The 144,179-nt window shown below is 37.3% G+C and overlaps 4 protein-coding genes, 2 long non-coding RNA genes and 2 pseudogenes across 13 annotated transcripts; 5 read left to right on the top strand and 3 right to left on the bottom strand.

The window, feature by feature from the left end:
* Window positions 1–52,761: 52,761 nt before the first annotated feature.
* On the top strand, window positions 52,762–82,122 carry LOC117165259 (uncharacterized; annotated as a pseudogene).
* Window positions 82,123–82,970: 848 nt separating this feature from the next.
* On the bottom strand, window positions 82,971–84,758 carry LOC117165260 (adrenodoxin-like protein 2, mitochondrial; annotated as a pseudogene). The gene is made up of 4 exons (XR_013061092.1): window positions 84,494–84,758; window positions 83,966–84,078; window positions 83,669–83,801; window positions 82,971–83,301 (listed from the first exon to the last, which is right to left on the bottom strand). The product of XR_013061092.1 is annotated as an adrenodoxin-like protein 2, mitochondrial (transcript).
* LOC117165261 (uncharacterized) lies at window positions 84,220–86,257 on the top strand. Of its 6 annotated transcripts, none has more exons than XM_076626860.1 (2): window positions 84,220–84,433; window positions 86,012–86,257. In XM_076626860.1, exons 1-2 carry the CDS (start codon window positions 84,353–84,355, stop codon window positions 86,240–86,242), a joined length of 312 nt encoding a protein of 103 aa, XP_076482975.1. In that variant the 5' UTR covers window positions 84,220–84,352; the 3' UTR covers window positions 86,243–86,257. The 6 variants fall into 6 exon arrangements, 4 of the variants coding, with proteins under 4 accessions (XP_076482975.1, XP_076482978.1, XP_076482977.1 ...); XR_013061093.1 differs by lacking the exon at window positions 84,220–84,433 and adding an exon at window positions 84,827–85,333 and having other exon boundaries at window positions 86,012–86,188; XR_013061094.1 differs by lacking the exon at window positions 84,220–84,433 and adding an exon at window positions 84,827–85,346 and having other exon boundaries at window positions 86,012–86,188.
* Window positions 86,258–91,296: 5,039 nt separating this feature from the next.
* Window positions 91,297–92,401, top strand: LOC143304416 (uncharacterized). The gene is made up of 3 exons (XM_076626877.1): window positions 91,297–92,015; window positions 92,136–92,215; window positions 92,284–92,401. Exons 1-3 carry the CDS (start codon window positions 91,687–91,689, stop codon window positions 92,340–92,342), a joined length of 468 nt encoding a protein of 155 aa, XP_076482992.1. The 5' UTR covers window positions 91,297–91,686; the 3' UTR covers window positions 92,343–92,401.
* Window positions 92,402–92,975: 574 nt separating this feature from the next.
* LOC143304421 (uncharacterized) lies at window positions 92,976–98,819 on the bottom strand. The gene is made up of 2 exons (XM_076626881.1): window positions 97,382–98,819; window positions 92,976–93,671 (listed from the first exon to the last, which is right to left on the bottom strand). Exons 1-2 carry the CDS (start codon window positions 98,394–98,396, stop codon window positions 93,652–93,654), a joined length of 1,035 nt encoding a protein of 344 aa, XP_076482996.1. The 5' UTR covers window positions 98,397–98,819; the 3' UTR covers window positions 92,976–93,651.
* A 5,481-nt stretch (window positions 98,820–104,300) lies between these two features.
* LOC143304422 (omega-amidase NIT2-A-like) lies at window positions 104,301–106,552 on the bottom strand. Of its 2 annotated transcripts, XR_013061111.1 has the most exons (4): window positions 105,971–106,552; window positions 105,401–105,569; window positions 104,893–105,126; window positions 104,301–104,741 (listed from the first exon to the last, which is right to left on the bottom strand). XR_013061111.1 is itself a non-coding variant. In XM_076626882.1 (3 exons), the coding sequence occupies exons 1-3, from the start codon at window positions 106,052–106,054 to the stop codon at window positions 104,993–104,995; spliced, it is 387 nt and encodes a 128-aa protein (XP_076482997.1). In that variant the 5' UTR covers window positions 106,055–106,552; the 3' UTR covers window positions 104,761–104,992. The 2 variants fall into 2 exon arrangements, 1 of the variants encoding a protein (XP_076482997.1); XM_076626882.1 differs by lacking the exon at window positions 104,301–104,741 and having other exon boundaries at window positions 104,761–105,126.
* An 11,827-nt stretch (window positions 106,553–118,379) lies between these two features.
* On the top strand, window positions 118,380–120,126 carry LOC117162400 (uncharacterized). Its single transcript, XR_004465209.2, has 3 exons — window positions 118,380–118,708; window positions 118,863–118,991; window positions 119,239–120,126. It is a non-coding gene; the product is annotated as an uncharacterized LOC117162400 (long non-coding RNA).
* Window positions 120,127–125,302: 5,176 nt separating this feature from the next.
* Window positions 125,303–127,859, top strand: LOC143304413 (uncharacterized). The gene is made up of 2 exons (XR_013061103.1): window positions 125,303–125,450; window positions 125,528–127,859. It is a non-coding gene; the product is annotated as an uncharacterized LOC143304413 (long non-coding RNA).
* Window positions 127,860–144,179: the final 16,320 nt, after the last annotated feature.

Here is a 144,179-nt window from a genome sequence, read left to right as displayed (position 1 = left end):
GCGCTTAATAATACATACAGTGAACTTGTAGAGAGTAACGTTTGCTGACTGTCGGAGGCACATTGTTGCTGTCTATGCAAAGACAAGTGCCCATTTCTTGTCGAAGAACTCCAGTCAATTCTAGCGTTTCACCCACATAAGTTTTCAACGCTGAAACATGAAAATATATAGTCGTTATTTTTTAGCTTTGCCTCTATTTCATCTTCATCTTATCTGCTTACGCGCTTAATAATAGAACTAGGTTTGGTCTACGTAAAAAGTAACTTCTTTTTATTAAGACTCATATTTATTAAGATTTAATAAGATACAATTTATTAAGATACATGTAACGAAAGGCAGGAAGTAGTAACATTTTACGTGAATTTGCATGGATCGAATATGCTGATGTGCTTACGAATAAGAGAGTATTGATCGATAATTATTAAAGCCAATTGTTTGTGACATGGGAATAAGCAAAAGTCATTTTTAAGTTTAAAGATCTTTAGTTTAGTATTGAAATGTGTTTAATGTATTTTAGCAAAAGTAGATAAAATAGGAATATTAAAAAGTTGTGTTTGGAAGACAAAATTTGACAAAAATGCAAAAATGCATATACAAATTCTATCTGTGGTCATTAATATATTTTTTCGTTATCGACAGAACATTTTCCCTTGATTTTATTGACATACTGGATTAATCACTTCTTTAAGTTACTCGTTCTTGAAACAACATCAAAATCGTATATTGTTTCGTGCTAAAGAATCTACTAAATCCATTGACAGTGAAACGATATTTCGTATACGGTTCTTACAAGAATTATTATTATTTAAGACTTAGGAAAACGTATATACAGTAGCCACGCACACTGTGCGTATTTCTGGCGCGCGTTTCCGTTCAGTGACAGTACTTCGGCGGACTGGATTGCCGAAGCGAAAGGGTTAAAAAAATGCGATAAAATCACATGTAGCTCTCTATTTGTCTAGTCGCTTTTGTAGCAATATCACTATGTCCTCTGACATACTTGAGGTTTCTTACAATTCACAAATTAAATGAACAACTGTGCAAGCGAAATCGCTGCTGTAGAATCCCCGCTTCTGTAGAATCAGTCGTATGGATTTCAAAATTTAGTGTGTCGCCGGGATTAGCGTTATCCAAAGTACGCCACAGGAATAGAACATAAAGATATTTCTCAAAATTTGTTATTGCTGGTATGATATTGCTGAAATACAAGGCTGCAGTTTCTTAATGTCGTCAAAACATTCAGTTCTTTTTTGGTCAGTCACTTTTCGCGTGTGTCACGACCGGCATACTTCAAATCCGACGGACTGACGATAGAGATAAAGCACTCGGCGACAATGTATATCGCCGAAGTGCCTAATGAACCATCAACATCCCAACGGTCCTTCCACCGAAGGTTCTAGAAGAAAGAGCACGTGGCAACGATCGCGGACGCCTAGCAAATGCATGGACGGTGGGGATGTTGAGGGATGACAAAAGAAAGTAATCGGATCCGATCGAAAGTAAAATCATAAGAGTCAGTCTTAGAAAGTCACGCCTAGAGTTCGGAAGTAGATTGTAAAGTGTATTGATGTTAGAAAAAAATAAAGTTTTCTTTTTTTATTTTTTACCTCAAATTCCTTTTTTATTTTGTTATTTTACGTGACACATACATCGACACTCTGTGTTACCACAGATTTTATACGAAATAGTGAAATTGGAAATTGAATACTGTATTCAGAGTTAAAATATAATGCTATATGGAAATGAAATAGCACTTCAAAAACTTGATAGATTTCGTTAATAAAATAAAGCAAAATAAATCTTTAATTCACTCACTACGAATTTATGGTATTGATTAAAATCAATGAATGTAGAGTTACTTCCGATTAAGGGTACAACTGTTATAAATTAAGAGCATAATTACATTGAATTAATGGGAAAATGTTGTTATAAATTATTGGTATAACTGTTAAGAATTAATGATGTAATTGTTTTAGATTAATGGCTTAAATGTTATAAATTAATGGCTTAGAAGGTATAAATGAATAGCTTAAATGTTATAAATTAATAGTTTAAATGTATAAAATAACAGTTTAAATGTTGTACATTATTGGCTTAGATGTTGAAAATTAATAGCTTAAATGTTATAAATTAATGGCTTAAATGTTATAAATTAATAGTTTAAATGTTATAAATTAATGGCTTAAATGTATAAAATAATAGTTCAAGTATTGTAAATTAATGGCTAAGATGTTGTAAATTAATAGCCTAAATGTTATAAATTAATAACTTAAATGTATAAAATAACAGTTCAAATGTTGTAAATTAATGGCTTAGATGTTGTAAATTAATAACTTAAATGTTATAAATTAATAGCACAAATGTTGTTGAGAATTGTGGATCTTTGAAGTCGAAATAATGTTATAAGAACACTAAATTTATACTGAGGATTAATTTTAAAATAGTAATATATTTATTTCATGGACGATTTCTTATATATTCATCGATACACACTTGCACGCGTCTCAGCACTTTCTTCTATACCCGACTGTTAACCGACTGAACAGTTTACATTCATCTGTTTTCGAGACGCCGCGCACACACATACATCCACACGCTGATATTCACATACAAGTATCTCTACTACACATTTAACCCAGTCCAACACAGAAAATTATACATATCTCAACAAATGTTATAAATTAATAGTTTAGACGTTATAAATTAATTGCTTATATGTTATATATTAATGGCTTAAATGTTATAAATTAATAGCTTAAATATTATAAATTAATTTCTCAAGTATTGTAAATTAATGGCTTAGACGTTATAAATTACTAGTTACAATGTTGTTATTTGATATTTTTTTTTATTTACCTTATATTTAAATTCTTCTTGGATGTTCACTGTCCGGAATTTCAGGCACGAAAGAGCTCGCGCGCGACTTCCGCGTTCCTTATATATCTTGACAAGGTGTCGAGATGTCAATAAAACGTTAACGATCTCTTGACATAGCGAAGGACGGGTTTTCCATGATAACAAAATCAAATTGAACAATTTCTTAATTTTTATCGTAAATTGGCGCCTTCGACGATTTAATACGGTATCCATTTTTATCATTTTAATAGTTTCTACAAACTAAGACTAAATTCACACCTCCTTGATACTAGTTTTCGACTATCAATTAGTTTGAACAAAAAGGGGAAGGAGCCTAACGGCAGTCGATGACGTTACTGTGAAATATGTTATGGTATTTAAATAATCAGCCAGATAAAATTCATATTAATCATTATATTATATTATCGATATTCGTTCATTTACTCGTGCTAATTACAAAATAAAATGTTCTCTTTTCTTGAATAACACCTACATCACCGTCTGCGATATTTAAATTTCTTATTTAATGCTTATTTAAAAGTCAGGTACCTTTTTAATTTCTCTCAAGTTAAACGAGTAAATTTACTCGTTATAGTTGTAACATAAAATGGCTATTTTCTTCAATACCACTTGCATCGCTGTACGTGATACAAATATTAATTATGTATCGAATAATATGTACCAATTGGCTGTAATCGCGGTTAGGTATTTCTTCGTTTGATCTATCAAGAGATCTATTAGGCTATTAGCGAAAGACTTATTGATTCCTCCAAGATGTATCTTAACTTAAATCTTAAAGATTAACTAAATGATTATATTTGATTAGTATTCGACAGTGTCTATCATATTCAGCCATCTTCTTTTATAATTGATACTGCTCGGATCAATTATTTTATAATAAATTGCAGATTATGCCACGGTATATTATAAGATATTTGTCTATAGCTCTTTTTTTCTAATTCGTTGATTTTATTATTAGTCTCGTTGGTTTTTCCTGTGAGTATCTGCTGTACGTACATTGCAAATACATAATGGATACGTACATTATATATATATTTTAAAATATAAAAATAAAAAATTAACAATACTATTATAAATATTGCTATTATAATTAATTAATAATAATTTAATTAGATAATTAAATTAAAATAATTTATAAATATTTAACGTAATAAAATAAAATTTTTTAATAAAATTGATAAAAATTGAATTATCTTGTATATAAGTATATATTAATATATAATTATTAGTTTTAAATATATTAATTTTAAAATCTTTATACATATATTTAATTTTATAAAAAAATTAAAATATAAATATAAATATTTTAACTTTAAATTGAAAAAATGCATTATATATAATTAAGTATTTATATATAAAAATTAATATAAATTATAAATATTTTATTATCTTGAGATATATAATTAAATTATTATTAATAATAGGTAATATTAATTTATAATTATTTATTTATATATATATATATACGTCAGGTTTACATTAGAATTAGGGTTAGAGGCGTGAAACGAATCTTCGTTTGGGTTACACGTTGTCGTTATGCAATAGAAAAGACATTGACTAGTGCAAATACGATTACCATAGAACCGGACAAGTAACCGTGGTTATTAGATATTCGAGAGACTAATGACAATGATCCTAGGTTCAATAACGAATCCGCGGACAACGGAACGGTAGTCGTACGCACTCGTAAAAAATCTAAGTCGGATTCTGTGTTAATATTCGCTGACCGTAAGCAGTTAATCCTTTTTTGTCGATGAGACCGCAAGAGAGAGAGACTTTCCGACCCGGTGATACCCCAGAGGAAAAATATGACGGGGTGTGTCTAAGGACACGAGATCATCGGATTCGTCGGGGACATCCTACGTTCGGAAAGTAAGGGAAATTGACGTTGCTGCTAATTGGCCAATCTCCATATCGGTAGTTAGAAAAGGATGCTAGCCGCCCTTGAGGGAGGGTTGCTAGTGGAAAAATAGGTCTCTCCTGTCTTCCCGTAACTGGGACAAAGACTGTGTATCTGTTGAAGGATTTTAGGTAACTAGATATTAGTGTTTATGACGGTCCTCGGGCTAGCCGATCACGTACTGTGGAGACGCGTCGACATCTGGTAAACATCCTGCCCGGAGAATAGGATCTGCGTGTGGCGAGCTACGGGACAGAAACCGTTGGAATGTTTACTGCCATGTGCCGCTACAAATCTTTCTTTTAAGGATAGCTATAGGATTACTTAATGCCTTTGTTAGGTGGAGAGTTCGTCCCGTTGACCGTGTGACACCAATTACCTCTCAGAGAAAAGACATCGACTCCCGACTGTCGGACGCCAACGCTGCGACGCATCTTAGTCCCCATCAGAGATAAGGCCCCAACCCCGACTTTCGGACTCCTTGGAATCCACACCAAACCCCCCAACATCCCCAAGCCAGGGTGTATATAAGCCGAGACTTCACCCAGCCCGGGGAGTTCTCGTTCTAGTTGCTGTTCTTGTACAACACCCCTTTCTCTGTTCAACGTTATTCTACTGTAAGTGCCAAAGTCATAATAAAGTTCGATAAAAGAGAATTAATAGTTGGGCTACGACTCAGCTTTCTTTTCTCTCGCAACCCAAGTACCAACTTTACGTGACATTTTGGCGATCCGTGCCAGGATCCATCAACTTCAAGAAAACGAAATTACGCATTTCGGCATACGTGCATCATTGAAGATTGAGGGATCAGCGGACCTCTGCAGATCAGCTCACTTTGCGTGAAAACGACTTCTACGGAAAGCGGACTACGGTCATCACCAAAATTGAAACTGGTCACGAAAAGAAGAATATTCAGGTAAAGAACTGGATTCTTTTAAATATTATCGTACTCGTCGCAATAGCTTCGCTAGTACAGACTCCAACAACAGTACAATAACCACTATGAGCAAAAAATCAGAAGACACATCTTCTGTTAGCCCTATGGCTACTGGTGTGGATCCAAGTATTCGGGCCATACTAGACGCTATGCAGAAGCAGAACGAAATCAATTTAAGAAAACTGTTAAAGGAGACTATTAAAGCAGCGACTAGTCGGAGTTATCAGGGTAGTTTAGTTTCTAATAATTTGAACAAAAGCTTGGAGAAAACAGACGTTACTGTGGGAAATGAAGAAATGGTTTTGAAAGAATTTTCAAAAGAATTGCAGTCTAATGTAGAAAATTCTTATGAAAAGAAAGTATCAATTGACACCGCTTCACAGGATTATATTTTCATTAAAACAGACTTAATGTTTGATGTCAATAGCTCAACAGAATACCAGAAAGAGTCTGTGAAACGAAGGAAAGAAGATATTGCAGTATTGTATAATGATTTATCACCATCTTCGTCACAAGATACTCAAAATTTACAAGAATGGTTTGACAAAAAAAGTAAAAGTTTAGGAGAAGCAGAAAAAGATCATAACAAGAAGGATAATATTTCAATGAGAAATATTTTGGACGGCGATACAAATAAAGAAAACCAAATTGAAACGAAGGAATTAGAAGCAGTTAGTAAATCAACTGCTGAAAATGATACAAAATCAATAGACAACGTTGAACAAAATATATCGTTAGAATCCATACAAAAAGCAAGAGATAATGCTTACAATAATGAACATTTGCTTATAGAAGAAGACCAAATGATGACAGCGAAAAATGCGTGTGACACTACAGAATCAAAAACTTCAGCAGATCTTATGTCGAGAAATTTAGATGCTAATACACAAGAGAAGTCTTTAGAGAATAAAGATGACAAGAATCCATCTCCATCTATGTTAGATAGTAGTAAACGGAGCAGTCGTTATAATGTTGCTGCAAAGCCTGCTACTTCGCCAAAATTTGAAGAAATTGTTTATAATCAAACCAGACAATCAAACACAAATAAAATTTTGGGAAGCGCTTTAAAGACGAAATTAATCGAAGACAAGTCTGAAATAATTAATAAACAAAAGGCATCGGAAAATGTAGAAAATAAATTTGCCAAAGAAGAAAAAAGAGGTGTTAAACAAAAATCAATTTCAGATAGTGAAACATAGTATATAATTTTATATTTTAAAAATATGAGGCATACTATTTAAGATTGTCATCGATTTAAAATCAAAGTATGAAAAGGATACCCTGGAGAGAGTAAAACACAGAATCATTCCAACTAAACATTCAGATCGTAGCGACACCTAGGTATCGTCTTACAATTAAATCTCGGTCTCGAATGGATTAAAATGAAATACATACTTGCAGCTTCAACATCTTCAATATCGAGGAGATTCAAACTTTACAAATAAATGTAAATTGCGATGTAAAACAAAGCGATGTAAAAAGGGAAAAAGGAGGAAAGAAGGAACAGGGAAGCAAAGAGAAGAAACGAATTTTTCATTTTCTCGAAACTGGATCAAGTTTCAGGAAGACCATCCAAGTAATTGATGTCCTCTGTAATTATTTGTTAATCATGCGCGGAATCAGAACGATTCGACCTCGTTCCAAAGCAAATCGTTACTAGAGTAGAGACGGGAATTAATAATTCGTGTCAATTGTTCGATCGTGTTCACAAATTCAAATGCGGTTGAGTGGCGGAAACCATTTATAACACGTCCCATACAGCGTAGATCGCATACACGTCTTAGGGTGTATTTTTGGTACTTATATATACTCTATATATATTCTTACTCTATATATACTTATATGTACTCTATATATATTCTCTATCTTAGATATACCGTAAAATATTTCGTGAAATCGCGTATTCGTGTCTAATGTCAGGGATTCTCTTTCCATAAGTCTGCGTTTTCTATATTATCTTTCTTCCTTATCAGTAGGCATTCTCACAATTTGTGATTAATACTGCTCGTACAGGAATGTTAGGTTTTTGACGTTGTAAAATTTCACGTGAAATAATAATGCCTATATATTGACTAATTTATCAATTAATTAAATCCGTGTATATCAAGTTTTCTATAATTTAGTACTTTCGTGTAACTACAGAAATTTGATGCAATATAAAACTTGATTAAAACAGCGATTCATTAGGAAACGAGAATAATGATGCAAATATTTTTTGTAGCCATTATATAGGATTTCGATCGCATAATTAATCAGTATCAACTTACCAGTCTTTAACGGAAGAACAGAAAGAAGGGCAGGCGGTACACAGACCGCAATCATGATCATTTTCATGTAGACTGTCAGACTGCCGTACATCTTCGTTGGTCGTTAGAAGTAGCGACGAGAAGCGTAAAAGAAGTGCACTAGCCAGAAGTATCTGCGACAGAAATCAGAATACACTCGTTTTCGCATGGTTGGATCAATTTCGCGTGGGACTAACCTGATTGAACCTAACGCGGGATAATTGCTCAACACACGACCTTAACCAGCCCGCTTGATTCTCTGTAAATGCTTGAAATTGACGCTTGGATTCTTTCCAGATTAACTAGCTTTGCCCCTCCCTCCCTTTATCTATTTTCTTAGATCGACTTAGAATGGATCGAACAAAGGCACAAAAGAATTCGAAGAAAACAACAACTTATTATCCAAATTGTTCATCGAGGGTAATCAATGCTGTATACTTCCTAGAATTAGGATGAATAGGGATTTGGAGAAACCCACCGGCCATGTCCAGAATAATAAAATATCTCGCTTTTGCAATCTCGCGACTCGATCCGCAATGAGGGGTAAAGGATACCAATCCGCGACCGTATATTTATTTAGTTCTCGAAAATCTGCCTATCATCTATCTGAACCATTGTTCGTCTTCACGAGTAACACGGGGCTCGCGAACGGTGAATTACTAGGCTTTATGATTTTTGGCTGTAATTAAGTCGCTTGTTCTATCACGTACTACTCTGCGCTCGCGAAGTCTATTAGGACTCCTTGTACGGCGATGTTAGGATCAATTAATTGTACTTCTAACTGTCCTGTATTTTTTTTGTACAAGTACGTAGGGAACCCGTAACGGATGAATCTCTGAATTTTTGAAAAGAAAGATTAATCGACTTTTATCACTACCACGTACCTCATTGTCAACTTCATTGACGTCGATCTCGTTTTCAGCGTTTTACACATAGCGAGGCTAGTTTGTGTAATATTACGTCAAGATCTTGGCTTAAAATTTGACGAGCAATCGCGATATCGTATTTTTAAATAACTATCAGCCAGGACATGAAAAATTTATCTCTAACCACTAACACCTGCAACGGACAAGATTTGAGCGATACGTTTAGTACCAACATCTCTTATTCCTCGCATTACTACTATATCAATCGTTCTTTTGCCAGAAATTCTCATGACTACGGATTCTTTAATTAGCGAACACTCGGCTCCGAAATCGGGGTAAAATGGAAACGACTCACCCGGATGGCTTGATCTACCAGTTAGCGCGTCCACTACGTAGAAGTCGATTCGACACTCGGTATTGAAATTATATTCAGGGCACTGCTTTGTAAAGGATTTTCCTCCATAATCAGATTGGTAGCTGCGCACCATGCAGCGGAGTCGAAAAATTGTTAGATTCCACACTCGATTTTTTGCACTAGCGACGGAATTAACTCGCGCACGATGGTCGTAAGCTCTTGCACTGTTATAACCGGCACTGATCCCACTTCTGATGTCGGGTTTACATTAGAATTAGGGTTAGGGGCGTGAAACAAATCTTCGTTTGGGTTACACGTTGTCGTTATGCAATAGAGAAGACATTGACTAGTGTAAATACGATTATTATAAAACCGGACAAGTAACCGTGGTAGTTAGGTACTCGAGAAACTAATGACAATGATCCTAAGTTCAATAACGAATCCGCGGTCGACGGAATGATAGATGAACGTACTCACAAAATCTATGTCGGACGCGTAATGTTCACTGGTCGTAAAGAGTTACTCCTTTCATCAATGAGATCGCGAGCGAGAATGCCTTTCCCGTCCCGATGATGCCACAGAGGAAAACTATAATGGGGTGTGTCTAAGGACACGAGATCATCGGATTCGTCGAGGAAAGCCTTCGTTTAGGAAGTAAGGGAAATTGACGTTGCTGCTAACTGGTCAATCTCCATATCGGTGGTTAGAAAAAGATGCTAGCCGCCCTCGAGGGAAAGTTGCTAGTGGGAGACGCCGCTCGTTGAAAAATATGTCTCCCCTATCTTCCCGTAGTTGGGACAAAGACTGTTTGTCTGTTTGAAGGACTTTAGTTAACGAAACCTTAAGATTTATAACGGGCCCTCGGGCTAGCCGAACATGTACTGCGGAGACGCATCGACATCTGGCAATCATCTTACTCGAAGAATAGGGTCTGCGTGTGGCGAGCCACGGGACAGAAACCGTTGGAATGTTTACTGTCGCGTGTCGCCACGAATATTTCTTTTAAGGAGAGCTATAGAATTACTCCATACCTTTGTTAGGCAAAGCGTTCATCCCGTGACCGCGGCTACGTTCGGCGATTGACTGTCGCCTCGAGCCCAAGCTCATTATCACAACTCTCGAACAATTACAATCGGATTGAATAACTACAATTGTTCAATTACAGCTATAGTAGACTCTAGGTTACAATGTTGCGGGATTATCCAAAATTCCAAAGGCTCCGGTGTTCTTTCATCTCCGACATATATATACATATACATAACTGTGTGCGTATATATATAATATACGTATAACAGCCAAAGTTCAGCTCTCAAGTGTACGCAAAACTTTTATGTTCATTTTACGCTATACCAGTATGTTTCATGAATTTGTTTGCTAACAGTATCGAAACAAATAACAAGCAGAGGACGAGCTATTCATGAATTGTTTTGCCAGCGTGTACGCTCCCAATATTTTCTATTTGAGAAAACATACTTGTTGCTATTGCAACTACAAATATCTTTACAGTCGACGCTTTTGCCGCGAATCATTGGCTAACATGTAAAATCGAGAAAAAACATGGTTTATTGTGATGGAAATGTGGAAAACCGCAAAACCGATATAGAAGGGAAAATAAAGGAAAGGAAGGTAGGGATAAGTAGAAGCTTGGGGCCAAGTTTAATTCACTGAAACCGAGCTGCTTGTATTATCACAAAACAAAATTGCCAGTACGTCATTTCCGTATTCTCGTCCTCGCGAAAATGGTTTTGCTCGTTAAGAAAAAACGAAGAGACAGGGAAGAGAGGAAAAAGCAAACGGAGAGCGCTTTTAAAAAGCTGGCGAACCGTGTGTTACCACAACGAGATACGCGGTGCTATTTGTCGCTTTAAATTGTGTCGCAACTCGTTTTTGAGATCTTTGCCAGGGACGCGTTAAAACACGCTGCAAATATATTTCTGGCTTTTCTGGGGTTTAACTGAAATATGACAAATAACGTTGTAAAACATATGTACTTATGACTTACAGAGTAATTGAGTGTACAAAATATATAGTATACAAAATAGCCAGCGATTTAGGGCTTTAAAAGATCAAAAGAAAAGAAAAGAAAAGAAAAGAAAAGAAAAGAAAAGAAGAAAGATAATATGTTGTGGCAGTCTAAGTCGATCTAAGAAAATAGATAAAGGGAGGGAGGGGCAAAGCTAGTTAATCCGGAAAGAATCCAAGCGTCAATTTCAAGCATTTACAGAGAATCACTATTGAAAGTTCAAAGGCCGACTAGTGAGCTTCATCCTATCTCATTTTTTAATCAGGCGATGGATCGACGAATCGTATTGATTTCGAGGATTATTATGGTTCTGTGGCAATTTTAAAGCGTGGTTTGTCTAATCTTGTCTCGTTAGCTACAGACTCTTTGGCGAGCAGCCTGAAACTTGATCCAGTTTCGAGAAAATGAAAAATTCGTTTTTCCTCTTTGCTTCCCTGTTCCTTCTTTCCTCCTTTTTCCCTTTTTACATCGCGTTAAGACCCGTTAAATAATATTGACTGCCGTGGACGCTGGCTGAGAAGTGCACTTTATAACTAGCTTTAAAATCACTGACGTCGATGAGGACAAAGGTAAGTTAGAGGGTCATTTATCTGAGCTGGTGTTATTCCGCTGTATAAACTATTTCCGGCCAGTACCTTTTATGTACTTTCGCTTCCGCTAACAAGCAACGCGCCATGTCCATCACTGTTCTATTATACCTTTCCGCTGTCCCGTTTAATTCATGTACGTATGTTGGGCAATTATTTATTCTTATACCTTTATCCCTAGCAAATTTATAAATTCGATTATTTAAATATTCTTTACCATTATCGCATCTTAATATTTTTAACCTCTTGCCCGTTAAATTTTCGGCTTCATTTACGAACTGTACGAAAGAATCAAAGACCTCATCTTTTGATTTTATACAATAGATCCTAGCTATTTTACTATAATCATCGATAAATGAAATGAAATATTTTTCTCCATTGAATCCGGTAGTCTTAAAGGGACCACATACGTCCGTATGAATAATTTCCATTATTTCCTTAGCCTTAGTTCGATTATTTTTGAAAGGTAAGTTATGCATTTTGCTTTCTATACACACCCTACATTTCAAAAGTTCCTTTTCAAATTCATTCGGTATGCCAGTCACTAGCTGCTCTTTACCCAAAATCTCTAAATATTTAAAATTTACGTGTCCTAGCATCCTATGCCATCTTTCCTTTTAACTCATACCACTACGTTCGGCGCTGTTTACTAAGTGCTTCTTCCCTTTCAATATACTTTTTATTCTATATGTCCCATTCTCTTTGAACGCTACAGCTGTAAGTTTATTATCCTCATCTATTACTTTCGCAATATTTCCTTTGAAAATAACCGTATTCTTATTGTCTGTTAGTTTACCTAAACTAATCAAATTTGCGGACATTTCTTTCGCGTAAAATACTTTCCTCATATTTATTTCATTTTGTTTTCCGAATGCTTCAAAATAACTTATAACATTCCCAACTCTTGTCGCTTTTATCGGTCTATTATCGCCTAAATATATAATATATTTACCGGTTCTTTTAGGTCGATAGATTTATCGAAATAATTTATATTATTAATTATGTGATCGGTACAACCGCTATCTAATAGCCACACTATTTCGTTCTTACTTATTTCATTCGTCTCACTGCTGTTTGCTGCGTGCGCCGTTGCTGTCCATATGCCTGCTCTTGAGTTTCCATGCTCGCCCGTGCCGGTTGCTGATTGACGATGAAAGTTTCCACGTCCTCTGCTCGTATTGCCTTTGTTCCCTCTTCCTCTGTTTCGACCACGTGTTGGCCCATGCCAATAGCCGTTACTGCTTCCCGCTTGGACGCCATTTTGACACTCTCTCGCAAAGTGTCCTAATCTTCCACATCTGAAGCATCCTTCCTTTTTTGCAGAAAAGGCGTTGGTTTGCCTTTCTCCTCGATTGGATTTATTTTTCTTCTCTGCTATCTCTATTTTATTTTTTACATACGCTACCGTTTGATCCTCTTCTTTCAATGCGTCTATTATGTCCGCTATGTAGCTGTATTCTTCGGGTAACGTATTCAGCATGTAATTCAGCTTTTCCCTCTCACTTACTTGTGCGCCCGCACTTTTTAATTCATTGATTAATTTTTCAAAGTCGTTAAAGAATGATGCTGAATCACTGTAGTTCTCCAGTCTTATGTTTTCCAATCTCCTTCTGCATACGATCTGCAGTGCCGTCGACTCTTTCAAGTACATTTCATCGAACCTTTTTATTATATCATACGCCGTTTTTCCTTCCCTAACATACTCCAATTGTCTGTTCGATATTGCACTATAAATTATATTAATCGCCTTCAAATCCTTTTTGTCCCAGTCTTCATCGTCTCTTTCGTTCTTCATTCTAGTTGTAACAACCTCGCATTCCTTATATTTGAGAAACATCGTGATTCTTTGCTTCCACATTCCATAATCCTCGCCGTCGAATATAGGTATCATGATTTCCGATCTCTCCATTTTAATTGATTCTTCTTTTTTTTCTTTTCTTACTCAAGCGTTCCTACGTGCTCGAAGTATATTTTGTTCCTCTGAAAGTTTTTTTTTCTTTACTGAAAACTCACTCGCAAGATCGTAACCACGCACTAAATATCTTGCAAAACTAGTAACCACGCTCTGCTACCATGTTAAGGAAATTCGAGGATTTGGGAATACAAATAATTAACTATATTTCCCACACAACAGTTATACATCTATATTACACTCTGAAGAACGTCTTGCACGCACGCTTGTTGCCAACCGACTATCCTAGATTCTTCTAACATCTGGCAACAGTCTTTTGTCTCCACTAAGACCTTGACGCCCTCTGGCCCTTACACACACACTCTCATGTACAGTGTAAATGTATCACTTCCCTAACACAATTATCCCGCGTTAGGTTCAATCAGGTTAGTCCCACGCGAAATTGATCCAACCATGCGAAAACGAGTGTTTTCTGATTTCTGTCGCAGATACTTCTGGCTAGTGCACTTCTCTTACGCTTCTCATCGCTACTTCTGACGACTAACGAAGATGTACGGCATTTTGACCCTTCTTTCCCTTCTTTCTATTCTTCCGTTAAAGACTGGTAAGTTGATACTGATGAATTATGCGATCGAAATCCTATATAATGGCTACAAAAAATATTTGCATCATTATTCTCGTTTCCTAATGAATCGCTGTTTTAATCAAGTTTTATATTGCATCAAATTTCTGTAGTTACACGAAAGTACTAAATTATAGAAAACTTGATATACACGGATTTAATTAATTGATAAATTAGTCAATATATAGGCATTATTATTTCACGTGAAATTTTACAACGTCAAAAACCTAACATTCCTGTACGAGCAGTATTAATCACAAATTGTGAGAATGCCTACTGATAAGGAAGAAAGATAATATAGAAAACGCAGACTTATGGAAAGAGAATCCCTGACATTAGACACGAATACGCGATTTCACGAAATATTTTACGGTATATCTAAGATAGAGAATATATATAGAGTACATATAAGTATATATAGAGTAAGAATATATATAGAGTATATATAAGTACCAAAAATACACCCTAAGACGTGTATGCGATCTACGCTGTATGGGACGTGTTATAAATGGTTTCCGCCATTCAACAATGATAGGAATAATTTTTTGTTACGAGTCGTTTAATTTATTCGTTCGTTAGGACGATTGGTCTGACAAATTCAAAGTCTTGTTCCGTATAAATATTTTTAAACAAGCACGTCATAAGCTTTGTATATTTTTTTTATCGCAACGAAGAAAGTTCAGAGAAATGTTGAAATTATTAATTACAAAAGAAGACATTTACGTTGTAAAAATGTTAGCGAAAACATTTGTGAAAAAGTTACTTTGTTTAAAAATTCTACAAAAAGAAATATTGAAAATCACGCCCCATTTATTCAGTTGCACGTATGAAAAGTATTTTGCATTCGCGCAAAAAAATCCCTTAAGGATACATATTTTATAATAATTGGAGTGTCAAAGTTATTACGCGGATTGGCGTACCTTAACCACGTGCCTTTTAATGAAACTACGTTATTCATTTGTTATTCGTTCCTAACTTTCAACTTTATGATTTTTGCGGAATAAAATTTTATATTCCGGTTCAGTTTATAAATGATTCAGGGTAAATACATTTATTACGATCGTTTAAAGTTTAAAGAAACACCGTTATAAAGTCGTAATACGAGACAAAGCGATTCAGAACTCGAATTCATTTGTTGGAACGACGCCATGGGCAAAAGTAAATAATGGAAAACTTTCTTCCAAAGACCATTTGATAGCGCCGACGTAATCAAGAGTGTGACGATATTGCCAGAGACGTTTCTGCAAATAGAAGACTAACTTATTTACGAATTGCCGTAACACGATTGCCGCTGGTAGTATGGTTAGTAATCGCTTTATTGAATTTTCGCTTGATGTGACATCGTCGAGAGTTTCTAGCGAAATTCTTCTCCCTGTAAAACTATGTTTCTACAGCAATGGCTGTAATTTTCGAGTTACCGTTTGCGAAGAAATCCTTTTCTTTGTTACGTGTAATAGATTATTTTTAAGTTTTAAGTTTTAAATTACATTGGTACCCTTCTATAATTTATTACTCGAAGGTGGTAATTTTTTCTTAAATAGTTTGTTTTTCCTATAATTTATTATAATATATTTTACTACAGAATCCTCAAAAACATGATGTATGTATATATATCCTGAAATATTATCAGTCTGTTGTCAAGTTATAGAACATTATGGAAATTGCCAGTTAAAGTCATAAAAAACAAAAAATAGGGAAGTTCGTTAAAATATGTGATTTTCCAATCAAGATATAGAATTTATTCGAGTAATATAGATTACGGTAGAGATGGTGACGGTAACAATGAGTGGACTGATTCTTCGTGCGAAAACAAATTGGAAGCGCAGAGCGATGTATTGTTTCAGCGAATATCGATTTTAAAGCACGGTTTTAAAGTACGTGTGCGTTTGACTAGGTGTGTTAATTAATATTGCTGTCTGATTTTCGATATGTAAATACAATATCTACATATCTTTAAACTTATGATAATTGAACTAACAATTTTTTTTAATAATAACTTCACTCGTAAGTCAGCTGCGCACATATTTGATCGTTCTTTAAAGCTTGAATCTCTGCGAAGAGAAAAAATCTTTCAACCAACAAGAACTGGTTCTACGTTTTCTATCCATTTCCTTCCAGATAAATCTCTCTATCTAAAATCCTTATTTCCGTATTTCCTTGAAAAGGTTAAAGTCGTTTTGTATAAAATCCAATGTAGAGAAGAAGGAAGATCCGCAAAAGATTCTTTCAGCTTTCCCTATGTTTGAGCTCGAATCAAAGCAATCCTATTCCCAATAGGGTGACTATGCGTTTAACTTCTCATAGAATCTCTCTGATTCCGTGTGATACCTTCGGTGTTTTTGAAGTATGTAATTGATATCGTAACGTCAACGCTTTGCAGTGCGAATTCAATTTTGAGTTGCAATTTCCCTGTTTGCGTGGCAAAATCATAAAATCGATAGCGCACGTTTCGATAAACACGTTTTCTTTGCTGATGCCGCACTGTAAATATAAATATTTGAATAAATATCGCGAATTTCATGTTGCTAAAAGATTTATACTATTTATTCGTAAATAACTGTTGGATATGTTTAAGTTGAAACCACTGCATTAGGTCTTTTTTCTTGTTTAAAATTATTTGTATTGGTAAATTGAATGAAAGTTCTAACATGTAATTTGTTCTTCTTTTATAAATAGTTTACAGAGGATAAAGCGTGGGTAACTCAAGACTGTCGCGATCATGACACTATACATACTTATGTATAGCACGTATACTAAGCTAACTCAAATAGCAAGTCAGAGAAATGGAAACTTAGGAAAATCTAAAGGAAGATAAAACGTTCGAGCCTTGACAGGAATATGAGATGCTAAGTAATCTTCCTAAGTAATCTCCTCCAGCTTTTTCTATTTTGATCAATAATTATTAGTACATGTTAGGAAAACAAATAGAATTTTTGTTCTCAAGCGAGGTATAATTTAAATTTTGTATGTACACAAAAATGTTAAATATCTGTAATAAACATGGTACAATCAATTTTTTTACATAAAATTATATTGTATAGGCTATTGTTATTTAAACATTTTAAATTGGATGAAGGAAAAAAATGACGCAAATAAAACGTAGAACATTTTAATTAAAGAGACTAATATAGAGATTTATCTACTTAACTGTGATTAAATCATCTCCACTTAACGCTCTACCTCTTCTATTAATTATGCTTCGTTAAACTATGATTACAGAGAATGGGTTTTTTGATAAAATGACATTCTGACAAATATATATAGATCGATATATATAGATATAGATAGACAAATATATAGATTCTTACAACAGTAGTTACGAATGAACAGTAGTTATTGTATCAATTCCGTTCTTCAGAAGCTTCATTTGTGAAAAGACAATTCGCCAGAATATGGATTCACTGTAGTTATAGCTATAGGATTTCAATCTAGTTGACAGACTTGCTTTACGTAGAGAATATCTGTCTCTTGTTCTACCTTATCGCGATTCTCTCCTCATCTTATACGCTTTGTCGAACAAAGTAATATTGGCATATATCTCGGCTCTGGTTACAATCATTAGTTTCCGCCTAAACGGTTAGAATCACATAGCTCGCGCTCTACTCTCGTTTATTGAACATTCAGGCCATATGGTCGCATGCGACTAGTTTTATGTTAATTCCGACCGATTACAATACCTTTCTTTCGTTTACAAGGAACGACGAGACTGGCAGTTGCGTGATTTCCAATGCAAAAGCCGCGATATCTGCACGATAACCTAACCTCAACCGATTTTGTTGTACTATTCTTATGTGGACTTCGTTTGTACCACTTTCGTAACAAAAATAGAATACGTAGAACACAGCATTCCGTTATGCGATATTGTCGATTCCTAACATCCGAAAAATCAGAGATAATTTTTTCCCTACAGTTGTACATTTGTGTGAAAAATTACGAACGTAAAGTTGTTTGGTGCATGCACAGTCCTCCCCTACCCTGCATTTGCGTGGACATGCTAGAAAGATTCACTTTTCCACGGTGAAACTGTATGTATTATAATTTCATTTTTACAAAGGTCGAACATCCTACTATGCATAAATTTAATATTAATATAAGCAGGTTTCCTGTTAAGTATTACATCTGACGTATAAGCACACGTGTGTACGAGCCTTGGTTTTAAATGTCTTATAGTAGACACCGAAAAGATTATTCAGTTGGATATCTGACTCAACATCAATATTTTACTAGGAGATAACATGTTAAGAACACGTTGGTGGATGGCATGGGAGATGATGAATGAAGACATACTTCTGTGAGATACATAAAATAGTAGTCAGAACGTATTTTGGCGCTTGGGGACAGCAACAGCTGGTGATACTGTCATACACCTCCATTTATAAACTTTCGAAAATCGATGTGACCTTCAAACTTTAGTGTATTCTGTTTCACAGCACAAAATGTTTCCGAAACGTACGTTTATTGTTACAATGAACTTGACTAATGGCTCTGAAATACTATCCTTGAAAAAACAATGGGGGAATTAGAGCAAAAAAAAAGAAGGAAATAAACAAAGACCTTGTTGGTTCGTAAAAATAAAATATGCTACAGGAAAAACTTTTTCCAACTGATTGAGATGCGACAAGCTTTAAAAGCTATGACGCGAATCGAGCGTTTGTCTACAAGAGCGCATTTTCGGTGGATATATAGATATACATGTATATGTGACGAAATATACTAAAGCAATATTGACCCTTTGTCGCTGAAAGTATCAAACTACAAAACTTCCTTTCAAATTTTCAGAATAAGGAAATCAGGATCATGATAAATAATTGGAACATAATTAAAAATAATATATCTTCTCTATAAGATAATGAATACATTGGTTCATTTAATTTTTATGGATATTCAAACGCTTCTGTGAAATAAAACGTCAAGATTATAGAGTATAAAATTCATAGCTATGAAATAACTAAAACTCTGATGTATTATTAAAAATATACGTTAGGTTCTATGTAGTGATACATACAAAGATTACATGTACAAACCCATAATTAACACAATGCTACCGCAACCATTCTGCAATCTACCTTGCCCAAAACACTCTTCCAGTCACCTCCAAACTCTTCAATTCTCTCCACCTAACCACCCACAAACCATTCACAAACATGCAATTCTCGACAAAAGAAGAACTTGTCGTCAGTTGTCCTTAACATCTCGTTCATTCATTTGGTCCCTATCCCCCTATTTCCTCCCACTGCGATGATCGCACTACATTTTTCCACGTCTCTATTCTATTCTCTGGATGACCTGAATTCTCGAGCAGTCGAGTGACGATTGATCTGTACAATTGATCGATTTCTGTTTACTACAGCCATGCAGGAAATTTCGTCTTGGAAAGCGATGTTGTGATTTCGAATGCTTGGACCATGTAAAAAACATTACCGGAACCGGTGAAATTTATGTCCTTGAGGATGAGAAATCCTCCAGCTCCTCGACTCACCAACAAACGTGATGAGCTCAATGGTGCTGTTGCGGCTATTTGAATTTTTCAACAAGGATCCAGATGGCGCCGTGGACGAAATTCAATCATTATAAACGTCAACGATCAACATCAGCCATCAGGCAATTTCATATTGGTGACTTATTTCTTCTGTGTTATTTCTTCTAATTTTATTGTTAGTTCTTCCATTTGTATTCCAAAAGATTGAACTCTTTTTACGTGCGTGTGTGTTTTTCTTTTTTTTGTAACTCGTCGAGTTGCAATTCTAATTTTTGCACTTCCTCCTTCATGTCCTCTATGTGCTTCTCGAACTCTTGTGTCGTCCTGTCTTTGTCGGAACATTCTACTTGAAGATCAGCGAGTTGATGCTCGGGATCGTAATTCAATTTTTGGTCATTTTATTGCTGTCATTTTATCAACTTCTTTCTTCTTCTTTCTTTTTTTTTTTTTTTTTGAACTTAAAATCTTGATTTAAGGTTTGTGTTTCACTATATGATTTATTATTATTAACTAGTTCAACATTATTTTCAGTAGATTTTTTTTTCGCGTGATTTTTATACTTATTTAAATAGTTTAACATGAGCAAATGCATCGTACGTCAGATATACCATTTTTAATAAATTGTCGCCTTTACAACTCGAGTTACCTCTGAACGAGTCGCATGATTGATCAATAAGCCATGAGTAATTATGCAAATTCAGTATTTTTTTCATCTATCTATCTGAATATTATAACAAAGACTTTACATTGAATATTTTATTAAAATTGTAAGTTTTTCATAAACGCTTCAAAATCCACAGTCTATTGATCAACTCCTCTATCCTTTCTCTTTCTCCTCACTAAAATAGATAAATTCCTAATGTAGTTTGTGGATAATATTTTTTTTTTTTTTTCTAAAGCAAATCACATTTATCATCTGATATATTTTTTGAAATAATTTCTGTCTGTACATTTTCTTCTTTCCCCTTACTCCTCTTTCTCTTTCTAATGAATTCTTTTTATTCCGTAAAATAGTTTTTGTATATTCAATTTTGTTAAGTGCAATCCTTATTTCTGATAACTTACTTTTATTAGATAATTCTTGTGAATCTTCTACTACATCTTCCATATCATTTTGAGTGCGGCTTCTACCTTCAGTAAATTTAATATCTTGAACCGTATCATTAATTTCAATAGCTCTTTCGGTATCAAGTAAATCGCACTTATTATTTAATATACCTTTTGAATTGACTTCTGTCTCTGTAGTTTCTTCTTTTGTATCTTCTTCGAGTTTTCTTCGTTCTTCTAATCCACCCTTCTCATTTTCTAGGATCTTCCTTGTTGTTACGCCGCCTAAAACATCTGCACGCCAGCCCGCGCCAGCTCGCGCCACCGGACAACAACCAGCCTGCGTAACGTCACTTCGACCCTCAATAAACCTAAGGACCCACCATAACTTTCACTTCCCTGTATTGTTTCGCCATGTGTCTTCAATCCGTTTGTCTTGAAGAATTTCTAAAGCTTAAAAATATTCTCGAAACACAGTCGGTTTTTAGAGAGGTCCTTGGGTTTATTAGGCGTACTTAAAACACGGAGAAAGCGGGTATGCACCCATTAGGAAAATCCGAATAGCCCTCTAATAAAACAAGCTATGTTTTCCTCACGCACACAGTCATCTATCCACCACGATGGTAGGAGACTTCCTACTCATCCCTTCGAGCAGTAGTGCAGGTCATGACCAATCGACACCGCGGTTCGTTACCCTCACTTTTCCTAACGAAAGTGGGAACAACGAATCCGCGTTCTTTAGGCACAGGGGCACACCCACACCGAACTTTTCTTCCGTATTAGAAAAAGAGCGACAGACAGTCTAAAAACTAACGCCTAACGCGGCAGTCTACACATAGCGCGAGAGTCGCATACTTCACGAAAATCTTTTGTCGGTTCTCGGTGTTGTCGAACATACATCTTCTCTCCTAAATATATTATAGTGCTAAGTCCATTAATACATTAATTTCCATTATAAGAGCCCTGCTCTAGCGTACATATCTATCACATCTTCGTGCGACAAGTTGTTAACTATTTATTTCTCTACGTCAGTGTAATCTAAGTGTTGGAAATATATAATTTATAATTCAGTGAATCACAGTGTTATACAAACTCAATCACCCCTATTATCTCAACGGAAATCAGTCGCTGCTTTAATAGTCTCCTTTAACAGTTTTCTTAACTTGATTTCGTTCTGCTTCTGCATAGCGTCTAGTATGGCCCGAATACTTGGATCCACACCAGTAGCCATAGCCAAGCCGGTGAAAATTATCCTTTGTTCCGTGGTATATATAGGGTAAAACGAATGGTAGACCGCAGCATAGTGGTTTCCAACGATCCACACTTGTTCTAATTCCTCACTCAACGTCTTTCGTGTCCATTGACGTAGAAAAAGGTAAGTTATTGTAATATCGGAATATATTAAAGGTGTAATTTTGTCCGATTAATTATAATTTATTAATAATGGATTGAAAATACAGATATTAGTTAGACAGAGAAACGATGTTTGATTAACAGGAAAACTAAATGCAACGCTCGTATTTTTTATATTTGGTAACTCTCTCTCTCTCTCTCTCTCTCTCTCTCACTGGCAACTCTAACACTCGACAATTCTAACGACTCTATGCTTCGACGTCTCGATCAACTCTGACCCTCGCCAATGCATTCCTGCTCGGTCGTGCTCGCTCTTGCTCTCGTCCTCTCTCACACACACACACACACACACGCACGCACACACGCACACGCACACGCACACGCACACGCACACGCACACACTTTCTGGCTCACATGCTCTGGCCTCTCGATTGCCACTCCTTGAAATATGAAACCGTACTTCTGTTTTGACGCTGTTTATCTTTTCTCGCGTCACTGTTACTAGGCGCTCTTGGATGTAAACAAACTACAAAAAGACGACGTACACGGTGTTTTCTAATTTCAGCCGATCTTCAATCAAAGCTATTCTACGATATTACAGAATTATATTTCCCCCTTTTTAATTAATTATATGTCGGAGAAGCAGGGGGGATAGGGTTGTCGGTATTTGAGGAGTCTTCGTTGAAGGTAGCCATCGTTGCGGTGTAACGAAGATACGATTTATTGACACAGGTATGAATAACACAGGTTTGACAATCTACCACGGCGGTGAGACGTCCGCGGCACTAGTGACAGTGGTCTCCGGTTCAATAACGAATCCGCGGCCAACGGGATGACAGATGGGCGTTCTCGCTGAATCTAAGTCTGACTCGTAAAAATAATTGCTGAGCGTAAAGACGTTACTCTTTGGTCGACGGGAGCGCGTAAAAGAATGCCCGTCCCGTCCCGATGATGCCACAGAGGAAAACTATAATGGGGTGTGTCTAAGGACACGAGATCATCGGATTCGTCGAGGAAAGCCTTCGTTTAGGAAGTAAGGGAAATTGACGTTGCTGCTAATTGGTCAATCTCCATATCGGTGGTTAGAAAAAGATGCTAGCCGCCCTCGAGGGAAAGTTGCTAGTGGGAGACGCCGCTCGTTGAAAAATATGTCTCCCCTATCTTCCCGTAGTTAGGACAAAGACTGTTTGTCTGTTTGAAGGACTTTAGTTAACTAAACCTTAAGATTTATAACGGGCCCTCGGGCTAGCCGAACATGTACTGTGGAGACGCATCGACATCTGGCAATCATCTTACTCGAAGAATAGGCTCTGCGTGTGGCGAGCCACGGGACAGAAACCGTTGGAATGTTTACTGTCGCGTGTCGCCACGAATATTTCTTTTAAGGAGAGCTATAGAATTACTCCATACCTTTGTTAGGCAAAGCGTTCATCCCTTGACCGCGGCTACGTTGGGCGACAGACTGTCACCTCGAGCCAAAGCTCACCGTCACTAATCTCGAACAATTACAATCGGATTGAATAACTACAATAGTTTAGTTACAGTTATAGTGGCCTTTAGATTGCAATGTTGCGGGGCTATCCCAAGGTTCCGGTGTCCTTTCATCTCCGACATATATTTAACTATATATATTAACTATATATTTTCCCTAGGAACAGTAAGATTTTAACGATACAACTTTATTAAGAGATCTTAATGTCATAAACGGTATCGAAACTTCGTAATTAATATTGTTAAGGAAGAAAATATTGGTAATCTCCTCGAACGACGAGCGCTTGATTCACAATTAGAACTCGATATCTTAGCTTCTTATAATATCCTAATAAAATGTTATTTATCGATTACAATTGTCCTGTCGTATTTTATTGTGTTTGCTTTATAAATGTGAACTTTATTCAAAAAGAGTTCATCGATATAACGGTATTGAAGAGAACTACTCGAGAAACTATATCTAGCCCTTGGATGGAGGGATTGCTTGCTTCTTACAATCGAATAATTGGAGTGTAACTAGAAACACGAACGGTAGTTTAGCAATGGAGAAGAACTTTAGAACGACAGCAATTTTCTTCTTGTTTCTTTGAGAAAGGCACCGTTCATTTTATGTTTGCGAGAATGGGGTTGTTGGACGAATTTGATTAAAAAGGAAAGATCTTTAACAAATATTCGTCCCATTGATACATTCCTATATTTTTGATTTAATTATTTGAAAATGCAATTTTGCATATACCTATGTGCTATTATATACTATAATCGCAGGCGTTTCTTTAAAATGATGTACTATTGAAACAAGGCAAAGTATCGTCGAATTCTTCTAGATTCAATTTCTCAAAAGAATGGCTCTATTGATTAACCAAACATAGTTCCCATAAGCATATACGTACTTCTCAGAAAAGATAGTTATATCTAGATCAATATTACTCCCCACAGTGACCTATATGTCAAAGAAAAAAAAGACACATCAAGTATTAAATCATACTACTATTACGTCCACTATCTCTACAAATCCTCCACTCTTGGAAAAGTCTATCTTATTCAAACGTAACGTAACTCAAATTAAATCTTTTCCATCATCATAAATACGAAACATTTATAAAATTATCATCTTCGATTATTTACTCAACATCTAGCTAACAAAATCTTCTCCATCGCCGTACCCCTTAATCCTGACCGCGTACAATTAACGTATGAATAGTTAATTTATTGAAATTTAAACGACCATTTTACGCTACTTGTACTCGAATGATTTTAGGATCTTGCTGTATCTCTTGCACAGTGTTATACTGACAGGCGAGAAACATAGAAACGTAACTTCCGATCCACTGATTTACCCTAAACAGACGATGATAGGTTATACGGTGCACGCAATACAGAAGCGTTTCCGATGCAATTCGAAGGTGCGTTGTTACAATGGAGTTCATCGATCCATAATGACTATTTCCCCGCCAACTACAGCCTGTAATAACGGAATAGCCAATAAAGTATATCCTGTCGATTTAATCGTTACCCCCACGGTGCACCGCGCGCACGGAGATCGGATCGGTGATTTTCACGTGATGTTTCGCAAATCGTGAGGCGCTCGCGTGATTCGCGCGTTTTAAGCGTTCCCGCTCTTCCCGTCCGATAGAAAGAGAAAGGGAACAGGGGTGGAAGGAAGAGGGAAGATACGTGATGCGGGTTCAACCTGCCGCGGGAACCTTTAAAGAAGGTCGGTGCAACGGGGGAGATGTAATTTTAATAAGTTGGAGAACAAGTCATTGTAAAAGATGGATATTCAGATGTTGGAGATGCAGCAGATTTACGACTCGCTGGAATTAAGTTAGTTAAGGTGTTGAAAACCTAACGTCTTTTCAAAGGCGTTTGCCGCGTTTCTTTTCAAATCAAAATACATACATACGATACGTACAATGTATGCGCCTAAAGTTTTAAAGTTAATTTCTATTCAAGGAATGGACTGTTTTATTATAGGTTTAGGAAATTGAAAAGAAGCAATTGCTTGTTTCTAAGGAAGAATCGCGAGAAGTACAGTTAGAAACTGTATTATGAATCACTTTTCCTGGTTTCCGTAACGAGGAAGTGAAAAAAAAAAACGCAGACAAGTCAGCGTTTACCGTAGCTAAATGGAAGATACGCAGGTACGAGTCGTTACAGTTTTGTCGTTGCAACGATTCCCGCTGCGTAATTTGATAATGAACAGTTGAAAAATAGCAGCGTTGTGTCCGTACTCTTTAATATCCCATTATATGGAAGTTAACGACCGGAAAATACACCGCTCAACTACTTGAAGGAAGTAGCTCATGAGCAAGTCTTTTGTATCCTCGCAATGGTATAATTCCTGTAACGTCTCGTTCTCGGAGGATTTATTTCGTTGATTTGTACTTGTTTATTGCTTTTGTGTTTTCATGAATGGAGCATGTCGCATGCGAATCGTAATATGGTTTTAATGGCGTTTCGACTTCAATGATATCAGCGGCTGATTGCGCTTCCCGTAAGAAGCTTCCAATCATTATGTATTTTAGGAACAACAAATAAGGATATTTAGAGAACGAATTAATTATTCAATTGTTCGCGCAAGAAATACCTGTCTCTTTTTCGAAAGTTATAAATGCTGTTTTCAAAGAGTTCCTTAGCTCACCATAAACCAGATAAGAATCTTTGGTTCCGTCTAGAAAAAGAAACCTTCAGATCAAACCGAAAGGGGTTCGGATTATATTTTCTAATCGTATTTGTATATTTCTTTTTACGGTCAGCTTGTCATCCACGTACAATCGAACAGAGAGTCCATTAATTATTTCCCTTCGACTTGTTTCAGGGGGAGCATCTCTGAAGCCATGCCGGCTGACGAGTTCGCTGGAAATCGAAACAGAAGCAAACCAAGACTGCAACCACCTTAACGAACCGCTATTATCACTGGCAAGGTCATCGGGCAGATCTAATCATGCTCACGCCGACCATGCTTCCTGTGCACTCGTTCCTCTTTCTTAACGACGTCAACCAGAAGATCGGGTGCTAAGAAATTCGAAATCGAGTTGATTGAAAATCTCAAGGAATATTAAAAAAAATACGAATAAACAATTTGATATAGAAATCATCCATTTTGGGCAAAGAAAAGAAACAATCAGAAAAAGGAATAACCACAGAAGCTCTGAATTTCATTGCTTCCTAATGGTACTTCCTTGGATATTTTTACATTCTGGAGGCGTGAACGAACTCTGAAAAACAGAAACGACTTCTATCGGATGATCGAAAGAACTACCTGGACACTGAGTATAATTATTCACACGTGCGGATGCCATTTCCGGCATGTTTCTCCATGAAGAAGGTCAGCTTCAGTTTTTGCCACTTGTAGATAGAAGTTGAAGTGGCGGACGTCTTAACGAGGTTGCTAGAATGTCAAAGAAATAGATGAGGGAAATATTATGAAGATATATTTATGAATATCTAATTGAGCATTTAATTAAGAACTTAATCGAAAGACCAAAATAAGTTGGTTCTTGAGACCAAGTACCTATCTAAGTATAATAGTCTTTTGTACTTACGGTTTAGTAAGAGGACTCGAGTAAAACGATTACTCGTTAAAAGGAACAATAGAATAATCATGCCTCCGCAGACGGTGGTCTCTGCTTTCATGCCTCATCGCGGAGAATCTCAGCGAAAAAAGTGTCCCGAAGCGTGAGCTGAAAGGTGGCTATCTAGGCTGCCTAGTGAATGCCGTCGCCATGGTGGAGCTGGCGTGTAGCAACTCCCTAAGTCCAGGAACCTAATCCTGCGTCAGAAAGACAAAATTCGCTACGGAGAAAAGTAAACAAAAATATATATATAGGGAAGAAGCGACAAAGATTAAAGATCGTTAAGAATTACAGGTAATTTAATGATAAAAGGGAGAAAGAATTGTGTAAAAATTCTACTGGAAAAGAAAAGAAAGATTAAGCCTCCAACGAGAAAGACGTGCTCAGAAGCGAGTCCTGCGTAGCGCCATGTAGAGGAGCAGGAAGAAAATATTGGTAATCTCATCGAACGACGAGCGCTTGATATTCACAATTAGAACTCGATATTTTAGCTTCTTATAATATCCTAATAAACTGTCATTTATCGATTACAATTGTCCTGTCGTATTTTATTGTGTTTGCTTTATAAATGTGAACTTTATTCAAAAAGAGTTCATCGATATAACGGTATTGAAGAGAACTACTCGAGAAACTATATAGAGGATTTAATTAATGTGTGGATCAACGTATGTATCACTATATGTAACAATAATATTGACTGTATATGTACGTGTGTAATAAAAGATTTCCGGTTTACAATGTTTACGATACTGATATAAAAATACCATATAGAGGATTTAATTAACGTGTATATCTACGTATATATCATTATATGTAACAGTAACATTATGTGCATATGCGTATAATATTGGTTAAATGTTAAATGTTAATATTGGTTAAATGCGTTAAAGTGAAATGTTATTTACCTATTCAAGATAGCAAAGTAGACATACCATATAGAGGATTTACTACTGTTAACACTCGGTATTCTCGTATTCAAAGTATTTAACCAAATAATTTGGGAATCCAGCGGACGAGCTTGTATTTAATATGATTATATTTAATATAACAACTTTACTCAATATACGCGTAGGATTTTAAATGTCATGAGGGTTGCAGCGGACTCAATTTTAATGTACCTCGATATCTTAGCTTCTTATAATATCCTAATAAAATGTCATTTATCGATTACAATTGTCCTGTCGTATTTTATAGTGTTTGCTTTATAAATGTAAACTTTATTCAAAAAGAGTTCATCGATGATTATCCATTACAGGTTGTTAATAAACCTGAATTATGCACAAAGGAATTGCCGTTAATAACTTAAGATTCTCTGCCCGTCGTACAGGGTACACATAGTAATTATTCTCGACGATCGTAACGTTTAAGTCCAATTCGAGCTTATAGTCCCATGCGAGTTAAACAACGACAATAGTTTGAATTTCTATTTGTTCGTTTGTCGTCTGTTTATACCCGGAGCACCTGCTGTAAACCAATACAAAATTTATTAGATCTATAAATAACACATATAAAACTTATTAATTTATAATTAATATAAAATAGGAGAGCACGAAACTTCCTATTTTATGGATATGTTAAATCTTTGTAAAAAATACCATATCATTAGTATCATTTTAATCGTTCTAAAGGATTTAGCCGCATAAAGCTGAGACCCTTGGAAGAATCGATGTTCACGCGTGACAAATTGAAATTGTGCGAAGGTTCCGGTACGAACATCACAAGCCGAACATCGATACCAGGGGCACAGGCACATGTTCTGGGTTCATTATATATTTATAAAAGGCTGACGATTCAGTAGATGGTCCGGGTAAATTTAAATTGTAAATGAACGCATTGCTGGTTTCAAGTAAAAGCCTGGATAAGAGCGGATATGGTATGAGAGTCTGTCGTGGAAAGGGGAACAGGCCGCTTTTATTTGTAAAGTTTGAATCTCCTCGATATTGAAGATGTTGAAGCTGCAAGTATGTATTTCATTTTAATCCATTCGAGACCGAGATTTAATTGTAAAACGATACCTAGGTGTCGGTACGATCTGAATGTTTAGTTGGAATGATTCTGTGTTTTACTCTCTCCAGGGTATCCTTTTCATACTTTGATTTTAAATCGATGACAATCTTAAATAGTATGCCTCATATTTTTAAAATATAAAATTATATACTATGTTATTCTATAACGTATTATGTACAGTTATATATATATATATATATATATATATATATATATATAATAATTCTATATTGAAAAAAATATGAAATTAACATGATATATACATTACTACATAAGTTATATATAAAATATGTATATTATACCCTTGCCTACTGACTGATATGAATTTCTTTCGGTCTCGAATGCGTTAAAAGAGAGCGCAAAGAAGTCGAAATTACTTATTGTAATTAGTAAAACGACCTGAGAGGCAGACAGATACAAGAAAGAAGGAATATTATATTAGCGGCATTATCATGTTTTTGCTCTCTTTAATTCTTTCATCGAGACAGACAATCTACAGGTATTAATCGACCAATTTCTCCAAGCTGATAACTTCGAATTGATGTTTATATATAAGAAGTGTTATGTGTTAATCTGTCTAAATATATATATATATATATATATCTGTCATATATATATATATATATATATATATATATATATGAAATATAGTGGGATCATCGCAGTGGGAGGAAATATATATATATATATATGTACTACTTACTCAAACTATGGATCACATAACCTATACGAAAAAAAAAAAAAATTATTGTACACTATAAAGCAAGAGGTTAAATCTTTAATCTGTTAAGAATTAAATTTTTTATTGTAACTGCGAAAATTATAAAAGTACCAAGCGAAGCAAGTACGGAATATATGCGGAGTATGAATCGCTCAACGAACCAAAGAGCGGCTCAGTGACAAAATTAGTAAAGTAAAGACCACAAATATTACAACATTATATTCTACCACAAAATAATTCTCTATACAAAAAAGGTACACAACGAATCGATTTTTCATAACGATAAGAGTCAACAGAACCAATCAAGACCAGGCGAGACTCTCATAAGACAACGATATCAGAGGGATCAAATCAGCGACTTCAATCTATGTTACAGAGTATAGTTATCAAGAAAAATTGCTCTTTTCATGAAAAGTATGGTAATGATACTCTTATAATACATTGTATATCTGGCAGTCGGATGTGCCCGTGGCCATCGGAAATGTAAAGACGACGCTTTTAGAAAGTGATAGCGCCATCGCGTTTTAAAAACGCGTTAGAAGAAGGACGGTTTCGCTATCCAAGGCGAATCGAAAAGTGTGCGTGTTGCGAGAATCAGAGTTGATCGAGACGTCGAAGCATAGAGTCGTTAGAATTGAGTTGCGAGTGTTGTGGAGTGTTAGAGTTGCTAGTGAGAGAGAGAGAGAGAGAGAGAGAGAGAGAGTTACCAAATAGTTGTCAAGTTATTTGTTGTAAATACGAGCGTTGCATTTAGTTTTCCTGTTAATCAAACATCGTTTCTCTGTCTAACTAATATCTGTATTTTCAATCCATTATTAATAAATTATAATTAATCGGACAAAATTACACCTTTAATATATTCCGATATTACATTATCGCGATGTAATATTTATCATGCTTATTTTGTACGTAAAACGAATCGTTGGAATATTCCCGAAGCTAACGAAGCATTTCCCAAAAGTTAAACCGAAGAAATTAACGCGAATAGTTAAGTGAAATTTTTCCATTAACTTGCTGACCAACCGGCAAATAAAAAATCATAAAAATTGTTTCAATGTGTTGAGGTCACGCATAACTTCTTTTTTCATTGACGATTACCAAACAGGTAAAATTTCGAAATTGTACGAAGACCACGTGACCAGATCGTATTGGAATTTGAAGTGCATGGAAAAAGACAACTCGAAGTACAAACCTTGAGCTGTACTACTCGAAGTACAAACGTGAACTAATGGATGCAGAAAAGCAATTAACGCCAAACATCCGAACAGCATCTTGGAGCCCGTCATTGTTCTGAAATAAAAGAAGTGACGAATTAAAAAGACACAGGACTAATAATAATAAAGGAAACTTAGTTCGTATTATAAATTGAATTTACATCAGAAAAGAAGCACGATCAAGCGAAACAGATCGTAGAAATGACAAATATCATCGATATACGTTTCAGTGTAATTTCACTTTTGAAAATTATTTAGTTTAATACGATCGTATTCATCGCTCTGAAACTTTCATTGTGCTGCAATTTGTGCTGCGTCTTTTTAATTTCTCTATCTTTCTGTGTTTTCGGAAAAATTACTTGAAAGATTAAGAATTGCTTGCCTTATTTTATTTTCGATTAGTTAGGATTTGATTATTCCAGGTAAGCTTTATTATTTATAACAGGTTTTATCACTTGTTTATTATTTAGGAGTTTGTTATTTTAGGATTAGTACCTTTTAGGATTTCTTATCCTTCGAGTTTCTGTTTCAGATATCTAGGTCTATTTCAAGATGTTTTATTACATTAGGATTATTTATTCGATTAAGATAATTTAAGAGTTTCACAATGTACAAAGAAATAATCGCGTGAAATTTAGATTTATGCTTTAAACGTATTAAACACGCGGTAATTTCAATGTCTATAGCCTCGAACGTGTTCTGATTAGTTGTGTCATTGTCTGTGACATTGAAATCACAAAAATCCATTGCAAGTGTGCTGTCATGCAATGTGGATGTAATTGGGTTTTTTGGGTATTTCCTGTATCATCTGATTTGTACAGTACTATTTTAACGCAAGGACAGGAAACTTATTATATATTTCCCGTCCATTATTTGAATCGTTGTGAAGTGTAACGAATTATATTCGATTCGAGGAGATGTTAATGAATTACCCATTTCATATGTAATTACATGGAAATAAAAATCATTGCAAAAATAATTGATCTAATGACAACGGAATTTCCAATATTTTTTTGTTTCGTCACGTCTTTTTCATAATATATCTTTTATAGGTACGTGATTTATTAATCGTTCGAATGGAAATAATTATTCGTATAATATTCAAATGATTCTAGCCATAAAATAAATTAAAACGATACCTGTCAATGATATGCAATCTGCGTATGACGTCAACCTCGATCTATGCTTATACAAGAAATTTTATCAATCAATGACTAGATATACAATAATCAAATATTATAAAATTTCCTGAAAACCTTTAGGTGTTAATATTAAGGTGTTAATATCTTTAATATTTGCAAGTTATTGTTTAGCGCTAATTAGTTAGAATGTAACAAGTGGTGTACCAGAATTGAGATAATTAAGCCACACGAACAATCTTATTTAGATCTTTTTAATTTTTTAATTCTCTTTTGCTCCAATACTTTGTAAAATTAATCTTCATTAGCTACTACACATCATAGAATAACAAGAGATAATTTTTCTTATATAACGTTTCATTCATAAAATCTATCATTAAAGTATATCTTCATAAAAATATCATTCCATACTAACGGTATATTTGGTGTCATACGAGATAACAGTTACCAGTGATGACATATGTAACTTTATAAAGATATCTCGTTTTATTATATATTAAAAGAATGTACTCATTGCTGCTATATTTCAGATGAAAAAAAGGAGGCAACGATTTTACAGTAAAATCGTTCGTTTAAAACTGATTCATTTACATTTCATGATAATACTGTGCATTCTGAATATGCTATGATTTGGTTTAAAATAATAAATAGTCCATTCTTGCATACTATTGTTCCAGCTTTACTTGTATTTTCGATATTGATATAAATAGAAAGACAATTAATGTCGTTCGAGTCTATTTTCGGATCATTTATATTACGTTTAATCCATATAGTTATTATATGAGACATAGTATCGTAAAATTTGGAAGAATAAAACGTTCGTACAGGATGTACATTTTATAAGAACTCCAACAAATCTGCGTGTGCACCTAAAATACAAACTGATAGTGATTGTTCATAAGTTTATATACATTATCTAATGTCAATCGAAGGTATCAATTCTTTTTCTCCATAAGAGTACTTTTTCATTTATATGTGTTCAAAAATACATGTGTTCAACCGTGAAGCATATGTCACCTACAACGAAAAAGAGTTTCCCTATACTTAATATTTCCTTTATATACCTATGAAAGTCTATTCTTCGCGTAGTATGAAATTATGAATAAATCTGGAATATTGTTCAATCTGAAAAGAAAAATAACTTATTGACATCATTCATTGATACGAGATTCAGAATGTTTGTTTTGTCTTGCAGAGAAAGAAGGCAGCCCTTTCTTTTAATGTGAAATAGAAAGCGAAAATTTGAAAACAGATTTTTTGGAAATTTACTTGCAAATATCGTTTTCAATATCGTGATTTTCTTCCCAATGGTACTGTACTTTCAAATTTTCCAGTATCCCTCTAAAAACAAAAAGTCGAACCTCGTTATTATTAACGTAGGCACTACAAGGAAAAGAAGTATTAGAAAGCAGCTCCTTTTTATTATGGATTTCTTTATAATCATGTAAATAAGAAATTCCGGAAATTTTTTCCTCAAGAATTTAATTCTTGTGTTTTGATTGATAATTATTACACTGCATACTAACTTTTCGCATACTGTTCGCGTCTAACAATTTCCTAATAATAACTACTTCAAAATTACATATGTTCTTGCACGAAAGTACGTATGATACAATTACAATTGATTCTAAAATAATAATTATTTAAAGATATTAAGATACTAATTAAACGTTTCACTATATTTCAAAATCTGGAACAACAAATTTTTATTTATAAAAAATGAAACTGTGTTTATATATTCTTTATCATGATGCTATTTCTTATTACCATGTCGACATTTTTTAAAATTCATTTTGTTATCTCTACGCAATATGAAAATTCATATACTGCTTAATATTTTTTACATATTATCCATCCACCGCATGATATCTCCTGAAAAATCAAAATATTAATGTTATATTATTACAATGCTTCTTAAATTTCAATTTTTGACAAATTTGAAATCCAATATATTTTGCACAATTATTATTTATCAAAAAATTCTAAGTTAGTAACTTTCTTTTCAAATGGCAAATAACATATACTTTGACTTACCTGTAAGTTTTTGTTCCTAATCATCATTTCCTCTTATAGAACATCATTATTGATCTTATAATTACTACCGGTGTCATAGATATTGTAGTGGCTACAACTGAATTAATAGAAAATGGTAAATAACTGTGTATAACACTAACACATAACTGTGTATAACAATGGCACATAACTTTTACTTACATATCAGTCGATAAGGGATTACTGTGATATCCTGTTGATGTTTCTTAAGGCACCTGATTAGGTGTGATACGGTATCATTCCTTATGGTATACTGTAGATAAGTATTTTAGAAAATGACAAGAATAAATCTAAATTATTCAGAGGTTCCAGTTTCGGCTTAGACATAAATACAGGACCATTTGCAAAGAAGGAAGGGTGCGTTTCTACAGCCTCGTTATAGTAACGAATACCAATATATAGTAATGAATACCAATCTCTGAATTACTGGTTACTAAACATAAATATCCTATAAAATTTAATATATTTCTTTAATTTTTAATACATACATGAGTTAGTAGTTCTAAATTATGAATCATCCTACCTGTGATATTACACTTTTCCTTATAATATCATCACTCAAGTGAACAACATTAAGATCATGTAAACCATGTCATCCTATCTTACTGTGAAGATACTTAGTTATGTTATCTAACATTATAAAAATATCATCAAATTCAAGTCCTTTTATTCACATCACATGGCCACGACGATCTGGTTCTTCGTTATATAATGTTCTAAAATTTGTCGTATATATAGGATGTACAAACCGTGATATCAAGGTATCAGTTCTTCCTTCCCAAGGGACAGTTTCGTTAAAATTCTGATAGAATTAAAAATTAATTATTAATATTCTAACAATCATATATGTTAAATACATTATAGTCAACGATATATACCTGAGCGAATGTAGGGGTGATTCCTTGATAATTATAAATGTCATCAGCCCACATCATTGTGCCACTTCTTTGTACTCCAGCCTCTGGATTAACAGCCTAAACAAACATACAAAATTTTATAGAAGCTGTACAAAATATAGTATATATGCGCAATATTGAAGCGTTCAAGGGGATATAAAGGTAATGTACATCACATACACGTGTACTCTCATGCAACAAAATACAATTAGATTTAATAGTATAAGCTCTTTTATTCATCATAATAGATTGGAAATTTAAGTGTCTTACGAGGGTGAGTAAAAAGTTACCCGCTCTGTCGGTGTAGAATTTATTTTAAGCAATTGTCAAAAAAGACATACATCATTTTTTGACATAATCACTCAATTTCTGTATACACTTTGTCCATTTGCTGAAGGACCTTCGTATTTTCTCGTTAAAAAATGTTTTGGGCTGAGCTGCGAACCACGAATGCATCGTCGTCTTCACCTTTTCATCAGCTTTCTCGGCATCCATCTCGCACAAACTTTTTAAAACCCAAATCTGTCGTGCACTATTGCATAAGCAGAGCCGTGGCTGATTTGCAAATGATTTGCCACATTATCCAGCGTCACTCGTCTATTCCATAGAGCATAAGTTCATGAGCACGTTCAATGTTGTCATCGTGGATGTGGACGGGCGTCCAGCTGTTTTTTCATAACACTTGTGCGATCTTCTTTGAACTTTTGTGCCCATTCAAACACACTTCGTGACAAAACACTTTCTCCATAATGTGCATTAAATCTTTGATAAATATAGGCATCAAACAAAACCTCCGACCGCAAGAAACGAATCACAGCATCCTGCACCGTTTTCCTGCAAATCGCCATTGCAAAGCGCTATTACTCGCGCAACGGTCACAAACGAATCGACGTAACACAATGAAACCTACGCAGCAGCACTGAACAGATATTGACGTCATACGAAGAGTGCAGATGGATCAATACGGTCGACAGAAGTTTTAACTATCTGGAGTGCGGATAAATTTTTACCGAGAGTCGTATAGGAATCTATAATCTGTAAGTACACCTTTGGCTGAATGGAAATTTCTCTTACATATAGTCAAAAATGCAGAAACAGTGTATTGAATTGGAAAGTGATAAAAAATAAGTGAAGTTTCAAGGTTGCATGTGATTGCATGAGTACACAGGACGTTTTTAGCGAATAAAAAATAATTTTGAAAGACACGAGACTTATCTTGTATTTTATGCACTCTCTGTGTCCGAATTTCCAGAAGCTCTCTATCTTATGAAGTGTTTTAGATTAGCCGGAAAATTTTGTATGTACATACAAGAAGTATACGATCTAAGTGGAATATTCCATTATTCTCTTGATACAACAGAAACGAAATTTACAGAACTTCTCAGAAAGTTGGTTTATTATTACCAAATTAATAGAATTAATATACGTTTATCATCTTTACATACCTAAGTCGTGGAGGTTTATCGTGCGTAAAAAATTAGTGTCGTTTCAAAGTTACATTTCGTACATTTTAAGCCTATAATTTGTAACGTACAAAACAATGTAAGTTTGAGCTGTTTCTTATCTCCACAATAAGAAAATCCAACTTTACGTTTTTTACACAATGATATTTATGGAACAGTAATATCATATTATTGCATCGCTTGGAGAATGAAGTCAAGGTACGATGTGACCCTAGTGTAAACGCTGGGATACCCAGCTGTGCCGCACTTATAAGCATAAGACACAATACCTATTAAATACGAGGTTCATTCATGTTGTATCAGCAGTGGTCCGCCGCGGTCAGCCTGAAAGGATCGTTAAATTTTTAATCAAAGATACTGAAATATATCGATCGAATTGTATTGAAATTATACTTATATACAGTAATAATCTTCTATTGATTTGTGTATTGAAATACTCCAATTTATAATGTACATGTTATATGTATTTTGAGCAAAACTAAGATTAGAAGGAAATTAGATTAAATACCACAATGAGGTGTGAGAAGTGGGCAAGATTATTAAATTGTGTTTATCTATTATTTCTAATGTTTAAGACGTCGATTTGATGTTAATTCGAATTAACGTGTCTTCAGATACCGTATAGTTTGTAGTAACTCTGTAACTTAATTACCGTACAAGAATCCTCTCCACCCTGAGCATGTTCGGCGCATATTATACCATCAGTGATATCAGGTGCATTAGGAAATTTGGAATAAGCTATTTTGCATTCGGCGTTCTTAATCACTGGCATTTGTACTTCCATTAATGCATTACGTCGTGGTCGTCCTACGAAGAAAATAAGAAAGATATTTAAGACTGGAACTGTTTAATTTTATTATAAAATTGATATCACTTACTATATCTTAATGCTCCCCATCCAGCAACAAGGGGGTTATAGCCGACGAAGTTGCTCTTTCGTAGGGGCTCTTTCGTACAAATGGGATATACGTACCCTGAAAAATAAAAGAATAAATGAAAATGCAGGAAACGAATGACCAAAAGTATGAGAAAGAATTGTACATGCTTTATGACACAATATATGTGTACAGTAAGAAATTTCAGGATATGATACTTCAGTAATACTCAATAGCATATATATATATATATATATATATTTGAGGACTTACTCGAAAATGGCAATTCCTCCACCAATCTAAGAATGGCAATATTATGATTGTGTATGTTTTCTATTCCATCCATATGTGCACAATGTGCTGCGGTCAAAACATGCCTAGCCGATATCAGGGAACCTCCGCACTTCCATAGTGGTTTGTCTGGGTTTCGGGGATTACGAAAACCTAATGCAGCGATCCATGGCCAAGCGCCTAAAATGCAATAGTCATAGTTGTGAATATACATAATTTTTTCTCACATAACGAGTAACAACGATTATTACCTATTCGATATTCGATCATACAGCAGACGATAAGTACATACGTACAAATACTCTGAAATACAGATTTGATAAAGACAGAAATTAAATTTTTATTCCAGTGGAATGCAAATTATCAAATAATTCTATATAATTTCTATTTGAACTATACTGAACTATAAAGTTCAAACGTGTAATTTCTGCCCTAACAGTTTTTGATCTCTATCCATATTATTACTCCTATATCAATTCTTTATTTCAAGCAAAAAGATACTCTTCCTAACATGAAGTAAAAGAAAGAAATAATTCAAGTTAATAAGTAAAGTTACTACCGATGAAATCATAGCATTATTATTTAGTCTAATTGAAATGTACATTGATGTGCTGTTTAATGCCTTTAAAGTTCATTCTTTGCAGTAAATGGCTTATTATTAATCGGAAAGAAAGACATAAAACGTACCAAGTTCAGCTGGTTTACCATCGACCACCCTGGTATGAGAGACGTTGCTAAAACCACAGTATGGTGGTCGCAAAGCCTTATACTTGTACACAGTTTTTATTAAAATTTCTCTCTTCTCTTTGTTTGGATCGTTCGGACAGCAAACGATCGTAACATTGCCCTGGTATCTGCACACTGATCGTCTATAAAAATCGGTGGCTGTACGGTACTGTATCTGCCATATTTCTTGCAGAGGTTTACATTTTCTGTAGTCAAGGCACCTGCCTTCTTGATTGTCCGGTGTGGTACATTCTGGATCAAACAATTTTAAAACATTTATACAGTTCAAAGATGCGTAAGAAAGCGACACCGATTACTCAACTTTCGAAGTAAAAAGCCGATCAAGTCCACCGGATTGCCCTACAGACACGTATTAATCCGTAAGAGTTAGTCATCATGTTGATAATAATTATCTAAAGAAACTTTTCACGTGAAAATATAAAATTTTAATTGATTAGATATTGTGTTAGCCATACTTAAGAAAGAAAATGAAAATGAATGAAATGAAAGAAAAGGACTACCTTCAACCTCATTTTTTAAATAAACACTTTGTCAGTTTTGCGGTAAATAAATTCTTAGGAATTCAGGACAGTTTTTAGTGAATCATTTTGTTTCGACCGTTCGCGGAGAGACGCGATCGCGAGATAGCACGTCAACGAGAGTTGTAAGTTCCCGTTACGATTAAATAATCGACGCCACGAACTGATCGATCCCCTTATTTCGATTATGATAATAAGGGTAGTTCAATGAAATTCCACAGAATTAACACAAATAAATTAATGTTTATTTCAACAACTTATTAACTAGAAAGATATAAAAGGAACAAAAAAAATGTAACTGCGTTTTGGTTGATAAGTAATGCGCGACATACCACATGTGTTGACGGTTCGACTTCTCGAAAAGTTCTGAACGCCTTTCGATTTTTTTCGTTTTTTCTGGAAGGCGACCCCCACTACGTTCGGATCACGCCACATTCTTTTACTGCGAGGTAAAATACGGGCCACGAGTCGACGTTTCTGGAAGTCGCCCTGCTTAATGAACCACGCGCTTGCCACTACAATGTTTGTTTGCCGGGCAGACGCGACGATCCGTCTGCGACATTATAGTGGCGCTATCGATAGTTAAGAATATGACCTATGGTAAGCCGCATGGCGTAACATTCTCCCCCCGTTGAGAGGGTACCGATCAAACTAGCGAGGTGTGGCTGAAATTCCCATCTTATTTCGTCTCGGTGGCTAGTTGTTCGGGTTTCTCGAGATCGGGTTGAATTGGCAGTGGGACAAGCCTTTTGACGCCCCGATCCAAAATGCTCTTTGCCGTCTGAACTGTAGCTGTCCGGATGACACCATCGGCGCCTGGATGAACCTTGATAACTCGGCCCAGAGGCCAATGCATGGAGGGAACGTTGTCCTCTCTGAGGATGACGATTGTGCCCTTTTGGATGCTGTGTCCACCCTTGCTCCATTTATTGCGGTTGGTTAGCTCGTTCAAATACTCCTTATGCCAGCGGTTCCAAAAATGTTGTTTAAGCTGTTGGATATGCTGCCATTTGGAGAGTCGGTTCGATGGAATGTCTCTGAAATCTCGATCACGTAAGCACATTAATGAATCGCCAATGAGGAAATGTCCGGGAGTGAGGGCTAGGAGATCATTTGGATCGGTGGAGATAGGAGTTAGCGGGCGGGAATTGAGGACTGCTTCTATTTCTATGATAAGAGTATTACGGTGTTAAGCTCATATGTTTCTGTTTCTCCACTCGCGCTGCGCCATAATATCCTTTGATATTTCCGATCCTCTGGTCGTACGAGGAATTGCCGATACATTTTCTCGATGTCGCCAGTCAGTACGTACTGATGAGCGCGGAATCTAATTAATATACAAAATAAATCTTCCTGTAACTTGGGTCCTGTGTAAAGTGTATCGTTTAGGGAGGTTCCGGCAGTGCTTGGTGCCGATCCGTCGAAAACTACACGGAGTTTGGTGGTTTGACTCGATGCTTTGGTCACGCCATGATGGGGTAAATAGTATCCGTTGTCGTCGGAGTGGTTGACATTGACCTTCGTCATGTGTCCCAATGCCAGGTATTCCTGTATTACCGTTCGATATTCTGATTCGAAGCGTTTGTCGTGCTGGAATCGGCGATTGAGTGAGGCGAGTCGTTTAATTGTCAGCGTTTTAGAGGATCCGAGTGACTGAAGCTGATCATTGAAAGGTAGAGCGACGATGTATCGTCCTTCGCTGGTGCGTCGGGTGTGGGCTTGGAAGTGTTCTTCGCATCGTCGATCTGCCCTCTGAGATATGTTTAATTGAGGGTCCTTCATCGATTTCCCAAAACCGCGAGGGGTCTGCTTGTAAAGTCGTCGTGGATGTGTGAAATATGTTTGTCGCGGTTTGGGAAGTTGGACTCCCCAACTATAATTATTTTACTACAGAATCCTCAAAAACATGATGTATGTATATATATCCTGAAATATTATCAGTCTGTTGTCAAGTTATAGAACATTATGGAAATTGCCAGTTAAAGTCATAAAAAACAAAAAATAGGGAAGTTCGTTAAAATATGTGATTTTCCAATCAAGATATAGAATTTATTCGAGTAATATAGATTACGGTAGAGATGGTGACGGTAACAATGAGTGGACTGATTCTTCGTGCGAAAACAAATTGGAAGCGCAGAGCGATGTATTGTTTCAGCGAATATCGATTTTAAAGCACGGTTTTAAAGTACGTGTGCGTTTGACTAGGTGTGTTAATTAATATTGCTGTCTGATTTTCGATATGTAAATACAATATCTACATATCTTTAAACTTATGATAATTGAACTAACAATTTTTTTTAATAATAACTTCACTCGTAAGTCAGCTGCGCACATATTTGATCGTTCTTTAAAGCTTGAATCTCTGCGAAGAGAAAAAATCTTTCAACCAACAAGAACTGGTTCTACGTTTTCTATCCATTTCCTTCCAGATAAATCTCTCTATCTAAAATCCTTATTTCCGTATTTCCTTGAAAAGGTTAAAGTCGTTTTGTATAAAATCCAATGTAGAGAAGAAGGAAGATCCGCAAAAGATTCTTTCAGCTTTCCCTATGTTTGAGCTCGAATCAAAGCAATCCTATTCCCAATAGGGTGACTATGCGTTTAACTTCTCATAGAATCTCTCTGATTCCGTGTGATACCTTCGGTGTTTTTGAAGTATGTAATTGATATCGTAACGTCAACGCTTTGCAGTGCGAATTCAATTTTGAGTTGCAATTTCCCTGTTTGCGTGGCAAAATCATAAAATCGATAGCGCACGTTTCGATAAACACGTTTTCTTTGCTGATGCCGCACTGTAAATATAAATATTTGAATAAATATCGCGAATTTCATGTTGCTAAAAGATTTATACTATTTATTCGTAAATAACTGTTGGATATGTTTAAGTTGAAACCACTGCATTAGGTCTTTTTTCTTGTTTAAAATTATTTGTATTGGTAAATTGAATGAAAGTTCTAACATGTAATTTGTTCTTCTTTTATAAATAGTTTACAGAGGATAAAGCGTGGGTAACTCAAGACTGTCGCGATCATGACACTATACATACTTATGTATAGCACGTATACTAAGCTAACTCAAATAGCAAGTCAGAGAAATGGAAACTTAGGAAAATCTAAAGGAAGATAAAACGTTCGAGCCTTGACAGGAATATGAGATGCTAAGTAATCTTCCTAAGTAATCTCCTCCAGCTTTTTCTATTTTGATCAATAATTATTAGTACATGTTAGGAAAACAAATAGAATTTTTGTTCTCAAGCGAGGTATAATTTAAATTTTGTATGTACACAAAAATGTTAAATATCTGTAATAAACATGGTACAATCAATTTTTTTACATAAAATTATATTGTATAGGCTATTGTTATTTAAACATTTTAAATTGGATGAAGGAAAAAAATGACGCAAATAAAACGTAGAACATTTTAATTAAAGAGACTAATATAGAGATTTATCTACTTAACTGTGATTAAATCATCTCCACTTAACGCTCTACCTCTTCTATTAATTATGCTTCGTTAAACTATGATTACAGAGAATGGGTTTTTTGATAAAATGACATTCTGACAAATATATATAGATCGATATATATAGATATAGATAGACAAATATATAGATTCTTACAACAGTAGTTACGAATGAACAGTAGTTATTGTATCAATTCCGTTCTTCAGAAGCTTCATTTGTGAAAAGACAATTCGCCAGAATATGGATTCACTGTAGTTATAGCTATAGGATTTCAATCTAGTTGACAGACTTGCTTTACGTAGAGAATATCTGTCTCTTGTTCTACCTTATCGCGATTCTCTCCTCATCTTATACGCTTTGTCGAACAAAGTAATATTGGCATATATCTCGGCTCTGGTTACAATCATTAGTTTCCGCCTAAACGGTTAGAATCACATAGCTCGCGCTCTACTCTCGTTTATTGAACATTCAGGCCATATGGTCGCATGCGACTAGTTTTATGTTAATTCCGACCGATTACAATACCTTTCTTTCGTTTACAAGGAACGACGAGACTGGCAGTTGCGTGATTTCCAATGCAAAAGCCGCGATATCTGCACGATAACCTAACCTCAACCGATTTTGTTGTACTATTCTTATGTGGACTTCGTTTGTACCACTTTCGTAACAAAAATAGAATACGTAGAACACAGCATTCCGTTATGCGATATTGTCGATTCCTAACATCCGAAAAATCAGAGATAATTTTTTCCCTACAGTTGTACATTTGTGTGAAAAATTACGAACGTAAAGTTGTTTGGTGCATGCACAGTCCTCCCCTACCCTGCATTTGCGTGGACATGCTAGAAAGATTCACTTTTCCACGGTGAAACTGTATGTATTATAATTTCATTTTTACAAAGGTCGAACATCCTACTATGCATAAATTTAATATTAATATAAGCAGGTTTCCTGTTAAGTATTACATCTGACGTATAAGCACACGTGTGTACGAGCCTTGGTTTTAAATGTCTTATAGTAGACACCGAAAAGATTATTCAGTTGGATATCTGACTCAACATCAATATTTTACTAGGAGATAACATGTTAAGAACACGTTGGTGGATGGCATGGGAGATGATGAATGAAGACATACTTCTGTGAGATACATAAAATAGTAGTCAGAACGTATTTTGGCGCTTGGGGACAGCAACAGCTGGTGATACTGTCATACACCTCCATTTATAAACTTTCGAAAATCGATGTGACCTTCAAACTTTAGTGTATTCTGTTTCACAGCACAAAATGTTTCCGAAACGTACGTTTATTGTTACAATGAACTTGACTAATGGCTCTGAAATACTATCCTTGAAAAAACAATGGGGGAATTAGAGCAAAAAAAAGAAGGAAATAAACAAAGACCTTGTTGGTTCGTAAAAATAAAATATGCTACAGGAAAAACTTTTTCCAACTGATTGAGATGCGACAAGCTTTAAAAGCTATGACGCGAATCGAGCGTTTGTCTACAAGAGCGCATTTTCGGTGGATATATAGATATACATGTATATGTGACGAAATATACTAAAGCAATATTGACCCTTTGTCGCTGAAAGTATCAAACTACAAAACTTCCTTTCAAATTTTCAGAATAAGGAAATCAGGATCATGATAAATAATTGGAACATAATTAAAAATAATATATCTTTTCTATAAGATAATGAATACATTGGTTCATTTAATTTTTATGGATATTCAAACGCTTCTGTGAAATAAAACGTCAAGATTATAGAGTATAAAATTCATAGCTATGAAATAACTAAAACTCTGATGTATTATTAAAAATATACGTTAGGTTCTATGTAGTGATACATACAAAGATTACATGTACAAACCCATAATTAACACAATGCTACCGCAACCATTCTGCAATCTACCTTGCCCAAAACACTCTTCCAGTCACCTCCAAACTCTTCAATTCTCTCCACCTAACCACCCACAAACCATTCACAAACATGCAATTCTCGACAAAAGAAGAACTTGTCGTCAGTTGTCCTTAACATCTCGTTCATTCATTTGGTCCCTATCCCCCTATTTCCTCCCACTGCGATGATCGCACTACATTTTTCCACGTCTCTATTCTATTCTCTGGATGACCTGAATTCTCGAGCAGTCGAGTGACGATTGATCTGTACAATTGATCGATTTCTGTTTACTACAGCCATGCAGGAAATTTCGTCTTGGAAAGCGATGTTGTGATTTCGAATGCTTGGACCATGTAAAAAACATTACCGGAACCGGTGAAATTTATGTCCTTGAGGATGAGAAATCCTCCAGCTCCTCGACTCACCAACAAACGTGATGAGCTCAATGGTGCTGTTGCGGCTATTTGAATTTTTCAACAAGGATCCAGATGGCGCCGTGGACGAAATTCAATCATTATAAACGTCAACGATCAACATCAGCCATCAGGCAATTTCATATTGGTGACTTATTTCTTCTGTGTTATTTCTTCTAATTTTATTGTTAGTTCTTCCATTTGTATTCCAAAAGATTGAACTCTTTTTACGTGCGTGTGTGTTTTTCTTTTTTTTGTAACTCGTCGAGTTGCAATTCTAATTTTTGCACTTCCTCCTTCATGTCCTCTATGTGCTTCTCGAACTCTTGTGTCGTCCTGTCTTTGTCGGAACATTCTACTTGAAGATCAGCGAGTTGATGCTCGGGATCGTAATTCAATTTTTGGTCATTTTATTGCTGTCATTTTATCAACTTCTTTCTTCTTCTTTCTTTTTTTTTTTTTTTTTGAACTTAAAATCTTGATTTAAGGTTTGTGTTTCACTATATGATTTATTATTATTAACTAGTTCAACATTATTTTCAGTAGATTTTTTTTTCGCGTGATTTTTATACTTATTTAAATAGTTTAACATGAGCAAATGCATCGTACGTCAGATATACCATTTTTAATAAATTGTCGCCTTTACAACTCGAGTTACCTCTGAACGAGTCGCATGATTGATCAATAAGCCATGAGTAATTATGCAAATTCAGTATTTTTTTCATCTATCTATCTGAATATTATAACAAAGACTTTACATTGAATATTTTATTAAAATTGTAAGTTTTTCATAAACGCTTCAAAATCCACAGTCTATTGATCAACTCCTCTATCCTTTCTCTTTCTCCTCACTAAAATAGATAAATTCCTAATGTAGTTTGTGGATAATATTTTTTTTTTTTTTTCTAAAGCAAATCACATTTATCATCTGATATATTTTTTGAAATAATTTCTGTCTGTACATTTTCTTCTTTCCCCTTACTCCTCTTTCTCTTTCTAATGAATTCTTTTTATTCCGTAAAATAGTTTTTGTATATTCAATTTTGTTAAGTGCAATCCTTATTTCTGATAACTTACTTTTATTAGATAATTCTTGTGAATCTTCTACTACATCTTCCATATCATTTTGAGTGCGGCTTCTACCTTCAGTAAATTTAATATCTTGAACCGTATCATTAATTTCAATAGCTCTTTCGGTATCAAGTAAATCGCACTTATTATTTAATATACCTTTTGAATTGACTTCTGTCTCTGTAGTTTCTTCTTTTGTATCTTCTTCGAGTTTTCTTCGTTCTTCTAATCCACCCTTCTCATTTTCTAGGATCTTCCTTGTTGTTACGCCGCCTAAAACATCTGCACGCCAGCCCGCGCCAGCTCGCGCCACCGGACAACAACCAGCCTGCGTAACGTCACTTCGACCCTCAATAAACCTAAGGACCCACCATAACTTTCACTTCCCTGTATTGTTTCGCCATGTGTCTTCAATCCGTTTGTCTTGAAGAATTTCTAAAGCTTAAAAATATTCTCGAAACACAGTCGGTTTTTAGAGAGGTCCTTGGGTTTATTAGGCGTACTTAAAACACGGAGAAAGCGGGTATGCACCCATTAGGAAAATCCGAATAGCCCTCTAATAAAACAAGCTATGTTTTCCTCACGCACACAGTCATCTATCCACCACGATGGTAGGAGACTTCCTACTCATCCCTTCGAGCAGTAGTGCAGGTCATGACCAATCGACACCGCGGTTCGTTACCCTCACTTTTCCTAACGAAAGTGGGAACAACGAATCCGCGTTCTTTAGGCACAGGGGCACACCCACACCGAACTTTTCTTCCGTATTAGAAAAAGAGCGACAGACAGTCTAAAAACTAACGCCTAACGCGGCAGTCTACACATAGCGCGAGAGTCGCATACTTCACGAAAATCTTTTGTCGGTTCTCGGTGTTGTCGAACATACATCTTCTCTCCTAAATATATTATAGTGCTAAGTCCATTAATACATTAATTTCCATTATAAGAGCCCTGCTCTAGCGTACATATCTATCACATCTTCGTGCGACAAGTTGTTAACTATTTATTTCTCTACGTCAGTGTAATCTAAGTGTTGGAAATATATAATTTATAATTCAGTGAATCACAGTGTTATACAAACTCAATCACCCCTATTATCTCAACGGAAATCAGTCGCTGCTTTAATAGTCTCCTTTAACAGTTTTCTTAACTTGATTTCGCTCTGCTTCTGCATAGCGTCTAGTATGGCCCGAATACTTGGATCCACACCAGTAGCCATAGCCAAGCCGGTGAAAATTATCCTTTGTTCCGTGGTATATATAGGGTAAAACGAATGGTAGACCGCAGCATAGTGGTTTCCAACGATCCACACTTGTTCTAATTCCTCACTCAACGTCTTTCGTGTCCATTGACGTAGAAAAAGGTAAGTTATTGTAATATCGGAATATATTAAAGGTGTAATTTTGTCCGATTAATTATAATTTATTAATAATGGATTGAAAATACAGATATTAGTTAGACAGAGAAACGATGTTTGATTAACAGGAAAACTAAATGCAACGCTCGTATTTTTTATATTTGGTAACTCTCTCTCTCTCTCTCTCTCTCTCTCTCTCTCTCACTGGCAACTCTAACACTCGACAATTCTAACGACTCTATGCTTCGACGTCTCGATCAACTCTGACCCTCGCCAATGCATTCCTGCTCGGTCGTGCTCGCTCTTGCTCTCGTCCTCTCACACACACACACACACACACACGCACGCACACACGCACACGCACACGCACACACTTTCTGGCTCACATGCTCTGGCCTCTCGATTGCCACTCCTTGAAATATGAAACCGTACTTCTGTTTTGACGCTGTTTATCTTTTCTCGCGTCACTGTTACTAGGCGCTCTTGGATGTAAACAAACTACAAAAAGACGACGTACACGGTGTTTTCTAATTTCAGCCGATCTTCAATCAAAGCTATTCTACGATATTACAGAATTATATTTCCCCCTTTTTAATTAATTATATGTCGGAGAAGCAGGGGGGATAGGGTTGTCGGTATTTGAGGAGTCTTCGTTGAAGGTAGCCATCGTTGCGGTGTAACGAAGATACGATTTATTGACACAGGTATGAATAACACAGGTTTGACAATCTACCACGGCGGTGAGACGTCCGCGGCACTAGTGACAGTGGTCTCCGGTTCAATAACGAATCCGCGGCCAACGGGATGACAGATGGGCGTTCTCGCTGAATCTAAGTCTGACTCGTAAAAATAATTGCTGAGCGTAAAGACGTTACTCTTTGGTCGACGGGAGCGCGTCAAAGAATGCCCGTCCCGTCCCGATGATGCCACAGAGGAAAACTATAATGGGGTGTGTCTAAGGACACGAGATCATCGGATTCGTCGAGGAAAGCCTTCGTTTAGGAAGTAAGGGAAATTGACGTTGCTGCTAATTGGTCAATCTCCATATCGGTGGTTAGAAAAAGATGCTAGCCGCCCTCGAGGGAAAGTTGCTAGTGGGAGACGCCGCTCGTTGAAAAATATGTCTCCCCTATCTTCCCGTAGTTAGGACAAAGACTGTTTGTCTGTTTGAAGGACTTTAGTTAACTAAACCTTAAGATTTATAACGGGCCCTCGGGCTAGCCGAACATGTACTGTGGAGACGCATCGACATCTGGCAATCATCTTACTCGAAGAATAGGCTCTGCGTGTGGCGAGCCACGGGACAGAAACCGTTGGAATGTTTACTGTCGCGTGTCGCCACGAATATTTCTTTTAAGGAGAGCTATAGAATTACTCCATACCTTTGTTAGGCAAAGCGTTCATCCCTTGACCGCGGCTACGTTGGGCGACAGACTGTCACCTCGAGCCAAAGCTCACCGTCACTAATCTCGAACAATTACAATCGGATTGAATAACTACAATAGTTTAGTTACAGTTATAGTGGCCTTTAGATTGCAATGTTGCGGGGCTATCCCAAGGTTCCGGTGTCCTTTCATCTCCGACATATATTTAACTATATATATTAACTATATATTTTCCCTAGGAACAGTAAGATTTTAACGATACAACTTTATTAAGAGATCTTAATGTCATAAACGGTATCGAAACTTCGTAATTAATATTGTTAAGGAAGAAAATATTGGTAATCTCCTCGAACGACGAGCGCTTGATATTCACAATTAGAACTCGATATCTTAGCTTCTTATAATATCCTAATAAAATGTTATTTATCGATTACAATTGTCCTGTCGTATTTTATTGTGTTTGCTTTATAAATGTGAACTTTATTCAAAAAGAGTTCATCGATATAACGGTATTGAAGAGAACTACTCGAGAAACTATATCTAGCCCTTGGATGGAGGGATTGCTTGCTTCTTACAATCGAATAATTGGAGTGTAACTAGAAACACGAACGGTAGTTTAGCAATGGAGAAGAACTTTAGAACGACAGCAATTTTCTTCTTGTTTCTTTGAGAAAGGCACCGTTCATTTTATGTTTGCGAGAATGGGGTTGTTGGACGAATTTGATTAAAAAGGAAAGATCTTTAACAAATATTCTTCCCATTGATACATTCCTATATTTTTGATTTAATTATTTGAAAATGCAATTTTGCATATACCTATGTGCTATTATATACTATAATCGCAGGCGTTTCTTTAAAATGATGTACTATTGAAACAAGGCAAAGTATCGTCGAATTCTTCTAGATTCAATTTCTCAAAAGAATGGCTCTATTGATTAACCAAACATAGTTCCCATAAGCATATACGTACTTCTCAGAAAAGATAGTTATATCTAGATCAATATTACTCCCCACAGTGACCTATATGTCAAAGAAAAAAAAGACACATCAAGTATTAAATCATACTACTATTACGTCCACTATCTCTACAAATCCTCCACTCTTGGAAAAGTCTATCTTATTCAAACGTAACGTAACTCAAATTAAATCTTTTCCATCATCATAAATACGAAACATTTATAAAATTATCATCTTCGATTATTTACTCAACATCTAGCTAACAAAATCTTCTCCATCGCCGTACCCCTTAATCCTGACCGCGTACAATTAACGTATGAATAGTTAATTTATTGAAATTTAAACGACCATTTTACGCTACTTGTACTCGAATGATTTTAGGATCTTGCTGTATCTCTTGCACAGTGTTATACTGACAGGCGAGAAACATAGAAACGTAACTTCCGATCCACTGATTTACCCTAAACAGACGATGATAGGTTATACGGTGCACGCAATACAGAAGCGTTTCCGATGCAATTCGAAGGTGCGTTGTTACAATGGAGTTCATCGATCCATAATGACTATTTCCCCGCCAACTACAGCCTGTAATAACGGAATAGCCAATAAAGTATATCCTGTCGATTTAATCGTTACCCCCACGGTGCACCGCGCGCACGGAGATCGGATCGGTGATTTTCACGTGATGTTTCGCAAATCGTGAGGCGCTCGCGTGATTCGCGCGTTTTAAGCGTTCCCGCTCTTCCCGTCCGATAGAAAGAGAAAGGGAACAGGGGTGGAAGGAAGAGGGAAGATACGTGATGCGGGTTCAACCTGCCGCGGGAACCTTTAAAGAAGGTCGGTGCAACGGGGGAGATGTAATTTTAATAAGTTGGAGAACAAGTCATTGTAAAAGATGGATATTCAGATGTTGGAGATGCAGCAGATTTACGACTCGCTGGAATTAAGTTAGTTAAGGTGTTGAAAATCTAACGTCTTTTTAAAGGCGTTTGCCGCGTTTCTTTTCAAATCAAAATACATACATACGATACGTACAATGTATGCGCCTAAAGTTTTAAAGTTAATTTCTATTCAAGGAATGGACTGTTTTATTATAGGTTTAGGAAATTGAAAAGAAGCAATTGCTTGTTTCTAAGGAAGAATCGCGAGAAGTACAGTTAGAAACTGTATTGTGAATCACTTTTCCTGGTTTCCGTAACGAGGAAGTGAAAAAAAAAACGCAGACAAGTCAGCGTTTACCGTAGCTAAATGGAAGATACGCAGGTACGAGTCGTTACAGTTTTGTCGTTGCAACGATTCCCGCTGCGTAATTTGATAATGAACAGTTGAAAAATAGCAGCGTTGTGTCCGTACTCTTTAATATCCCATTATATGGAAGTTAACGACCGGAAAATACACCGCTCAACTACTTGAAGGAAGTAGCTCATGAGCAAGTCTTTTGTATCCTCGCAATGGTATAATTCCTGTAACGTCTCGTTCTCGGAGGATTTATTTCGTTGATTTGTACTTGTTTATTGCTTTTGTGTTTTCATGAATGGAGCATGTCGCATGCGAATCGTAATATGGTTTTAATGGCGTTTCGACTTCAATGATATCAGCGGCTGATTGCGCTTCCCGTAAGAAGCTTCCAATCATTATGTATTTTAGGAACAACAAATAAGGATATTTAGAGAACGAATTAATTATTCAATTGTTCGCGCAAGAAATACCTGTCTCTTTTTCGAAAGTTATAAATGCTGTTTTCAAAGAGTTCCTTAGCTCACCATAAACCAGATAAGAATCTTTGGTTCCGTCTAGAAAAAGAAACCTTCAGATCAAACCGAAAGGGGTTCGGATTATATTTTCTAATCGTATTTGTATATTTCTTTTTACGGTCAGCTTGTCATCCACGTACAATCGAACAGAGAGTCCATTAATTATTTCCCTTCGACTTGTTTCAGGGGGAGCATCTCTGAAGCCATGCCGGCTGACGAGTTCGCTGGAAATCGAAACAGAAGCAAACCAAGACTGCAACCACCTTAACGAACCGCTATTATCACTGGCAAGGTCATCGGGCAGATCTAATCATGCTCACGCCGACCATGCTTCCTGTGCACTCGTTCCTCTTTCTTAACGACGTCAACCAGAAGATCGGGTGCTAAGAAATTCGAAATCGAGTTGATTGAAAATCTCAAGGAATATTAAAAAAAATACGAATAAACAATTTGATATAGAAATCATCCATTTTGGGCAAAGAAAAGAAACAATCAGAAAAAGGAATAACCACAGAAGCTCTGAATTTCATTGCTTCCTAATGGTACTTCCTTGGATATTTTTACATTCTGGAGGCGTGAACGAACTCTGAAAAACAGAAACGACTTCTATCGGATGATCGAAAGAACTACCTGGACACTGAGTATAATTATTCACACGTGCGGATGCCATTTCCGGCATGTTTCTCCATGAAGAAGGTCAGCTTCAGTTTTTGCCACTTGTAGATAGAAGTTGAAGTGGCGGACGTCTTAACGAGGTTGCTAGAATGTCAAAGAAATAGATGAGGGAAATATTATGAAGATATATTTATGAATATCTAATTGAGCATTTAATTAAGAACTTAATCGAAAGACCAAAATAAGTTGGTTCTTGAGACCAAGTACCTATCTAAGTATAATAGTCTTTTGTACTTACGGTTTAGTAAGAGGACTCGAGTAAAACGATTACTCGTTAAAAGGAACAATAGAATAATCATGCCTCCGCAGACGGTGGTCTCTGCTTTCATGCCTCATCGCGGAGAATCTCAGCGAAAAAAGTGTCCCGAAGCGTGAGCTGAAAGGTGGCTATCTAGGCTGCCTAGTGAATGCCGTCGCCATGGTGGAGCTGGCGTGTAGCAACTCCCTAAGTCCAGGAACCTAATCCTGCGTCAGAAAGACAAAATTCGCTACGGAGAAAAGTAAACAAAAATATATATATAGGGAAGAAGCGACAAAGATTAAAGATCGTTAAGAATTACAGGTAATTTAATGATAAAAGGGAGAAAGAATTGTGTAAAAATTCTACTGGAAAAGAAAAGAAAGATTAAGCCTCCAACGAGAAAGACGTGCTCAGAAGCGAGTCCTGCGTAGCGCCATGTAGAGGAGCAGGAAGAAGCGCAGTCTTCCTCAGGCATTCCAGCGTCGAGTAATGCTGAAGCATATCCTGACGGGGCAACCGTCGTCAGCGGGCTCCAGGCACCAGCACAATGACTACCAGGCGAGCTCGGGCTCGTTGCACGGCGGCCACCACCACCACCATCATTCTGGTCACCAATAGGATCAACAGCAACACCATCATTACAACCAAAACAGCAACGTTCGTGGAACGACAGGGGGCAGCCAAGGACGGGGAATCGACGTTTACGACTCGGTGGTCCATCAAAGAGCCAACGTGCATCAGGCTGCCACCACGCCATCTTCCACTCACAGACACCCTTTGAATCATTCTCAGTTGAGCGTGAACAATCTTTCTCAACGATTGAATCACTCGCACGCTCTTAATCTGTCCACGTTGTCCACGTCGAAGCATTCTGTGAACAGCGTCAGTCCTGTTGCCGGTGGGAATAACAATAACAATAATAATAATCTGTCGACTACATTGGGGGTGATATCCCCGGCGCCGCTGCACCAGGACAGCAGACCTAAAGCGAATGGAGGCTTTGATATCTCGAGACTGTCCAGATTACCCAGTCAGGCGACATCTTCGCCTGCACCTGCTCTTCAGGGTACGACTACCGGGGGATAGTTAACCGGTCCCGGTTCCACGGCGTACCCCTTGAACGCTTCCTGGTCGTCGTCCCTGTCAAGGAATCACAAGGATGTCAACCACGAGGTTGGCGCGAAAGAGACGTTGACCAGTTTGGGTTTATTGTGTCTAGTGTCGTTGTTACTGGCGCTACTCTCGTTGATCTTCTTGCTGAAGATCTCACCGTTAACGGTGACGCCGAGTAGCCTGATCAGCCCGGAAGAGTATACGATTGTCTACGAGGTGACGTTAGCACTGTGCGCACTCGCCCTCTCCCTAAATCTCTGCTGTCTCCTCATGTGCGCTATACAGTTCCTCTTCACTGTGAAACTCGTCAATACTTCGTATCAAGGACATTGGTGAGTTGAGTTTTCGTTTTATGCTACGCTGGGTAAATCTGTGATTTATAACGCTTTAAATACTTTTGTACATAATCCGTACTTTACTTAACCCGAAGGTCGAACAAGGTGTGAAAAATATATACGTTTAAAGTTTGTATCCTTAAGATACTGTTATCTTTGAAAATCCGGAAGTCAAACAAAATACACAAAGAGAAACTTCTAAAAGTGCAAATAAACGTTGAGATACAAATATCCTTTAATCCGAACTATACATATGATGGAAAGAGGACTCTCATAGTCATCGACATTTTCCCTCCTAAATGTCAACAGCATCCATATTTACATTGTTGCTGTTGTACATGTAACTTTTCAAACTTACTTAGGTATTGATAAAGAAAAGAAAAATAAGCATTTTCCTGGTAGCTGGGAATTCGCGGGATTCGCGGTCGAACGATGATTACCATTAATTTCTATAATCTGGCGACGCTATCCTCAATCATTATCCTTGTGCCGGAATATAAGTTCTCATTCGTCCATGCGTGGCCTATCTGTGTGCGTCTGGAACAAACGCAGTGTCCCGTATCCCGTGCGATATATCAGAGGCCTGTCTAGTGTTTCTTCTCACGCGGCCTGGAGGACGAAACGCAAAAATTCACATCCTGTACTTGACGTGCAAGCGTTCACCGACCACGTGTCCCGTTTTTACTGATCAAACACGTGTCTGCAATCACAATACGATACTGTGTGGTGAGATGTATCCGTAAATGCGTATGTTTCGTGACGCGAACCTTGAAAATGAAAATTACACTTTCGTTTATTCCTCGAGCGTCGTGCACGCAGGAAATCGTATAATAATTTTATTAGTAAGATTTTTTTTATATAGACTACGCTATATTAATTTGTGACCAAGCTGAAAGATCGTGACACGCCCTTTGTGTAGAAATTGCAATATTCTCCGTTTTACCTAGTAATTCTCCCAGCAAATTCAGCACGCACGTTCGCGAAAAATATTATCGAATACACACAGTGCAGTGCAGATCAAGTTACAAAGGGAATATAGATATGCTCGCCTCCCGTGACACGCAACTCGAAAGCGAAAATAAGGCTCGTTAAAGACGATACATAATCCTCGAGATGGGATCTGTGGTTTCTGCTCGGAAGTTCCCTTATCGTTGGTCAATCGGATTTCTTTTTTATCTTTTTCTTTGCCGACCGAGACAAAGTAAGCATCGCCGACTCTAATTACTAGCGAATGGAAACGCGCGTTAAGTTATGCAGATTGGCCGAAATCGTCGGCCAAATCACTGTGTGTTACGTCGCGTAACACTCTACCTAGCCGAGGCCACACACCGCGGGCAAGATGGCAACCAGATGTCTTCGGATACTCACTGCGTACCCTCAACAGTCTCAAGTACCTTCCATAAATCTCATAGATTTCCTAGTAAAGGTCCTTCAAACCAAACAAACGTCTGTTTCCGAAGAATTTCCAAAGACTATTGTCTACCACGGCGTGACAAGGGAAAGTTAGTTTTTCTCACGTACGCTGCAACTTTCCTCCCACTAACCACTTTCTCTCGAGGGCGGTTAAGACCCTTCGTGTGACCAATTAACAACGAAGCCTATTCCCTCACTCTCCTAACTAAAATCGTCACCAACAAATCCGATGGTCCCGTGCGCTAGACACACCCATCCTTAGCTTTCCTCCGAGACAGCATCGTCTCCCAAGACAGTACTGATTTTACATCCTTCGAACGGTCAACATCCTGCAACCGGGTATACACACCCATAGATCAGTCACTCACTCATCTCGTACATACGCACCAGCGTAACTGTCTTCGTTATAAGTTGTTGGAATAAACGGTGAAATATAACTTACTCTGCTGTGTCATATTCATTTAACCACCTCTGTTATCTTAACCGAAACAGGGGAACGACTACTTCGCGGCGTCGATTCACCGAATCGTAGCGAGAATTTACGCCTCTCGCTGACGCGTTTTCCTCGCTACCGCGTCTCTCCGCGAACGGTCGTAACACTGTGATTACCCTCAACGGACACGCCGTTTTAAGTTTTCTCTTCGGTTCTTTAATTCCGTCCTTTTTCTTTCGCTCAGTTTTTTGGCCAGTGGCGGGTCTTTTATCGCGTGGCGAGTTTGATTCGCGTGGGAAAATGTCGTGTGCTCTTCGGCAGATAGAAAGATCATTGTTTCTTAAAGCATCCAGACGTTGTGCGTGATTGGCATATTAAAGTTTCTTGCGAATGTTACCGTGTGACCATGTCTCCCTTGTGACCGCAATTGTGCGACGATGTTTTCCTGCAAATGTTACCATCTAACAAGTTTTTCCAACGAATATTACTGTTCGATCAGGTTTTACTCGAATCTTGTTCTTCCCTTGATAGGGTCCTTTCCTTATATAGAGTGTCCCAGGATTTCGCAGTCAAATCTATGCCACTATATTCCACTGACTATTTTAATGTACCAAACTACGAAGATGCGGCTGATATTGTGCGTGTTGCGTTATTCCACAACTAGGCTTGATTGGCAGGCCGTTGGAACGAGATTTGTTCAAGCTGTTCGAAATGTTGGAGAACGAGCCGTTAACATTGTAATGTATGCAACTACAGAGACGTATCGTAACTTTTGTTTCGAGAACAAATAACAGAGAAGAAGAGAATAATGAAGGTTGGACACGGACGAAATTAGCTGTCGATCTTGAAACTCGTGCACTGCGATTTCAGATAATCAAATTAGCATAGAATGAGATTTGGGAACGGGCAGAGTATATTCCGGAGTTTGGATATATATATATTTAGATTAAAGATTGGTTCTTTGCGAGAAACGTTTTTAAGCAACATATGAAATTCTTCGTCTATTTATAGTATATTTCATTTTACTATAGTGGGAGCAGTATTCTATAAATCGGTTTATAAGAGTGCGAATTTATTATCTTAAGGCTAGCCTTGCTAAACCCGGTCAAATGACCGGTTTCAAAATTTAATTTGAAATTGTGCGTTCGTCGTTGTTTCTTTTCTTCCTCCAACTTTATGTAAATTCTTATATTATCCGACTAATCAATTTCTCAATTTTTGTTAACGTAAGAATCTACATAAAGTTAGAAGAAGAGAAGAAACAACAATGACTGTACAATTCTAAATTAAATGTTGAAACACGGCCTTTTGACCAGGCCTGGTAGAGTTAGTGTTAAATCATGCTTTGTAATTATTTATTTTGGCTGGTGGTAAGCAACGGTAACGCAAACACTGATCGAAGTAGACAGGTGTTCGTTAGACAGGTATTCAGGCCCCAGAATTTCCAGGTCACCGATTGGGGCCCCTGTTGTAAATTTCTGGTGATTCGCCCAACTATTGGTTAACTAAGAGTAAAGAGAAGAGGACAGTTTACATCTGAGCTACTGCTTCGATTAACCACATCTGGCAGAATGGCCTTTAGGGAAGAAAGTGTACCGTTTTCTGTGGTCGACCATCCTTTGTTTTCTTTTCTGAACAATAGATCTAGCTTGGACATTGATAACTAGCGGTTTATCGATCGTTCGATGACACAGGACACAGCCATTCTTTATGCTACGTTATCACCACGACTAACTTTTACAGCTGTCTGCCAAGTTAATATTACCGGTTGTGTCACACTATCGCAGTGTGCCCAGAAGAGATAACCGGAGGACGATTAAAATTGCAACGTCACCGGACGCTTCTCGTTTGCCTTCTTTCTCTCTTTTCCTCGTCCTTTCGCTCAACGGTTGTTTCCCCTGCTTTGCATCCGGGGCTTCCAGACAATTCAAGATTCTGCTGAATTGGAATGCTCGATTTTCTCCTAGAGAGCTGTTTAGCTAGAAGGAATAGTCCGAGTGTCGACGGGTATGCGAAGAACTATCTTCTTGTGCTCTTAACCACTTAACTACGTTCGACGTGTTTATTCGTTATTGCTTGATTTTACCTGCTCACCCCATAGAGGCATTTTTGAAATTAAACTTTAAAAAGTTAAAAATTAATTGTTTCCAAAATGTTTTCAAATACTCCGAAGATCGTTGGATATTTTCGTGTTAAAATTATTAACAAAGTAAAATGTACACAGCTGTATCCGTATTATTAATAATTAATTATCCTACGATATTTTCCGGGTTACTCGCGCTCCTGAAAAATTTCTACCATAGACCTCCCCCATATGTAAGGAAATAAACTTCGCAGTTAACAAATTAATTGTTTCCAAAATGTTTTCAAATACCCCGAAGATCACTGGATATTTTCGTGTTAAAATTACAAAGTAAAATATGCACAGCTGTATCCGTATTATTAATAATGGAGGCTGACTCCTACGATATTTTTCTACCATAAAAATGTCTACCATAGACCTCCCCCAAATGTAAGGAAATAAACTTCGCAGTTAACAAATTAATTGTTTCCAAAATGTTTTCAAGTACTCCGAAGATCGTTGGATATTTTCGTGTTAAAATTAATAACAAAGTAAAATATACACAGCTGTATCCGTATTATTAACAATTAATTATCCTACGATATTTTTCCGGGTTACTCGCGCTCCTGAAAAATTTCTACCATGGACCTCTCCCCCATATGTAAGGAAATAAACTCCGCAGTTAACAAATTAATTGTTTCCAAAATGTTTTCAAATACTCCGAAGATTACCGGATATTTTCGTGTTAAAATTACAAAGTAAAAGATGCACGGCTGTATCCGTATTATTAATAATGGAGGCTGACTCCTACGATATTTTTCTACCATAAAAATTTCTACCATAGACCTCCCTCAAATGTAAGGAACTGCGGCATAAGTTCCCTAATAAACAATAGGAATTTCTGTTGTAAACTACAAATTACAAATTACGAAACCTTCCGCTCTAAATTAACTAAAGATCACCAACAATTCTCCTTCGTTCTGAAACTAATTCTCCGACAATGGTGTTCCCTATGAATGAGTCAACTGGCAACGAAAGACCAAAAGCAAAAGGGTTCTCGGTCAGTGTCTCTGGTGCACGCCAGCTAGGAAGCCTCAGCCGAAGGTCGTCCGGCTGAAGATAACTGCGAAGTCTGCAAAGTGGCATTGTTAGCGAAGGAGACGGAGCCCTGGGGTGTGCAGACGTGCTCCGAAAGAAGCACGAACTTTAATGGTGGGTCCCAGTAGTAGACGGCCGTTCCTCTTCGCTTGCTCATTGTCACTCGAAGCTCGGTGCCCGTCCCTCCTTCTGTACCACGCTACCGAGTCTGAGACGCGAGGATGAAAGAAAAAAAAGCCGAAGTATGACACAGGTCCAACGACGACACCAACGACGACATCAACGACGGCGACGACGATCACAGAGACACGAGAAGAATGAAAGACAAGCGGCGCTGCTAAGTGCCGGCTCATTACTTAAATGGTCCGTGATAAGGGATCTCTGGTGCTGCTGGCGCGAACACGCTGAACAACAGACTTTTCGAATAAAGCCACTTTTGGACAAAGTAGTTGCTGGCTCACGAAGTTTTCTTCTTTCGTTGTTAGATGGCGCGATCCTAAAGTAGGCGCGCATTTTTCTTCGCGATCTCACGTTTCGATCGCGGATTTCGACTTATTGGGGAAACAGGTTAATTGGATTATTACTGGAGAGACGTGGATGGATGAACGTTTTCATCGTTTCGTTCAATGACGGGTGAAACGCGTGAAAAGAGTTCATAAGGTTTAAGCTAGGTGAGAAAATACAGCTTTGAATTTCCTATAAATGAGAGTTTAACAACGACGTGTCAAACACGACGCATGGAGCATTTGTACTAAATTTCTTATTAAATCTTGTTAATTCACTAGCTAAAAAACCAACTATTACATCGAACATGATAGGACCAATAAAAATAAATAAATCGATACGAAGAATACGAAACGTAGATTCTTATGAATATGTGCGTTTCTTTAGGTGTATCGCTCCTCCAAACGACAATTCGCCGAAACACACATCAACTTTAACCAATGTATGAGAAATCGTCTCTAGCACGTTTTTATGCCAAGATGAACGCTACTGTGACCCCGAACGAACCGTGAAACTGAACGATTCGATCTGTCATTGAAAACGCCCATCGGTCGCGAAAGTCTTGTTCGTTTTTCATCGACAGCCCGGTTTAACGTTACACGCGTGTCTGGTTTCTGTTCACGGGCGGTTCTTCGTGCGTCAGAGCGTCCGAGCATACGCGTGCACCCGTTCGTCTTTCCACCAGAAAGAGAGAAGAGGGCTTCTCTGTCGTGGCTGTTGGCATTCCACGCCTTCGAATCCGGCATTTCAAATTTTTTCACCGACACAGGGCACTACGGAACGGGAATAAATTTGGCGGGCCGTGACTGCGCCTTAATATCCCAACAAGCAGACAGAAAAATAGAGAAAGAAACGGGCACTCTCGTATCTCAATGCTTGTAATTTATTTTTCGATTAATTCCCAATCACCAGCCGATAATTTTGATGTTTCCAGCTGATGATAAATCGAAAAAGTGAATAGAGGACTTCCAGTAGAATTTGCGTGATTCATTCTTGGCGTTGATTGGCGTGAATTGTTCGTCAAGACGTTATTTTTCCAAGGGTATAAAAATCTGTCAGTTAGGTGGAAACTATCAATTTGTATACGAAAGATACGATCGTATTTGAAGATTGTATCGTAGTCATCTGATTTATCGTGCAAATTTTGCACGTGACGCTCTATATTAAGTTTGTTGTAGCATTAATTAATCACAGAATGTTACAAGAAAACAAATTTGGTTTGGCAAATATAATAGCCGATGTTATGTAGATATGTGTGGCGGATCGGTATCAATAGGACGCCGACAGGTCGAGCCGCGGGTACCAACCGCCAACACTAGAGGGCTACGACGACAACGAGTCTGTCTGTCTAACTCGCTAGTGGTCGAATATACGAGCGATGATATAAATACCGCACCTAGCGAGACTCGCTCTACGTCTAAGGCAGGGACTACCGAGCATAGCCTTACTGACGAGTCCACCGGTAGTCCCGGGACGAAACGCTCTCTCTCTCTCTTTTCATCCGCCTCATTGGTGACCACCGACGACGAACACGCACCTCTGGAGAAGGAGTCAGAAGGAGCCAGCCGCCTCGTCCCCCCCATGACGATCAGCCTTCCATCATCGACGACGGGCCATTCCCTCTATCTTGTATCGCGCTATATGGCTTCGAGGTCACGCTATAGCGCTAGGGGGAGGCTGTGTGGCGAATCGATATCAACAGGACGCTCACTGGACGAGGCATCAACGCGGCGCAACACCTCCCGGGCGATCCGCGGGTACCAACCGCCAACACCAGAGGGCTACGACGACAACGAGTCTATCTGTTTAACTCGCTAGCGGTCGAATATACGAGCGATTGATACAAATACCGCACCTAGCGAGACTCCCTCTACGTCTAAGGCAGGGACTACCGGGCATAGCCTTACTGACGAGTCCACCGGTAGTCCCGGGACGAAACGCTCTCTCTCTCTCTTTTCTTCCGTCACATATGTAATGTTCGAATTTGTAAACTATTAACTTTTTCGACAAGGAGGTATAAGGAACAAGTTAAAGTAGACGTCATGTTATGAATCATCTGCGAGATATAAAAGACTTCTTTTATGAGGGCTCAACACCTCGTGAAGTCAGATTTTATTTATAACATACTTTACGATTTTGATTTATTTGTTTGAGGTGGTATGTCGTGATAGGGTCGGAAGGAAAACTCAGATTTCTTGAACGATAAATGTTTATTCACTCTAATGTCAATAAGTACACTTGATACAGGATTCGCGATTGTATTCGGTTCGCGAATGCGCGGTTATAAGATAGAGCTTGGAGCGTCATGGCGTATAAATACGTATGGTGATGTTTCGAGCTCGCGGAACACGAAGGTTTTCTTCTCGCCCTGTCGCGTAATCGGGTGAGGACTGATTTTCTCTATTCGCTCCTTTAAACGGTTCGCGAATTCCGAGTTGGCCTGTTGCTTCGTTGGTACGAAGAATTCTGTCGGCAATCGTATGCCAGTACCGTAAACCATTTCGACTACCGTTGCGTTCAGGTCCTCCTTGATAGCGGTTTTTATGCCTAATAAAGCAATTGGTAGGACTTATACCCAGTTGCTCGTATTGTGACATTTTATTGCTGCTTTTAATTGTCGATGTAGACGCTCTACCATTCCGTTGGATGCGGGGTGATAGGCTGTTGTGCGTAAATGCTTAATGCCGAGCAACCGGCATAGTTCATTGAATAGGTTTGATTCGGACTGGCGTCCTTGATCAGTCGTTATTTTTGAAGGTACGCCGAAACGAGCTATCTATGTAGAGAGGAGGGCCGAGGCAACGGTTGTCGCTATATTGTGAAGTTTCTGCCTTCTAAGGCGTGTCGAAAATGTTTGACTGCGGTGTATATCGCGAGTAGTTCGCGATCGTACGCGCTATATTTTTGCTGAGCGGGGGTCAAAGATTTCGTTGCGAATCCTAGCGGTTGTAATTGGTTATTCGCGCGTTGTTGTAATACTGCCCCCATTGCGTAGTCGGACGCATCTACCGTGAGGCTGATAGGCGCACCTGGTATCGGATGCGCCAGCATCGTGGCGTCCACGAGTGCACGTTGCGATTCGCGAAAGCTGTTTTCCTACTGCTCCGACCACTCGATGGGCGCGTTGCCCTTTTTCGCGCCTTTTAACAGGTCGTTGAGCGGCTTAAGTGTTTTTGCGGCCCCCGGTATGAAACGTCGGTAGAAGTTTATCATACCGAGGTACCTACGTAGTTGCTTGGCGTTCGCGGGCTTCGACAATTTTACAATCGCTTCGACATTTTCGGGCGGCGGCTTAATTCCGTCGGGGTTTACCGAGTATCCGAGGAATGTGATTTCGTGCACGCCGAATTCGCATTTCGTGGGGTTTATCACAACGCCGTAATTATTGAGACGGTTGAGCAAGATTTTCAGATGTTCGCGATGTTGGTTTTTGTCGTCCGAGGCTATGAGAAAATCATCGATGTACGCGTAGACGATATCGAGCCCGCGTATGATTTCGTCGACGAACCGCTGACATGTTCCGAAGTCCAAATATCATATTTGTTGTTTCGAGAAGTCCGGTAGGCGTAGTTATCGCGATTTTTTCAATGTCCTCGGACGCAATCGGAATTTGGTGGTAAGCGCGGACTAGATCGATTTTTGAAAAGATTCGCTTACCATGCAGATGTTGCGCGAAGTCTTCGATATGTGGCGGTGAGTATCTGTCGGGTACGGTGCGGGCGTTCAACGCAAGGTAGTCGCCACATGGTCGCAGGTTTCCGGCCTTTTTCGGCACTACGTGCAGGGGTGATGCCCACGGGCTTTTCGGTGGTCGCATCACGCCTTGCTCGATCATGTGTTCGAATTCCGCTTTTACCTCTTTAAGTCGATCAGGTGCAAGCCGACGCGGTTTGCTGTAGACTGGTGGACCAGGTGTAGTTTCGATGTGGTGTAGCATACCGTGTCGAATTCTCTCTTTTCCGAAGATCGGTGGGCGGGTGAGGACCGGGAATTCTGCCAGGAGTTGGTGGTATGGTGATTCGCCGATGACGGTCTTGTCGGACGCTTCGTCTGTTGTGGCGGTGTATCCCCTTGATGACGTCTGTGTTATCGTATCCATAAGCCTTTTGTTTCGCGGGTCCACGAGCAACCCGTAGTGGCTTAGAAAATCCATGCCGATGATGGGTGTTTTGACGTCGGCTACGGTAAAATCCCACTTAAATGCTCTGCGTAGGGACAGGTTTAGGTAGGGACAGGTTGGCCGCGAACAGCTCGTACTCGCTTCTGTTCACGTGTCCGTGTAGCTTGTTGCGCGGGTATACGCAAACATCTGTGCCGGTGTCGATGAGGTAGGAGATCCGCGAGTTCTTGTCCGTTATGAATATGCGGCGAGATGCCAAACCGTCGTCGTTTGCCGCTTTTACGGACGGCTGGTCCGGTTTCCCGAGTTCCAGGAGCAAGGGGGTGTGCACTTTCTCGCGCTTTCTCGGAACTGTGTGTGATAGTAACACAGCCCGTCTTGCCGCAGCGTATCGCGAGGGCGCGAACGGCGGCGGGATCGTGTACGCGAGCGTGATTGTACTCGTGCCCTACGGTGTTCATTGCTTCTTTGCTCGGCTACTAGCGCTCGCATCTCGCGCATATGGGCGTCCATTCGCGCTACCCGCTCGGTGACCAAGTTGGCGAAGGCTGCCATGGCGTCGCCTATTCCGCTATTCTGGCCAGGTGGGAGGGTTATCGCAGGCAGTCGGCGATCTGCCCTGATTCCAGGGTGGCTTCGTAAATGTTATCGGCAATTTGTATGCGGGAGTCCGGATCGTTGTTCTGTACAGAGGCTAGGATGCTCCGTATGCGCTGTGGAAGTCGACCTTCCCAGACGGTGAAAATGACATCGTCTGCTAACGAATTGGTGGCTAGGCTTTTGAGATCACGGTAAAACTGAGAGGGCTTCCTGTCCCCCATTTGCTCGTTCTCGATTACCTGTCGGAGTCTCTTGGCGTACGACTCTCCCAATCGCTTGATGAGCTCCTTTTTGACGTACTCGTAACGCTCTGTCGCCGGTGCGGCGTCGAATACGTCTCGAATTAATCTCGCGTGCGACTTGTCGAGATTCGCGATGACGACCTGGTATTGTTCTTGGTCACTAGTGATCCGGGCAGTTTCGAACTGCACTTCCAGCATCTTGAACCACAAGTCGACGTCGTCAGACCAGAACGGTGGCACGCGGAGAATGGCGCTAATCGAGTCTGCGTTGTCCCCGCCGGCCTTCGTACGTGCGGAGTGGGCGTTATTGGTCATTTAGAACTGATTTAGATTCATTGTGTTACGTTTCACGAGCACTCGGGGATAATCACGTCGGGGTCACCAATTTGAGGTGGTATGTCGTGATAGGGTCGGAAGGAAAACTCAGATTTCTTGAACGATAAATGTTTATTCACTCTAATGTCAATGAGTACACTTGATGCAGGATTCGCGATTGTATTCGGTTCGCGAATGCGCGGTTATAAGATAGAGCTTGGATAGCTACGATTCGAGATACGCTGCGAGTGCGGACAATGATTGCACGAGATGTCGAGAGCTTAGATAATTATTCGGCTCGAACCGTGTAAGTATAACGATCGTGATATACTGCGGTAACTCGCGGTAATAGACTGACATTTTTGTCGCGATGCTGCTGCGGAGGAAGACTCGTTGGGATGTGTCTAAGGATGCGAGGGCATCGGATTCGTTGAGAAAAGCTTTGGTTCGGAAAGTGAGGGAAATGTACGTTAATGTTTATTGGCTAATTCGTGTTGGTCGTTGGAAAAGGATGCTAGCTGCCCTTGAGAGGGTGTTGCTAGCGGGCAGCGTCGTACGTGAGAGATAGCAGATTTCTCGTGTGTCCCCGTGGTAGGTGGTCGACTTCGAGACTGATAAACAAAGACTGTTTGTCTCTTTGGAGGACCTTAGCTAAAATAAATCCTAAGATTTATAGCGGTCCTTAGGCTAGCTGGGAATATTCGATACGAATGTATCGACATCTGGCAATCATCTTGTCCGCAGGTATAGGGTCTTTGTGTCGTGCGTCACGCGACGTAAACTGTTGGGAAGTTTACTGTCAAGTGCCGCCACATGTTCAAGGAAAATGTATCTGCAGCCGGTTATAGCGGTATTTACGTTACGGATGATCTATGGGAAGATTCACACGAACAAACCTTTATGGACTAACCAAATTTATTTTGTTATTAAAAGCGATCTACAGAACCGATCGACGACTGGTGTTCAATTTAAAAATTGCTTCTCTATAAAAGCAAGAAATCTAATTTACATCGTGTTCTTCATCTGTCGCCTCCATATACATCCTGGTGGCAATAAAATTCTGAATTTACGAGAAATCCGTATTTCGACATAAGCTTATCGATGTTACCGACTGGACAAAGCCTTCGAGAGTTTAAATTAACCGATCGACCCTTCGTTGAAAGGACGAGCAAGTGCCAGGAAACTATCGCGGGAACGCTCGTAAAAGCGCGCAATGGTTCGGCGTGGTAACCTAGGAAGAGGAACAGGTGCGACTGAATCGTAACGGTTGTCGTGGCCCCTTTCAAACGATCCGTGGCCACCCTTCAGTTTCGGCGTCATTAACCCTTCCCTTCTTTCTTCTTGGTTCACTTAGAAACGAAGAAAATTCCGGAGGTAGTTTGCTCTTAGCAGCTGCCATTTTTTTTTCTTTGTTTAGTCGACACGAAGCATTTTGGAGAATTTCTGTGATTGCTTCGCGAAGGTACAGAGAATAAGAAAAAGCGCTCTTTGTTCGTTGACGACTTTCTGTCAATTAGAAATAAGAGTAAACGGCATAACAGTTTTCTTCTTTGCCACTGTATACGTAATTTTTGTTAGACTTTAACAACTCTTATTTTTCGTGAGCAAATACTGTCGAGTGGTTATACACTGTATATGTGAAGCTTCGTTTTCTTCGCGCGAAATATCCATGTTGTTCTTTCTATACTTGTGTTCATATATCATGACGTTCAGCCTACACGTGCCCGAGAATGTAATGTGACAGATAATTGGGTTCGAGCTGTAAATCTTTCATTTGCAGCATGACGCGAATCTAACAATACTTCTTTCCTTGTTCAGATCATGAATATTTTTGTCGCGTGCAGGTAGAATCATATGTCTAGAGTATCCACGGGTTTCGTGTTTACTTATTTCTTTAACTAACTTCGGTTTTAACCAACTTCCTATTAACCAGCAAATTAATCAAATACTTTCAGAATCAATGACAAGAATATACCGAAAAGTGTCGAAAGAATTTTAAAGGTACAATCATTTTCCTAAAAGTTATCTTGAGACGTATTGTATCGTTAGTCTCATAGAGTTAAGCACTTTTCTCTAGAATAATACTCGAACACAGCTGTAGCTTTCTATAAATTTCCTCGATATTCGATTGAATTTCCCGAGATCGTTTCCAATGACGAGATCGCAGCAGTTGTTACGAAGAATATCGGAAGAGCGAAGAACGCGTATGTGTGTCTGATCCATCATTCACGATAGTCTCTACGGTCCATGCGTATGATTCATCATCTGCGTAACCGTTTTACAATCCTCACCGTGGAAATGCCGATCCGCGATGCTATTCTCGCGCGCACTCGACCGCTTAAGAGTGTCGTGTAAAATTAAGGTAAAAAGTAAGGAACTTGTTAATTTCCGACAAGGAGATAAAGTTTTTTTTATTTTTTACTCAATTTATACAATTTTTTCGGTTCGCGATGATACACTTTCGATATTTGGATTAGTTAAGAATTTTTTTATTAGACTGACTGGATGATTTTGAAGGGAGCATTTATATTCTTCCATTCGTTGGAGTGGGAGAAGGTTTTGTTTATACTTAGTGTAAAATTCGGAGAACGGCTGGAGTGATCGAATGCCACTCAGGCGGCTGAGAACGGGTGCTGACCGGACGGTCACACGCGATAAGGCGTTCGGAATTTCGGTTTGTTATATACAGTTGCTCGAATTACGTCTGTGACATTCCCCCCCTTCTTAGATTGAACTTGATCCCTCAAGTTTTCTTCAGAAGACTTTTGTGGAATCGGACTTGACGTGGCTTGAAAATTACAGCTGATTCCTCCTCTTCATCTGAGTGGTATGTGTTGGTTGGAATATAGATGTTGGGTGTTGAGCCCAGGGTGAGTGGTACTGGTGGGGCTGTCGCATTTTGGCTGTTGATTACAGTTTCATTTCGGCAGCAAAATAAATTGATACATAATTTGTTCGGTATACATTTCCTGATGCATTTGAATACCCCTATTTTGTTTAATCCATATATACCTAGTATGCCTAATGCTATGTACCCTAATATCTGGAGCGTGGTTAGTCCCCAATACTGTATATTTTTAATTCTGTGTTCGAAATTAAGAGTTTCTATCTCGTCGCCTATTTTATCGATCGTTGTTTTATAGCCTTGTAAATTATCTATTATTTTCGGTGCTCGCTCGAGTTTATCTAATAGATGAGTGAAACTGTCGTTTGTTTTGAGCGCTAGGGTTTTTGTTTTGATTTCGTATTTGACTTCGTTTGTTGTTTCGCCCTTACGCGTGTGTTCGTCTTTGTAGAATATATCGCAAGAAGTGTTGGCTCTTATGATGGAAGGCTTGTCAAGTTTTTGTAAGGTATGTTTCGTTTGGCAAATTGTGTCTATTTCTATCGGATTTGCTGGTATCGCAATGTAACAGTTGCTAGTTTTGAGCGGTATAAAGCTAATGTCTTCAATCTTAAGTACAGTTATTTGACAATGTTCAATGTGTGGTTTGAAATTTATTATTTCGCTGCGACAATCGGTTCTTGAATTTCTGTCATGGATTGGTAGTGTTTGTTTGCATATAGTGGTTCCGGCTCGATTTTTACAAAGTTTGTTGAAATACTCGATATCAGCGTTTATAAATGAAAGACCTGAAGTTAAATATATCTGATGTTCGACTACTGGAGCCAAAAATACTCCATTTCTTTTACTCGGGATAGGATATACTTGTAATATGTTCCATTCTGTGTTAGAGACTAAAGGTACTATGATTTTGAAAAATATTTTGTCATCTATTGTGAAGATTTTAAGATCACTGATGTCGAGTATGAATTGAAAATGTTCGGTTTTGGCAGAAATCGCGGTGTTGTACATCTGGCTACCTATTGCCTTGACGTAATTTTCTATGAATTCATTGGGGTCAAGTATTTGTGGACTAATTATTCCTTGTTTGCCTAATATCATGACGTTAAGTATTTCATCTAATTGGAAGTGTAAAGTTTGCATCGCGGTGTGGACTTTCATGATCATCTTAAGCATAGATCTATCGATATTTGCCTGCTGTTGTAATTTTAATATATCACTATATGATCTCTCTAAGTGGTTTAGGTTTTCTGAGTTTACAATTTTTCTAATAAGTGCTGTTTGATTAGCTATTATGGTCTTGATTTTATTATTATCATCGAATAGTTTGTCCATATTTTTGTTTATGAGCGTAAGATCATCATCGTCGAGAGTCCCGAACAGACTTTTCGATACGGAACCTATGATGTTAAGCAAACCTCGTGTGCTCCGGGTATGTGTTAACGCTTTCAAGTGTTTTGCGAGTTGTTTTAGGTTATTGATGCGATTTTGTAATCCGCCTAACTCTTCGACGTATTGTTTGCTGATTGCACGTGAGTCTATTGTTAATTTATATGATTCTATTGCGCTTATCTGTTCGTATATGTCGCTAGTGTCTAATTCTACTATTACATTGGCAGTGTCGCTGTATAAATATCCTTTTCCTATGTTTTCTACGAATACAGAGTTTCCTTCTAATGGTGTAATATTTATTTGCGCGGATACTATTCCGGCAAAGAGGAGCGTCGACCTGGAAAGTAAGGTTTTAAACGATTACCGTGTATCTTTTTGTCTTGAATCAGATAGTATGGAGTACATACTTTATCAATCATGTACGGTCCTAACCATTCCACATCAAGTTTATGCCTTTTATGATCGTTATGTATTAAAACAGAGTCTCCTTCTTTGAAAACTGATTGAGGTTTTATAATTTTACGTTTTTGATCGCGCTGATATCGCTGTTTACTTTTGATCAATGTTTCGCGAGCGTGTCGGAGTCTAGAGTCCCATTCCTTTTTGCGGAACGTGACTTCGTCTGCGTATGTGCGTTGGGGATTCTTGGATATTGTGGAGGGAAGATTGGCTTGGTGTCCGAATGTGAGTTCGAATGGCGTGTAACCAGTAGAGTCGTGTATCATTGTGTTATATGCAAGGCATACAAAGTTAAGTTGATCGTCCCATTCTTCATCCGAATTTCGCTGTATCGATTTTAACATGTCTGTTATTACTGCGTGTGTCCGTTCTAACGATCCGTTACTTTGTGGGTGGAAGGATGTCGTTTTGATATGTTTGATTTTGAACGCGTCTTCGTACTGTTGCATTAAACTAGATATAAAATTCTGTCCGCGGTCAGTTAATATCTTTTTTGGAGCGGTAAAGATGTAAATGTAATGATTCAAGAGTGCGTTCCAAATTGTTTCCGTTTGCTGAGTTTTTAGTGGTACGAGTATTAAGTATTTTGTCAATTCGTCATGTATGGATAGAATGTACTGATTGCCTTTTTTCGTCTTTTTCAGTGGGCCTAATAAGTCCATAGCAATTTTATCGTTTGGTTCGAGGGGTGTGTCGGTGATACAAGGTTCTTCGCGCGGTCTGATACGTGTAGTTTTAGATGTTTGACAGGTGTCGCATGATTCTATCTGTTGTTGTATGCGTTTCATCAAATCTGGTACTCTGTGCCGTTCACGAATGCGGTCGTATGTCTTTTGTATACCGGGGTGTCCTACTAAATCGTGATTTTCTTTCAATAATTCGTCTATTTCTTCGTCGCTATATGTTTGAATTGGTTCCCATGCAAAATTTAATTCTTTTACGGTGTCGTTCAGGAATAGTAAAATTTGTTTGATCGCGTTCTTTTCGGTCTCTGTGAAACTGTCGTCGCCTATACCTATCTTTTCGTTTATATGAATAATTTCGTTTAATTTGGTTAACCATTCGATTCTGTCGTAATTTCCTAGCTCTGTTTTGGATAATTGATAGAAAGATTTACGGTTCGGAGTCATTTTGAGAATTTTGGGTAACGCGTAGGTAGATTTTTCCCAATCGTGATATTTTTTATCGAGTTCTATGTTCAAATTTTCGCGTCGTCTGGTCAGAACATGTATTCTAGATATGCGTCGGCTGCAGTATTATCTTTTCCTTTCGTGTATTCTATGTCGTATTCGTATTCTTCTAGTTTTAATCGCCATCTCATCAAGCGTGATGAGGGGTCTTTGCAATTCTGTAACCATTTTAGTGCTTGGTGATCGGTTCGGATGAGGAATTTCCGTCCTAACAGATATTGTCGGAAGCGTTTCACGGCCCATACTATTGCTAAAAGTTCTTTTTCTGTAGTGGAATAATTTCGTTCCGGTGGGTTCAGAGTTCGCGAGATATAACAACATGGATGTCCGTCCTGTGATAAGATTGCACCTATACCTTCGTTACCAGCGTCAGTCGTTAATGTGAATGGTTTCGCAAAGTCTGGGAATTTTAGTACGGGTGATGAACAGAGTTTGTCTTTTAATGTCTGGAATGCTTCCTGGGTTTTATCTGTCCAATGAAATGGTGTCTCCTTTTTTGTAAGTTCGGTCAATGGTTTCGCGATCTTAGAAAAGTTTCTGATGAACTTACGGTAATAACCTGCTAGTCCTAAGAACGATTTAATGTCTGTGGGATTACGTGGCTGTTTGAAATTGCTAACGGCTTCTAATTTTTTGGGATTTGGCTTTACATCTTCGGCGGTTACTATATGTCCAAGATATTCTAATTCTGGTTTGAGAAATTCGCACTTGTCCGGCTGTATTTTGAGTCCGAGTTCGCGTAGGCGTTGCAATACTATCGCGAGGTTGCTATTGTGCTCTTCAATCGACTGTCCGAATATTATAATGTCGTCTACATATACGAAGCAATGTTTATTTATGAGTCCTCTTAGCACGGTATCCATCATGCGTTGAAATGTTGCAGGTGCATTCTTTAAACCGAATGGCATCCTACTGTAATGATAGTGTCCTTGTGGTGTGGAGAATGCTGTGTACTTTTTAGAGTCTATGTCCATCGGGATTTGGTGGAATCCGGAGGATAAATCGAGGGCTGAGAAGAATTTTGCGTTGCCTAGTTGGGATAGTATGTCGTATATGTCAGGTAATGGATATGCGTCCTGGTCAGTTAGTTCGTTTATTTTTCTGAAGTCTATTACAATTCGCCATTTCTGTTTCCCTGAGGCGTCTGCCTTTTTTGGTACTACCGAGACTGGTGAATTGTAAGGAGAATCAGATGGTTCTATAATGTTCTTTTGTAGCATTTCGTCCATTTGTCGTTTGATTTCTTCTTTATGGCATTCAGGCGGTCGGTAAGATTTTGTGTTAATGATTTTATTTTCTTTTAACGTTATTGTGTGTTTAGCAAGGTTAGTGCATGGTAATAAGTCGGTCTCTAGATTGAATACGTCGAGGTAGAACAGCAATATCTTTTCGATTGGTTCACGGAGGGTTTTCTCTATATGCCAAAGTCTAACTAAATCTTTAAACGTGGAGACTTGATCGTACGTATTTGAATTTTCGATAAAATTAGTCATTTTGGCTGGGCACTCACCACCATTGATAAAGCATATCGTTGTCGGTTTTCCTTCCAGGTAGACTGTTTTTGACACTGCTTGTTTTGGAGGTACGTCGTTTTCCTGTTGCAATAAAAGTATATTATTGTCAAGTTTTAATTGTTGATTCGAGAGTTCAAATTTGAATTTAGATAGGGCTGGCAAACCGAATATGCCGTCTTCTATAATTGGAAAGTTGTCTTCTACCACAAAAAATTCTAGAGTTTTGCCAAATAGTTTTATCAAAGCGTGTTCGTTGGTTTTAAATTTAGAGTGTCCCATCGAGAATTTCCGTTCTTTTGTTATTCTTGGTCGTAATACGCATCTTCGCTTGAGTATATTAATTCCTGCTCCGCTGTCAATGAGGAATTTATGTCGCTGTCCGTCGGATCGTAAAAGTACTGTGGGTAGTCTTCCTGTTGTGGCGTTAATTCGTAGGTCTGGTCTATTGGTTTCTCTATTTCTTCCTTGTGTGTCTCGAGATTGTGGACTGCTGGTGGTCTCGGAAATTGGCTGGGTGTTCGAAAATTTTTACATTGACTGGAGACATGTCCGATCTGGTTGCATTTGAAGCATTTTAATTGTGTCCTTTGGGCAAGTGGTATTTGTTGGGTTTGTCGGAAGCTTCTTGGCATTGGATTGGGTGTTGGAGTTGGTTTTTTAGTGATCAGATTAGGATTATTGGTTGTTAGTCGTTGCTGCTCAGGGAGTCGTAATCGTTCTATTGGTTTTGGTCGTCGATTTCGATCTTCCCTGAAGAATCGCTCGATGTCGGTGGCTTTCTTTTCGGCTTCAAGGATATTGTATGGTGGATTGGCGAGTAGTAATTGTCCTATTTCGCCTTTCAGGCCTCGGATAAAATCGATCACGGAGTCTTTTAAAATCCTGTCGTTCATAGCTCGTCTAGTAATTTCGTCACGGTATTCGTTCGTTATACTGTATTGTAACTTATTGAGTGCTCTGCGGAACCTGATGATATAACTTTGCACACTTTCGTCGTGACGCTGTCTCGTTTCGCGTAGCTGGTCTTGATGTTCTCTAACAGAGTCTTGGGTGGCTACGTTTCGTCTTAGGGCATCGTACAGGTGTCCGTATTCGTATATCGATATATTGCAGATGGCCATTGCGGCTTTACCCGTGATTTTCCCGATTTTAATCATTTTTAATAGTAACGTGGGTTCGCTACACATGGCTCGTAATTCGCGTACTTCGCGTATGAATTCTTCTACTCCGATATTGTCTTCGCCGTTTAATTGCGGAATACATACTATCGCGTCTTTGGCCCGTAAGCTCGGAGAGGCGAATTGCGGTGGACGGTCTTCGTAAGAGGGATGGTTGTCTTCTTCTGTTCGAATTGGAACGCATGGTGGGGAAGTTCTATCTCTCGCGGCAACAGATTCGTCCATAGTAATAAGGGAGCCTAGTTCTGTAGTAGCGTCGCGTCCTATTTTTATTTTAGAGATATTTTTGCCTAATAGTTCTATTTCCGCTGCACGCTTCTTATTTTCACTGTCGGCCGTCCGTTGTGTCTCTTCTACACGTTGCGCAAGAATTTCAATTTGTTTTTGAATTACGTCGAGTATGGCACGAATCGAATTGTCCGTACCTCCGTTTGTAGAAACGGTTTCAATAGTTTCGACTTTGTCTTTTCGTGATGTGGGCATGATTCTAATTGAGCTTATTGAGTCTGAACTACTGTTGCTATTTGGACTCGAAGCGCTTGAGAAACTGGGTTTTCTCACACGGTATCGTGAAAATGAATCCAGATTTTTCAGCTTACCGTAGTAGCTATGGCCGTTGAGGAGTCTCAGGGATGTTTCCTCTCTGGTTGGTTTTAGATTCCGAATCTTATTCGTAGGCTTGCTCTGCGCTGACCGTAGTCCTCTCGTCTAGTTTCACCGTAATGGAACGTTGAAAGTTGCTGCAGGGCCTCGTAGTAGCAAAGATTCGCACTGGGTCCGTTGATCCTTCGATCTTCAATGATGCGCGTACGCCGAAATCGTAATTTCGTTTGCACTGAAGTGAATAGATCCTGGCACGGATCGCCAAAAATGTCGTGTAAAATTAAGGTAAAAATAAGGAACTTGTTAATTTCCGAAAAGGAGATTAAGTTCTTTTTATTTTTTACTCAATTTATACAATTTTTTCGGTTCGCGATGATACACTTTCGATACTTGGATTAGTTAAGAATTTTTTTATTAGACTGACTGGATGATTTTGAAGGGAGCATTTATATTCTTCCATTCGTTGGAGTGGGAGAAGGTTTTGTTTATACTTAGTGTAAAATTCGGAGAACGGCTGGAGTGATCGAATGCCACTCAGGCGGCTGAGAACGGATGCTGACCGGACAGTCTCACGCGATAAGGCGTTCGGAATTTCGGTTTGTTATATACAGCTGCTCGAATTTCGTCTGTGACAAGAGCATCGTCCAGAGACGTTTTCATCATACACAAATAACTTTGTTTTTCTTGTTGCAGTCGGAAGCGTGGAGAATTCGATGTTTCTGGCTGATCTGTTTTTTTTATCATTTGCGCGGCATTTTTTCGCGGTTAGAAGAAAGATGAGATTAATATCTTTGTGGTATTTTGATACTTATCGATCTGCCGATAATGTTGGTGCTGGTAGGGGAAAGCGTGGTTGAAAAGAAGCGCGCTTTTTCGATAAATTATGAATTATGGCTAACGGTAATTCACGCAATTTACATAATCTAGATGGAACAGACGTTTTTCAAGATCGCTTGCCGACTCATTTATGTTTATAATTTTCAGGAGAAGAAAATCTAAACCTTGAATATATTCAATTCGAATATGTACTGTAGCCTAAATTCGGATCTTTTTTCGGCTTTCAACGATATCGATTTTGTCTCGATTGACTTCCTGCCGGTTTACGTGCTTTTATTCTTCCTCCTTCTTCTTCTTCCGGTGTCCAATGATTCCTTTGAAAATCGACGCGGTTCGTACCGAAGCGTACGCTTCCGATGCGGAAAGTACGCGATCGAAGCGCGTGGCTTCTGACCGGAAGCGTAGCCTTGCAAACGCGATTAGATTGCATTAGCTACGAGACTGAAATTAAATCTCGAGTCGGAATTGTATTTAATTTTCTTCGGGAAGTTCAATGCCGGAATCGAAAATTAGACGATTGAATAGGGATTCCTAGTTGATTTTAGACGTCCCTCTTCCTGTAACTCCCACCGAACTTGCATTGGGCGTTGTTCGTAGGCTTGTCGTGCGGCAAACCGTTTCGCAAGAGCTTATTTGCATTTCCTCTAACTGCGGTTCGCATAAGACGCGTCAAAGGAATATTGACTACTATCTATTAGGTCAGATTTTTTCACTATTTTCTGCTTCTCGTAGGATTGTACTGTTACAGTACCGGTAACACGAAGCTTGATCTACGGCAAATAATAAAATATCTTTGAGATTAAAAAATATAAAGATTTGAAAATTAGGACATTTGAAAGTTTGTACTTACTCGACTGAATTGCTATTAAGTGACGTTTAAAAATTTTAATCACAAGGTTGAAAGTAATATAGTTAGTAATTCTAACGAACACCTATCCTCAGATAGATTGGTATACACACGCGAGTCGACCGTATTCTCCGGAAATGAAAACAACTACATCCCTGGAACCTGGAACACGTGATTTTCCGCATATCCATTAAAGCAACATCGGTCAGTGACTCGTCTACGGTGCAGTCGCTAGACTCAATTAATGACCACGTTCTGGTCGTAAATATAGAAAAGGCAACGAGATATTTTAGTTTCTTGGCTAACTGGGCTGAGGTTGGGTCAATGTTTCTGTGGATTTCATTTACCTCTTCCGGCCTCCTTATATTTTCTGAATTCTTACAATTTCCGAGATACCAGTTCATAGCAAATTGATTCTTATTATGGCGTAGGATATAGTAAATCTTATTGTCTAAAAATACAGGAAAAGATTTCATTTTAGATGATTATTTCATTAAAAGATTATTATTTTTTTAACATTTTATTCAAGCGTTTCTTAAGACATTTGTTCAAAGAGATGTCAGGTTATAAAAAATTGAATCAACCTTCCCAAAGCTCCTTAACCTCTTGTTATTTTTGATAAATCAATAGCATTACGCAATATATACCGTGTGATTTCCCTAGACGATCTAGTAGCACTCTTCTTTACAACCTTCTTTCAAAACGAGAAACAAGAAGAGGATTTACCAAATATCATTGTCATCGAAGCGCAGAGACGCTCCGGTGATTCTTATCTCCATTCATCTCTCCGAGTGAAACTATTTGACGTCGCCTTGAATAGACTCAGACAGTTTTGTCGGGGGTCCGTGTCGTCGCCTGTAGCCAGCTCGCACGATCGTGAATGGAAAGACTCGTATAAAATCAAAGGGCCGACAGACTCTTCCTGCTTAGACGAGATCAATAAGATGTCGTTCAATAGAGAAGTTACCTTCTCGACCGCCGGCGCCGTATTACCCTTCAAAGTCACCGGAAAGTCATATAAGCCAACCGATGCAGCCTAACCTTTATCCACAGATAAAATAGGTTTCTCTTATTCCATCTGAATTTCTAAAGAAACCAAGACTTGATTTCAGTCTGGTTAAAAGCTTCGCTCGATTAAAGCTGTTTTTCAAGCAATAACCTACTTTGTGAATTTCATGCACGCGAATCCAAGTATGTATGCGGCAGAAATGAAGCTTTCGTGCATGTCTAATTGTAAGTTGATGCGAAACAATGCGCATGCGCCGAAATCCCACCACTTTGCGGACCTACATTGTGCCTTTTACTAAGACGCCTTGTTTGTTTACTCTTTTCGAGCTAATTCTTCACTATTATTATCTACATTATTTTCACTGGCTAACAACTGGTTGGTCTGCAATTGACTAACCAATACAAATTTTTCGTTACGTGCATATATTCGAAAGAATTCGAAATTAAATTATCATGTATTACGGGCAGTTACGATAGAGTGACACAAAGCAATCTGTGTTTGAATGCCTCCACTCGTGGACAATATCGATATAACCTAAATGCGATAAATCGCGAACGTTTGATTCGACTCATGGGAAATTTACGCGTTTTTGAATCGTTCCGAGTCGCACGCGAAATGCAGGTCAGAGAACCGTCTAATATTTATTGTTGAGATCGTGGGCTTGATCTTAATGGCGCGGCGGCACGCGATTCTTTACCAACTATGCTCCTTCACTCCAGCTCTCGACCTTCTTCCCTATTCAACTAGCTCGAGCAGTGAAATTGACTCTGCATGCCTGTGATTTTGACAGGGACTGGGAGTCGAGTTCGTAGTGAATGCACATTGTGTATACGTGTTTTAGGTGGTTTGTGTGAGTTTGTTGCGGAGATTCGAGACATTTATTTAACCTCTTTATCATATTCGAGCCTGTGCGATATAACCATATCTTAAATGTAATAAGTTTTATTTTTTATTGCAAAGTTCTTGAAATATATGTAATATCGTGATGTAATATGTTTACAAAAAGTGGACAATATAGAGATGTTAATCAGACAGAAAAGACGATTGTGGCTTAACTTGAACTATTCATACCAAACGTACAGAAAACAGCGCAATCCACACTCTCTCGGCAACGCCACTCGCAACCTCCGTCTCCGCTCGACTCGCACTCGGCTCCTCGACTCGCACTCTGTTCCTCGACTCGCACCCTGCTCCTCGACTGACCCTCTCTGGCCGTTGTCACATTCTGTTGTCCTTTTCCTAGGCCCACCGCACACGTGTTCTGCAGACGCTCGTAGCCAGGGTCACGTAGGTCTTTTCCACGAAACTATGCACTTGAAAAGACCGATGACACATTGATGGGCCCGACGGCGCCTCGGCTCTCGCGACATTGTTCATAGTTCGCCCGATATTTCCCAAGCCTTTCGTCCACGATACTACATGTATATAGTTTACGCTTCGAGAATTATATGTATTGAGAATATGTATTTGCGCTGATTCTTTGTCCCGCTTGTTATGGCATACGTGTTATAATGATCCTCTAACAATGCTTTCAGGTATGATATTGTATACATTCATCCAGTTTCATTCGACGCCGGTGTCACGTAAAATGGATACTTGGGTTGCGAGAGAAAAGAAAGCTGAGTCGTAGCCCAACTATTAATTCTCTTTTATCGAACTTTATTATAACTTTGGCACTTACAGTAGAATAACGTTGAACAGAGAAAGGGGTGTTGTACAAGAACAGCAACTAGAACGAGAACTCCCCGGGCTGGGTGAAGTCTCGGCTTATATACACCCTGGCTTGGGGATGTTGGGGAGTTTGGTGTGGATTCCAAGGAGTCCGAAAGTCGGGGTTGGGGCCTTATCTCTGATGGGGACTAAGATGCGTCGCGGCGTTGGCGTCCGACAGTCGGGAGTCGATGTCTTTTCTCTGAGAGGTAATTGGTGTCACACCGGCAATCGTTACGTCGGTTTTCATAGGCCTTGGCATCGTGTTTTGTGGATGCGCAATGGTCCATAACGTCTTCGTGTGGCAGAGGGTAAGAACATATCGCTATTAAAAAAGAAAACGAACACGTTCAAACACGTCTAAATCATCTTTTATGTGTATTTTACCCGGAAATCATTTTATCGTGAAATTTTGTTTTTCAGAGTTACCATAATTTATCTGGTAGAGTTCATAAAAATTTTTCTGAAATCAATTGCAAGCTTTTAGGAAACCAGGATTTTTCACATTTTTAAGAAGCGTTATAATTATATTGCTGATCTTTATACGTTCGTGCGAAATTGAAAAGTACGCAAATGGCGCAAAATGCATAAAATGCGCTAAAATATACGTATATAAGAAAACAAATCTCGATTAAAATTTTATTTCTTTGATTATGTTCGTAAAACTACAAACTTGTATAAAAATACGCATTCTAGTTATAAGTGTTAAAACATTCGATCTAGTCCTTATCACATTCATGAAAACCTCCATTTAACCATTCGTTGTATCAACAAACATTCATATGCAAAACTTACCACCTACCACATCCTCCGCGTATTAATATAATCCCCTTTTATAAATTATACACTTTAGAATGGACTGGTTGGGTCAGAGTCATATAAGCTTACAAGTTCTCGAGGAGTTCTACCGAAGTTACATTTACGTTTGCATAATTTCACCGAAAAAGATACTCTGTAGAATGACAGGTTCGTTTGTTTATGTGATCCGCGATCGCAACTATTTCAAGGGGATTTTATAAATAACCATACACACGATATTCAGTGTATTTTCGTATTCTCGTTTATTTTTGGGAGATTTGTAAAACTGTTGAACAAAATAATTGAGTAACGATTATATTTGCTGAGAAAAAGTCTTTTTCTCTGTACCCCTCCTTCTACTTCAAGCATGTAGTATTGACAATAAGATTGACAATGGCTGAAAGTAATCCAAAAGAGTTTTCACCATGGTTATCGGTAACGAAAAAGATTTGAATCATCTTTAATACTTATTCGTAACTAGAATCATTTCAACTAAAATGTAAATTCTTATATTATAACTTTTTTAATTTGTTATGGCCCCTGACTACAACCTAACCTATCATTCTTATTTCGTAGGAGAAGACGAATGCCGTGAAGGCGTTAGCGCGCGAACAGTGCGAAGCGGCGGTACAGCTGCAGCGTCAGCAGCAGCTGCAACAGCACCAGAACCAGCCCCAGCTACAACAGCAACAACAACTACGTGGCCCGTTAACCATCCACCATGCTGGCTGCCCAACGAAAGTCGGGCCCGTGACGAACCAACTAAATACCAGCCACGCAACGCACGGCCGAGCTGCACAGTACCAACACTATCATCACCATCATCATCATCGACACGTGTCAATGTCTCCACCGCCCTTGTTGCTCTCATCGCCAGCTCCGATCGCGGCGACGCACAATCATCTGAACGTGAGCGGACACAGAAACGTGGTTACGCCACCGGATATACCAGCAGATAGATCGCCACCGAGTCCTGGAAATAAGCTAAATAGATCGCAGCATTTGCCACGGGAAGCAACCGGCAGCGTCAGTCCTGGTCTTCCGGCTGCCACATTGGATCTAAGTAGCGCAGCAACCACCAATAGTCCGCATGAATTGTCCACGTTAGTTTAGAAATTTGGTCCGAACATTATATCTTCACATAGAATTGGAGATTAATAGTTGATAGTTAATTTACACATCGATCTTTTTATTTGTAAATTGGGTCGTGGTTTAGAGTTGGTTTGTAAAAATTCGGTCCTAATTGTTAAATGATGAATATTGATTAAGAATAATAGGCATTGATGTACCAATCTTTTTTTAACTTATATACTTGAGCACACGCATTGGAGATTTCACTTTTATTCAGTGAAACAGCAACTTCATTACTCGCTTATTCAATACGGCAATTGCATATATTTCATGGACATTTTAACAATGTTTTGAATAATTTCTAACGGTACAATTGTGATGAAGTGAAAAAAATCGTGATAAGAAACAGAGAGAAAAGTTGCTCGTTAATGAATATTGACCAGAAATAAAGTAATTTCTAAAGAATATCCCGAAGACGTCGTAGATATTACGAAAGGAATGATTAATTTATACCCGCCTGTATCTTGCCATTACCATACTATTATTATTATTATTAATATTGTTAGTAGTACTTGATTACATTATTATTAATATTAATATTATTGCCTTATTATTATTAATGTTATGGAACCTCTAGTCCTAGGCTACTTTCGCTGCCACGAAAGGATAAGATTTTCGAATTTTTGACTATTACGTGTAATTCAAGTTTTCCTGTTGCGCATGCGCAGTAGAAAGAAAGTTAGCGGAACTCAAATCTCGAACTATAGAGAGTTGAAAAGTAGTAAAAGTAAAAAAGCACGAATAACATTTGTATTTGTGCTGGATTAAGTTTGATAATTGAAAATTGAGTTTGATGATAACATTTTTTTCGTATTCGCTTTGGTAAATATTAGTTTTATTTAAAATTGAACAAAGCATTTTATGTTTTTCAAATACGGTACATAATCGTAATATCGAATTTTGTAAACTGATAGTAAGAAACTCTATAATTCGAGACTGGAACTTTGATCAAGTTCACATTGAACGTAAACTGACTTAATTTTGTTATTTAAGCGTGTATACTATACGTGTTTGTTCCTTCTTCTCTTGTGCGCAGGCTATAGCTTAATTACTTCCAATAAACGCAGTTATATCGAATCAATGACCGATACAAATTTAGATATTAGGATTATTTAAACAAGAGATTAAAAACTAAAAAGTATTGTTTTTATACTGCATATGTACATATGCAATATGAATGACAGTTTGTGTAATAATATGTACCCCTCTTCTTAGTTTACTTTTGTATATTTTGCGACATTTGATATTAATTTTATGAGGAACGTACTTACACTTTATCTTTGTAATTAAATGTGAAATGAAAGAAAAGAAATGACATGAGAAAAGGAAATTCGATGTATGAGTATATACGAATTGACGGAATTAAAATTTAACGCTATATTTAAATAGAAGACGTGAAATATCTTGTCATCTTAAAATAACTTGATCATTCCTATTCTTTTACATAAAAACACTTTTCGACTGTAACTTAAGAAACATGTCTGCTAACGTGAAACGTGCCAGAAAAAATTAACAACTTCCATTAAATTGGCAAATTTCTCATTAATATCGTAAAACTCGCGTTTACAAAGATCAGATCAGTGTACATAATATACAAAACAAATGCAGAATATATAAATATAGCACATACGTTCTGAATTATATTCGAATTGGGCAGGGTAACCAAGTGAAAATATGTAAATTTCACGATGTGTAATGTACACTTTATCGAATTTGTAAGTAGTGTAGAAATAGAATATTTTACACGTAACAAAATATACAAACGACAATACACAAGTTAAATTATTTGTTAGATCCATGTATAACAAGCATAGTACAAAAGTGTTTTAGCTTTATGTACTGGTAATTATGAGAAATACCAACTTAATAGATGTATTTGGTATGTACCTAGTTAAGAAAACAATAAATTATTCTGAACAGATAAAGCGTTTAGTAGCTTGTGAAGTATGAATTTTCGAAAACGTAAGTATTTTGTATCTAAGTAGTTAAGAAACGCGAGCAAGGGAAATCAAACAAAGGAACAAAGTTTTTTTGTTTAAAAATATTTAATTTGTTGTTCTATTATCCGAGGTTAGAAGCGATAATGTACAAAATCTGAATAAATAAGATTCTTCAATATTATTGAATTTTAATTCTAGGGTAAAGTAATATATCCGCATATTTTATTTATATACAATATGTATAAATAATGATGTGATTTGACTAATTTTGTTGAAAGAATATTTGTACTTTTTACGTAAAACTTCAGTCTTTTACAAACTTTCTTGTAATTAATAAACCAGTAAACACAATATTAATAAAATCTATTAAAATTATAAACAAACTCATAAGTTTTAATTTTAGTCCTTAAAGGTTGAAATATTTTGCTCCAATGTCGAGACATTTGTTTTAATCCAAAACATTACTATACTGAATCGATAATGTTGCATGTGCCACGAAAATGATGATGGTGTCAGATAACTTGTTGTGAAACGAAAAAGCATTGCATGTACATTTCTGTTGTTTTGTTGACCATGAGTTTGATGATCTTTTAAACTTGCCCATAGCTAAGAAATCAAACAGTATATCTAAACGAAATTAATTTCAAATTATTTTTTAGGTTCTAAGCTTTTATCTAATCTTTCAGAAGTTGCAAAATTTATTCCACAAGAGTCTTTTTTATCATAACCAAGTACACATCTTAAAACCATTTAAGTCTTCCTTAGTAATTTCTTCTTATCTTTAATAGTAACGAAAATAATTTAGATGAACGTTTTAAAATTGACACCCTGTATATTAAAAATAAAAGATATATTTTCTTCATAATTGGATAGGCTTTTTACAATGGCAATGTACAAATATCAAAATTGCAATTATACTATAACATATGTATATATATAAGCTTCACATTTAAACACAAGATTCTTTATTATATTTTTTTAATACCAATATTTTAATAATTATAACAAGGGTTTTTTAACAAGAGATGTACAACATTGTATACAAATTTTCAAAAACCTATAGATAATTTCAGTTATGCTCTTGCATCATTAATTGTTGATGGAACTCTTACCTCAATTCCATCTAGTTCCTTAGACATTACTATTTGACAGCCTAGCCGTGACCTGAAATTAAATATTATATAACTGAATATGTCAATAAATATATTTATTGCTATACAAATTAATACTAATACACAATAAGATTTCTATTTATCCATTTGAAAATCAACATTGTAAATATGCTAATTCCAACATAGATTTGTAATGATTATAGGGTCATAAATAAAAAACTATGAAAATTTATTATAATTTCAGTTTCGTAGTATTCAGAGATAGCGATTTGAAATTCTACATTGAGATGCAGATTTCGAAATACCCAATACTAACCTGTTTTTACATAAATTTAAATAGAAAAATTCACTTTATAAAATATTAAAAGGTAATAGAATTAATAATGTGAATGATTTGATACTGATTATTATGAACTAACGTATCTGTTAATTCATATGCTCAATCCAACATGTCTAATTCTTCATCTGTTGGTTTGTCAGGAAGTGCATCATAAACTTCTTTCGAAAATATTAAATGGCACGTACTACAAGTTAATGTTCCTTCACAAGCACCTATATCAATTATATTTTAATATTACAACATACTTATATAACAAAGTATCAAAAGTTAAAAATAATAAGAATATTAAACTTGATAAAAATGAAAATTTTCAAATATTTTCTACCTCAAAATTATTTATTTTAAATTAAGTAAATTATGCTTCTTTAAAACATACCATATCCATCTAAATCAATTTCATTATTTACTACTATGTCTAATATAGTATCTCCAACTTTCCCTTTTGCTTTGATTCTCTCTCCACTTGCTTTAACAAACGTTATATTTACTCTGAAAATAATATTTATGAAAGATAAAAATTATCTCAATATAATTATTTTCTTTATTTTTTGTGTTTCTTCAATTAATCTTCTCTTAATTATACCTTAATTATATGTATCACTTATGATAATAGAAATAATTTAAAAATAAGATATACTTGTCTTAATAATACATAAATAAAATTCGTATATCATATATTTATAACAGTGTTATATTTTTAGTTGTTCATTGTCAATGTTGTTCTTATTAATACTATTCTATTAATACTATGTTATTTTTCTAGATGTTATACTCCTACAAAGAGAAAAATTTCTTAGACATTATTATTAGCATTATTATTTTGACACCAATTTTATATTGGAAGGTAAGTACTGAAATTCTATTAAAAAAAGAAGGAAAGCACAAGAAACTCTGTATCACTTACTCTTGTTTTTCTGAAAGTGGTTGCGTGGTCGATATTCCTCTTGTTGCCTGCAAAAAGGGCAACGTTGTGTTGCTTGTATATTTTGAATAATTTGATGCAATACCGAGAATTGATCTCGAAAATTTTTGTAATTGATTTACTAACGCCATTCCACTGTCATAAATATCATGAGTATGGGACACCCTGACCGAACACCAGATAAGTATTGCGGAAAATATCAATTGTAGATCAATTGTACTTTGTACAAAAACTTTCACGGCATTCTTCGGCTGCTATACTGGGACGTTCCTTTACTGTGATAGGGTTATAAAACGATTCCTAACACAAGTGACGTATCCCTACCGGACACGTGCTCTTCGGGCCACACGTTTTATGATACAAGACCAGCAAAATGATCAATGTGTAATTTTACATATCTTACATTTTTTCCAAATGAAATATTGTTTTTATTAAACGTTTAAAACCTCAGGCAACATTTATTTCATCTGATTTCAGTTTTACAAATATATATCTATAATACATATCTGTATAAATTACGGTCTGGTTATATCAAACAGGGACCGACACTCGCTAGGGAAAACTGCCCAAAAATTGAATCGTAAAAACCAATATGAAAGACAACAAATTTCTCGTTCTGCGGAACAAATAGAAATGAGCAGAGTATCTTTATCTTTATCTGAGACATTCAAAGCGTATCACGCATACGCTAAACCTGAAGAAAACTTTCTTGTCTTCCATGTTCATTTTTCCCTTTCCATTTCCGAACGGTTTCTTCTATATTTATTTATATGTTCGTGATTGATGCTATTGACAACATACAACTAAGGGGAAATACGAATAGTAATAGATAGATGTATAATTCATTATGCAATTTTATAGAATTAAATCTTATTTATCTTCAGATATAAAAACTATATTTACCAGCTGAAACACTAACGCATATGCAGTATAATATAATCTACTTAACAATCTCGTTTTAGTTATAATATGTGATTAATTCTTTTGCTATTTCGCTATAAACAGTTTTTTGTGCATACAATATTTTTTTATAGTATTCTAATATATTGTTAGATATTGTAAAGAAAGTAAAATACAGTTATTGAAGTCTGGGAACATTCAATGTTAACCTTGCTTCAAAAAATAATCTTTCGAATGAATGGGGAATAGATTTTTAGTATTATAGTTGGTATAATGTCATCATTGTTTACAATGTGTTAGAGTTAAAGAAATGAGACAAATTAATATTTCAGAAGCAAATTCAATATTTAAATGATGTTATTTTTAAATGGCAGATGATATGAATGTTCTTTTTATACGAGGAAATGGAAACGTATGTATGGTAATGGAAACGTAATGGTTTTAACATTATTTTAGTACAAGATCTTAGCATAATAGTAATTAACAGTATCCACTACCTTTTAGTCAATTTTTGAAAAATGACATATATGATAATTTGCAATAGTTTGATAATAAAATACTTGTATCAATATTAATAACGTATAATTGCTATCTCAAAAGGATACAGACACAGCCAATGATAATGTTTGGGATGATAGTGCATTAATAGAAGCATATGATAAAGCAATAAATTTAGCAAAAGAAGAAGTTATCAAGCGAATGGGAATGGATGTTGGAAATTCTCAACCGAAAGAAAACCTACAAAATCTTAAGCAGCCTAAACATGCAAGTAAATTACACAAGGTTGTGATTTTGATAGAATATTACAAATTTGATACAGAATATTATTAAATATATTGATTAAGAAGCAAATTATTTTATTTTGCTATTTACTTATATTTATTTGTATACACATCTTTCCTCTATAGAAATGGATCATAGGAGCACCTTATCGTGCAATATACAAAGAGGATGGAGAAATTTATGAGGCTATAATATCAAAAATTTACGAAAACAATGGCACGTGTTGAAGTGGTTACCACTTCTAAGAAAACTCTACATCTGGTCTTTTTTAGTTTTCTCAAGCACTGAAGCCATCGACAGCGTGTAGACAAAAGACTGCGACGAAGTCAGGCCATAAACAGTAGACAGGCGACGTTGGCTTCGGGGTTTTTCAGTTATTAGGTAACACAGCTAGCGTGCGGATCTGGACCAGCTCAAATTGTATTTTTACTTATTACACTTCTATTTAAATATATTTTCTACCTTACAATTTATCCACGTGTTTTCTCTGTTTACACACCGAATAACCTCAACAGGTTATGGGCCCAGGGCTGTAAATTGCAAGGTAGCAACGTGAAATGAATAAATTGTTAAAGTGTTGTGCTTAGTAAAATAAGGGATAATGCTAAAATGGAATCAGCAAGTGCGAAGGTCGAGATGTTACGCGGCGAAGAAAATTGGCTCCAGTGGCGTTTTGTTATGCGTACACTTTTGGAGGAAGACGACGACCTGATCAACGTGTGTGAAGGGAATTTGTGTCATCCAGGTAACAGCGCGGAGAAAGAAATCGCTCGTGGAAGATTTTTGAAAGCAGATCGATTAGCGAGAAAATTAATCGTGACCTCAGTAGGAAAGAAACCGTTGGATCTTCTTTTATGTTGCACGACAGCACATGAAATGTGAAAAAAGCTGAATACAGTATATGACATGAAGTCGGATGAGAATTTAAATATGGTCCAGAAGCAGTTCTTCGATTTTAAATGGGAAGAATCTGAAAATGTCTCTTACAACCTATCAAAGTTGGAACTCATAGCGGCGAAGATGAAAGTCCTTGGGAGTGAAATTGGCGAGAAAATGCTGATAACACGCATTTTATCGGTGTTACCAAACAAATTCGATCATTTTCACAGTGCGTGGGATTCCGTAGAAGAAGAAAAGAAGACTTTAGACAGGCTTAGTACCAGGCTGATGACGGAAGAAATTAGATGGAAGAAAGACGACCAGGAAACATCGGTGGCACTGGTAACGAAAGGTAATAATTATAAAAGGGAACAGCAGAAGCAGTCAAGTAAACGCGAATACGAGAAACAAGGACCAAGTTGCTTTAACTGTGGAAAAGTTGGCCATCTAAAGAAGGATTGCTTTAGATGCTTTATATGCAAAAGGAAAGGCCACACCAGCAAAAACTGTTTTAAAAATAACAAAAGAAGCAACAGTAGAGACAACCAGGAACCTAGAAACCAAAATCGGGATCACAGCGGAATTGGTCTATTAGGAAGTACCTCAGCGATACAAACGGCAAACCCTGATGTTTGGATAATCGACTCAGGAGCTACGGATCACATGACAGGACGACGGGAATGGTTCAGCGTTTTCGAAGAATTCGATAACACGGTGAAGATAGAGATCGGCGATGGTACGTTCATGGATGCGTGCGGCAAAGGAAAAATCAGAGTAGACTTTTGTGGACGGCAAATGGGTAACATGTACAATGAACGATGTTCTATACGTACCAGGTATGAAAAGAAATCTGTTTTCGATTAGATCTGTCGCAAGAAGGGGCATAGATTTTTGTATTTCAAAGGAAGGGACCAATTGCATATTTTTACAAAATCAGAAAATAATAGCAAGAGGTTCTGTTATCGGAAATTTGTATAAAGTAGATATGCGAGTTATCATACCGTCAGTTTGTAATTTTAGCAATAGAGCGGAGTCAAACGCGGACACATTGCAGTTATGGCACGAACGGCTATGTCATCAGAACATCAGACATGTTAAAGAATTCTTAAAGAATTCAAATATGAAAGTTGTAGAGGATAATAACTTTTTCTGTGAAGGTTGCGCGTACGGGAAACAGCATAGATCGAGTTTTCACGAGAAAATCAATCGGGCGAATAAACCTCGCGAAATTATTTATACGGATGTATGTGGACCTATGGAAGTCGAGTCATTAGGCAAGAAACTGTATTTTCTGACATTTAAAGATGATTTTTCAAAATTCACAAAGATTTACTTCTTACGACGTAAGTCAGAAGTAATTGAAAAACTAAAAACCTTTTGCCTAGAAGTTGAAAATCAATTTAAGGATAAAATTAAAGAAATTCATAGTGATGGAGGGAAAGAATTCCAAAATAAAGAAGTCAAAGAATTTTTAAGAAGTCAGGGAATTAGGCACACGATTAACGTCCCATACACTCCTGAACAGAATGGTGTCGCAGAAAGGGAAAATAGAACAATAGTAGAGGCAGGTCGGTCGATGCTATATTCGAAACCAAATCTACCGCTGTTCTTATGGGCCGAAGCCATGAACACAGCAGTACATGTCATAAATAAGACGGGGCCGACAAGACAAGATAAGAAAACACCATATGAACTGTGGTACGGGAAACCGCCGAATTTAGAAAAGTTTAGGGTTTTCGGTACTGAGTGCTTTGCTCACATACCTGCGGAGAAAAGGACAAAACTTGACAAAAAGGCTAACAAAGGATATTTGGTAGGCTATTTAGATGACGGACGAGGGTATCGAGTGTACGTGCCAACAGTAAAAAATGTAATATTAAGCCGTGACGTAATATTTAAGCCTGAACTAGAAAATGCGAAATTCGTAAAATTAAGTTTACCGAAAATTGTCGAGCGCGAAGATGTGAGTGCGCAGAGCGATGGAGCATGTACGTATGAAAGTGCAGAGAGTGAACATGAAAAACAACCTCATGGAACTAGCGACAATGTGAGACAATTGAGAGATAGAGATAAGATCAAACGAACCGATTTTTATGGTAACCCAGTAACGTACGTAGCGAAAAAATTACCGGTGGATTTTAACGAAGCGATGAGATCCGAAAAGAAAGAGTTATGGGAAACAGCTATGAATGATGAAATGAAATCGCACCATGAAAATAAGACGTGGATACTTGTAGAAAGACCTAAAGATCAGAAGGTACTTAGCAATAGGTGGGTTTTAACGATAAAGCTAAATCCGGACAACTCGGAACGATACAAAGCGCGACTTGTAATAAAAGGGTGTTCACAGAAAGAAGGCATAGATTATAAGGAAACATATAGTCCAGTTGCTCGGTTTGACACAATTAGATTAATGCTCAGTATTGCAGCCAAAAATAATTTACACCTCGGACAGTTCGACATTAAAACCGCATTCTTATATGGAAGTCTGAAAGAAGATATTTATATGAAACAACCTAAAGGTTATGATGATGGTACAAATCGGGTTTGTAAATTGCTAAAAAGCCTATATGGCTTAAAGCAGTCTCCAAGATGTTGGACGGAACGTTTCACAAAATTTATCTCGAACTTAAAATTTTATCAGAGTAACGCAGATCCTTGTTTTTATATTTATACAGAAGACGACAAATTAATGTTGATGACCATATACGTAGACGATGGACTGGTAGCAGCTTCAGACGAATCTTTAATTGATAAATTCTTCGATGATTTAAATAAAGAATTCAAAATTACGAGTTCGAAAGAAGTAAAGAGTTTTCTTGGACTTGAAATTAATAGATTAGAAGATGGTTCAATATTCATTCATCAGAGTAGGTATATCGAAAACATATTGGAAAAATTTAATATGAATGAGGCAAACAGTGTTTCTACACCTATCGAGACTAATTGGAACGAAAGTAACATAGGCGATAATGATTGTAACGCACCATACAGAGAAGCCGTAGGGAACTTAATGTTTTTACAAACCGTAAGTAGGCCAGATATTAGTTTTGCAATAAATATAGCGGCGAGACACTTAGAGAATCCAAACCAGTATCAATGGAAATTAGTCAAACGAATTTTGCGCTACATAAAAGGGACCGCAGACATGGGACTCTTATATACAAAAGCAGGCAGTCTCGAAACCTTTAGCGACGCTGACTATGCAGGCGACAAAGAAACAAGAAAGTCGACATCAGGCGTTGTATGTAAGTATGCGAATGCGGCCATCACATGGCAATGTAAGCGACAACAATGTATAGCTCTATCTACGACCGAAGCTGAATATGTCAGTGCAGCCTCAGGAGCGAAAGAAATTATGTGGCTAAAGAAAATATTTCTTGAATGTAAATTAGAGATCCTTAAGTATATGCTATGTGTAGACAATACTAGTGCCGTGAAATTAATTAAGAATCCAGAATTCCATCAAAGAAGTAAGCATATTGACGTAAGATATCATTTCTTGCGAGATTTAAACAATAGAGGCGAAATTGATATAACGTATGTAACAAGCGAAGAGCAATTGGCAGATATATGTACAAAGGCGTTGCCAAAACCGAGATTTGAATATTTAAGGAAAAAATTAGGTTTGAAAAGTAAAAAAGATATTAAGAGGTAATTGTTTGTAAACATGTAGAGTTTTTAGGGAGGGTGTCGAAGTGATTATTACTTCTCAAAAAAAAAAAAGAGGAAAAACTCTACATGATCTGTTTAGTCTTCTAGCTTTTTTTTTGTGTAATAAATTAATTTGTATGGAAAAGAGAAAGGCGGCTGGCAAATGTACTTGAGAAGGCATTGACAAATTAATTTTCAGATATTTACGACAAGAGTTAGAAAATATTAAGAGATAATTTGTAAATTTGAGATAATTGTTTGTAGGGATGTAGAGTTTTAGGGAGGGTGTTGAAGTGGTTACCACTTCTAAGAAAACTCTACATCTGGTCTTTTTTAGTTTTCTCAAGCACTGAAACCATCGACAGCGTGTAGACAAAAGACTGCGACGAAGTCAGGCCATAAACAGTAGACAGGCGACGTTGGCTTCGGGGTTTTTCAGTTATTAGGTAACACAGCTAGCGTGCGGATCTGGACCAGCTCAAATTGTATTTTTACTTATTACACTTCTATTTAAATATATTTTCTACCTTACAATTTATCCACGTGTTTTCTCTGTTTACACACCGAATAACCTCAACAGCACGTGTGTTGTAAAATTTGTAGGTAATACCTTTAGCATGATGGTTATGTCAATTAAGAAATGTACTAAAAATACATATATATATGAAGTAAAGGCTTTCGCATAGTCTATCACAGTGTCATTCAGCAGGTCCTTAACTGGGCAGGAGTACCTGTCAATGTCTATGGGGAGACCCGTGGGATATAGGGTCATGAACCATAAACATGCATGTTACTTATTGTTCATTATTAGCTGCGTGGAATATAATTCTCCTCATTAGACGAGTGATTATTACTACATATATCAAGGCAAACATTTATACATATACATTTATGCACGGGAAATTCTAATACATTGCCTGTAAGGACAGTAACTGAATGGCACTCAGTCATTCTATTAAATGACAAAAATTTCTTTTACTCTGTGTTTAGGCTATGGTAATACAGAGAAAGTCGAGTTGAGTTCTCTTTTAGAATCAGAAGGTTTGCAAAGTCAAATAGCACAACCAAAGAAAGCTTTGGAAGAGAAATTCAATGAAGAGAACGATGAGACTTGTGAGACTAATTTTTCTACAAATGTAAATTCGAAAAAATATAATGTAGAAAAAATGGATTGTGACTCTGAAGAAGCAAATGCGTATAAACATCACTTCATACCGGGACCATCTTTCAATTCGATGACTGATATATTGCCACCTGCACCTCCTTTACCACCACAATTAATGGCCAAGTAAGTACAATTTAAAAATTCTAATGGAATGCTGAATACTTCTAATATTAATAAGTAATTTGGAATAAGTTTAACATTTTATTTGGAAAAAAAATACGAAATTTTAATAAAATGTACTAGATTACCAGATAATGATACAGACGCACTTTCAAGTATGTTGATGTCATGGTATATTAGTGGTTACATGGTATATTACACAGGTAATTATTTCATATAAGTATTTTATTGTATATTAAATTTTCAATGGACTATGTTATTTCTTTTGTAGGTTATTATCATGGTTTGAAACAAGCAAGAAACAATCAAGAGAACAGGAAGAACTGTTGATTATATCAATTTTTTCAATAACAATATAACAATAATATAAGATATAATAAAATATAAAACTCATTGTATTTACTTACTTCAATTATTTGAAATAAAGAACAGCTTTATTTTCATATAAGACTTTAAGACTTTTCTAAAAATAATTACTAAGATAAGAAAACATAAAAAACATATTTTTGATAAAATACACTCACATATATATGTCGGGTTATCATTAGGATTTAAGGCTCGTAATGATCCTTCGTTTGAATTAGCCATTGTTTTACGAAACGGGGGAATATATTTACGCGAATAAACAAGATTTTACAGAATATTATGAATAATGAGTTTAATAAATAATAAGATTAACAAACGATAAGTTTAACTAATAATTAGATTAAAGATTAATAAGTTTAACGAACAATAAGAGGAACGAATAATTAGCCATTGTTTTACGAAACAGAATATATTTACGCGAATAAAAAAGATTTTACGAAATATTATGAATAATGAGTTTAATAAATAATAAGATTAACAAATGATAAGTTTAACTAATAATTAGATTAAAGATTAATAAGTTTAACGAACAATAAGAGGAACGAATAATATGTCTTACGAATAATGAATTTAACGTATAATGAGATTAACGATTGATAGGTTTCACGAATAATGAATTTAATTAACGCTATTAACAATGTTCCGGGGTTCAAACGAATCCACGGTCAACGGGATAACTCTTTACTATGTGTAGAATAATTTTAAACACAAAATACAATTGCTGAGACACTCGGTAAATTGCTCGATGTATCACTTTCCAAGGCGATCACACGAATGAATATCTGATGAAAATCTTTTTCGCTATACGACTGCATTTGTTTGTTATATGCTCGCTGGAAACATCGAGAAGGTTCCAATCGTTGTTGCTAGGCAAATTCTGTCAAAAGTTTGTTGTATACTCTTTGGAAACATCGAGAAAGATCCAAACGCCGTTGCTAGGCAGTTTCTGTCTGGAGATTGATTCCTCATACAACGTGTGTCCCATTATATCGACATCTCTAAATTACAATTCTATGTGATTTCTAGGGAGAACAATACAACCGATCCACACCTTCGTCAGGCAAAACGTTTATCCCGTGACCGTGGCTACGTTCAGCGACCAGTTGTCACCTCGAACCCACTTTCGCTTTTCACAAATGTCAAACAATTACAGATGACAATTACTTAATTACAGTTATGATAAGATCTGGGCTAAAGCATTAAAAGGCCTCCTCAAAATTGCATAGGGAAGGCTCCGGTTTTCATTTCATCTCCGACACGGCCATACTGACTATCACACGTCCTCGTGTGCAGCTAAAATACAGAGTTTTAACATTAGACTCGGTGTAACTGATATTATTTACCATTCGATTAGATGTTCCAAATAAGTCAAGGGTCCAATTCAGCAACAAGCTCTGTTCAAAAATTTGACAAGCAAGGAAATGAAAAAAGAACTCAAATTAGTGTTATAGTTTGTATTTAAAGTACCAGTTGCACTCCGTAAATCACCAGTCAGACCGCAGTGACACGACAGATCATTTTCGACTCCACACAAAGATCTCAGTTTGTTGAATCACATAACCACGTTGGATGCATAACAAAAAGCACAAGACACCAGTGAGGATATTATAGAAAGCACAGGGCACCAGTGAGGATATTATAATAAGCGCAGGGCACCAGTGAGGATATTATAATAAGCGCAGGGCACCAGTGAGGATAATATAGAAAGCGCAGGGCACCAGTGAGGATATTATAAAAATACAAGCACTACACTGGGAGTATTATAAAAGGCGCATACACTACACTGGGAGAATTATAAAAGGCGCACACACTACACTGGGAGAATTATAAAAGGCGCATACACTACACTGGGAGTATTATAAAAAGGCGCATACACTACACTGGGTATATTACTATGACCACAATGCGGCGTTAATGATTCCCAGAGATCAATGTGCTCGCATCGTTATTATCACCGTCGCTGTCATCACCGCAGACATCCAACTCAGCAGGAATACAACCATCTGGCATCTTTCTCAACTTGTCGTGTCTATCCTTATATGACCGTTTGCCATCTAGAGTTTTTAAAATATATCTATCCCCCTCTAAAACTTCCGTTATCACGAATGGACCCTTGAATTTCGGATCTAGCTTTGTTTGGTTTCTCTCCTCGTTCTTACGTAACACAAAGTCACCGAGATTAAACCTAACTATCTTCGCTTTCGTTTTGTCAAACCGGTCTTTATCATAACTGGCGCAAGTCTCTATGTTCCGTATCGCTTGTTGCCTTACATTGAAGATGTCTACTTCCTTTTCCTCAATATTATCAGGCAACAATAAACCGTAGGGCCTAGCTGCCTTCCCAATTAATAATTCCAGAGGACTTGATTTGGTTACACGATTGGTAGTGCAATTCAAAGCCAGTTGTATTTCCCCAATCGCGTCTTGCCAAGATCGCCCGGTCGTTTCCACCGTCGTTAACATATTTTTCAGCGTACTCATAACACGCTCTACCTGTCCATTGGCCCTACTCGCACCAGTTGCTATTAAGTGAAGTCTAATATGTCTATTCTGGCAGAAATTTTGGAAATCTTTACCCGTAAAACACCTTCCTTGGTCTGCTATTACCCGGCAGGGATTGCCGAATAAAAATATAGCGGACTTAAGTGCTATAATGGTATTAAAGGAATCTAATTTACGAGTATGATACAGGTATACAAATTTCGTGAAAGCATCAACTAAAACAATGATATACTCTTTCGAGTCACTCTTACCACTTAATTTACCCGTTATATCCATGTGTACCGTATGCCAGGGTATGCTGGTCTTAGGTATGGGATGTAGTTCAGCTTGTACTTTACCCGAACTAGCCTTCGAAACTCGACAAGCATGACAGTTCTCAACGAATTTGCGAACATATTTCGCCATTCCTTCAAACCAGTAATACTCGTATAGTTTCTCAAGCGTTTTATCCCAACCTAAGTGCATAATAGACTGATGCACATGATTAATGACGGACCACCTGAAACCCCTTGGGACAATGGGCAAGCAAAGAGTTCTACCTTTTCTCTGTATTTTCCGATGGAGTGTACCAGACCGTAATTCATACGTATTCGCAATATCTTCCGCGAGCTCTTCATTTTGCAACTTACGGACGATCTCAGAGATTTGTGGGTCGCGACGTTGTTCTGCTAACAACCAATCATCGGAGATTTCAGATAGATTGATTTCTTTCTCTACAATTTTGTTGATCGTACGGTGATCCAGATCTACGGGATTTCTCGAAAAGAAATCTACATGAGCCATTCGTTTGCCTTCCCGATACATAATGTCAAAGGTAAAAGTTTGCAGGTAAGCCCACCATCTGTAAACCCTGTCATTTAAATATACCTTGTCACTGGATGCCTTCAGAGAATTACAATCAGTGACAACAAGAAATTCCCGACCGTGCAGATAGTGACGAAAATGCTTGATGGCGTTTACCACTGCCAGCGTTTCTAACTCATAAGAATGATATCTAGATTCCGCAGGGCCAGTCCGCTTGCTATAATACTCAACTACTCTATTTTTACCTTCGACCCTATGCATTAGGATAGCCCCAAATCCTTCGGAACTAGCATCCGTATGTAGTTCTATTGGATATTTGGGGTCAAAAATCATTAGCACCGGCTCATTGGTCAGAATAGAAATTACTTTTTGCCTAATTTTTTCATGTTTATCCGTCCAATTTATGTTCTTGCTATCGGAAGTGAAAGCATACAAAGATTTCATTACCTGTGAGAATTTAGGAACAAATTTTCGAAAGTAAGAAGCTAAACCAATAAATTGCCGAAGCTGTGTAACAGTCGTTGGTGCGGGCAAAGAGCTCAAGGCTTGTACTTTACCTGGGTTTGGTCGGACTTCTCCGTTATGAATCACATAACCCAGATAAAGTACTGACGTCTTCAAGAAAGAACATTTAGAAAAGTTGAAAGAGAATCCGGCGTTTACGAGGGTATCTAGGACGGTGTTTAATCTTTCTAACGCCTGATCTATCGTATCGGCAATAATTAAAACATCATCCAAATAAACGACAACATATGAATAAGCAAGATCACCTAAGGCATTGAAAATGGCCCTCTGAAAAACAGACGGTGCATTCTTCAATCCAAACGGCATCGTCATGTATTCATATTGACCATCAGGAGTAACGAACGCGGTATATTCAGTCGAATTCGGGTGAATAGGAATTTGATGAAACCCGCTGGCCATATCCAGGCTTATAAAGTATTTCGCCCCTCTCAGTCTCGCGATCTGATCAGCTATGAGAGGAAGAGGGTACCGATCCGCGACGGTGTTTTTATTTAATGCTCGGTAATCTACACATAATCTATCTGAACCGTTCTTTTTTTTAACAAGTAATAAAGGGCTTGCGAATGGTGAATTACTCGGTCTTATGATTTTTGCTCGGATCAGTTCACCTATCCTCTCTCGAACTATTCCCCGCTCCTCCTCACTGAGTCTATAAGGACTTCGTTGCACGGTAACGTTGGGATCAATTAAACGAATTTCTAATTGACCCGTATTTACACGATTCCGCGGAAAACCCGTAATAAATGACTCTTTGTATTTCTCGAGAACAGAAATCAATCGATCTTTATCGTTACCGACTACATCAGTGTCGACCTCATTAATGTTGATCACATCTTCCGCGACTCTGCTACAAGCGTTAACTATTTTTGTCTTACAAATATCGACACTGTTTCGTGTAACATTCACGTCAAAACCTTGGCTCAAAATTTCACGACCAATCATGATATCGTATTTTAAGTAATTATCAGAAAGGGCATGAAAAGTTATCTCCAATGTAAAACCGTTAATACATACAGTGGATAAAATCTGAGATGTACTGTTAACACAAGTATTCCCTATGCCTCGCATTATTACTACATCAGTCGTTCGTTTGCCAGAAAATTTCGAAGCTACGGATTCTTTGATTAATGAGCATTCGGCTTCGGAATCGAAATAAAATGGGTACGACTCACCCAGATGACTTAATTTACCAGCTGGAGGCTCTACCACACAGGAGTCGACTCGACGTTCATTCTTGAAGCCGGATTTTCTGTTCTGCAGTTGTGGACAATCAGGTGCGATATGACCTTCCGCACGACACTTGAAGCAAACCACCTTGGACGATGAAGCTGGACGGTTTCTTTCCTGGTGTTGTGTATCCTTTGTATCCTTTGTATCCTTTGTATCCTTCCGCTGTTCACTACGCATCCTCTTGCGACACTCCGTTATTTTGTGTCCAAGAGTACCACAATAATGACACTTCACCCGGTAATGCGATAACTTGCGTCGTTTAACTTCAGGTTCCTCCGATGTATTTCCTAACAAAGTTGCCGGCAGATCGTTGTAAGGATAAGCTCTCATTTCTTCATAAAATTGTTCCTCCGTCTTGATATTATTTGCGAGCGTTAATCGATGAAAGCGTTGATCTTGTGAGTTTAGCATATAAAGAGTTAAGGCATTGAGTACTTCGGGCATCGTTAGATCTTGCATCTTTATCTGCAACATGGAACGGAGGCGACTACCGTAAGCTCCTAGAGTTTCGATCTCCGTCGGTCGTTCTCTGGACATCCTTATTAATGCCGTGGCGGCTGTCTCTCTGCCACCAAAACGCGAAAGGAATTGTTCCTTAAACGTTGGCCAGGAAAGTTTTCCACCGCGCACTATTTGTGAAAGCCAATGTGCAGCAGATCCCTTTAGGGCACGATTTAAAGCAGAAAGTAACACACTATCTTGCATCGGATAGTCTTTCAAAATCACATCTGTGTATGAACACCACGCGAATGGATCAGCGCCCGTGCCTTCAGGATCAAAACGTGACAACGTTACATCCTTAGGTTCCATACTCGACTTTTGCTCCCTAGGCTGAGTCATCTGGTTCATGATTTTCATGAGTTGTTCCAAAGTGACACTTGGGCTTGATCCCACTTCTGATGTCGGGTTAACATTAGGATTTAAGGCGCGTAACGATTCTTCGTTTGAATTAGCCATTGTTTTACAAAACAGAGAGTATATTTACACGAATAAACAAGGTTTTACAAATATTATGAATAATGAATTTTTATAAATGATATGATTGATTAACAAATGATAAATTAAATTATTAATTAGATTAAAGAATAATAAGTTTTATCGAACAATAAAAGAAACGAATAATATATCTTACGATTTACTAATTTAACGAATAATGAAAATTAACGATTGATAAATTTACAAATATTGAATTTAATTTACGCTATAAACAATGATCCGGGGTTCAAACGAATCCACGGTCAACGGGAAAACTTTAAACAATTTTATAACACAAAAAAATACGTTTGCCGAATCACTCGGAAAAATTACTCGATGTATCACTTTCCAAGGCGATCACACGAATGCCTCTCTGATTCAAATCTTTTTCGTAATCCGACTGCATTTGTTTGTGATATTCTCGCTGGAAACATCGAGAAGGTTCCAATCGTTGTTGCTAGGCAATATCTGTCAGAAGTTTGTTATATACTCCTTGGAAACATCGAGAAAGATCCAAACGCCGTTGCTAGGCAGTTTCTGTCTGGAGATTGATTCCTCATACAACGTGTGTCCCATTATATCGACATCTCTAAATTACAATTCTATGTGATTTCTAGGGAGAACAATACAACCGATCCACACCTTCGTCAGGCAAAACGTTTATCCCGTGACCGTGGCTACGTTCAGCGACCAGTTGTCACCTCGAACCCACTTTCGCTTTTCACAAATGTCAAACAATTACAGATGACAATTACTTAATTACAGTTATGATAAGATCTGGGCTAAAGCATTAAAAGGCTTCCTCAAAATTGCAAAGGGAAGGCTCCGGTTTTCCTTTCATCTCCGACATATATAATACAAGGATATAATACAACCGAACATTTTAAACTTAGCCTATAGCGCGTGCGCGCACATACACGCACACACATGACACACATGCGCGCACACACATGCGCGCATACACACATGCACACACATGCGAATGATTTCTCGAACGATAATCCATTTATTTATATTTTTCAATATCTGTCCTTACGATTGCGTATTTATTTGTTCCACGTATCATATTTATCTATTTGCATAACTGTAGGTGACATTTTTTTAACAATTTTGCTAATATTTCATAACTTTTTAATTCATATTTCAAAGTGGTAACAGGTGTTTCTTTCTTTTCAAGTCTCCTCCATATCGGGCTTATTTCTAGTAGCCACGCTTGCTTACAAAACAATTTTATATCTGCACAAGAATATCTTTCAGTACATTTTACTATGTGGTTTACAATATCTGTATTTTCTAATAAGTGGTTGCTAAGGTATAATTTGAATATACCAAGTCGAGCAACTTCATTGGGTAATGATACGTATATTTGCTTTTCGAGACGCCTGAGTAAAGCTGCATCAATGCCCCTAATAACATATTTACAATAAATATTATCGTTCTATTATACTAATAATAATGAAGGAATACTTCAAACAACACAATAACATATTTGGAATTTGGAGAAGTATTACGATATTTTGGTAGATATTACGATAGGTTGGTTTAACTTGTATAGTTTTAATAACTGTGTAAGATCAAACAAGAACCTATCGTTAGTTTGGCGAGATTTGATTACACGAAGCAACATAATTGCTTTGAAACTCAGGACAGAAAACAATGTCAACCGGTAGACGCGTTTGTCTGGTGAACGTGTAACGCGTGAATAATAGATAGCGACAATCACGCGAACGCTAGTTACAGCTGACTTGGCTTACATTGTAGCATTCAAACTAGAGTATACGAGCCGTAAGCGCTATTGAAAGTTCAAAGGCCGACTAGTGAGCTTCATCCTATCTCATTTTTTAATCAGGCGATGGATCGACGAATCGTATTGATTTCGAGGATTATTATAGTTCTGTGGGAATTTTAAAGCGTGGTTTGTCTAATCTTGTCTCGTTAGCTACAGACTCTTTGGCGAGAGGCCTGAAACTTGATCCAGTTTCGAGAAAATGAAAAATTCGTTTCTTCTCTTTGCTTCCCTGTTCCTTCTTTCCTCCTTTTTCCCTTTTTACATCGCGTTATGACCCGTTAAATAATATTGACTGCCGTGGACGCTGGCTGAGAAGTGCACTTTATAACTAGCTTTAAAATCACTGACGTCGATGAGGACAAAGGTAAGTTAGAGGGTCATTTATCTGAGCTGGTGTTATTCGACCTGAACTCTGCAGCTTTTTAGAGCTTCTTTCGTTTTTCTTTTAAGAGCAGAGATGTTAACTGGTCTTTTGTTACGTGTAAGAAGTATGTACTAAAGCTTATTTAGCACCAATTGGTTGCTCAAAGTCGAGATATACATACCTATATTATATTAATACGTTACAGAAGATTAGGCGTTAGTTAGCTTATGAGAATTTATAGTGTGTCACAGATCACAAAAGCAGAATGACTACTTTTTCATAAACGATATATGTATATGAATTGAAAGTTTAACTAGTACGCCACATACTTCTCTCGTAGATAATCGTAGATAATGTAAATATAAATTATATTACAAGGAAATAATACGGGTAAGTAATGTGAAACATTCTGGTTAAAATTGCATCCTTTGAAGGCTAGGACACACAGTACTTACGAAGTAGATTAAGTACCAAATGGGGTACTTAAGAAAGTTCATGTTGTCATTGTTTAATAAACATCTTTAGCTAATAGCCTTCTGCAAAAGCTGGTTTAAGTTATGCTAACTTATTCCTTATTAATTGCAATTATATTGTTCGTATCTCCTAGAGGATTAACAATCCATTTTTATAATGGATAATAAAAGTAAATTTCTATTAGGTTGTCCCAAGTTTCTTTCGTTTTATAAAGAAATGACAGATGCACAACATATTTTGTTTTATGTTATTCTATATTATTTTACATTAAATTGGAAAAAGGTGGACCACACGTAATTCAATAAAATAATATAAAACGAAAAATGTTGTACATCTACTACTTTCTTATAAAACGAAAGAAACTTTTGGAACAACCTAATATTTCTCTACTACGACGCTTTTACAGTGCTAAAATATTTGATAAAAATGTTAAGAAATTCTAATATTGATTTAAGCGTATCGATTTATCCACTCTTCATATTTGATCAAACAGAAATTGTTAATTATGATTTACACTTAAAAGCGGATTGCATATTATGAGGATAAATTATCAAATTCATCTCTAATATACACATTAGAGAATCATTCATAGCCGCAATCCTGTTTACCGCTAACATTCCTGGTACTCAATAATTCATTAGGTTACTGCTTTAGCCGCACAGAATACACCTACAAATAATTAATCGCGATTAATATTCCATCGACTTTTGAAAATCCCTCATGTGATCTATTTCATGCGATGAGAATACGTATAAATTGAGATTGCGATCGACCATCCTCAGTCGGATAAATCGAGTGATTCAAATTATAACACAAAAAAAAGTTAAAACTAGTTACATTATCTTTTTCAATTTTTATGTATTATTTGGCGGAAGAAACTTTGGTAATTGGTAAGTAAAGTTCACCTCCTTAATGTTAATGATTTTAATATGTTATTAAGCTCAAAGTTCTAAGGAATTTTCTATATATATATATATATATATATATACATATACATAACTGTGTGCGTATATGTATAATATACGTATAACAACCAAAGTTCAGCTCTCAAGTGTACGCAAAACTTTTATGTTCATTTTACGCTATACCAGTATGTTTCATGAATTTGTTTGCTAACAGTATCGAAACAAATAACAAGCAGAGGACGAGCTATTCATGAATTGTTTTGCCAGCGTGTACGCTCCCAATATTTTCTATTTGAGAAAACATACTTGTTGCTATTGCAACTACAAATATCTTTACAGTCGACGCTTTTGCCGCGAATCATTGGCTAACATGTAAAATCGAGAAAAAACATGGTTTATTGTGATGGAAATGTGGAAAACCGCAAAACCGATATAGAAGGGAAAATAAAGGAAAGGAAGGTAGGGATAAGTAGAAGCTTGGGGCTAAGTTTAATTCACTGAAACCGAGCTGCTTGTATTATCACAAAACAAAATTGCCAGTACGTCATTTCCGTACTCTCGCCCTCGCGAAAATGGTTTCGCTTGTTAAGGAAAAAGGAAGAGACAGGAAAGAGAGGAAAAAGCAGACGGAGAGCGCTTTTAAAAAGCTGGCGAACCGTGTGTTACCACAACGAGACACGCGATGCTATTTGTCGCTTTAAATTGTGCCGCAACTCGTTTTTGAGATCTTTGCCAGGGGCGCGTTAAAACATGCTGAAAATATATTTCTGGCTTTTCTGGGGTTTAACTGAAATATGACAAATAACGTTGTAAAACATATGTACTTATGACTTACAGAGTAATTGAGTGTACAAAATATATAGTATACAAAATAGCCAGCGATTTAGGGCTTTAAAAGATCAAAAGGAAAGAAAAGAAAAGAAAAGAAGAAAGATAATATGTTGTGGCAGTCTAAGTCGATCTAAGAAAATAGATAAAGGGAGGGAGGGGCAAAGCTAGTTAATCTGGAAAGAATCCAAGCGTCAATTTCAAGCATTTACAGAGAATCAAGCGGTCTGGTTAAAGTCGTGAGTTGAGCAATTATCCCGCGTTAGGTTCAATCAGGTTAGTCCCACGCGAAATTGATCCAACCATGCGAAAACGAGTGTATTCTGATTTCTGTCGCAGATACTTCTGGCTAGTGCAGTACCTACACGGTGGTTGTTGAAATAGCCGCTTCTCATCTATTTTCCGCAGCGCGGACATCATCCTTTGATCCCTTACGACTAACGAAGTTTTCGAAGATGTACGGCAGTTTGAGATTCTACTTAAAAATGATCATGATTGCGGTCTGTGTGCCGTCTGCTCTTCTTTTTGTCCTTCCGTTAAAGACTGGTAAGTTGATACTGATTAATTATGCGATCGAAACCATATATAATGGCTACAAAAATGCCGCTAATATAATATTCCTTCTTTCTTGTATCTGTCTGCCTCTCAGGTCGTTTTACTAATTACAATAAGTAATTTCGACTTCTTTGCGCTCTCTTTTAACGTATTGAAACTTGATCCAGTTTCGAGAAAATGAAAAATTCGTTTCTTCTCTTTGCTTCCCCGTTCCTTCTTTCCTCCTTTTTCCCTTTTTACATCGCTTTGTTTTACATCGCAATTTACATTTATTTGTAAAGTTTGAATCTCCTCGATATTGAAGATATTGAAGCTGCAAGTATGTGTTTCATTTTAATCCATTCGAGACCGAGATTTAATTGTAAGACGATACCTAGGTGTCGGTACGATCTGAATGTTTAGTTGGAATGATTCTGTGTTTTACTCTCTCCAGGGTATCCTTTTCATACTTTGATTTTAAATCGATGACAATCTTAAATAGTATGCCTCATATTTTTAAAATATAAAATTATATACTATGTTATTCTATAATGTATTATGTACAGTTCATATATATATATATAATAATTCTATATTGAAAAAAATATGAAATTAACAGGATATATACATTACTACATAAGTTATATATAAAATATGTATATTATACCCTTGCCTACTGACTGATATGAATTTCTTTCGGTCTCGAATGCGTTAAAAGAGAGCGCAAAGAAGTCGAAATTACTTATTATAATTAGTAAAACGACCTGAGAGGCAGACAAATACAAGAAAGAAGGAATATTATATTAGCGGCATTATCATGTTTTTGCTCTCTTTAATTCTTTCATCGAGACAGACAATCTACAGGTATTAATCGACCAATTTCTCCAAGCTGATAACTTCGAATTGATGTTTATATATAAGAAGTGTTATGTGTTAATATGTCTAAATGTTTAAAAGGTGTTATAAATTAAATGTTGTTAAACGATACGTAATTGCCTTTTGATCGTAAATTTTACTATCAAGGGGTCTTTTATGTATGCGTAATCATTGTGAATTATAACAATTTATGTGATCGATATTAAAGGTGTTTAAAAGCATGTATTTTTTTCTATATTATTATTCTCCTATATTATTATCCTATATTATTATAGCATTCCTATATTATTATAATATCCAATTACATGTTGATACACAAGATATACAGATTATTATTTATAACGTTTTGGTTTTCTTAATTGAGTCATTCATTTAGTACAAATGATAAGAAATTAGTAATAATTCACAAAAAAAGGATATTGTAGTAGAAATATTATAAAAAAACATTTTCTGTTTTAGTGTAGAGTTGCTCCTTCTTACAGACAGTGTCGTACAAATTGTACGTCTCTGAGAAAATGTAGGTATCCGAGCCCTTACTTCCTCAACAACTTTTAGATCTGATAGAAAAAAGAAACATACGAAGTAATAAGTAATGCTTACTAATAAATTCAACAAATACAAAGGAAGATGGCTAAATCGATAAATTAACGAGACTAAAAATTAATTACATCATGGATCTCTCGCTTTTAATTTTAAGCTGTAAATTACCGATATCGGTGACTGCCATATTCTCTTGAGTTTCCAAATCGTAAAGAATCTTTCCCCAGGGATTGGTCAACTGTGTATGTCCCCATGCGACGTAACTTGCTTAAGGAACACGAGCCGGTGATATGCAGGCAACGTATAATTGATTATCATTCGCTCTGAAACGCTGAAGTAATGACCAGTGCAGTGGTCCAGTGGTCATATTGAATGCCGCTGGATATATCAGCATTTGGCAACCTAACCCAGAGAAGCAGGAAATATGAAGCCACCGAATACCAATTAACTTCGTAGTTGCACGGTTCACATTCCATCATTTCTGAATATGCGAGGACAGTCCTCTTATTGTGCTTTTAATTCTTTTATTTGTTTCATTTTCAGCAAATATACTGGTTTTTTAAATTAAGCTTCTTTTTATACAGAGTTACAGATTATATTAATTTTATATAGAATATATTTAAGAAAGATATTTAATTTTTTGCTAGTTAAGTATTGATCGATTAAGTTACTGTACCTTTGTTCCGATAAATGCGTGCCATTTCCTCGAATCTAATATCATAGCAAATGCCAATACCTATTTTGCAGCCCTTCACATCGAACGTCGTTAGGGAGTTACCAGGACTGAGTGAATCACTCTCTCGAAAAGTAATCTTATTAGGAATGTCGATGTCGAATAGATGTACCTAATAACATAAAAATGTGGTCGCTAATTATATTGCTGCAACTTTTGTAATTTAATATCAAAGTTACCAACTCCTAAACTTTAATTATTTTTTATTTAATAACTGACAGCGTTTTTATCACTTTCTTTTATTAAAAAATCTTATCATTTAATAATGTTTAAAAAGGAGAAAAAATAAGTATAATAATATTTTAAGTATGTGAAAAATTTATACAACAACAAACACATTACAACAAAAATGGGCGTTTCCCGTATCATAACGTATTTTATAAACCGTAAATTATAGAATTGGTTATAGTATACGTATGTACATATGTATATTCCTAAATTATTCCTAGATAGAGTCACTTTCTTCACCCCGATATTTTCAAATTCAAAGCCATAAAGGAATATATTACTTACCTTTCGGTGTCTTGCTATCAAAGTTCCATCGGGACCCCAAATAGTACAGGTATTGTACAATTTATCGCCCTCTATTTCAGGCATCGTACCACCAACTACATAGATGTTGTTTTCTTTAGCTGCGTTCGATGAAGCAACGCTCGTTTCACCATCAGGAATACTCTCGCCGTATTTAGGAAAGTACTCTGCATTGCAATATTTCAATTAATGAAAAATAACTGTCTTTTGTTCCAACCATAAATTAAATTGAAATGTTTGTCAGTTTTTTATTTTCTAAATTATCAAAATAACTAAGTTTTATATTTCGACTTAATTAAATATGCAATTTCTTAGCTAATAGTATATATAATAAATTGTTTCTACAGGTTCAAAATGAAAAATGAATATTTAGAAATATTTAATTACGACAATGCTATTTGTGTTAGCATCAGTGGCTTGTTACTCAACGACTTTGCTAGTATAAGTACCCAATTATTAGTATCTTAAAAAATATATTTATACAAAAATCACGATAATCATGAAAATGGGGAAATCCTATATTCTCGAATCAATTCACAATTTATTTTGTATATTAATTAGATTCCGCGCTCATCAGCACGTACTCACTGGCGACATCGAGAAAATGTATCGGCAATTCCTCGTACGACCAGAGGATCGGAAATATCAAAGGATATTATGGCGCAGCGCGAGTGGAGAAACAGAAACATATGAGCTTAACACCGTAATACTCTTATCATAGAAATAGAAGCAGTCCTCAATTCCCGCCCGCTAACTCCTATCTCCACCGATCCAAATGATCTCCTAGCCCTCACTCCCGGACATTTCCTCATTGGCGATTCATTAATGTGCTTACGTGATCGAGATTTCAGAGACATTCCATCGAACCGACTCTCCAAATGGCAGCATATCCAACAGCTTAAACAACATTTTTGGAACCGCTGGCATAAGGAGTATTTGAACGAGCTAACCAACCGCAATAAATGGAGCAAGGGTGGACACAGCATCCAAAAGGGCACAATCGTCATCCTCAGATAGGACAACGTTCCCTCCATGCATTGGCCTCTGGGCCGAGTTATCAAGGTTCATCCAGGCGCCGATGGTGTCATCCGGACAGCTACAGTTCAGACGGCAAAGAGCATTTTGGATCGGGGCGTCAAAAGGCTTGTCCCACTGCCAATTCAACCCGATCTCGAGAAACCCGAACAACTAGCCACCGAGACGAAATAAGATGGGAACTTCAACCACACCTCGCTAGTTTGATCGGTACCCTCTCAACGGGGGGAGAATGTTACGCCATGCGGCTTACCATAGGTCATATTCTTAACTATCGATAGCGCCACTATAATGTCGCAGACGGATCGTCGCGTCTGCCCGGCAAACAAACATTGTAGTGGCAAGCGCGTGGTTCATTAAGCAGGGCGACTTCCAGAAACGTCGACTCGTGGCCCGTATTTTACCTCGCAGTAAAAGAATGTGGCGTGATCCGAACGTAGTGGGGGTCGCCTTCCAGAAAAAACGAAAAAAATCGAAAGGCGTTCAGAACTTTTCGAGAAGTCGAACCGTCAACACATGTGGTATGTCGCGCATTACTTATCAACCAAAACGCAGTTACATTTTTTTTGTTCCTTTTATATCTTTCTAGTTAATAAGTTGTTGAAATAAACATTAATTTATTTGTGTTAATTCTGTGGAATTTCATTGAACTACCCTTATTATCATAATCGAAATAAGGGGATCGATCAGTTCGTGGCGTCGATTATTTAATCGTAACGGGAACTTACAACTCTCGTTGACGTGCTATCTCGCGATCGCGTCTCTCCGCGAACGGTCGAAACAAAATGATTCACTAAAAACTGTCCTGAATTCCTAAGAATTTATTTACCGCAAAACTGACAAAGTGTTTATTTAAAAAATGAGGTTGAAGGTAGTCCTTTTCTTTCATTTCATTCATTTTCATTTTCTTTCTTAAGTATGGCTAACACAATATCTAATCAATTAAAATTTTATATTTTCACGTGGAAAGTTTCTTTAGATAATTATTATCAACATGTTGACTAACTCTTACGGATTAATACGTGTCTGTAGGGCAATCCGGTGGACTTGATCGGCTTTTTACTTCGAAAGTTGAGTAATCGGTGTCGCTTTCTTACGCATCTTTGAACTGTATAAATGTTTTAAAATTGTTTGATCCAGAATGTACGTACCACACCGGACAATCAAGAAGGCACGTTTTATGTCTTTCTTTCCGATTAATAATAAGCCATTTACTGCAAAGAATGAACTTTAAAGGCATTAAACAGCACATCAATGTACATTTCAATTAGACTAAATAATAATGCTATGATTTTATCGGTAGTAACTTTACTTATTAACTTGAATTATTTCTTTCTTCTACTCCATGTTAGGAAGAGTATCTTTTTGCTTGAAATAAAAAATTGATATAGGAGTAATAATATAGATAGAGATCAAAAACTGTTAGGGCAGAAATTACACGTTTGAACTTTATAGTTCAGTATAGTTCAAATAGAAATTATATAGAATTATTTAATAATTTGTATTCCACTGGAATAAAAATTTAATTTCTGTCTTTATCAAATCTCTATTTCAGAGTATTTGTACGTATGTACTTATCGTCTGCTGTATGATCGAATATCGAATAGGTAATAATCGTTGTTACTCATTATGTGAGAAAAAATTATGTATATTCACAACTATGACTATTGCATTTTAGGCGCTTGGCCATGGATCGCTGCATTAAGTTTTCGTAATCCCCGAAACCCAGACAAACCACTATGGAAGTACGGAGGTTCCCTGATAACGGCTAGGCATGTTTTGACCGCAGCACATTGTGCACATATGAATGGAATAGAAAACATACACAATCATAATATTGCCATTCTTAGATTGGTGGAGGAGGTGCCATTTTCGAGTAAGTCCTCAAATATATATGTCGGAGATGAAAAGAGCACAGGAGCCTTTGGAATTTTGGATAACCCCGCAACATTGTAACCTAGAGTCTACTATAGCTGTAATCAAACAATTGTAGTTATTCAACCCGATTGTAATTATTCGAGAATTGTGATAATGAGCTTGGGCTCGAGGCGACAGTCAGTCGCCGAACGTAGCCGCGGTCACGGGATGAACGTTTTGCCTAACAAGGTATGGAGTAATTCTATAGCTCTCCTTAAAAGAAATATTCGTGGCGACACGCGACAGTAAACATTCCAACGGTTTCTGTCCCGTGGCTCGCCACACGCAGACCCTATTCTTCGAGTAAGATGATTGCCAGATGTCGATGCGTCTCCGCAGTACATGTTCGGCTAGCCCGAGGGCCCGTAATAAATCTTAAGGTTTAGTTAACTAAAGTCCTTCAAACAGACAAACAGTCTTTGTCCCAGCTACGGGAAGATAGGGGAGACATATTTTTTAACGAACGGCGTCTCCCACTAGCAACTTTCCCTCGAGGGCGGCTAGCATCTTTTTCTAACCACCGATATGGAGATTGACCAATTAGCAGCAACGTCAATTTCCCTTACTTCCTAAACGAAGGCTTTCCTCGACGAATCCGATGATCTCGTGTCCTTAGACACACCCCAGTATAGTTTTCCTCTGTGGCATCATCGGGACAGGAAAGGCATTCTCGCTCGCGATCTCATCGATCAAGGAGTAACGCCTTCGCGATCAGTGATTATTTTCAGACTTAGACTTTGTGTGAACGTTCTGTTGTCATCCCGTTGGCCGCGGATTCGTTATTGAGCCCGAGAACATCGTCACTAGCGTCGCGAGTGCCGAACCGCTGTGATCAACTGTTAAGACTGTAATAATTCTATCATTGCAATAAACTACGCCTGTGTGTACTGTATCAATGGCTAATCCTCGAGAAGATTCATTTGACGCCCACAACCCCATTCCCAGTGATGATCCGACATATATATATGTATATATATATGTCGGGTTAACATTAGGATTTAAGGCGCGTAACGATTCTTCGTTTGAATTAGCCATTGTTTTACAAAACAGATAGTATATTTACACGAATAAACAAGGTTTTACAAATATTATGAATAATGAATTTTTATAAATGATATGATTGATTAACAAATGATAAATTAAATTATTAATTAGATTAAAGAATAATAAGTTTTATCGAACAATAAAAGAAACGAATAATATATCTTACGATTTACTAATTTAACGAATAATGAAAATTAACGATTGATAAATTTACAAATATTGAATTTAATTTACGCTATAAACAATGATCCGGGGTTCAAACGAATCCACGGTCAACGGGAAAACTTTAAACAATTTTATAACACAAAAAAATACGTTTGCTGAATCACTCGGAAAAAATTACTCGATGTATCACTTTCCAAGGCGATCACACGAATGCCTCTCTGCATAATATCTTTTTCGTAATCCGACTGCATTTGTTTGTTATATTCTCGCTGGAAACATCGAGAAGGTTCCAATCGTTGTTGCTAGGCAATATCTGTCAGAAGTTTGTTATATACTCCTTGGAAACATCGAGAAAGATCCAAACGCCGTTGCTAGGCAGTTTCTGTCTGGAGATTGATTCCTCATACAACGTGTGTCCCATTATATCGACATCTCTAAAGTACAAGTCTATGTGATTTCTAGGGAGAACAATACAACCGATCCACACCTTCGTCAGGCAAAACGTTTATCCCGTGACCGTGGCTACGTTCAGCGACCAGTTGTCACCTCGAACCCACTTTCGCTTTTCACAAATGTCAAACAATTACAGATGACAATTACTTAATTACAGTTATGATAAGATCTGGGCTAAAGCATTAAAAGGCCTCCTCAAAATTGCATAGGGAAGGCTCCGGTTTTCATTTCATCTCCGACACGGCCATACTGACTATCACACGTCCTCGTGTGCAGCTAAAATACAGAGTTTTAACATTAGACTCGGTGTAACTGATATTATTTACCATTCGATTAGATGTTCCAAATAAGTCAAGGGTCCAATTCAGCAACAAGCTCTGTTCAAAAATTTGACAAGCAAGGAAATGAAAAAAGAACTCAAATTAGTGTTATAGTTTGTATTTAAAGTACCAGTTGCACTCCGTAAATCACCAGTCAGACCGCAGTGACACGACAGATCATTTTCGACTCCACACAAAGATCTCAGTTTGTTGAATCACATAACCACGTTGGATGCATAACAAAAAGCACAAGACACCAGTGAGGATATTATAGAAAGCACAGGGCACCAGTGAGGATATTATAATAAGCGCAGGGCACCAGTGAGGATATTATAATAAGCGCAGGGCACCAGTGAGGATAATATAGAAAGCGCAGGGCACCAGTGAGGATATTATAAAAATACAAGCACTACACTGGGAGTATTATAAAAGGCGCATACACTACACTGGGAGAATTATAAAAGGCGCACACACTACACTGGGAGAATTATAAAAGGCGCATACACTACACTGGGAGTATTATAAAAAGGCGCATACACTACACTGGGTATATTACTATGACCACAATGCGGCGTTAATGATTCCCAGAGATCAATGTGCTCGCATCGTTATTATCACCGTCGCTGTCATCACCGCAGACATCCAACTCAGCAGGAATACAACCATCTGGCATCTTTCTCAACTTGTCGTGTCTATCCTTATATGACCGTTTGCCATCTAGAGTTTTTAAAATATATCTATCCCCCTCTAAAACTTCCGTTATCACGAATGGACCCTTGAATTTCGGATCTAGCTTTGTTTGGTTTCTCTCCTCGTTCTTACGTAACACAAAGTCACCGAGATTAAACCTAACTATCTTCGCTTTCGTTTTGTCAAACCGGTCTTTATCATAACTGGCGCAAGTCTCTATGTTCCGTATCGCTTGTTGCCTTACATTGAAGATGTCTACTTCCTTTTCCTCAATATTATCAGGCAACAATAAACCGTAGGGCCTAGCTGCCTTCCCAATTAATAATTCCAGAGGACTTGATTTGGTTACACGATTGGTAGTGCAATTCAAAGCCAGTTGTATTTCCCCAATCGCGTCTTGCCAAGATCGCCCGGTCGTTTCCACCGTCGTTAACATATTTTTCAGCGTACTCATAACACGCTCTACCTGTCCATTGGCCCTACTCGCACCAGTTGCTATTAAGTGAAGTCTAATATGTCTATTCTGGCAGAAATTTTGGAAATCTTTACCCGTAAAACACCTTCCTTGGTCTGCTATTACCCGGCAGGGATTGCCGAATAAAAATATAGCGGACTTAAGTGCTATAATGGTATTAAAGGAATCTAATTTACGAGTATGATACAGGTATACAAATTTCGTGAAAGCATCAACTAAAACAATGATATACTCTTTCGAGTCACTCTTACCACTTAATTTACCCGTTATATCCATGTGTACCGTATGCCAGGGTATGCTGGTCTTAGGTATGGGATGTAGTTCAGCTTGTACTTTACCCGAACTAGCCTTCGAAACTCGACAAGCATGACAGTTCTCAACGAATTTGCGAACATATTTCGCCATTCCTTCAAACCAGTAATACTCGTATAGTTTCTCAAGCGTTTTATCCCAACCTAAGTGCATAATAGACTGATGCACATGATTAATGACGGACCACCTGAAACCCCTTGGGACAATGGGCAAGCAAAGAGTTCTACCTTTTCTCTGTATTTTCCGATGGAGTGTACCAGACCGTAATTCATACGTATTCGCAATATCTTCCGCGAGCTCTTCATTTTGCAACTTACGGACGATCTCAGAGATTTGTGGGTCGCGACGTTGTTCTGCTAACAACCAATCATCGGAGATTTCAGATAGATTGATTTCTTTCTCTACAATTTTGTTGATCGTACGGTGATCCAGATCTACGGGATTTCTCGAAAAGAAATCTACATGAGCCATTCGTTTGCCTTCCCGATACATAATGTCAAAGGTAAAAGTTTGCAGGTAAGCCCACCATCTGTAAACCCTGTCATTTAAATGTACCTTGTCACTGGATGCCTTCAGAGAATTACAATCAGTGACAACAAGAAATTCCCGACCGTGCAGATAGTGACGAAAATGCTTGATGGCGTTTACCACTGCCAGCGTTTCTAACTCATAAGAATGATATCTAGATTCCGCAGGGCCAGTCCGCTTGCTATAATACTCAACTACTCTATTTTTACCTTCGACCCTATGCATTAGGATAGCCCCAAATCCTTCGGAACTAGCATCCGTATGTAGTTCTATTGGATATTTGGGGTCAAAAATCATTAGCACCGGCTCATTGGTCAGAATAGAAATTACTTTTTGCCTAATTTTTTCATGTTTATCCGTCCAATTTATGTTCTTGCTATCGGAAGTGAGAGCATACAAAGATTTCATTACCTGTGAGAATTTAGGAACAAATTTTCGAAAGTAAGAAGCTAAACCAATAAATTGCCGAAGCTGTGTAACAGTCGTTGGTGCGGGCAAAGAGCTCAAGGCTTGTACTTTACCTGGGTTTGGTCGGACTTCTCCGTTATGAATCACATAACCCAGATAAAGTACTGACGTCTTCAAGAAAGAACATTTAGAAAAGTTGAAAGAGAATCCGGCGTTTACGAGGGTATCTAGGACGGTGTTTAATCTTTCTAACGCCTGATCTATCGTATCGGCAATAATTAAAACATCATCCAAATAAACGACAACATATGAATAAGCAAGATCACCTAAGGCATTGAAAATGGCCCTCTGAAAAACAGACGGTGCATTCTTCAATCCAAACGGCATCGTCATGTATTCATATTGACCATCAGGAGTAACGAACGCGGTATATTCAGTCGAATTCGGGTGAATAGGAATTTGATGAAACCCGCTGGCCATATCCAGGCTTATAAAGTATTTCGCCCCTCTCAGTCTCGCGATCTGATCAGCTATGAGAGGAAGAGGGTACCGATCCGCGACGGTGTTTTTATTTAATGCTCGGTAATCTACACATAATCTATCTGAACCGTTCTTTTTTTTAACAAGTAATAAAGGGCTTGCGAATGGTGAATTACTCGGTCTTATGATTTTTGCTCGGATCAGTTCACCTATCCTCTCTCGAACTATTCCCCGCTCCTCCTCACTGAGTCTATAAGGACTTCGTTGCACGGTAACGTTGGGATCAATTAAACGAATTTCTAATTGACCCGTATTTACACGATTCCGCGGAAAACCCGTAATAAATGACTCTTTGTATTTCTCGAGAACAGAAATCAATCGATCTTTATCGTTACCGACTACATCAGTGTCGACCTCATTAATGTTGATCACATCTTCCGCGACTCTGCTACAAGCGTTAACTATTTTTGTCTTACAAATATCGACACTGTTTCGTGTAACATTCACGTCAAAACCTTGGCTCAAAATTTCACGACCAATCATGATATCGTATTTTAAGTAATTATCAGAAAGGGCATGAAAAGTTATCTCCAATGTAAAACCGTTAATACATACAGTGGATAAAATCTGAGATGTACTGTTAACACAAGTATTCCCTATGCCTCGCATTATTACTACATCAGTCGTTCGTTTGCCAGAAAATTTCGAAGCTACGGATTCTTTGATTAATGAGCATTCGGCTCCGGAATCGAAATAAAATGGGTACGACTCACCCAGATGACTTAATTTACCAGCTGGAGGCTCTACCACACAGGAGTCGACTCGACGTTCATTCTTGAAGCCGGATTTTCTGTTCTGCAGTTGTGGACAATCAGGTGCGATATGACCTTCCGCACGACACTTGAAGCAAACCACCTTGGACGATGAAGCTGGACGGTTTCTTTCCTGGTGTTGTGTATCCTTTGTATCCTTTGTATCCTTTGTATCCTTCCGCTGTTCACTACGCATCCTCTTGCGACACTCCGTTATTTTGTGTCCAAGAGTACCACAATAATGACACTTCACCCGGTAATGCGATAACTTGCGTCGTTTAACTTCAGGTTCCTCCGATGTATTTCCTAACAAAGTTGCCGGCAGATCGTTGTAAGGATAAGCTCTCATTTCTTCATAAAATTGTTCCTCCGTCTTGATATTATTTGCGAGCGTTAATCGATGAAAGCGTTGATCTTGTGAGTTTAGCATATAAAGAGTTAAGGCATTGAGTACTTCGGGCATCGTTAGATCTTGCATCTTTATCTGCAACATGGAACGGAGGCGACTACCGTAAGCTCCTAGAGTTTCGATCTCCGTCGGTCGTTCTCTGGACATCCTTATTAATGCCGTGGCGGCTGTCTCTCTGCCACCAAAACGCGAAAGGAATTGTTCCTTAAACGTTGGCCAGGAAAGTTTTCCACCGCGCACTATTTGTGAAAGCCAATGTGCAGCAGATCCCTTTAGGGCACGATTTAAAGCAGAAAGTAACACACTACCTTGCATCGGATAGTCTTTCAAAATCACATCTGTGTATGAACACCACGCGAATGGATCAGCGCCCGTGCCTTCAGGATCAAAACGTGACAACGTTACATCCTTAGGTTCCATACTCGACTTTTGCTCCCTAGGCTGAGTCATCTGGTTCATGATTTTCATGAGTTGTTCCAAAGTGACACTTGGGCTTGATCCCACTTCTGATGTCGGGTTAACATTAGGATTTAAGGCGCGTAACGATTCTTCGTTTGAATTAGCCATTGTTTTACAAAACAGAGAGTATATTTACACGAATAAACAAGGTTTTACAAATATTATGAATAATGAATTTTTATAAATGATATGATTGATTAACAAATGATAAATTAAATTATTAATTAGATTAAAGAATAATAAGTTTTATCGAACAATAAAAGAAACGAATAATATATCTTACGATTTACTAATTTAACGAATAATGAAAATTAACGATTGATAAATTTACAAATATTGAATTTAATTTACGCTATAAACAATGATCCGGGGTTCAAACGAATCCACGGTCAACGGGAAAACTTTAAACAATTTTATAACACAAAAAAATACGTTTGCCGAATCACTCGGAAAAATTACTCGATGTATCACTTTCCAAGGCGATCACACGAATGCCTCTCTGATTCAAATCTTTTTCGTAATCCGACTGCATTTGTTTGTGATATTCTCGCTGGAAACATCGAGAAGGTTCCAATCGTTGTTGCTAGGCAATATCTGTCAGAAGTTTGTTATATACTCCTTGGAAACATCGAGAAAGATCCAAACGCCGTTGCTAGGCAGTTTCTGTCTGGAGATTGATTCCTCATACAACGTGTGTCCCATTATATCGACATCTCTAAATTACAATTCTATGTGATTTCTAGGGAGAACAATACAACCGATCCACACCTTCGTCAGGCAAAACGTTTATCCCGTGACCGTGGCTACGTTCAGCGACCAGTTGTCACCTCGAACCCACTTTCGCTTTTCACAAATGTCAAACAATTACAGATGACAATTACTTAATTACAGTTATGATAAGATCTGGGCTAAAGCATTAAAAGGCTTCCTCAAAATTGCATAGGGAAGGCTCCGGTTTTCATTTCATCTCCGACATATATATATATATATATATAACTGTACATAATACGTTATAGAATAACATAGTATATAATTTTATATTTTAAAAATATGAGGCATACTATTTAAGATTGTCATCGATTTAAAATCAAAGTATGAAAAGGATACCCTGGAGAGAGTAAAACACAGAATCATTCCAACTAAACATTCAGATCGTACCGACACCTAGGTATCGTTTTACAATTAAATCTCGGTCTCGAATGGATTAAAATGAAATACATACTTGCAGCTTCAACATCTTCAATATCGAGGAGATTCAAACTTTACAAATAAAAGCGGCCTGTTCCCCTTTCCACGACAGACTCTCATACCATATCCGCTCTTATCCAGGCTTTTACTTGAAACCAGCAATGCGTTCATTTACAATTTAAATTTACCCGGACCATCTACTGAATCGTCAGCCTTTTATAAATATATAATGAACCCAGAACATGTGCCTGTGCCCCTGGTATCGATGTTCGGCTTGTGATGTTCGTACCGGAACCTTCGCACAATTTCAATTTGTCACGCGTGAACATCGATTCTTCCAAGGGTCACAGCTTTATGCGGCTAAATCCTTTAGAACGATTAAAATGATACTAATGATATGGTATTTTTTGCAAAGATTTAACATATCCATAAAATAGGAAGTTTCGTGCTCTCCTATTTTATATTAATTATAAATTAATAAGTTTTATATGTGTTATTTATAGATCTAATAAATTTTGTATTGGTTTACAGCAGGTGCTCCGGGTATAAACAGACGACAAACGAACAAATAGAAATTCAAACTATTGTCGTTGTTTAACTCGCATGGGACTATAAGCTCGAATTGGACTTAAACGTTACGATCGTCGAGAATAATTACTATGTGTACCCTGTACGACGGGCAGAGAATCTTAAGTTATTAACGGCAATTCCTTTGTGCATAATTCAAGTTTATTAACAACCTGTAATGGATAATCATCGATGAACTCTTTTTGAATAAAGTTCACATTTATAAAGCAAACACTATAAAATACGACAGGACAATTGTAATCGATAAATGACATTTTATTAGGATATTATAAGAAGCTAAGATATCGAGGTACATTAAAATTGAGTCCGCTGCAACCCTCATGACATTTAAAATCCTACGCGTATATTGAGTAAAGTTGTTATATTAAATATAATCATATTAAATACAAGCTCGTCCGCTGGATTCCCAAATTATTTGGTTAAATACTTTGAATACGAGAATACCGAGTGCTAACAGTAGTAAATCCTCTATATGGTATGTCTACTTTGCTATCTTGAATAGGTAAATAACATTTCACTTTAACGCATTTAACCAATATTAACATTTAACATTTAACCAATATTATACGCATATGCACATAATGTTACTGTTACATATAATGATATATACGTAGATATACACGTTAATTAAATCCTCTATATGGTATTTTTATATCAGTATCGTAAACATTGTAAACCGGAAATCTTTTATTACACACGTACATATACAGTCAATATTATTGTTACATATAGTGATACATACGTTGATCCACACATTAATTAAATCCTCTATATAGTTTCTCGAGTAGTTCTCTTCAATACCGTTATATCGATGAACCCTTTTTGAATAAAGTTCACATTTATAAAGCAAACACAATAAAATACGACAGGACAATTGTAATCGATAAATGACAGTTTATTAGGATATTATAAGAAGCTAAAATATCGAGTTCTAATTGTGAATATCAAGCGCTCGTCGTTCGATGAGATTACCAATATTTTCTTCCTGCTCCTCTACATGGCGCTACGCAGGACTCGCTTCTGAGCACGTCTTTCTCGTTGGAGGCTTAATCTTTCTTTTCTTTTCCAGTAGAATTTTTACACAATTCTTTCTCCCTTTTATCATTAAATTACCTGTAATTCTTAACGATCTTTAATCTTTGTCGCTTCTTCCCTATATATATATTTTTGTTTACTTTTCTCCGTAGCGAATTTTGTCTTTCTGACGCAGGATTAGGTTCCTGGACTTAGGGAGTTGCTACACGCCAGCTCCACCATGGCGACGGCATTCACTAGGCAGCCTAGATAGCCACCTTTCAGCTCACGCTTCGGGACACTTTTTTCGCTGAGATTCTCCGCGATGAGGCATGAAAGCAGAGACCACCGTCTGCGGAGGCATGATTATTCTATTGTTCCTTTTAACGAGTAATCGTTTTACTCGAGTCCTCTTACTAAACCGTAAGTACAAAAGACTATTATACTTAGATAGGTACTTGGTCTCAAGAACCAACTTATTTTGGTCTTTCGATTAAGTTCTTAATTAAATGCTCAATTAGATATTCATAAATATATCTTCATAATATTTCCCTCATCTATTTCTTTGACATTCTAGCAACCTCGTTAAGACGTCCGCCACTTCAACTTCTATCTACAAGTGGCAAAAACTGAAGCTGACCTTCTTCATGGAGAAACATGCCGGAAATGGCATCCGCACGTGTGAATAATTATACTCAGTGTCCAGGTAGTTCTTTCGATCATCCGATAGAAGTCGTTTCTGTTTTTCAGAGTTCGTTCACGCCTCCAGAATGTAAAAATATCCAAGGAAGTACCATTAGGAAGCAATGAAATTCAGAGCTTCTGTGGTTATTCCTTTTTCTGATTGTTTCTTTTCTTTGCCCAAAATGGATGATTTCTATATCAAATTGTTTATTCGTATTTTTTTTAATATTCCTTGAGATTTTCAATCAACTCGATTTCGAATTTCTTAGCACCCGATCTTCTGGTTGACGTCGTTAAGAAAGAGGAACGAGTGCACAGGAAGCATGGTCGGCGTGAGCATGATTAGATCTGCCCGATGACCTTGCCAGTGATAATAGCGGTTCGTTAAGGTGGTTGCAGTCTTGGTTTGCTTCTGTTTCGATTTCCAGCGAACTCGTCAGCCGGCATGGCTTCAGAGATGCTCCCCCTGAAACAAGTCGAAGGGAAATAATTAATGGACTCTCTGTTCGATTGTACGTGGATGACAAGCTGACCGTAAAAAGAAATATACAAATACGATTAGAAAATATAATCCGAACCCCTTTCGGTTTGATCTGAAGGTTTCTTTTTCTAGACGGAACCAAAGATTCTTATCTGGTTTATGGTGAGCTAAGGAACTCTTTGAAAACAGCATTTATAACTTTCGAAAAAGAGACAGGTATTTCTTGCGCGAACAATTGAATAATTAATTCGTTCTCTAAATATCCTTATTTGTTGTTCCTAAAATACATAATGATTGGAAGCTTCTTACGGGAAGCGCAATCAGCCGCTGATATCATTGAAGTCGAAACGCCATTAAAACCATATTACGATTCGCATGCGACATGCTCCATTCATGAAAACACAAAAGCAATAAACAAGTACAAATCAACGAAATAAATCCTCCGAGAACGAGACGTTACAGGAATTATACCATTGCGAGGATACAAAAGACTTGCTCATGAGCTACTTCCTTCAAGTAGTTGAGCGGTGTATTTTCCGGTCGTTAACTTCCATATAATGGGATATTAAAGAGTACGGACACAACGCTGCTATTTTTCAACTGTTCATTATCAAATTACGCAGCGGGAATCGTTGCAACGACAAAACTGTAACGACTCGTACCTGCGTATCTTCCATTTAGCTACGGTAAACGCTGACTTGTCTGCGTTTTTTTTTTCACTTCCTCGTTACGGAAACCAGGAAAAGTGATTCATAATACAGTTTCTAACTGTACTTCTCGCGATTCTTCCTTAGAAATAAGCAATTGCTTCTTTTCAATTTCCTAAACCTATAATAAAACAGTCCATTCCTTGAATAGAAATTAACTTTAAAACTTTAGGCGCATACATTGTACGTATCGTATGTATGTATTTTGATTTGAAAAGAAACGCGGCAAACGCCTTTGAAAAGACGTTAGGTTTTCAACACCTTAACTAACTTAATTCCAGCGAGTCGTAAATCTGCTGCATCTCCAACATCTGAATATCCATCTTTTACAATGACTTGTTCTCCAACTTATTAAAATTACATCTCCCCCGTTGCACGGACCTTCTTTAAAGGTTCCCGCGGCAGGTTGAACCCGCATCACGTATCTTCCCTCTTCCTTCCACCCCTGTTCCCTTTCTCTTTCTATCGGACGGGAAGAGCGGGAACGCTTAAAACGCGCGAATCACGCGAGCGCCTCACGATTTGCGAAACATCACGTGAAAATCACCGATCCGATCTCCGTGCGCGCGGTGCACCGTGGGGGTAACGATTAAATCGACAGGATATACTTTATTGGCTATTCCGTTATTACAGGCTGTAGTTGGCGGGGAAATAGTCATTATGGATCGATGAACTCCATTGTAACAACGCACCTTCGAATTGCATCGGAAACGCTTCTGTATTGCGTGCACCGTATAACCTATCATCGTCTGTTTAGGGTAAATCAGTGGATCGGAAGTTACGTTTCTATGTTTCTCGCCTGTCAGTATAACACTGTGCAAGAGATACAGCAAGATCCTAAAATCATTCGAGTACAAGTAGCGTAAAATGGTCGTTTAAATTTCAATAAATTAACTATTCATACGTTAATTGTACGCGGTCAGGATTAAGGGGTACGGCGATGGAGAAGATTTTGTTAGCTAGATGTTGAGTAAATAATCGAAGATGATAATTTTATAAATGTTTCGTATTTATGATGATGGAAAAGATTTAATTTGAGTTACGTTACGTTTGAATAAGATAGACTTTTCCAAGAGTGGAGGATTTGTAGAGATAGTGGACGTAATAGTAGTATGATTTAATACTTGATGTGTCTTTTTTTTCTTTGACATATAGGTCACTGTGGGGAGTAATATTGATCTAGATATAACTATCTTTTCTGAGAAGTACGTATATGCTTATGGGAACTATGTTTGGTTAATCAATAGAGCCATTCTTTTGAGAAATTGAATCTAGAAGAATTCGACGATACTTTGCCTTGTTTCAATAGTACATCATTTTAAAGAAACGCCTGCGATTATAGTATATAATAGCACATAGGTATATGCAAAATTGCATTTTCAAATAATTAAATCAAAAATATAGGAATGTATCAATGGGAAGAATATTTGTTAAAGATCTTTCCTTTTTAATCAAATTCGTCCAACAACCCCATTCTCGCAAACATAAAATGAACGGTGCCTTTCTCAAAGAAACAAGAAGAAAATTGCTGTCGTTCTAAAGTTCTTCTCCATTGCTAAACTACCGTTCGTGTTTCTAGTTACACTCCAATTATTCGATTGTAAGAAGCAAGCAATCCCTCCATCCAAGGGCTAGATATAGTTTCTCGAGTAGTTCTCTTCAATACCGTTATATCGATGAACTCTTTTTGAATAAAGTTCACATTTATAAAGCAAACACAATAAAATACGACAGGACAATTGTAATCGATAAATAACATTTTATTAGGATATTATAAGAAGCTAAGATATCGAGTTCTAATTGTGAATATCAAGCGCTCGTCGTTCGAGGAGATTACCAATATTTTCTTCCTTAACAATATTAATTACGAAGTTTCGATACCGTTTATGACATTAAGATCTCTTAATAAAGTTGTATCGTTAAAATCTTACTGTTCCTAGGGAAAATATATAGTTAATATATATAGTTAAATATATGTCGGAGATGAAAGGACACCGGAACCTTGGGATAGCCCCGCAACATTGCAATCTAAAGGCCACTATAACTGTAACTAAACTATTGTAGTTATTCAATCCGATTGTAATTGTTCGAGATTAGTGACGGTGAGCTTTGGCTCGAGGTGACAGTCTGTCGCCCAACGTAGCCGCGGTCAAGGGATGAACGCTTTGCCTAACAAAGGTATGGAGTAATTCTATAGCTCTCCTTAAAAGAAATATTCGTGGCGACACGCGACAGTAAACATTCCAACGGTTTCTGTCCCGTGGCTCGCCACACGCAGAGCCTATTCTTCGAGTAAGATGATTGCCAGATGTCGATGCGTCTCCACAGTACATGTTCGGCTAGCCCGAGGGCCCGTTATAAATCTTAAGGTTTAGTTAACTAAAGTCCTTCAAACAGACAAACAGTCTTTGTCCCAACTACGGGAAGATAGGGGAGACATATTTTTCAACGAGCGCCGTCTCCCACTAGCAACTTTCCCTCGAGGGCGGCTAGCATCTTTTTCTAACCACCGATATGGAGATTGACCAATTAGCAACGCCAATTTCCCTTACTTTCTGAACGAAGGCTTTTCTCGACGAATCCGATGATCTCGTGTCCTTAGACACACCCAATTATAGTTTTCCTCTGTGGCATCATCGGGACAGGAAAGGCATTTTCGCTCGCGATCTCATCGATGAAAGGAGTAACCCTTTACGACCAGTGAATATTACGCGTCCGACATAGATTTTGTGAGCACGTTCATCTATCATCCCGTCGACCGCGGATTCGTTATTGAACCTAGGATCATTGTCATTAGTTTCTCGAGCACCTAACTACCGCGGTTACTTGTCCGGTTCTATAATAATCGTATTTGCACTAGTCAATGTCTTCTCCATTGCATAACGACAACGTGTAACCCAAACGAAGATTCGTTTCACGCCCCTAACCCTAATTCTAATGTGCGCTCCGACATATATATATATATATATATATATATATATATATATATATATATGTCGGGTTAACATTAGGATTTAAGGCGCGTAACGATTCTTCGTTTGAATTAGCCATTGTTTTACAAAACAGAGAATATATTTACACGAATAAACAAGGTTTTACAAATATTATGAATAATGAATTTTTATAAATGATATGATTGATTAACAAATGATAAATTAAATTATTAATTAGATTAAAGAATAATAAGTTTTATCGAACAATAAAAGAAACGAATAATATATCTTACGATTTACTAATTTAACGAATAATGAAAATTAACGATTGATAAATTTACAAATATTGAATTTAATTTACGCTATAAACAATGATCCGGGGTTCAAACGAATCCACGGTCAACGGGAAAACTTTAAACAATTTTATAACACAAAAAAATACGTTTGCCGAATCACTCGGAAAAATTACTCGATGTATCACTTTCCAAGGCGATCACACGAATGCCTCCCTGCATAAAATCTTTTTCGTAATCCGACTGCATTTTGTTTGTTATATTCTCGCTGGAAACATCGAGAAGGTTCCAATCGTTGTTGCTAGGCAATATCTGTCAGAAGTTTGTTATATACTCCTTGGAAACATCGAGAAAGATCCAAACGCCGTTGCTAGGCAGTTTCTGTCTGGAGATTGATTCCTCATACAACGTGTGTCCCATTATATCGACATCTCTAAAGTACAATTCTATGTGATTTCTAGGGAGAACAATACAACCGATCCACACCTTCGTCAGGCAAAACGTTTATCCCGTGACCGTGGCTACGTTCAGCGACCAGTTGTCACCTCGAACCCACTTTCGCTTTTCACAAATGTCAAACAATTACAGATGACAATTACTTAATTACAGTTATGATAAGATCTGGGGTAAAGCATTAAAAGGCCTCCTCAAAATTGCATAGGGAAGGCTCCGGTTTTCATTTCATCTCCGACATATATATATATATATATATATATCTTGCATATATATATGTCGGAGCGGACATTAGAATTAGGATTAGAGGCGTGAAACGAATCTTCGTTTGGGTTACATGTTGTCGTTATGCAATAGAGAAGACATTGACTAGTGCAAATACGATTATTATAGAGCCGGACAAGTAACCGTGGTAGTTAGGCACTCGAGAAACTAATGACAATGATCCTAGGTCACTGGTCGTAAAGGGTTACTCCTTTCATCAGTGAGATCGCGAACGAGAATGCCTTTCCCGTCCCGATGATGCCACAGAGGAAAACTATAATGGGGTGTGTCTAAGGATACGAGATCATCGGATTCGTCGAGAAAAGCCTTCGTTCAGAAAGTAAGGGAAATTGACGTTGCTGCTAATTGGTCAATCTCCATATGGGTGGTTAGAAAAAGATGCTAGCCGCCCTCGAGGGAAAGTTGCTAGTGGGAGACGCCGCCCGTTGAAAAATATGTCTCCCCTTTCTTCCCGTAGTTGGGACAAAGACCGTTTGTCTGTTTGAAGGACTTTAGTTGACTAAACCTTAAGATTTATAACGGGCCCTCGAGCTAGCCGAACATGTACTGCGGAGACGCATCGACATCTGGCAATCATCTTACTCGAAGAATAGGGTCTGCGTGTGGCGAGCCACGGGACAGAAACCGTTGGAATGTTTACTGGCGCGTGTCGCCACGAATATTTCTTTTAAGGAGAGCTATAGAATTACTCCATACCTTTGTTAGACAAAGCGTTCATCCCGTGACCGCGGCTACGTTCGGCGACTGACTATCGCCTCGAGCCCAAGCTCATTATCACAACTCTCGAACAATTACAATCGGATTGAATAACTACAATTGTTCAATTACAGACTCCGGTGTTCTTTCATCTCCGACATATATATATGTATAAGATTTATAAAATGAATGCTCGGTAAAATGTCTGTGATAAATAATTCCAATTAAAATGGAAAAATTTTTAATTGCATTGCTTCGACTATACATATACATATACTTAATGTGACTTACTTTGTATGAGAAAAATTCTGTTTGTCAATTCGATATCGAGAGCTGATAATGCTAACATACGATGAAACGATAACAGAAGAATCCGAATATTCAGAACTTTTCACGATATATGTTAAATAATATTATGAAATAAATTAAATAATTACTCCGCATTGCTTCCAGCGTACGTGTTCACGATTCTCGACGAAACCGAATATGGCAGCAGGAAATCAACCAATCACCTTGTTTATTCGACCAATCGCGGGGAGACGTAGTCGCTAGGAGAGACGTCAACGGGAGTCGTAAATTCCCGTTACGATTATAACAATCGACACCACGACTTGATCGATCCCCTGATTTCCGGTGAGATAATAGGGGTGATTGAGTTTGTATAACACTGTGATTCACAGAATTATAAATTATATATTTCCAACACTTAGATTACACTGATGAGCATAGATAGAGAGATAATCACTTATCGCACGAAGATAAGATAGATATGTACGTTAGAGCAGAGCTCTTGTAATTGGATTCAATGTATTAGTGGACGTAGCACTATAAGATATTTAGGAGAGGAAATGTAAAAAACTAACTTTCCCTTGTCACGCCGTGGTAGACAAGAGTCTTTAGAAATTCCTCGGAAACAGACGTTTGTTTGGTTTGAAGGACCTCTACTAGGAAATTCCTGAGATTTATGGAAGATACTTAAGGCTATTGAGGGTACGCCGTACGGAAGAGCGGACATCTGGTGTCCGTCTGGCCCGCGGTGTGTGACCTGGGCCAGGCAGAGGGTCGCCCGGCGTAACACACAACTTCGGAAGAAAGTAAAGCGCGGGAAGAAATCGCGGCATCCAGCTTCCTGCGAATCTATTCTTGATCTCGATGTAAGCAGTAATCTTTCGATAATCGTTTTGCAAAATGGCGTGCCTTAAACGAAGTGTATAGTAAAATTCGTATTTGAGAGACGCATAAATAAACGATATCAGGCTATTTCCCGCGAGAAATTCACGTTCGGTTGCAACATAACATGTCACGTATGTATTTTCGTCGAAAACTGATTTCGAGGGACGTGTATATGTACGTATCAAGTTACTTGGCGAAAGTTCAACGACAGACTGTGACTTTAAAACAGTAAGTATGTAAGCCTATGTTTGTTGTCTGAGAATTGGAAGAATCTGTCATGTTTTGTTTACGTCGGCTGTAATGGAGTGGTGTTTTTGTCTTGTGGTAACTGAATATCTCAAACAACAAACTCGAGATTTCAATCGATCTTCGAAAAGAAGTCATACCCATTGGCCTTGGGTGAGTTGTGATTTCATTAACTTTTTAATTCATAATTGATAACATAAGGTTATTGTAAGACCGATGAAAATATGGATAGCAACCAATTGCAATTGAATATCTGGCCTGTCTTGCACTATTGAAATTTTACAAGTCACTAAAGTTACCAGCATTAATATGTTCCCTTGCACAAGTTTGACGATAAAACAAATTAAATTTTACTAATTGCAAGTTATTTGATTATTCTATTTAACGAAAAATTATAAAATCATAAAATAGAATTCTATATAACCTGTAAATCGTAACTTGTCAATCTCCTAGTACATATATTATAAATTGGTAAACTTTTGTGTGTGGGGGAGGGGGTGCTAGATGTAACACTGATGCGACATTTTGAAAAAATATTTAATTATAATCATGAAAGGCGTTATTGAAATATTGAATTTTTATTAATGTTCCTTGTAACTTCGAGTTTGCGTACTATATTTAAAATGTACATAAGATATAAAGTATATTGACAAGTAACAGTCACAAAATTGTTTCAAATGAGGATAATCATCCTAATATCAACTTATCAATTGTGATCTGATAAATAAGAATTCAAAATACAGTTAAACTGTGTTCTACATACAATAATCTTTTTCGGAGGAGATTTAAATATATGAACATATTGTGATATTTTGTCCATAATAACATGAATAATATAAAGTTTCGTATTACATATACTCTATTTTTTAATATATTCTGCATATCTCATTTTATGACAACAGACAAGCAAACTATATTCCCATTATAAGCTTCGCTCTAATTTCGCATCGTTTCACCTGAATATATCGTGAAATTTCATCCCGTCAAAATTTTGCGTCAATCTTTTTTATCTTAAAGGATTAAAGACAGTTGCAAAACGCCACGGTGTTTCGGGGTTTGTTTAAATTTCCGCCAAATGAAAAAGAAGTTTCGCGAAAAATGGTAGTTACTAACGGCACGTCTGGTTACAATTTTCGTTTACAATACTTTTGGCGAGTAAATATGACGTACTGGGTCGATACTAAGTAGTCGGTTGTCCCTGAAATTTGAACTGTTGAGAACGAGGTAATAACAGGGTGACTGGTTTGTTGCTGTGTAACGTATACACGTTTCTGAATAGTTTTCTACTTTAAATGAAATTAACTGCTACCCGACGGAGTTTCGACGTAGCGATAAACACGTCACTGAAAAAAGCGACGAATGGGAATGGAAAATACGTAAAGATTTTTTTGACAAAATAAAGAATCATTTTGTCAGATTTCAAGAAGAGTTTGGGTAAATTCAATTTATGCTCTTTGCTACTTGACTTATGTTTATAACACTAAAAGTTATCTTTACAAGCAGCGAAGTGATTTAGTTTCATCCGTAGTTCGGTTGCTTCCAATTTTTTCATTTTCACATTGCGTATTACAATATTGATGTTAAAATATTATTATAGAAAAACATGTTAGCAACTTAATTTTCTATTTGTTCTTTTCTCTGTTTTCCTTATTCTGTTTTTGGATTTGTGGTGGATGATTTAAATAATGATGTGACGAGTTGATACTTGATATTGTCAAATATATTTAAAATTATTCCAAATACAGAATTAATCGCACGGGAGACAAAGATTTTGTAACGAATCCTAGCGGCTGCCATTTGTCGTTCACGCGCTGTTGCCGATACCGGATGCGCTAATGTCACGTAAAATAACAAAATAAAAAAAGAAATTTGAGGTGAAAAATAAAAAAAAGAAACTTTATTTTTTTTCTAACAACAATTCACTTCACAATCCACTTCCAAACTCTAGGCGTGACTTTCCAAGACTGAAGCTCTTATGATTTGACTTTCGATCGAATCCGATTACTTTCTTTTGTCATCCCTCAACATCCCCATCATGCATTTGCATTTGCTAGGCGTCCGCGACCGTTGCCACGTGCTCTTTCTTCTAGAACCTTCGGCGGAAGGACCGTTGGGATGTTGATGGTTCATTAGACACTTCAGCGATATTGCCGCCGATTGTCGCCGAGTGCCGCCACATCTTTATCTCCATCGTCAGTCCATCGGATTTGAAGTATGCCGGTCGTGACACTAACATTGTGGCGTCAGAGACGACGCGTTTTGACTCGCGAAAGGCGTTTTCGGTTTGCTTCGACCACTCGATTCGCCGCGAACAGCTCGTACGTATCTTTGTTCGCGAATCCGCGTAGTTTGTTGCACGGGTATACGTTTATATTGACACCGGTGTTCACGAGGAAAGAGATCCTTGGTGCCCTGTCCGTCACGAAAATGCGACGGGATACTAAAGCCATCGCCACATGCCGCGTTTACGGACGGCTGGTCTCGTTTCACTGGGTCCAGTTGCAAGGGGCCCGGCACTTCCTTGCGCGGTCTCGAAAGGTCTCGTGGTAATAGCAGAGACCAGACTTCTGCGGTCTGTCCTTCGAACTTGATATCAATCTTGCCTTCCGTATGTAGAATAACGATGTGAGGTGGATAGTGAGTGAAGGTGCCCACAAGAAATACTCTTGATGTTCAACAAAAAAGTTAATTAAATTATTAACAATCAACAGTCAACAATTTATGATCAACAATTAACGACTAACGATTAACTGTCAACAACAATTAACGATTAACGATGAACGATCAAAAGCAATTAACGATTAACGATTAACTATCAAGAGTCAATAATCACGTATCTCTAATTGTGTTTGCTTCGCTATGACGCTTAACCTTTCGCACTCCGCAGCTCGGGGCAGAATGAATCTTTGATTCGAAACCAAATGGATTCTTTTCTTTGTTGCCCCTCGATATCTCCACTACGCACGCGTTTATTAGATGTCCGCAACGGTTGCCGCGTATGCATTCTTCCGAATATTCGGCGAAAGAACTGTAGGGATATCAATGGTACATTAGGCGTGTCGGCCTTACGCTTTGAAGGTATAGCGCTTTGTGTCGCGAAGCCGTTGGAAAGTTCCATGGTCGAGTGCCACCACAGATGCATGACGATTAGATACAAACGCTTCAAGTATTACAATTAATAGCTGATACAATTACAACAAAACAGATGTCCTTTATGCAAGACTACTGAAATTACACAGCTACAATAAAATAAGGAATACGTCTGTACTATGGGAAACATAAATAAATATACACATAGTAGCTTATACAACATGTATGTGGAGGACGATTAAACGCGTTGTTGATTAATGACCAGACGAGTTGATACTTAGTGTAGTCAAATGTATTTAAAATTATTTGCAGTACAGAATTAGTCGTCGTTCGCTTAGTGTTGCTCGATATGTGTATACAAGGTAATGCTTACGTTCGTTCGATATTAATTCGCTATAAGAATGTTCGATACTAACTGTCTTAACGATCGTGTTCTTTTATTTATACTCGGGGGAGTATCGAAAACTTTAAATTCAACCTCGGTTGACGATTGCACGTAGCGGCAACATTGTTTTGCCCGGAGTTTGTTTATCGTTACGCTTTGCTTGTCACGTAAAAGTAATGGGAAAATAATAATAAAAAAATGTTGGATTCTTGAACCAGAGTTCGAGATACCTCTATTCTATAATAGGATTACAAGTGTGCGATTAAACTGTTACCGAAAGACTGAAGCCTCGATCAAGAACCAGCCCTTCTAGATGTTCATTTATCTTATGCCTACGTGCCGAATTCATAATCCTTTATTTTGGGAGTCGGTGTCGTGTGCAAGGCGGTTCAGGTTTCCTGAGTCGGTTGGAGATATTTGTTGACGTTACATTCCCCCAGTGTTAGAGTGCGGCTGGTCCTCCAGACTCTTATTTTCGGTGTAGTGCCTCCTTTTGTATGCCCTTTTGGAATCTTACATGCCTTGCTTCGAGGATGACTGAATTGGTGTCTTCAGGTAATTCTCCTAATGGTTGTATTTCAGGTGTGGAATATGTGTTTAAAGGTGCGCTAGGTGTCTCTATTGGTCTAGAGATATTGCTTATACCTGTGTCTTTTTTTTTTCTTTGGTTTTACAACATAATACACGAATACATAATTTGGAAGGTAGGCATTTGCTTATAATATCGAATAATCCTATTTTGTTAAATATACATATGTTCCTAGTAATGCTAGATCAATATAACTAATAATTTATAAGACACTTAGTTCCTATTTCTTAAGACTTCTAATCCTATGTTCATAATTAAGAGAGTTTACTTCGTTGGTAATTTGATTGAGGTGCATTCTATACGATTATACATTATTAATGATTTTTGGAGCGTTTTCAATTTTTGTTAGGATTTCTTCTAGACTGTCAGTTAAGGGTAAAGCTATAGTTTTGAGATTTGTTTTGTAAGTTATATTGGTTTTTAAGTTATTGTTTTCATCAAAAAATTTATCTATATTTTTATTCATTAATTCTAAATTATCGTTATCCAAAGTTACAAATAGACTTCTAGAAATGGATCCAACAAAATTCAATGACCCTCTTCGGTAACAAGTGTGTGTCATAAATTTAATATGCATGATTACATTGTCTAAATTTCTTTTGCGAGCGCGTGTAATCATTTCATTGGAATACGGGTATTCACATAAAATGTTCTGTTAACATTAGTCTAAATCTTTTAATTTCGCTGAGTTTTGCATATATATCCTTAATGTCTAAACCTATAATTACGTTTACAGATTCGCTATATAAGTATGCATGAGCTAATTTTTCTTGATATATAGAACTACCGTTAAGGGGTATAACGTTTAGCTTAGCTAACTATGAAGAAGGTGAAGATCGTCCTGGAAAGTAAGGTTTAATATGGTTACCATGTATTTTCCTAATCGAGTGATTTACTATTATTTCATAATAAGGGGTTTTTCACTTTTTCAATGGTGTATGGCCCTGGCCATTCAGTATCTATCTTGTGTTCTTTATGATCGTTATGAATTAATACTAAATGTCCTTCTTTAAAAATAGATTGAGGTTTGGCAATTTTAGAGAAGTTTCTAATAAATTTTCTATAGTATCCAGCTAGCCCAAGGAATGATTTTACATCTGTAGGATTTTTTGGTAGTTTGAAATTCTTTACTGCTTCTATCTTTTTAGGGTTAGGTTTTACTCCATCTGCTGTCACTACATGTCCTAGATATTCTAATTCGGGCTTTAAGAATTCACATTTATCTGGTTGTATTCTTAGGCCTACTTTCCCGAGTCTTTGGAATATAATGACTAAGTTTTTAGTATGTTCTTCTATCGATTGCCCGAATATAATGATATCATCGAGATAAACGAAACAATGATTGTTAATCAAACCTCTTAACGTGGTATCCATCATTCTTTGAAAGGTAGCAGGTGCGTTCTTGAGCCCGAATGGCATTCTATTATAGTGGAAGTGTTCTTGTGGTGTGCTAAATGTAGTGTATTTCTTTGAATTCTCGTCCATGGGTATTTGATGGAACCCTGAGGATAAGTCTAAAGAGGAGAAATATTTCGCATTTCCTAGCTGTGATAGTATATCGTCAATGTCAGGTAGTGGATACGCGTCTTGGTCTGTTAGTTCGTTTAACTTCCTAAAGTCAATCACTACTCGCCACTTTTGTTTCCCTGATGCGTCGATTTTCTTTGGAACGATCCAGACAGGAGAGTTATAGGGGGGTCGGAGGGTTCTATAATCTCTTTGTTTAACATTTCAGTCATCTGTTTATTTATTTCGGTTTTATGATGTTCGGGAGGACGGTAGGATTTTACGTTGATGATCTTGTTAGGTAGATGATACATTTACACTGTACACGTGAATGTGTGTGTAAGCGTCAGAGGGCGTCCAGGTCTCAGTAGAGACAAAAGACGATTGGAGGCTGTTAGGAGAATCTAGAGGAGGTGGTTGACAACAAGCGTGCGTGCAAGAAGGTTATCGAAGTCTTCAGAGTGTAATATATATATGAATAGCTGTTGTGTGCGAAATAAAGTAAACTATTTGTATTTTCGAATCCTCTCTATACCTTAACATGGTAGCAGAGCATGGTTACTAGTTTTGCAAGCTATTTAGTGCGTGGTTTTTAGTCTTGCGAGTTTAGTAAGGGAAGAAACGTTCAAAGAATATAAAATAAAAGAAAAAATACTTCAAGCACGTAGGAACGCTTGAGTAAAGAATAGGAAATCAATTAAAATGGAGAGATCGGAAATTATGCTATCGATATTTGATGGTGAGGGTTACGGTATGTGGAAGAAAAGAATAACAATGTTTCTGAGATATAAAGAATGTGATATTGTTATAACTAGAGTGAAGACTGAAACAGACAATCCAGACTGGGATAAAAAGGATCTGAAGACGATAAATATAATTTACAGTGCCTTCTCAAATAGACAATTAGAATATATTAGGGAAGAAAAAACAGCGTATGAAATAATGAAAAAGTTCGACGAAGTGTACTTGAAAGAATCGACGGCACTAGATCGTGTGCAGAAGGAGATTGGAGAAGATAAGTCTTGATAAATACAGTGATTCAGCATCGTTTTTTAGCGATTTTGAAAAATTAATAAATGAATTAAAAGGTGCAGGCGCAAAAGTGAGTGAGAGGGAAAAGCTGATTTACATGATAAATACGTGTTACGTCGCGTAACACTCTACCTAGCCCAGGCCACACACCGCGGGCAAGATGGCAACCAGATGTCTTCGGATACTCACTGCGTACCCTCAATAGTCTCAAGTATCTTCCATAAATCTTAGGAATTTCCTAGTCGAGGACCTTCAAACTGAACAAACGTCTGTTTCCAAAGCATTTCTAAAGACCTTTGTTTACTACGGCTTGACAAGGGAAAGTTGGTTTTTCTCACGTATGATGCAACTTTCCTCCCACGAACCACTTTCTCTCGAGGGCGGTTAAGATCCTTCGTTTAACCAATTAACAACGAAGACTATTTCCCTCACTCCCTTAGTCAAAATCGTCACCAACAAATCCGATGGTCCCGTGCGCTAGACACATCCATCCTTAGCTTTCCTCCGCCACAGCATCGTCTCCGAACATCACTGATTTTACATCCTTCGAACAGTCAACATCCTTCGAACAGTCAACATCCTTCGAACAGTCAACATCCTTCGAACAGTCAACATCCTTCGACCGGGTTTACACCCGAAGATCAGGCAGTCTCAATCAAGCATCTTGTCAAGCGGTCAGCAATTCGAATACAGTGAGTCGACAAATCCATCAGTATACACGATAATCCGTCTAGAGACTCAGGTCGCACTCATTCGTAGTCATCTCATGACAAATATTCATTTTGTGTTACACCGAAGTTGTTGGTTTGTGAAAATATATAATAACCTGTTAGCAACAGCGTTATCCTTCATTTAACTACCCTTATTATCCTAAACGAAATAAGGGATCGAGCGATTCGCGGCGTTGATTAGCAAATCGTAACGGGAATTTACGACTCCCGTTGGCGCGCACTTCGAGATCGCGTCTCCCCGCGAACGTGCGAAAACAATACGTTACCCGAAGAGTATAGCTACATAGCGGATATAATAGATGCAGTGAAAGAAGAGAAACAAACGGTAGCGTGCGTGAAGAATAAAATAGAAATAGCGGAAAAGAAAGATAAGTCTAATCGAGGAGAAATGAAAACTAATGCCTTTGCTGCAAAAAAGGAAGGATGCTTCAAATGTGGAAGAGTGGGATATTTTGCATGACAGTGTCAAAATGGCGTCCAAGCGGGAAGCAGTAACAGTTATCGGCGTGGGTCAACACGTGGTCGCAGCAGAGGAAGAGGAAACAAAGGCAATACGAACAGGGAGCGTGGAAACTTCCATCGTCAATCAGCAGCCAGCACGAGCGAATATGGCAACTCAGGAGCAGGCACATCGATGGCAACAGCGCACGCAGCACACAGCAGCGAGATGAACGAGATAAGTGGTAACGAAATAACATGCCTATTAGATAGCGGTTGTACCGATCACATTATTAACGATGTAAATTATTTTGATAAATCTATCGACCTTAAAGAACCGGTAAATATATATTTGGGCGATAATAGATCGATAAAGGCAACAAAAGAATGAAATGTTATAAGCTATTTTGAAGCATTTGAAAAACGAAATAAAATAAATATGAATAAAGTTTTTTATGTGAAAAAAATGTCCGCAAACTTGATTAGTTTCGGCAAGTTAACGGATAATAATAATATGGTTATTTCAAAAGGAAATATTGCAAAAATAATAGATGAGAACAATAAACTTACAGCTTTAGCGGTCAAAGAGAATGGTACATATAAAATGAAAAGTATATTGAAAGGAAGAAGCACTTAGTAAACAGTGGCGAACGTAGTGTTGAGTAAAAAGGAAAGATGGCATAGGATGCTAGGACACGTAAATTTTAGATACTTAAATATTTTGGGCAAGTAAAGAGCAGCTAGTGACAGGCATACCGAATAAATTTGAAAAGGAATTGTTGAAATGTAAGGTGTATATAGAAAGTAAAATTCATAATTTATCTTTCAAAAATAATCGAACTAGGGCTAGGGAGATAATGGAAATTATTCATACGGACGTGTGCGGTATCTTTAAGACTACCGGATTAAATGAAGAGAAATATTTTATTTTATTTATCGATGATTATAGTAAAATAGCTAGGATTTATTGTATAAAATCAAAAGATAAGGTCTTTCATTCTCTCGTACAGTTTGTAAATGAAGTTGAGAACTTAACGGGCAAGAGGTTAAAAATATTAAGATGCGATAATGGAAGAGAATACTTAAACAATCGAATTTATAAATTTGCTAGGGATAAAGGTATCATAATAAATAATTGTCCAACCTACGTTCATGAATTAAACGGGACAGCGGAAAGGTATAATAGAACAGTGATGGACATGGCGCGTTGCTTGTTAACGGAAGCGAAAGTACATAAAAAGTACTGACCGGAAATAGTATGTACAGCGGCGTACTTGAAAAATCGAAGACTAGCAAACACTGCAGAGAGAAAGACACCTTTTGAAATATTCTTCGAGAGAAAACCAAGTGTTGAAAATTTGTATCTATATGGAAGTAAAGTTTTTGTAAGAAGGCCAGAACAAAAAAGAGTTTCTAAATGGGATAAGAAGGCAGATATGGGAATTCTGTTAGGATATAGTGAAGTAGGTTAGAGAGTCCTATTAGGTGTAAAAATAACAGTAGCGACATGTAGAGGTCGTAGAAACAGACAAAAAATGTATCGGTTTTGAGGAGAATTCATTCGATGCAGTTAGCGATGATAGTAAAGATAATTATTTATTGGACAGCATGAATAAGGAAGAGTTAGAAAGTAGAGAAGATGAAAATGATAATAGTTCTGAAAGCTTAAAGATTCCTAGGAGATCTACACGTAATAAGAAAACTCCAGTAAGGTATCCAGAAAAGGAAAACAGTAGTGAGATTCACGCAAATTATTGTAGAGTAGATATCCTTTGTACATTTGAGGAGGCGATTTGTTGTGAAAATAGTGAAGATTGGAAACAGGCTATGGATAAAGAAATAGAGTGTCTCTATAAAAACAAAACTTGGAAATTGGTAGAGAGGGTAAAAGGCAAAGAAGTATTAGATGTAAAATGGGTTTACACGAGAAAATCAGATGACAGGTATAAGGCTAGATTAGTGGTAAGAGGATTTCAACAAAGAAACGTAGTCGTTGATGACATATATTCTCTTCTCTTCTATCATATTGTTGTCAAAATGGATTAATCATTGAGCAAATGGATGTAAAAACTGCCTTTTTAAATGGCGAAGTAAGTTCGGAGGTATATGTAAATCAAGCAAAGGGATATGCAGACGGAACGAATAGAGTTTGTAAATTATCGAAAGCGCATTATGGGTTAAAAGAAAGTCCGAGGGACTGGTATGAGTGTTTTGATAGGTATGTGACGACATTGGATTTTAAGAAGAATAACATAGAGTTGTTCCTATATACTCATGGAGAGGGGGAAAATGTTGTTTATTTGCTAATATATGTAGACGATTTGTTAATCTGTAGTAAAAACAAAAAAAGAATACAAAATGTAAAGAAGCTATTACCTGATAAATTTAAAATGAAAGATTTAAGTGAAGTAAAAGAATATTTTGGAATAAATATAGAGTATGATTATATAAAAAATGAAATGAAACTAAGCCAAACGAAATACATTGAATCATTAGCGAACAAATATAAATTACAAAACAGCAAATTGTACTGTACACCAACGGAAACAAATTTAAAAATTGAAAACGCTGAGATAAATAGAAATGACATTGGATACAAGAACTTAATTGGTGCATTGCTGTATATTAGTACAAATACCAGACCCAATATAAGTTATAGTGTGAATTATCTTAAGTAGATTTCAAGATTGTTGTAGCGAGACACATTTTAAATATGCTTTGCGAATATTGAAATATTTGTACCGAAATATTGAAATATTTAATATTAAAGATTTAAGGTTACATTAGAAAAGGAATGAAAAGTATGAAACGATAGATTGTTATGTGGACGTTGATTGGGCAGGAGATCATTTAGATAGGAAATCTACTTCTGGATATGTAATTAAATTGTATGGAAATGTAATCGGTTGGAAATCTAAAAAACAAAGGTGTGTGACAAAAGCCTGGACGTATGCAGAGTATGTAGCTCTATCGGAAGCGGTGAGTGAATTAATGTCTATTAGAGAAATTATGAAGGTCTTCAATGTAAATCTAGACAATAACCCTGTAAAAATTTATGACGATAACTCTGGAGTGATAAGTATAGCAAAGTACGGAAATTTCACAAAAAATTCTAAACACATTGAAGTTCATTACCACTACGTTCACGAATGCTTAAAGGAAAATAAGATAAATATAATTTAAGTAGGTACAGACGAAAATACTACATAGGTTCTCTAAGAGGTTTTTCTATGTGCGATAGTCGAATCAAAGATTTGATTTTTTCGATTTGATCTACAGTGTTTATATTTTCAATAATGTTAGAAATTTGGACTGAAAGCTTACCACCATTGATAAAGCATACTGGCGTTGGCTTTCCGTCGAAGTATACAATTTTTTGAACGATTTCTCCCGATGCGAGGGTTGGTTCTTGCTGCAGCAGAAGGGTATTATTATCTAATTTTAATGTTTTATTGGAGAGTTCGAATCGATATTGATTTAAACCGGGTAAGCCTAATATGCCGTCTTCTATGATAGGGAAATTATCATCTACTAAGGAAAATTCTATCTCTTTGTTGAATAAATTTAGTTTAATTTTGGAATTGGATTCGTATTTGGAATGTTCCATGGAGAATTTCTATGTGTCTGGTATTATTGTTCTTCCTGGGTAGCATCCTCGTTTAAGCAAGTTGATTCCTGCTCCCGAGTCAACGAAAAATCGCAATCCTGGTCGTCCTGGTAATTGTAGTCGTATTGTGGATAATCTTCCTGAGGTAGCATTGTTAATTCTGATTGTTCTTGAATGTGGTTTATTCCTGGAGGGGCTTTTGTTTGAGGCGGTATTCGAAAATTTTGGCATTGATTGGCAAGGTGTCCCAATCGATTGCATTTGAAACATTTCGTTTGTGGCCTTTCGTTTAATGGTCGATTTTCAAGCTTTGTAAAATTATTCATTCTTGGTTGAATGTTTTGTGTGGGTGGAGTTTTGTTATTCATGTTACTTGTAATCGTGAAGCGGTTACCTACTGGACGAGACGTCTGGTTACGATAAGATGGTGGAGTGGTTGTTTGTCGTGTCATCCGTCTGCGAGCGTTGTCTTCGCGAAAGTATTTTTCCACGTCCATTGCCTTTTTTTCTGCATCGATGATGTTTGGGGGGGGGGGGATTAGCCAATAGCACGTGTCCTATTTCTGAATGAAGGCCTCTTACATAGTCAATCACAGAAACCATGTATAGTCGATCGTTCATCGCTCATCGAGTTAGTTCGTCTTTATATTCATTGGTAATGCTGTATTGAAGTTTGTTGAAAACACGTCGAAATCTAATGTTATAATTTTGCACGCTTTCGGTTATTCCTTGCTTTATCACTCTTAACTGATCTTGGTGTTCTCTTACTGATGCTTGAGTAGCTACGTTACGTCTTAATCCTTCGTACAGAGTTTCGAATTCGTTAATATGGATATTGCGGATTGTCATTGCGGCTTTTCCTACAATATTCTCTATTTTGATCATTTTTAATAATAACGTTTGTTCGCTACACATCATTCTCATTTCTTTTATTTCACGAATAAAATCTTCTACACTTATATTGTTTTCTCCGTTTAGTATCGGAGATACTAAACAGCTTTTAGATTTCCAGAGTTTGCAGCTGTTGGATTGGATGGTTGGACATATGTTGGTGGCTTTTGTGGCATAGGTGGAGGTGGATTAGTATCGTGTTTTAATACTGATATATTATCGTCATCGTCAGTCATCATAGAACCGAATTCAGTTGATTTTACGTTTATTTGTGGTAGTTTAACACGAGAGAGGTTTCTACCTAATATTTCCATTTCGTTAGCGCGTTTTCTATTTTCTTCGTTCGCTAATTTTAAAGCATTCTTTATTTCGTTAAATTGTTGTCGAAATTCTTCGTTCTGTCTCTGTATTAAGTCTAAAATTGCTCTGGTAGAGGAATCGAGTGATCCCGTTTTATTTTGGACTCCACTTGTAGAGGGTAAACTTGTCTCGGCTTTTGAGTCTTTCTTGTTGTTCATATTGTCTCTTCGCTAGAGTTACTAGAGAAACTAACTTTTCGCGTTCTATATTGTTTAAAAGAATTCCGACTTTTCTCACCTTGATACGTAAGTTCGTAGAATGAGGTTCCCTTGCGGTGTTTTCCTCTGTGGCGCGTTCAAATGTGTTGTTTGAGTGTCAAACTCGTTCTGTTGATTTGTTCTATGCTGACAGTGGCCCCGTTGATTTGGTCCACCGTGGTAAATTATTGGCACCAAAGTTCATAACACAAGTAGTTCGAATCCTTCGATCTTCAATAATGTCCGTAGACCGAAATCGTAACTTCGTTTACACTGAAGCGAATGGATCCTGGCAGGATCGCCAAAATGTCACGTAAAAATAATGGGAAAATAATAATAAAAAAATGTTGGGTTCTTGAACCAGAGTTCGAGGTACCTTTATTTTATAATAGGATTACAAGTGTGCGATTTGACCGTTACCGAAAGACTGAAAGACTCGATCAAGACTCAGCCCTTCTAGATGTTCGTTTATCTTATGCCTATGTGCCGAATTCATATTCCTTTGTTTTGGGAGTCGGTGTCGTGTGCAAGGCGGTTCAGGTTTCCTGAGTCTGTTGGAGATATTTGTTGACGTTACATGTACGTTAAGACTGTGTAAGTGTCACGAGGCAAAACAATAATATGAGTCGCTCTCGATTTGCATCGTTCTCTAACTCATGTGCCGCTACATACTTATATAATTATTATTTCTTACAACCTAGCGTATGCAGTTGTGTATGGGGCCTTAGGTTCACTGTTTATAGATACTGCTAGGAATTAATCGAACGAATTCAACGCAGTCGCGTTTACAGTGTTCCGTATTATCGGAAATGCCGAATTCGCGTGGTTTCGCTTTGACGTTCGTCCACGTTGACGATTGTTCAAAGAACAACCGAGTGGCCTCCGCGTCACAGCTACGAAAGACATCGAAGCCGCGACACCCTTGAGTGACTTCCCTATCTTTTCCTAAAACCAAGGATGACGCAACTCAGGCAATCGTTACAAGCGTTCGAACTTCACATTTTCTTACCATACTATCAACAAAAAATGAAAGCTGGTTTTCAATGAGTCATTATATAATTATATGTCGGAGATGAAAGAACACCGGAGCCTTTGGAATTTTGGATAATCCCGCAACATTGTAACCTAGAGTCTACTATAGCTGTAATTGAACAATTGTAGTTATTCAATCCGATTGTAATTGTTCGAGAGTTGTGATAATGAGCTTGGGCTCGAGGCGACAGTCAGTCGCCGAACGTAGCCGCGGTCACGGGATGAACGCTTTGTCTAACAAAGGTATGGAGTAATTCTATAGATCTCCTTAAAAGAAATATTCGTGGCGACACGCGACAGTAAACATTCCAACGGTTTCTGTCCCGTGGCTCGCCACACGCAGACCCTATTCTTCGAGTAAGATGATTGCCAGATGTCGATGCGTCTCCGCAGTACATGTTCGGCTAGCCCGAGGGCCCGTTATAAATCTTAAGGTTTAGTTAACTAAAGTCCTTCAAACAGACAAACAGTCTTTGTCCCAACTACGGGAAGATAGGGGAGACATATTTTTCAACGAGCGGCGTCTCCCACTAGCAACTTTCCCTCGAGGGCGGCTAGCATCTTTTTCTAACCACCGATATGGAGATTGACCAATTAGCAGCAACGTCAATTTCCCTTACTTCCTAAACGAAGGCTTTCCTCGACGAATCCGATGATCTCGTGTCCTTAGACACACCCCATTATAGTTTTCCTCTGTGGCATCATCGGGACGGGAAGGGCATTCTTTTACGCGCTCCCGTCGACCAAAGAGTAACGTCTTTACGCTCAGCAATTATTTTTACGAGTCAGACTTAGATTCAGCGAGAACGCCCATCTGTCATCCCGTTGGCCGCGGATTCGTTATTGAACCGGAGACCACTGTCACTAGTGTCGCGGACGTCTCACCGCCGTGGTAGATTGTCAAACCTGTGTTATTCATACCTGTGTCAATAAATCGTATCTTCGTTACACCGCAACGATGGCTACCTTCAATGAAGACTCCTCAAACACCGACAACCCTATCCCCAATGTCATTCCGACATATATATCCAGCGAAAATGCGCTCTTGTAGACAAACGCTCGATTCGCGTCATAGCTTTTAAAGCTTGTCGCATCTCAATCCGTTGGAAAAAGTTTTTCCTGTAGCATATTTTATTTTTACGAACCAACAAGGTCTTTGTTTATTTCCTTCTGTTTTTTGCTCCAATTTCCCCATTGTTTTTTCAAGGATAGTATTTCAGAGCCACTAGTCAAGTTTATTATAACAATAAACGTACGTTTCGGAAACATTTTGTGCTGTGAAACAGAATACACTAAAGTTTGAAGGTCACATCGATTTTCGAAAGTTTATAAATGGAGGTGTATGACAGTATCACCAGCTGTTGCTGTCCAAGTAACTCCAACATCGAAATACTACAACGATTCCAATCGAAAACGCTAAGAGCCTTAATAGACGCACCTTGGTATGTTACCAACGAAACCATCCATCGCGACCTCAAGATACCTACAGTCAAAGAGGAAATAGCAAAATATAGCGACAGATATAGCAAAAGAGTCAACAAACACCGAAACCCCCTAATCACTGGACTACTCGATACGACGGATCAGATTCGATTTCTTTTTACTACAGACATGCAAGAAATTCCGTGTTGGAGAGCGATGTTGCGAGTTCGAGTGCCTGGACCATCTGAAGAATGTTACCGGAACTGGTATAGCTTATGTCGTTGATGATAATAATTCCTCCACGACTTAGCAACAAGAGCTACTCTGGGTGATGAGCTTAATGGTGCTGTTGCGGCTATTTTAATTTTTCAACAGGGATCCAGATGGCGCCGTTCACGAAATTCTTTCATTATAAACGTCAACGATCAACATCAGCCATTAGGGAACGAAGAAGGTACGCTGTAACGTGTCTGAGTAATTATACCTCGAGGAGTACATACAGTTATGTAATGAAGATTCGTATGTGAGTGTTTGTTTTCTTATTTCTTTTCCCTTTGTTTCATTTGAATGGATTTTTGTACTCAAAGAGCGAGGTAAGATTACGTCAGATACGTTTTTACATATGCTAAAAAAATGGAAAATGATGATGATGAATCAATGACACGTAGAAAATTATAATCTATTGTATTGTTGTTATCTAATGGTGTTGTAGTTGACTGTATGGTGGATGTACCTAATGGTGTTGTAGTTGACTGTATGTTGTTCAATATTGCTATGAAACTCTTCTGATTCATTGTCACTTATACGAAGGATGGAAGTATACGAAATTGATAAAATTATTAATAATATTTACGAAGAGAAACTAAACTGTTGGATATATGACAAAATAATTCTATTTTAAATAAGAGACTGGTCAGCGTGGTTATTTTGTTTACAAAATCAAACGAATTTAATGAATGTAATGGTAAGGAAGTAACTATAAGTGGCTGTTAAACTATTTTTATGCTTGAAAAGTAATTCGCAAAGTAATGTAAAGCAGTACTACTGAGTTGTACATAACCTCTTTCAGAATTTGTTCTTAACCTCTTGCTTCATAACTTCCTTAATTATACTCTTCAAACTTATTGAGTACTTCGATGTTGTTACGAACAGAAACTGATAAAATATTAATCATAAATATAGATTGAAATGAAAGCTTGTCACGTAAATATATATATATATATATATATATATATATATATATATGTACTACTTACTCAAACTATGGATCACATAACCTATACGAAAAAAAAAAAAAAAAAATTATTGTACACTATAAAGCAAGAGGTTAAATCTTTAATCTGTTAAGAATTAAATTTTTTATTGTAACTGCGAAAATTATAAAAGTACCAAGCGAAGCAAGTACGGAATATATGCGGAATATGAATCGCTCAACGAACCAAAGAGCGGCTCAGTGACAAAATTAGTAAAGCAAAGACCACAAATATTACAACATTATATTCTACCACAAAATAATTCTCTATACAAAAAAGGTACACAACGAATCGATTTTTCACAATGATAAGAGTCAACAGAACCAATCAAGACCAGGCGAGACTCTCATAAGACAACGATATCAGAGGGATCAAATCAGCGACTTCAATCTATGTTACAGAGTATAGTTATCAAGAAAAATTGCTCTTTTCATGAAAAGTATGGTAATGATACTTTTATAATACATTGTATATCTGGCAGTCGGATGTGCCCGTGGCCATCGGAAATGTAAAGACGACGCTTTTAGAAAGTGATAGCGCCATCGCGTTTTAAAAACGCGTTAGAAGAAGGACGGTTTCGCTATCCAAGGCGAATCGAAAAGTGTGCGTGTTGCGAGAATCAGAGTTGATCGAGACGTCGAAGCATAGAGTCGTTAGAGTTGAGTTGCGAGTGTGAGAGTGAGAGAGAGAGAGAGAGTTACCAAATAGTTGTCAAGTTATTTGTTGTAAATACGAGCGTTGCATTTAGTTTTCCTGTTAATCAAACATCGTTTCTCTGTCTAACTAATATCTGTATTTTCAATCCATTATTAATAAATTATAATTAATCGGACAAAATTACACCTTTAATATATTCCGATATTACATTACCGTGATGTAATATTTATCATGCTTATTTTGTACGTAAAACGAATCGTTGGAATATTCCCGAAGCTAACGAAGCATTTCCCAAAAGTTAAACCGAAGAAATTAACGCGAATAGTTAAGTGAAATTTTTCCATTAACTTGCTGACCAACCGGCAAATAAAAAATCATAAAAATTGTTTCAATGTGTTGAGGTCACGCATAACTTCTTTTTTCATTGACGATTACCAAACAGGTAAAATTTCGAAATTGTACGAAGGCCACGTGACCAGATCGTATTGGAATTTGAAGTGCATGGAAAAAGACAACTCGAAGTACAAACCTTGAGCTGTACTACTCGAAGTACAAACGTGAACTAATGGATGCAGAAAAGCAATTAACGCCAAACATCCGAACAGCATCTTGGAGCCCGTCATTGTTCTGAAATAAAAGAAGTGACGAATTAAAAAGACGCAGGACTAATAATAATAAAGGAAACTTAGTTTGTATTATAAATTGAATTTACATCAGAAAAGAAGCACGATCAAGCGAAACAGATCGTAGAAA

Source organism: Bombus vancouverensis, unplaced genomic scaffold, assembly GCF_051014615.1.
Source record: "Bombus vancouverensis nearcticus unplaced genomic scaffold, iyBomVanc1_principal scaffold0034, whole genome shotgun sequence".
Taxonomy (NCBI): Eukaryota; Metazoa; Arthropoda; class Insecta; order Hymenoptera; family Apidae; genus Bombus; species Bombus vancouverensis.
This window is presented reverse-complemented; position numbering and strand designations above follow the sequence as displayed.

Coding starts and splice junctions, on each gene's coding strand:
- LOC143304416 (XM_076626877.1), top strand. CDS start 91,687: ATGACAAAAATTTCTTTTACTCTGTGTTTAGGCTATGGTAATACAGAG. Junction 92,016..92,135: donor CCACCACAATTAATGGCCAA/GTAAGTACAATT, acceptor AAAATGTACTAG/ATTACCAGATAATGATACAG. Junction 92,216..92,283: donor TTACATGGTATATTACACAG/GTAATTATTTCA, acceptor TTTCTTTTGTAG/GTTATTATCATGGTTTGAAA.
- LOC143304421 (XM_076626881.1), bottom strand. CDS start 98,396: ATGGCTAATTCAAACGAAGAATCGTTACGCGCCTTAAATCCTAATGTT. Junction 93,672..97,381: donor TGGTAAATTAAGTCATCTGG/GTGAGTCGTACC, acceptor TCTGTATTTTAG/CTGCACACGAGGACGTGTGA.
- LOC143304422 (XM_076626882.1), bottom strand. CDS start 106,054: ATGCCTGAAATAGAGGGCGATAAATTGTACAATACCTGTACTATTTGG. Junction 105,570..105,970: donor TGATAGCAAGACACCGAAAG/GTAAGTAATATA, acceptor TTATGTTATTAG/GTACATCTATTCGACATCGA. Junction 105,127..105,400: donor ACGCATTTATCGGAACAAAG/GTACAGTAACTT, acceptor TCTCTGGGTTAG/GTTGCCAAATGCTGATATAT.
- LOC117165261 (XM_076626860.1), top strand. CDS start 84,353: ATGTTATACTCCTACAAAGAGAAAAATTTCTTAGACATTATTATTAGC. Junction 84,434..86,011: donor CACCAATTTTATATTGGAAG/GTAAGTACTGAA, acceptor CTATCTCAAAAG/GATACAGACACAGCCAATGA.